Source organism: Pristiophorus japonicus, chromosome 16, assembly GCF_044704955.1.
Source record: "Pristiophorus japonicus isolate sPriJap1 chromosome 16, sPriJap1.hap1, whole genome shotgun sequence".
NCBI classification, from domain to species: Eukaryota; Metazoa; Chordata; class Chondrichthyes; family Pristiophoridae; genus Pristiophorus; species Pristiophorus japonicus.
The window spans coordinates 63791965-63936143 of record NC_091992.1 but is presented as its reverse complement, the minus strand read 5'-3'; the positions used below and the strand labels follow the sequence as shown (position 1 = coordinate 63936143).

At 46.2% G+C, this 144179-nt stretch overlaps 3 protein-coding genes and 1 pseudogene across 5 annotated transcripts; 2 read left to right on the top strand and 2 right to left on the bottom strand.

The window, feature by feature from the left end:
- Nucleotides 1-771: 771 nt before the first annotated feature.
- LOC139226552 (aurora kinase C-like) lies at nucleotides 772-17200 on the bottom strand. The gene is made up of 9 exons (XM_070857389.1): nucleotides 16210-17200; nucleotides 14285-14532; nucleotides 13881-14022; nucleotides 10839-10896; nucleotides 9499-9687; nucleotides 8073-8211; nucleotides 7059-7207; nucleotides 2546-2720; nucleotides 772-1607 (listed from the first exon to the last, which is right to left on the bottom strand). Exons 2-9 carry the CDS (start codon nucleotides 14333-14335, stop codon nucleotides 1419-1421), a joined length of 1092 nt encoding a protein of 363 aa, XP_070713490.1. The 5' UTR covers nucleotides 14336-14532; nucleotides 16210-17200; the 3' UTR covers nucleotides 772-1418.
- On the top strand, nucleotides 14889-33108 carry LOC139226175 (aurora kinase A-like). Its single transcript, XM_070856812.1, has 8 exons — nucleotides 14889-14975; nucleotides 17456-17620; nucleotides 17758-17844; nucleotides 17950-18091; nucleotides 26036-26093; nucleotides 27253-27441; nucleotides 28722-28849; nucleotides 33008-33108. The coding sequence occupies exons 1-8, from the start codon at nucleotides 14889-14891 to the stop codon at nucleotides 33106-33108; spliced, it is 957 nt and encodes a 318-aa protein (XP_070712913.1).
- A 49330-nt stretch (nucleotides 33109-82438) lies between these two features.
- On the bottom strand, nucleotides 82439-126741 carry LOC139226554 (aurora kinase B-B-like; annotated as a pseudogene).
- LOC139226553 (aurora kinase B-B-like) lies at nucleotides 111683-141110 on the top strand. 3 transcript variants are annotated; one of them, XM_070857392.1, is made up of 8 exons: nucleotides 111683-111898; nucleotides 127644-127785; nucleotides 130948-131005; nucleotides 132171-132359; nucleotides 133669-133807; nucleotides 134682-134830; nucleotides 139131-139305; nucleotides 140254-141110. In XM_070857392.1, the coding sequence occupies exons 2-8, from the start codon at nucleotides 127749-127751 to the stop codon at nucleotides 140440-140442; spliced, it is 936 nt and encodes a 311-aa protein (XP_070713493.1). In that variant the 5' UTR covers nucleotides 111683-111898; nucleotides 127644-127748; the 3' UTR covers nucleotides 140443-141110. The 3 variants fall into 3 exon arrangements, with proteins under 3 accessions (XP_070713493.1, XP_070713492.1, XP_070713491.1); XM_070857391.1 differs by lacking the exon at nucleotides 111683-111898 and adding an exon at nucleotides 127272-127359; XM_070857390.1 differs by lacking the exon at nucleotides 111683-111898 and adding an exon at nucleotides 127272-127496.
- Nucleotides 141111-144179: the final 3069 nt, after the last annotated feature.

The following is a 144179-nucleotide window of genomic DNA, read 5'->3' as shown; positions in this document are numbered from 1 at the left end:
TTGGTCCGGTGTCAATTTTGTTTGATAATGCTCCTGTGAAGCAACTTTGGATATTTTGTTGTTATGTTAAAAGCACTATATTTAAATGCAAGTTGTTGGTTCAAGACTCAGGAACTTGAAAGACACAAGGTTCCACATGTTCAAACATGGCGACAGAACATGATTGGTGGCAGGAGTCAAACCCGGGGGTGGGGGCGCATTGGGGAGCAGACCAGGCCAAGAAGCTTTGTACATTGTGGTTCCATCAGTAGAACAGTTTCATGAAAACTAAAATCGGTGCCTTTGATCAGCTCAGTCCCGACTTGGAAACTCATCCAAACAGACTGCAACTTCCAGAGTGCAGCGCTCTGGGTTTAATAGTCTACAATTCCCAGAAACAGCTCCAGGGTGCTCAAGCTGGCTGTGTGTGTTGGGGGGGGGCGGGGGCGGCGGAGCGAGGGAGTTAGTTGCAAACAATAGCAGTGTCTGAATGGTAATCTACCCTAATATGTCGTGGCCAACCTACTAATACAAGGTTGCTGGGGAAGGAGTCCCAGTTACAGGTTTGCACAGTGGGTGTGCTACATTTGTTTTATAAACGGAGCACAAAGTCAACCCTTCAAGTCATTACCACTTTCTTTCATGCTGCAGGTCCAGCTCGAACCCACAATCGATATTCAGGACATGCATTACATCACGATGACCCTACACGCAGAAGCCCAGCTCATTCTTTACTTCACGTGCATGTACTTTCAGCAGTACTGCTAAGGATCAGTTTACAAAGGCAAGCTATTTCAGGACTCAACTATTTTTATTTCCAAAGAGACAGCAGAAAGTAGAGGACTAGTAAAATGGGGTGTCGTTTTCCAAAGGATGCATCACAAACATTCCAACTGCTTTTAACTAAAACATTAACACCTCTGAAGTAATTCAGAAATACAAACAATTTGTGAGGCTTATATAAATGGAGCCATGCGGCAAATATAACAATTCCTAAAACAATTAAGCTCTGCCAGATTTCAGAGTCCGTTCCTTTGGTGAAGAAGCACAGGAAGTGCCCAGGGTTCGAATAAGTGTCCACATACAATAGAGAGGCTTCAGAACCAGACTGAATAATTCCGCATGGTCATAATCACACGAAGGCAAATATAAAGCGGACCAAAATTGAAGTGCTTGTAGAGAGAACATGATTTACGACAGTCTAAAAGAGCGTTAAAAACCTGAACTCAAACTTGAAATAGGAACTGAATTATTAAAAACTGACATCAACACTGAATTCTGGAAGGACGGAGTTCCAACAGCTTACAAGAAGACAGAAAGAACCAGGAGCACAATAGGGGAGGAAGGGATAACCAATTAAAATTGGGTGGAGAGTTTGTGTATTGTAGACCTGGGCTTTGCTAATTGCAGGCCTTGTATACAAGGCACTGATCCCTCAGCTAGTGAGGGCCTTGGTCCTCACTGCTGGCTCGACATTCTGGGGGGAGGAGCCTGCGGGCGTTGGACTTCACCCATGGATGTTCAATCACCCCCTTCAGAGGAAGTCTCAGTACCGGATTATGTCGAAGCAATTGACCGATTAGACTCTTGGCACCGTCTGACATGCGGGCTCCAAACTGGATATCAACCTAAAAAATTAAAATATTACAGAATTGTTTCAGTTTGAGAAACACTTAATGAGACAGTACTACAGAGTTTGTAATGAGCAAATTGAAAGAAACTACCAAACTAGCCTTACTGATGACAAGCTTGTAAAGTGGTTACCCTTCACAATGTAGACCATTGTGGGTCCAAATGTACGACAGACTCAAAGCACACAGGCTGCTCACATCCTCTGGGAGGCAGCCCAGGTTCATTTTAAAAACTCAATAATTTGTGTAGAGGAGTGCAAGTCCACAGATCCCTGAAGGTAGCAGGCCAGGTAGATAAGGTGGTTAAGAAGGCATATGGAATACTTGCCTTTATTAGTCGAGGCATGGAATACAAGAGCAAGGTTATGCTTGAACTGTATAAAACACTGGTTAGGCCACAGCTGTAGTACTGCGTGCAGTTCTGGTCACCACATTACAGGAAGGATGTGATTGCACTGGAGAGGGTGCAGAGGAGTTGCCTGGACTGGAGAATTTTGGCTATGAGGAAAGATTGAAGATGCTGGGGTTGTTTTCTTTGGAACAGAGGAGGCTGTGGGGAAACTTAATTGAGGTGAATAAAATTATGAGGGGCCTAGATAGAGTGGGTACAAAGGACATATTTCCCTTAGCAGAGAGGTCAATAACCGAGGGTCATAGATTTAAAGTAGAAGAATTAGAGGGGAGTCGAGGAGACCTGTTTTCACCCAGAGCATGGGGAGAGGGTGGGGTCAGGAACTCACTCACTGCAAGGGTGGTAGAGGCAGAACCCTCATTGCATTTACAAAGTACTTGGATGTGCACGTGAAGTGCCGTAACCTACAAGGCTACGAACCGAGTGGGATTAGGTTTGAAAGCATTTTTTGGGCCGGCAGACACGAGACGGAATGGCTGTAAATGGATATGATTCTATGACAATTCTAACTACAACTGCTCACCTTACAGATCCTCCTGTAAGTCTCCTGGTGAGACCCAGATTCGAATGGAGGGTGTCCAACCAGGAATTCGTAGCACAGAATTCCCAGGCACCACAAGTCCACTTTCTCATCATGCATCCGGCCTTCAACCATCTCTGGAGGCAGGTAATCCAAAGTGCCACACAAAGTCTTCCTTCTGCAGGGATTCGATTTACAATACAAGGTCAGAACAGAGGTCAGATATAACCTGACAGCATAGGGACAGAGTCCCTCTCCACCCCGCAATACTGGTACCAGTAAGACCCAATGTCTGGTTCCCTGAACTCTACCAATTACTGAAGCGCTTCCTATGAACCACCGGTGTGAGGAGCCTCCTGGCAGAGACTGATCTTCCCACACCTAACACATCACACTTCCACATTAAACCTCATGCTGAGGAAGGCAAACTTCAGATGTACTTTCACCACAGGCTGCTACAATACCAGATCCAAATAGGTCCATTTAAATCCGTGCCTGGACCTACTGGCACACTTGGCACTGAGCAGGAGGGGTGGGAAGGCAATCAGAGAGGCTTTGGAAAGGAGAGAAGGGAGACGACAAGCCTCAGAGATTTGGAGGCAGTTCCAGATGGCGAGGGCATAACGATTGAACAAGACGCCGATGGTAGGGCAGGGAACAAGTAGACTTGTGCCAGAGGAGATCACGGCAGTAGTATGGGGCAAAGCCCTGGAAGAATTTGAACACGAGGCTGAAGATCTTTCAATTGTTGGGATACAAGAGCGCAGTGGAGCTTGGCAAGTACTGGAATAATGGGAATGAGGGTCGATGTACATAGAAACATAGGAATTAGGTTCAGGAGTAGTCCATTCAAGCCTGCACCGCCATTCAGTAAGATCATGGCTGATCATTCAACCTCAGTACCCCTTTCCTGCTTTCTCTTCATACCCCTTGATGCCTTTGGCCGTGAGGGCCATATCTAACTCCCTTTTGAATCTATCTAACGAACTGGCATCAACAACTTTCTGCAGTAGAGAATTCCACTCTCTTGGTTAACCACTCTCTGGGTGAAGAAGTTTCTCCTCATCTCGGTCCTAAATGGTTTACCCCTTATTCTTAGACTGTGACCACTGGTTCTGGAACTCCCCAGCAACGGGAACATTCTTCCCGCCTCTAACCTGTCCAATTCCATCAGAATGTTATACGATTCTATGAGATCCCCTCTCATTCTTCCAAACTCCAGTAAATACAAGCCCAGTTGATCCAGTCTCTCCTCATATGTCAGTCCTGCCATCCCAGGAATCAATCTGGTGAACCTTCGCTGCACTCCCTCAACAACAAGAACGTCCTTCCTCAGATTAGGAGACCAAAACTGAACAAAATATTCCAGGTGTGGCCACACCAAGGCTCTGTACAACTGCAGTAAGACCTCCCTGCTCCTATACTCAAATCCCCTGGCTATGAAGGCCAACATACCATTTGCCTTCTTCACCGCCTGCTGTACCTGCATGCCAAACTTCAATGACTGATGAACCATGACACCTAGATCTCGTTACACCTCACCTTTTCCTAATCTGTCACTATTCAGATAATATTCTGTCTTCCTGTTTTTGTCACCAAAGTGGATAACCTCACATTTATCCACATTATACTGCATCTGCCATGCATTTGCCCACTCACCTAACCTGTCCAAGTCACCCTGCAGTCTCTTAGCATCCTCCTCACAACTCACACCGCCACCCAGCTTAGTGTCATCTGAAAACTTGGAGATATTGCATTCAATTCCTTCATCTAAATCATTGATGTATATTGTAAATAGCTGGGGTCCCAGCACTGAACACTGCGGCACCCCATTGGTCACTGCCTGCCATTCTGAAAAGGACCCGTTTATTCCGCATCTCTGCTTCCTGTCTGCCAACCAGTTCTCGATCCACGTCAATACATTACCCCCAATACCATGAGATTTAATTTTGCACACTAATCTCTTGTGTGGAACCTTGTCAAAAGCCTTTTGAAAGTCCAAATATACCACATCCACTGGTTCTCCCTTGTGCACTCTACCAGTTACATCCTCAAAAAATTCTAGAAGATTTGTCAAGCATGATTTCCCTTTCATAAATTCATACTGACTTGGACCAAGCCTGTCATCACTTTCGAAATGCGCTATTTCATCCTTAATAATTAATTCCAACATTTTCCCCACCACCGATGTCAGGCTAACCGGTCTATAATTCCCCATTTTCTCTCTTCCCTCCTTTTTTAAAAAGTGGTTTTACATTAGCTACCCTCCAGTCCTTGGAACTGATCCAGAGTCAATAGAATGTTGGAAAATTATCACCAATGCATCCACTATTTCTTGGTCCCCTTCCTTAAGTACTCTGGATGCAGCCCATCAGGCCCTGGGGATTTATCGGCCTTCAATCCCATCAATTTCTCTAACACAATTTCCTGACTAATAAGGATTTCCTTCAGTTCCTTCTTTTCGCTAGACCCTCAAACCCCTTGTATTTCTGGAAGGTTATTTGTGTCTTCCTTCGTGAAAGCAGATCCAAAGTATTTGTTCAAATGGTTTACCATTTCTTTGTTCCCCATTATAAATTCACCTGATTCTGTCTGCAAAGGACCTACGTTGGTCTTCACTAATCGTTTTCTCTTCACATATCTATACAGGAGAGGACACGGGCTGTGGTGTTGTGGGTAAATGAGTTGGTGGAGGGAGCAGGCAGTGATGCGCAAGTAGCTACCACTGGAGGCTTGGATTAGGGTCTGGACAAGGTGCTGGAGAAGGAGGCAATATTTGGGATGTGGATGGCAGTGATCTCAGTGACAAATCAGATGTAGGGTAGGAAGCTCAGCTCGGTAACAAGGTTTCAGGTTCATATCAGCATGGAGATGGAGACACGAAACAGAGAAGGTGCATCTCCTTTTACCAACATTGAGCCAGTGGAAGGGGCGACTTATATGCTTCCTCTTTCTTCTAGTGAAGATGGATCTTGCCTGAAGAAATCCTCCCCAAATCACCAGCCAGCAAACAGCACAAGTAGTCCACTGGAGCTAGGGCACAAGCTGAGACACGGGAGACGGAGATTTTCCTCATGATCAATACTCAAGAACACAAGAATTAGGAGCAGGAGTAGGCCATACGGCCCCTTGAGCCTCCTCCACCATTCAATCACATCATGGCTGATCTTCCACCTCCACTCCACTTTCCGCCCGATCCCCATATCCCTAGAGTCCAAAAATCTAACGATCTCAGTTCTGAATATACTTAATGACTCAGCAACCACAGCCCTTTGGGGTAGAGAATTCCAAAGATTCACAACCCTCCGAGTGAAGAAATTCCTCCTCATCTCAGTCTTAAATGGCCGACCCCTTAGCCTGGTGCTATGCCCCTTTGTTCTAGACTCTCCAGCCCGGGGAAACAACCTCTCAGCATCTACCCGGTCAAGCCCTCCCAGAATCATGTGTTTCAATGAGAACATCTCTCATTCTTCTAAACTCCAGAGAGTACAGGCCCAGTCCGCTCAATCGCTCCTCACAGGATAACCCTGTCATTCCAGGGATCAAGAAATGAACCTTTGTTGCACCGTCTCCAAGGCAGTATATCCTTCCTTAGATACAGAGACCTAAACTGTGCACAGTACTCTAGGTGTGGTCTCACCAAGGCCCATTACAACTGTAGCAAGACTTCCTTATTCTTATACTTCAACCCCCGTGCAATAAAGGCCAATATGCCATTTGTCTTCCTAATTGCTTGCTGTAACTGCACGCTAGCTTTCTATATTTCCTGTACGAGGACACCCAAACCTCTCGGAACACCTACAGTTAATTCCTTCTCACCATTTAAAAAATATACTGTTTTTCTATTCTTCCTACCAAAGTGAATAACCTCATATTTCCCCACATTATACTCCACCCACCACCTTATTGCCCACTCACTGAACCTGTCCAAATCCCTTTGCAGGCTGTGTGTCCTCCTCACCGCTTACTTTCCCACCTAGCTTTGTATCAACAGCAAACTTGGATACATTGCACTCGGTCCCTTCATCAAAGTCATTATACAGACTGTAAATCGCTGAATCCCCAGCACCGATCCTCTAGTTACAGCCTGCCAACCTGAAAATGACAGATTCATTTTGACTCAACTCCTTGTATAAATGAACTTCAATATGACAGTGCACTAGCCTCAAACTCGCATCTTTCTGCACTCTCTCCTGGATCTCCCTGCTTGACCTCGCCGTGCTCAACTTGTCCAGGAGACCCATTTCCTGATGCCTCGACCCCTTTGCCACTAAACTGTTGACCGCCCAACTTCCTTTTCTGGCTCCCATGTCAGCTGACATCAGTAACTTCTCTCTCTTCCTCCTCCTCCTCCTCCACCCCCCACCCCCACTCCCTCCCCCCGGGTACTGTCCCACTATCCTTCAAATCTGCCGTCATCACCCCGCTACTCAAAAAGACAATCGCAGAGATTACAGCGACCAGAAGTTCACTGGCCTTTCACAAACAGGAGGCTACAAATGAGATTCTCACAAACCTTGATGACGGAGCGTGCACAGACCACCCAAAGTCAGCTATTTTCAGCTCCCCGCGCAGACCCAGGAGCAGGTTCTCTGGTTTGATGTCTCTGTGAATCACCTTCTTTAAATGACAATACTGTAATGCGTCTGCCAGCTCCAAAATGTACTGCAGTATTCAAACAAAAAAAAAAAAAACAGGTTCAGCATCACTCCACGTTCTGCATGCAAAGGGAAAAAACATGGGCAGAGGTTACAATCTGAAATTGTTGAACTCGATGTTGAGTCTGGAAGGCTGTAAAGTGCTTAAATGATAGAGGAGGTGCTGTTCCTCGAGTTTACGTTGTTCTTCGTTACATCCATATCTTCATCTTTACCCCCCTTTCACTTTTACCCTCTTTTTCCTCTTCCCAGGGCAGCTGGTGATGATTCCACCATCACACCCCATCGACTCATCTTGTGTTTCCCAACTTGTGCCATTACCATCTCATTTTTGTCCATCATCCTTTTTGTCTCTTAAATCTCTCCTGCCTTCCCTCGAACACAGACCTTCCCGTTCACTGCCCCTACACTTCCCTAAGAATCTGTTACATTGCCAACTTTTCCAGTTCTGACGAAGGGTCACCGACCCGAAACGTTAACTCTGTTTCTCTCCACAGATGCTGCCTGACCCGCTGAGGTTTCCAGCATTGTGTGTTTTTATTTCAGGTTCCAGCACCCGCAGTATTTGGCTTTTGTTTAATGACACCTACTGATTTGGGGCTGACAGCTGCAGCAGGAGTTGAGGCCCAGACAAGTTGTGTGCAATTTGCAGCTGCGGTTCCTCACATGCCCTGTTCAAACAGGCTGCTGCAGGTTCGGCACTTTACAGGGAGACGTTCCAAGCAAGTCACCTCGATGACTGGTGCTCCTTCGCCTCCCAGCAACATTGTTAATGGAGGTTACACAAGGTGCAAAGCACAAGACAATGACAGGAGAACAGAATTAACCAGCACTTTACAACCAAGATATCTCATTTACTGATTCTCACTCACAGTGGCTGTCCTCTGCTCAGTGAAACAGCCAGATTTCTGCAGCTCTTTGTACAGCTCTCCTCGAGGGGCGTATTCTAGCATTAGGTAAATTCTCGTCCGATCGAAGAAATAGTTGTATAGCCTCAAGATATTTGGATGCCTGAAATTGAAAAAGTATTGCATCACGGGTGCTCTTTACAACAAATGGCCAACCACCACAGGCCTGGAACCTCATTCCCTTAGATGGCATTCACTGGTCAGCTCATTGTGGATCAAATTCTGTCGAGATTGTGGAACAAACCTACTCGGGTGAGGAATGCATTTGGGCAAAAGCTTTGGGCCGATTTTAGGGGACAGGAGTTTCACGTATTCAGCAACAATGAAAGACTCAGTTTACAGGAACCCTACCTAGAAAAAGCACGCCACTACACCAGCAATGCGATTTTGCCTCTTCTCATACTGCTATGGTTGTCAAATTAGAGTATTGAGGTCTCTGCTAGGAACTAGGATGAGGCTGTCCAAATTCACAAGCATCAGACAGCTAACAGGCATTTCTGACATCAATTTGAGCTGGATTCAAAACCAAGCCCCGGAACAGGTCAGCATTCTAATCCATTGCACTGGAGTTCCCAGGGAGGGCACCGATTTCTGTTTCTGTCCACAAAGGAATTGACAATGTACACTGGTAAGACACACAGGTTTGGTGCTCATTTGAATATGAAACACAACAGCTGCAGCCCAGCAATGGGTTTCAACACTCACTGCACATGCAGCTGTCCCAGACTCCAGTGCCTGTTCCCAATCCCCCAGCCTCGTTGGAAGGAATTGCATCAGCTTTTGGCTAATCAAAAGAGGGGACATTTTGTGATGTGCAGCTTTTAATGTAAAGTTCTCTTCCTTTTGGAAGTGGAGAGAGAAAAACAAGCACCAAACATTGTCCTGCGCTGCACCCTAAATGAGGTTATGCAAGAAGACATTGGAATGACAGATACTGTGCTTTCCAACACCGTACAAACTAAAACTATTTCCTCTGGTGTGAGAGCCCAAAACAAGGGGGCATAACCTTCACATTAGAGCTAGACCGTTCAGGAGTGAACCTGCCAAGCACTTGGGATAGGTGAGCAACAGGTAGGAAGCATCTTTTCACACAAAGGGTAATGGACATCTGGAATTCTCACCCCCAAAAAGCTGTCGAGGCTGGGCCAATTGAAATATGGAACCAAGGCGAGTGAATGAGGTTAAGATGCAGATCAGTCATGATTGAATTGAATGGCAGAACAGACTCGAGGGGGCTGAATGGTCTCCTACTTCACAACCCATGTCACAAGGCTACCTGCAATTACCAAAAAGTGCCTGTGAAATAAGGAGGAAAATAATTTCTCCAGGAAGGACTGTACTTCTAAGCAGCAGAGATGGGCCTGGGTAAAAGAGACAGACACTGACTTACTTGAGGCGAGACTGTATTTCAATCTCTCGGCGGAGTTGATGTTCAACATTCTCTTTCTCGAGCTGGGACTTGAAAAGCACCTTCAGTGCCAGGATAAACTGTGAATCCCGTTCACGAGCCAAGTACACATTTCCAAATTTGCCTTTTCCAAGAGGGCGTCCGATGTCAAAGTTGTCAATGGACCACTTTCTGATTTCAAAAACAACATTCCTTTAGTCTGGATACAAATGTAAAACTCAAACTTACTGAGACTCCGATTGTAACTGTGGAGAATAAAGAAGTGATGGAACAGGAAAACAAAAGCAAGGACTCAAACAGGGGATACAGCACATTTTTATACACATTTCCTGTATTCGAGGATTTGTTTTTCATGTATGGACAGAACTTTGATTATCATTTAAAGCTCCAGAGGTTTTGATTTGGTTACTGAGGTTACTGGAGGTACACGACATGGTGTCAGGACTGCTGCAGGTAGTCAGTGACCATTTCTGACTTTGCAATACTCTGGATCTACAGGGGTGCCTGTAGCTTCTGAACGTCTCTACATTCTGTCTCAAGCGAGAGAGAGAGAATGATCAACATCGCTGATTAATAGTCACAATCTCAGTTTAACACAAGAATATACTTCCTTTTAAAAAATAACTGGAAGAGAATTCATGATCATCAACGAAGACTTAAGCATATTAACATTCCCCGGCTAATGTTTGGTATCACCCAGAAAATTGGAAGGTGGGGGGCGGCGTGTGGAGAGGGGAACAGGCAAACTACTTGCTTCTTCCAGGGGTGAAAATAGACAGAAGTCACTTCAGACTGATCCAAGCAAGTGCCTCAAGCTGCGAGAGCGCAGTTTCTGACCAGGCTGCCGACTTGTCCCGTCTCATCCACATCCAGCTGCCACACAATGCCCAATCCTAATGGCAATCCAGAACTAGCAATGGATCCCTGTTGTTAAAAGCAGTGTGTCAATGAGTCAGAAAGTACAAGGTGTTAACTGACCTCCGCGCTGTTGGCCTAGCAAGAGGAAAACTAGACTGGGATGCCACCACTGCATTGATATCCAGGGGGTGGGGGGGGAAGATATAGCCTATCTCCTGTGGCTTTGCTCAGTGAGTCAGAGACTATGCTGAGTGTGAAGGAAGCCTGGTGCTTACCGGAAGTGCATGCTATCTGAAAGAAAAGGCCTCTCACCTCCTTAGGACATCCCAAAGCAAGTCACAGCCAATCCGTTGCTTTTTGAAGTGCAGTAAATGTGGCAATAGATCCAGCAAAGAGATGAACTGAGCATAACCCTCCCAAAGGAACGGCAGAATTGGCTCATTGAACAAATGAAAGACACTTACTTAACTAACTGCTGGCTTTCAGGTTCTGGCCCCAGTCTTTGAACTCCAGATCCCAGAGCTACAGAAAAGATTGAAAGCACATAATGGGTTCATTTTCCGTTTAGTACTCGTTTAAAAAGGACATTGACAATTTGTTCATGGACAACCTGTGGCACAACAAGTTCATTCAGTTTTCAAAAGTTACTGCATTTCAACATTAATGAATGGAAGAGATTACCTACCTTGTAGGGTCATCTTTGTTCCTCGACAGTGTGGACAGAGCAGACGCAGACTTGTAATACACTCGGGATCCCCATCTCAGCATTAAAGGAGGGGTGTGATACCAGAGTCAAACAATGCCTTGCTTGATCATTGTGTACACTGCAGTCTCCTGGCTATAGGGTGAAGAGAAGGTACAATGTGCACAGCCCACCTGGAAGCACGTGGCAAGGTACTAGTACCCGAGGCCCCATCATGATCCAGGGCTAGTGGTGCCCGCCAAGACCAAAGAGGGCTTCTCAATCAGAGTAGCAGCAACGTTTCATGCCAAGGCTCAAGCTGCAGAGCAGGTTACAAGCTGGCAAAAATTATTAGCCAGCTTGTGTCAACCAAGACCCTCAAAGCACAGGGAGCATCTTTGAGGATGTAACGAGCAGGGTGGAAAAGGGGGAAACCAGTAGATGTGGTGTAATTAGATTTCCAGAAGGCGTTCGGTAAGATGCCACATAAAAGGTTACTGCACAATATAAAAGCTCACTGGGTTGGGGGTAATATATTAGCATGGATAGAGGATTGGCTGACTAACAAAGTCGGGATAAATGGGTCATTTTCCGGTTGGCAAACAGTAACTAATGGGGTGCTGCAGGGATCGGTGCTGGGGCCTCAACTATTTATAATCTATATTAATGACTTGGATAAAAGGGACCAAGTGCAATGTTGCCAATTTTGTTGATGATACAAAGATGGGCGGGAAAGCAAATTGGGAGGAGGAGACAAAAAATCTGCAAAGGGATATAAACAGGCTAAGTGAGTGGGCAAACATTGGGCTGATGGAGTATAATGTGGGAAAATGTGAGGTTATCCTTTGGCAGAAAAAATAGAAAATCAAATTATAATTTAAATGGGAGAAAAATTGCAAAGTGCTGCAGTACACTGAGACCTGAGGCTCCATGTGCATGAAACACAAAAAGTTAGTATGCAGGTAGAGCAAGTAATCAGAAAGGCAAATGGAATGCTGGTCGTTATTTAAGGGGAATAGAGCATAAAAGCAGAGAAGTCCTGCTATAACTGTACCGGGTATTGGTGAGGCCACACCTGGAGTACTGCATACAGTTTTGGTCTCCGTATTTAAGGATGTCCAGAGAAGGTTCACTAGGTTGATTCCGGAGATGAAAGCATTGACTTATGAAGAAAGGTTGAGCAGGTTGAGCCCATACTCATTAGAGTTCAGAAGAATGAGAGGTGATCTTATCGAAACATACAAGATAATAAGGAGGCTAGACAAGGTGGATGCAGATAGAATATTTCCACTCGTAGGTGAAACTAAAACTAGGGCACATAGTTCTCAGAATAAGGGGCCGCCCATTTAAAACTGAGATGAGGAGGAATTTCTTCTCTCTGAGGGTTGTAATTCTGTGGAATTCTCTGCCCCAGAGCTGTGGAGGCTGGGTCATTGAATATATTTAAGGCAGAGAGACAGGTTTTTGAGCAATATGGGAATAAAGGGTTATGGGGAGCGGGCAGGGAAGTGGAGCTGAGTCCATGATTAGATCAGCCATGATCTTATTAAATGGCGGAGCAGGCTCGAGGGGCCAGGTGGCCGACTCCTGTTCCTATTTCTTATGTTCTCATCAACAGTGTCCGACTGCCTCTTACAGAACATAGGCAGAGCATTTTGGTGCAAATGTTCATAATTCAGTTAAATTTGGGCAGTTATGGAAAAGGACAGAGATAGACCACGATTAAAAGTTCTAAATTGGTGGAAAAGTGGTCAGTTGGGGTCAAGCCGATATGGGTTTTAGTCATACTGGACAGGAAACAACTACTTGAAGGTAAATCAATGTCAGAGCAGTGGGAGGCATTGAAACATAGCAAATAGGTGCAGGAGTAGGCCATTCGCCACTTCGAGCCTGAAGGAGGAGATCCTGAGGGTTTAGAGCAAGTATGTCCCCTTAAAGAAAAAGGGTGGGATTAACAAATGTAGAGTGTCCTGGATACCAAGGGATATACAGGGTAGGATAAAAAAGGGAGGCTTATGACAGATACCGAGGGTTTAAGACTGCTGAAATTCTAGAGGGTTATAGAAAGTGCAGGGGTGCAATTAAGGAAATTAGGAAAGCAAAGAGAACATGAAAACATTTTGGTAAGTAAAATCAAGGAAAATTCAAAGATATACATTAAGAGCAAGAGGATAAGTGAAGAAAGAGTAGGGTCTATTAGAGACCATAAAGGTAAACTGTGTGTGGAGGCAGGAAACATTGGTATGGTACTTCATGAAAACTTTGCAGACATTGCAATCAGGGATGAGGAGCGTGAAATATTGATTAAAGTAAACAAACAGTGAGAGAGGAAATACTGAGGGGTTTAGCAGCTTTGAAAGTGGATAAATCCCCAGGCCCGGATGAAATGTATCCCAGACTGTTAAAAGTGAAAGATGAAATAGCTAAGACTCGGACCATCAGTTTCAAATCCTCTCTGGTACAGGTGTGGTGTCAGAGGACTGGAGGACTGGTAATGTTGTACCTTTGTTTAAAAAGGGAGAAAGGGATAGACCGAGCAATTACAGGCCAGTCAGCCTAACCTCAGTGGTGGGAAAATTATTGGAAAAAATTCTGAGAGACAGGATAAATCTTCATTTAGAAAAACACGAATTAATCAAGCCTTCTGGAAATCCATATAAATAACATCTATAGACACTGCCTTGTCTACCAATCGCTTCAATATCCTGTTTTGATGATGTTGTGAATGCACAGCATTCCAATATTACTAAACCTCCTGCAGCCAGTGATCAGGATAATTTATAGATTCAGCAAATGGCTGAAGCAGGCAAATCTGTTAATGTACCTGTTGCTTGTGGTACCACGGTGGCAACTTTAGTCATGTTTCTTAAGGACAAGAGGGAAGTCGGTGACACCGGGATGGAGGATCCACTCAGCTGCTTCTTCAGACAAGGCTTCGGGCCGGCTAACCGAATGGGAGTTAGTGGCTGTGGAAGCAATGGACGCACATGGTCAGGAAGCAGCACACTTCACAATCCCCCCTTTCACCCCTCACCCTATACAATCCCCCTCAGACCCCCCACCCCCGACAATTCCCCCTCTGACCCCTCACCCCATGCAATCCCCCTCTGACCCCTCACCCCATACAATCCCCCCTCTGACCCCTCACCCCATACAATCCCCCCTCTGACCCCTCACCCCATACAATCCCCCCTCTGACCCCTCACCCCATACAATCCCCTCTCTCACCTTCTTGCAGCCCCCCGGGCGGTGCGGGTCCCAATTCTCCTTCGCGCTCATTCCGGAACAAAGCGCCACTCCCGGGGGCCCAGCTCCCTGTCTCCTTCTCTCCGTCTTTCTCTTTCCCTCTCTCTCTCCTCCGTTAACGGCACACTCAGTTCAAACTGTGACACCTGCTCGCTGATTGGCTCTTTGGGAAATCCAACAGCGTACAGGATTGGGTAACTCTCACCGCATGTGCGATTCCGATTGGTTAACTGAAAATACAGACCACACGAGATTGGATGATTGGCGAAACTAATAGCGTGGGCTCAGTGATTGGCTCAGAGATACAACAGCGCATGCGATTGGCTCAGAGATAAAACAGTGCACTCGATTGGCTCAACGATACAACATCACACGCGATTGGCTCAGAATTAAAACAGTGCACGCGATTGGCTCAGAGGTACAACACCGCACACGATTGGCTCAGCGATACAACAGCACACGCGATTGGCAATTGCAGCAGGATGGGGATTGGTTGATGCGGGGTTGTTATGGGGACGATCGGCGGCTTGCGCCAGGACGACATACAGACCGCGATCCTGACCAGGCTCCACCACAGACACAACCCATGTCCACTCCGCAGGCAGGCAGGGCTGCGTCATCGCCCAGACCCTCCGCAATCTTCCTCGCTGCCATGCTGGAGTTCTTTGAAGATGTAACGAGCAGGGTGGATAAAGGGGAACCAGTGAATGTGGTGTATTTGGATTGACAGCAGACATTTGACAAGGTGCCACATAAAAAGTTACTGCACAAGATAAAAGTTCACGGGTTTGGGGATAATATATTAGCATGGATAGAGGATTGGTTAACTAACAGAAAACAGAGAGTCGGGATAAATGGTTCATTCTCGGGTTGGCAACCAGTAACTAGTGGGGTGCCGCAGGGATCCGTGCTGGGACCCCAACTATTTACAATCTATATAAACGACTTGGAAGAAGGGACCGAGTGTAACGTAGCCAAGTTTGCTGATGATACAAAGATGGGAGGAAAAGCAACGTGTGGGGAGGACACAAAAAATCTGCAAAAGGACATAGACAGGCTAAATGAGTGGGCAAAAATTTGGCAGATGGAGTATAATGTTGGAAAGTGTGAGGTCATGCACTTTGGCAGAAAAAAATCAAAGAATGGCGCGGCCCTGGACAACGTGGACCATTTCCCATGCCTCGGGAGCCTATTATCAGCAAGCGCAGACATTGACGACGAGGTCTTTAACACCGCCTCCAGTATGCCAGCGCAGCCTTCGGCCGCCTAAGGAAAAGAGTGTTCGAAGACCAGGCCCTCAAATCTGCCACCAAGCTCATGGTCTACAGGGCTGTAGTGATACTTGCCCACCTGTATGGCTCAGAGACGTGGACCATATACAGTAGACACCTCAAATCGCTGGACAAATACCACCAACGATGTCTCCGCAAGTTCCTGCAAATCCCCTGGGAGGACAGACGCGTCAGTGTTCTCGATCAGGCCAACATCCCCAGCGTCAAAGCACTGACCACAGTCGACCACATCCATTGGGCAGGCCACATTGTTCGCATGCCTGACACAAGACTCTCAAAGCAAGCGCTTCACTCGGAACTCCTACATGGTAAGCGAGCCCCAGATGGCCAGAGGAAACATTTCAAGGACACCCTCAAAGCCTCCTTGATAAAATGTAACATCCCTACCGACATCTGGGAGACCCTATCCAAAGAACGCCCTAAGTGGAGGAAGAGCATCCGGGAGGGCGCTGAGCACCTCGAGTCTCGTCGCCGAGAGCATGCAGAAATCAAGCGCAGGCAGCGGAAGGAGCGTGCCGCAAACCAGTCCCACCCACCCTTTCCCTCAATGACTGTCCCACCTGTGACAGAGACTGTAATTCCTGTATTGGACTGTTCAGTCACTTCAGAACTCACTGTTAGAGTGGAAGAAAGTCTTCCTCAATTCCGAGGGACTGCCTGCGATGATGGGGCAGGAGCCGGGCCGCAGTGTTACTGCCGGAAATCAGGCACCCAGGGCAGGCCGGACGGGGCAATGAGAGGCCGTGCTTATGACCTGGTGCTGTGAGAGGAAGAGCGGCAACAGACAAAGAAACATAGAAACATCGAAAATAGGTGCAGGAGTAGGCCATTTAGCCCTTCGAGTCTGCACCACCATTCAATAAGATCATGGCTGATCATTCCATCAGTACCCCCCTCTCACTTTCTCTCCATACCACTTGATCCCCTTTAGTCATAAGGGCCACATCTAACTCCCTCTTGAATATATCCAATGAACTGGCATCAACAACTCTCTGCGGCAGGGAATTCCACAGGTTAACAACTCTGACTGAAGAAGTTTCTCCTCATCTCGGTCTTAAATGGCTTACCCCTTATCCTTAGACTGTGTCCCCTGGTTCTGGACTTCCCCAACATCAGGAACATTCTTCCTGCATCTAACCTATCCAGTCCTGTCAGAATTTTATATGTTTCTATGAGATCCCCTCTCATCCTTCTAAACTCCAGTGAATACAGGTCCAGTCGATCCAGTCTCTTCTCATATGTCAGTCCTGCCATCCCGGGAATCAGTCCACTGAACCTTCGCTGCACTCCTTCTATGGCAAGTATATCCTTTCTTAGACCAAAACTGCACACAATACTCCAGCTGCAGTCTCACCAAGGTCTTGTATAACTGTAGTTAGACATCCTTGCTTCTGCACTCAAATCTTCTTGCAATGAAGGCCAACATACCATTTGCCTCCGTAACTGCTTGCTGCACCTGCATGTTTGCTTTGTACACCGACACATCCCAAGCCATCATCATTTAAATAATACTTTGTCCTTATGTTTTTCCTACCAAAGTGGATAACTTCACATTTATCCACATTCTACTGCATCTGCCATGTGTTTGCCCACTCACTCAACCTATTTAAATTGCCTTGCAGCATCTTTGCATCCTCCTCACAACTCACAATCCCATGATTAGCAGCAAGCGAATGTGCAAGGAAAGCGAGAGTGCAGCAAAAGAGTTGTGGATTGGTGAAGAGCAATGGGAGTGTGTGAGCAGCATGTGGCCAGGCCTGACGCTGCTTAGCTTCCGAGGCCGGGCGCCTTGAGCCGAGAGCGAGCTGGGGGCTCCATCTTACTGCCTGTCTGTTGCCTCTCTGCCCTCTGCCTCTCACAGCAACAGGCCACAAGCCCGGCCCCTCATTACCCGGCCTGCCCCGGGCGCCTGATCTCCAGCAGTAACACTGCAGCTCGGCTCCTGCCCGAGGCCTCCGAGCATGCCATAACAACCTCGCATCAACCAATCCCCATCCTGCTGCAATTGCCAATCGCGTGCGCTGTTGTATCTCTGAGCCCACGCTATTAGTTTCGCCAATCAGCCAATCAGCCAATCTCGTGCGGTGAGAGTTACCCAATCCTGTGCGCTGTTGGATTTCCCAAAGAGCTAATAAGCGAAGAGGTGTTACAGCTTGAACTGAGTGTGCCGTTAACGGAGGGGAGAAAACAAACAAGCAAGCAACAGGGCGCCGGGCCGGGAGAATTGGGACCCGCACCGCCCGGGGAGCGGTGAGAAGGGGTCAGAGGGGGATTGTATAGGGTGAGGGGTGGATTGTGAAGTGTGAAGTGTGAAGTGTGCTGCTTCCTGACCATGTGCGTGCATTACTTCCACAGCCACTAACTCCCATTCGATTAGCCGGCCCGAAGCCTTGTCTGAAGAAGCAGCTGAGTGGATCCTCCATCCCGGTGTTATCGACTTCCCTCTTGTCCTTAAGAAACATGACTGAAGTTCCCACCGTGGTACCACAAGCAGCAGGTACATTAACAGATTTGCCTGCTTCAGCCATTTGCTGAATCTATAAATTATCCTGATCACTGGCTCCAGGAGGTTTAGTAATATTGGAATGCTGTGCATTCACAACATCATCAAAACAGGAGATTGGTAGAAAAGGCGCTATGGATGTTATTTATATGGATTTCCAGAAGGCTTTCAACAAGGTTTCACATAAGTGACTGTTGCTGAAATTGAGAGCACATAGAATTGGATATAAGCTATTGCCTTGGATAGGGAATTGGTTAGGAGGTAGGTGACAGATAGTAGGTATAATGAGTATGTACTCCATTGGCATCATGTGACTGGTATCCCCACAGATCTGTACAGACCCCTCTGCTTTTAACTATATTTATCAATGACTTTGATTAAAGGCTATAGAGAGCCCTGTTTCCAAGTTTGCTGACATTAAGTTAGATGGCACAGCCAATAGTGTAATGGGAGCAGACAGTTGCAATGGAACATTGATAGATTAAATGAGTGGACAAACCTGGCAAATGGAGTTCAATGTAGTAAAGTGTGAGTTCATCCACTTTGGATTGAAGAAAGATAGATCAGAGTATTTTCTAAATAGTGAGAAGCAGAGAGATTTAGGCATCCAAGTACAGAAATCACTCAAAGCTAGTGGACAGGTTCAATAATTAAAAAGGCGAATGGAATGTTAACCTCCAGCCCTCTCGAGAAAGGCTATGTTCCAGCTGTACAGAGCTCTGGTTAGACCCCACTTGGAGCACTGTGTTCAGTTCTGGGCAGCACACCTCTGGAGGATATATGGGATTAAATTATGAGGACATGTTGCACAGTCTTGTATTCCCTAGAATATATAAGGTCCGATTTGAAAATTCTCATCCTTGTTTACATATCCCTCCATGGCCTCGCCCCTCCCTATCTCCTATAATCTCTTTCAGCCTCACATTCTACCCTCGTGAGCATTGCTGATAACTGTTCAACCATCTAATTGAATGGCCTCCTGGTCCTATGTTGAATGTAAAAGTGCCATTTTGTGACTGGTTGCAAGAGCTGCAACGATATTGAGAGTTGCCTTCAGCTGCCTGGGCCCTAAGCTCTGGAACTACCTCCCTAAGCCTATCTGCCTCTCTACCTCTCTTTCCTCATTTAAGATCTTGAAACCTACCGCTTTGACCAAACTTTTGGTCATCTGCTGTAATTTCTTGTGTGGCTCGGTGTCAAATTATAATTGTTTTGTCTTACAATACTGCTATTGAAGCACCTTGGCACTTTTTACTACGTTAAAGGTGCTAGATAAATTTGTTGTTGATGTAATTGAGGTGTTCAAAATGATTAAAGGATTTGATAGGGTACATAAAGAGAAACTCTTTCCTCTAGTGGGGGAATTCAGAACAAGGGAGAATAACCTTAACATTTGAGCTAGGTAGTTCAGTGGTGATGGGAAGCAATTAGAAGATGGATCCAAGGCAGGCAGATGGAGATCAGGCATGATCTAATTGAATGGCCTCCTGGTCCTATGTTGAATGTAAAAGTGCCATTTTGTGACTGGATGCAAGAGTTGGCCTGGCCATCCACTGCAGCTATATTGAGGGTTGCGTTGCACTGTCCCCATTGAGAAACATAGAAATTTACAGCGCAGAAGGAGGCCATTTCGGCCCATCGTGTCCACGCCGGCCGACAAAGAGCTGCACGGCCCTTGGTCAGCAGCCTTGAAGGTTACATATAAAGCAATGAACAATGCGGAAAGGCGAATGAGGTGGTGTGGCTGAAAATGTCTATCCTGTTTTTTTTTCTGTTGGAATTAGGGGAGGTTTAGACATTTAACTTGAAGTGACTGCTTTTCAGCCTGCATCTGCTAGTGTAAGGCAGGTCTGGGGCAATATTGTGGAGAGACCATGTGATAAGTGCCACTGACTGCTTTTGATGTGATCCTGCCATTGGCCCACATAATACTTACCTTCCCATGAAGCAGAAGTGTGTGTTGGAATCATAGTTTGCCTCGTGACAAGCTAGAACAATGTCCTGCTTGATCATTTTGTACACAGCAGTCATTTTGTTTAATGAACCACTTTGCTATTTTTTTCAGATTGATAGTTTTGGTTTTAAAATGCCAGTGTTTTTCAATGCTGTTGCGTGGTGTGAAGCCTTGCCCATTTGCAGGCAGCTTGGAGAACCAGTTGCTGCATAGTACAGTGACTCATCAGGCACTACCTCTGGTAGCGCTAATCAGTTCAAGCACTACCACAACACGTTTACTGTTGCTGACTGACGCAATAAGTTTCTGTCTTTCCAAAACATAACTCAACCAAGTGCCACATGTGCTGATGTTTCTTGGTCTGTCACCATTCAGACTCGTTGAAGTGTATGTTCTTGCAGGAGAAATGCTGTCAAAGATCATTGAAGCGGATTGTACTGAGACAAGTCGGCCCCACTATATCTGCACATATTGGCCCTCGTTTTAATAAAAAAAACTTCCACTCTCCCTATAGAATCATAGAAATTTACAGCATGGAAGGAGGCCATTTTGGCCCATCGTGTCCGTGCCGGCCGACAAAGAGCTATCCAGTCTAATCCCTCTTTCCATCTTAGTCCATAGCCCTATAGGTTACACAGGTGCACATCCAACTACTTTTTTAAATGTAGTGATGGTTTCTGCCTCTATCACCCTTTAAGGCAGTGATTTCCAGACCCCCACCAGCCTCTGGGTGAAGACATTTTCCCCTCTAAATGCCACTTACTTTAAATTTATGCACCCTGGTTGTTGACCCCTCTGCTAAGGGAAATAGGCCCTTCCTAACTACTCTATCTCGGCCCCTCATAATTTTATACACCTCCATAAGGTCTTCCCTCAGCCTTCTCTGTTCCAAAGAGAACAAACCCAGCCTATCCAATCCTTCCTCATAGCTAAAATTCTCCACTATAGGCAACTTTCTTGTAAATCTCTGTACCATCTCTAGTGCAATCACAGCTTTCCTGTAATGTGGTGACCAGAACTGCACGTAGTACTGCTGCTAGTTGTGGCCTAACTAGTATTTTGTACAGTTCAAGCATAACCTCCCTGTTTTTATATTCTATGCCTTGGCTAATAAAGGCAAGTATTCTGTATGCTGCCTTAACCACCTTATCTACCTGGCCTGCTACCTTCAGGGATCTGTGGACATGCACTCCAAGATCCCTTTGTTCCTCTACACTTCCCAAATGCATTACCTGACACTTATTTGGATTAAATTCCATTTGACACTGTTCTGCCCACCTGACCAGTACATTAATATCTTCCTGCAGTCCGCAGCTTTCTTCTTCATTATCAACCACACAGCCGATCTTAGTATCATCTGCAAACTTCTTAATCTTACCCCCTACATTCAAGTATAACTCATTGATATATATATACCACAAAAAGCAAGGGACCCAGCACTGAGCCCTGCAGAACCCCACTGGAAACATCCTTCCAGTCACAAAAACACCCATCAACCATTACCCTTTGCTTCCTGCCTCTGAGCCAATTTTGGATCCAACTTGCCACTTTGCCCCTGGATCCCATGGGCTTTTACTTTGGTGACCAGTTTGCCATGTGGGACCTTCTCAAAAGCCTTACTAAAATCCATATACACTACCCTCATTGGCCCTCCATGTTACCTCCTGAAAAAATTCAATCAAGCTAGTCAGACACGATCTTCAGTTAGGAAATCCATGCTGACTGTCCTTGATTGATCCGTGTCTTTCTAAATGAAGATTTATCCTGTCCCTCCGAATTTTTTCCAATAATTTTTTCACTACCGAGGTTATGCTAACTGGCCTGTAATTACTCAGTCTATCCCTTTCTCCCTTCTAAAACAAAGATACCATGTTAGCAGTTAGCACCACACCTGCAGCCAGAGACGATTTGAAACTGATGGTCAGAGCCTCTGCTATTTCCTCTTCCGTTTCTTTAATAGCCTGGGATACATTTCATCCGGGCTTGGGGATTTATCCACTTTCAACGCTGCTAAACCCCTTAATATTTTTTTTTCTCTCCTTTATTTTATATAATATGTCATGCTCCTCATTCCTGATTGCAATGTCTGCATCACCTCTCTCGTGAAAACAAATACAAAGTTTTCATGAAGAACCATACCAATGTCTTTTGCCTCTACACACAATTTACCTTTTTATGGTCTCTAATAGACCCGACTCTTTCTTCACTTATCCTCTTGCTCTTAATGTATATCTTTCGGTTTTTCTTGATTTTTACTTACCAAAATGTTTTCATGCTCGCTCTTTTCTTTCCTAATTTCCTTTTTAATTGCACCCCTGCACTTTCTATACCCTTCTAGAGTTTCTGCAGTATTGAGCCCTCGGTATCTGTCAAAAGCCTTTTTTTAAAAAAAAAATCCTACCCTGTATGTCCCTTGGCATCCAGAGACTGTACGTTTGTTAGTCCCACCCTCTTTCTTTAAGGGAACATCTCCTCCTTCAATGCCTCCCACAGCTCTGACATTGATTTACCTTCAAGTCATCATCATAGGCAGTCCCTCGGAATCAAGGAAGACTTGCTTCCACTCTAAAAGTGAGTTCTTGGGTGACTGAACAGTCCAATATGGGAATTACAGTCTGTGTCAGATCATGGCTGATCTGATCATGGTCTCAGCTCCACTTCCCTGTCTGCTCCCATAACCCTTTATTCCCATGTCGCTCAAAAATCTGTCTCTCTCCGCCTTAAATATATTCAATGACCCAGCCTCCACAGCTCTGAGGCAGAGAATTCCATAGATTTACAACCCTCAGAGAAGAAATTCCTCCTCATCTCAGTTTTAAATGCGTGGCCCCTTATTCTATGTCCAAAGAAAGAAATGGCAGACCAATTGAACAGTACTTTGGTTCGGTATTCACGAAGGAGGACACAAACAACCTTCCGGATATAAAAGGGGTCAGAGGGTCTAGTAAGAAGCAGGAACTGAGGGCAATCCTTATTAGTCGGGAAATTGTGTTGGGGAAGTGGATGGGATTGATGGCCGATAAATCCCCAGGGCCTGATGGACTGCATCCCAGAGTACTTAAGGAGATGGCCTTGGAAATAGCGGATGCATTGAGTCATTCTCCAACATTCCATAGACTCTGGAGTGGAGGGTAGCCAATGTAACCCCACTTTTTTTTCAAAAAAGAGAGAAAACAGGGAATTATAGCCTGACATCGGTAGTGGGTAAAATGATGGAATCAATTATTAAGGATGTCACAGCAGCACATTTGGAAAGAGGTGACATGATAGGTCCAAGTCAGCATGGATTTGTGAAAGGGAAATCATGCTTGACAAATCTTCTGGAATTTTTTGAGGATGTTTCCAGTAGAGTGGACAAGGGAAAACCAGTTGATGTGATGTATTTGGACTTTCAGAAGGCTTTTGACACGGTCCCACACGAAATTAATGTGCAAAGTTAAAGCACATGGGATTGGGGGTAGTGTGCTGACGTGGCTTGAGAACTGGTTGGCAGACAGGAAGCAAAGAGTAGGAGAAAATGGGTACTTTTCAGAATGGCAGGCAGTGACTAGTGGGGTACTGCAAGGTTCTGTGCTGGGGCCCCAGCTGTTTACATTGTACATTAATAATTTAGACGAGGGGATTAAATGTAGTATCCCAATTTGCGGATGACATGAAGTTGGGTGGCAGTGTGAGCTGCGAGGAGGATGATATGAGGCTGCAGAGTGACTTGGATAGGTTAGGTGAGTGGGCAAATGCATGGCAGATGAAGTATAATGTGGATAAATGTGAGGTTATCCACTTTGGTGGTTAAAAACAGAGAGACAGACTATTATCTGAATGGTGACAGATTTGGAAAAGGGGAGGTGCAATGAGACCTGGGTGTCATGGTACATCAGTCATTGAAGGTTGGCATGCAGGTGCAGCAGGAGGTTAAGAAAGCAAATGGCATATTGGCCTTCATAGCGAGGGGATTTGAGTACAGGGGCAGGGAGGTGTTGCTACAGTTGTACAGGGCCTTGGTGAGGCCTCGCCTGGAGTATTGTGTACAGTTTTGGTCTCCTAACTTGAGGAAGGACATTCTTGCTATTGAGGGAGTGCAGCGAAGGTTCACCAGACTGATTCCCGGGATGGTGGGACTGACATATCAAGAAAGACTGGATCAACTGGGCTTGTATTCACTGGAGTTCAGAAGAATGAGAGGGGATCTCATAGAAACGTTTAAAATTCTGACTGGTTTAGACAGGTTAGATGCAGGAAGAATGTTCCCAATGTTGGAAGTCCAGAACCAGGGGTCACAGTCTCAGGATAAGGGGTAAGCCATTTAGGACTGAGGTGAGGAGAAACGTCTTCACCCAGAGAGTGGTGAACCTTTGGAATTCTCCACCACCGAGTTGTTGAGGCCAATTCACTAAATATATTCAAAAAGGAGTTATTAGTCCTTAGTATTAGGGGGATCAAGGGGTATGGCGAGAAAGCAGGACTGGGTTACTGAAGTTGCATGTTCAACCATGAACTCATTGAATGGCGGTGCAGGCTCAAAGAGCCGAATGGCCTACACCTGCACCTATTTTCTATGTTTCTGTTTCCCCTACTTTTAGTTTTCCCCATGAGTGGAAATACCCTCTCGGCATCCATCTTGTCGAGCCCCCTCATTGTCTTGTATGTTTCAATAAGATCACCTCTCATTTTTCTGAACTCTAATGAGTATAGGCTCAACCTGCTCAACCTTTCTTCATAAATCAATGCTTTCATCTCCGGAATTAACCGAGTGATCCTTCTCTGGACATCCTTTAAATACGGACACCAAAACTGTATGCAGTACTCCCAGGTGTGGCCTCACCAATACCCTGTACAGTTGTAGCAGGACTTCTCTGCTTTTATACTCTATTCCCTTTTTTAAAAAAAACGGCCAGCATTCCATTTGCCTTTCTGATTACTTGCTGTACCTGCATACTAACTTTTTGTGTTTCATGCACAAGGACCCTCGGGTCTTGGTGTACTGCAGCACTTTGCAATTTTCCTCCCATTTAAATTATAATTTGATTTTCTATTTTTTCTGCAAAAGGATAACCTCACATTTTCCCACATTATACTCCCATCAGCCCAATGTTTGCCCACTCAGTTAGCCTGTTTATATCCCTTTGCAGATTTTTTGTTTCCTCCTCCCAATTTGCTTTCCCGCCCATCTTTGTATCATCAGCAAAATTGGCAACATTGCACTCGGTCCCTTTTATCCAAGTCATTAATATAGATTGTAAATAGTTGAGGCCCCAGCACCGATCCCTGCGGCACCCCATTAGTTACTGTTTGCCAACCGGAAAATGACCCATTTATCCCGACTTTGTTAATCAGCCAATCCTCTATCCAAGCTAATATATTACCCCCAACCCTGTGAGCTTTTATATTGTGCAGTAACCTTTTGTGGCACCTTACCGAACCCTTCTGGAAATCCAAATACACCACATCCACTGGTTTTCCCCCTTATCCACCCTGCTCGTTACATCCTCAAAGGTGCTCCCTGTGCTTTGAGGGTCTTGGCCAGCTTGTAACCTGCTCTGCAGCTTGAGCCTTGGCATGAAACCATGTTGCTACTCTGATTTGAGAAGCCCTCTTTGGTCTTGGCGGGCACCACCAGCCCTAGATCATGATGGGGCCTTGGGTGCTAGGTACCTTGCCACATGCTTCCAGGTGGACTGTGCATATTGTACCTTCTCTTCACCCTATAGCCAGGAGACTGCAGTGTACACAATGATCAAGCAAGGCATTGTTTGACTCTGGTATCACACCCCTCCTTTAATGCTGAGATGGGGATCCCGAGTGTATTACAAGTCTGCGTCTGCTCTGTCCACACTGTCGAGGAACAAAGATGACCCTACAAGGTAGGTAATGTTGAAATGCAGTAACTTTTGAAAACTGAATGAACTTGTGCCACAGGTTGTCCATTTTAAATGAGTGCTAAACAGAAAATGAACCCATGTATGTGCTTTCAATCTTTTCTGTAGCTCTGGGATGTGGAGTTCAAAGACTGGGGCCAGAACCTGAAAGCCAGCAGTTAGTTAAGTAAGTGTCTTTCATTTGTTCAATGAGCCAATTCTGCTGTTCCTTTTGGGAGGGTTATGCTCAGTTCATCTTTGTTGGATCTGTTGCCACATTTACTGCATTTCAAAAAGCAATGGATTGGCTGTGACTTGCTTTGGGATGACCTAAGGAGGTGAGAGGCCTTTTCTTGCCGATTGCATGCACTTCTGGTAAGCACCAGGCTTCCTTCACACTCAGCATAGCCTCTGACTCACTGAGCAAAGCCACAGGAGATCGGCTATATCTCCCCCACCGCACCCCCCACCCTGGATAGCAATGCAGTGGTGGCATCTCCGTCTAGTTTTCCTCTTGCTAGGCCAAAAGTGCAGAGGTCAGTTAACACCTTGTACTTTCTGATTCATTGACACTGCTTTTAACAACAGGGAACCAGGATCCATTGCTGGTTCTGGACTGCCATTAGGATTGGGCATTGTGTGGCAGCTGGATGTGGCTGAGACAGGACAAGTAGGCAGCCTGGTCAGATACTGTGCTCTCGCAGCTTGAGGCACTTGCTTGGATCAGTCTGAAGTGACTTCTGTCTATTTTTACCCCTGGACGAAGCAAGTAGTTTGCCTGTTCCCCCTCCCCCCACCCCGCCCCCCACCTTCCAATTTTCTGGGTGATACCAAACACTAGCCGGGGAATGTTAATATGCTTGAGTCTTCGCTCATGATCATGAATTCTCTTCCAGTTATTTTTTAAAAGCAAATATATTGTGTTAAACTGAGATTGTGACTATTAATCAGCGATGTTGATCATTCTCTCTCTCTCGCTTGAGACAGAATGTAGAGATGTTCAGAAGCTACAGGCACCCCTGTAGATCCAGAGTATTGCAAAGTCAGAAATGGCCACTGACTACCTGCAGTAGTCCTGACACCATGTCGTGTACCTCCAGTAACCTCAGTAATCAAATCAAAACCTCTGGAGCTTTAAATGATCATCAAAGTTCTGTCCATACATGAAAAACAAATCCTCGACTACAGGAAATGTGTATAAAAATGTGCTGTATCCCCTGTTTGAGTCCTTGCTTTTGTTTTCGTGTTCCATCATTTCTTTATTCTCCACTGTTACAATCGGAGTCTCAGTAAGTTTGAGTTTTACATTTGGATCCAGACGAAAGGAATGTTGTTTTTGAAATCAGAAAGTGGTCCATTGACAACTTTGACATCGGACGCCCTCTTGGAAAAGGCAAATTTGGAAATGTGTACTTGGCTCGTGAACGGGATTCACAGTTTATCCTGGCATTGAAGATGCTTTTCAAGTCCCAGCTCGAGAAAGAGAATGTTGAACATCAACTCCGCCGAGAGATTGAAATACAGTCTCGCCTCAAGTAAGTCAGTGTCTGTCTCTTTTACCCAGGCCCATCTCTGTGCTGCTTAGAAGTACAGTCCTTCCTGGAGAAATTATTTTCACTCCTTATTTCACAGGCACTTTTTGGTAATTGCAGGTAGCCTTGTGACATGGGTTGTGCAGTAGGAAACCATTCAGCCCCCTCGAGTCTGTTCTGCCATTCAATTTACTCATGACTGATCTGCATCTTAACCTCATTCACTCGCCTTGGTTCCATATTTCAATTGGCCCAGCCTCGACAGCTTTTTGGGGGTGAGAATTCCAGATTTCCACTACCCTTTGTGTGAAAAGATGCTTCCTACCTGTTGCTCACTATCCCAAGTGCTTGGCAGGTTCACTCCTGAACGGTCTAGCTCTAATGTGAAGGTTATGCCCCCTTGTTTTGGGCTCACACCAGAGGAAATAGTTTGTTTGTACGGTGTTGGAAAGCACAGTATCTGTCATTCCAGTGTCTTGCATGACCTCATTTAGGGTGCAGCGCAGGACAATGTTTGGTGCTTGTTTTTCTCTCTCCACTTCCAAAAGGAAGAGAACTTTACATTAAAAGCTGCACATCACAAAATGTCCCCTCTTTTGATTAGCCAAAAGCTGATGCAATTCCTTCCAACGAGGCTGGGGGATTGGGGACAGGCAGTGGAGTCTGGGACAGCTGCATGTGCAGTGAGTGTTGAAACCCATTGCTGGGCTGCAGCTGTTGTGTTTCATATTCAAATGAGCACCAAACCTGTGTGTCTTACCTGTGTACATTGTAAATTCCTTTGTGGACAGAAACAGAAATCGGTGCTCTCCCCTGGGAACTCCAGTGCAATGGATTAGAATGCTGACCTGTTCCGGGGCTTGGTTTTGCATCCAGCTCAAATTTATGTCCGAAATGCTTGTTAGTTGTCTGATGCTTGGTGAATTTGGACAGCCTCATCCTAGTTCCTAGCAGAGACCTCAATACTCATTTGACAACCGTAGCAGTATGAGGAGGCAAAATCGCATTGCTGGGGTAGTGGTGTGCTTTTTCTAGGTCGGGTACCTGTACACTGAGTCTCATTGTATCTGAATACATGAACCACCTGTCCCCTAAAATCGGCCCAAAGCTTTTTGCCCAAATGCATTCCTCACCTTGAGTAGGTTTGTTCCGTGACCTCGCTAGAATTTGATCCAGAGTGAGCTGACCAGTCAATGCCATCTAAGGGAAGGAGGATCCAGGCCTGTGGTGGTTGGCCATTTGTTGCAAAGAGCACCCGTGATGCAATACTTTTTCAATTTCAGGCATCCAAATATCTTGAGGCTATACAACTATTTCTTCGATCGGACGAGAATTTACCTAATACTAGAATACGCCCCTCGAGGAGCTGCAGAAATCTGGCTGTTTCTCCTGAGCAGAGGACAGCCACTGAGTGAGAATCAGTAAATGAGATGTCTTGGTTGTAAAGTGCTGGTTAATTCTGTTCTCCTGTCATTGTCTTGTGCTTTGCACCTTGTGTAACCTCCATTAACAATGTTGCTGGGAGGTGAAGGAGCACCAGTCATCAAGGTGACTGGCTTGGAACGTCTCCCTGTAAAGTGCCGAACCTGCAGCAGCCTGCACCTAGGCAGGACCAGAAGCAATGTCCTAGGGGGAGTGTTTGCTAGTGCTGTTGGGGAGGAGTTAATCTAATGGCAGGGGGATGGGAACCAATGCAGGGAGACAGAGGGAAACAAAATGGAGACCGAAGCAAAAGACAGAGGCAGAGAAACCCAAGACAAAAAACAAAAAGGGCCACTACAGCAAAATTCTAAAGGGTGAATAAAAAGGCAAGCCTGAAAGCTCGGTGCCTCAATGCGAGGAGTATTTGGAACCCAGGAGAGGGCTCTGAGCTAGTTAGAGTGGGTGAGAGCTCAGATGAACAGGACCCCAAGAAAGAATGCAAAAGGCAGGAGGCAACAGAGCAGAGTAGCACTGTGGTAAGTGTAAACCACAAGCTAATAGGAAAGGACAATATGTATGAATATAAAGGGGCTGCAGGAGGGGTCAAAACTAAAAATCATGGCTTAAAAACTAGTATTAAAACACTTTACCTAAACACACGCAGCATTTGAAATAAAGTAAATGAGTTGACGGCACAAATCATTACAAATGGGTATGATTTGGTGGCCATTACAGAAACATGGTTGCAGGGTGGCCAAGACTGGGAATTAAACATACAGGGGTATCTAACAATTCAGAAAGATGGACAAAGAAGGGAAAGGAGGTGGGGTAGCTGTGTTAATAAAGGATGATATCAGGGCAGTTGTGAGAGACGATATTGGCTCTAATGAACAAAATGTTGAATCATTGTGAGTGGATATTAGAGATAGTAAGGGGAAAAAGTCACTGGTGGGCATAGTTTATAGGCCCCCAAATAATAACTTCACGGTGGGGCGGGCAATAATCAAGGGAATAATGGAGGCACGTGGAAAAGGAACGGCAGTAATCATGGGGAATTTTAACCTACATATCAATTGGTCTGATCAAATTGCACGGGGTAGCCTTGAGGAGGAATTCATAGAATGCATATGGGATTGTTTCTTGGAACAGTATGTTACAGAACCTACAAGGGAGCAAGCTATCTTAGATCTGGTCCTGTGTAATGAGACAGGAATAATAAACTCCAAGTAAAAGATCCCCTCGGAATGAGTGATCACAGTATGGTTGAATTTGTAATACAGATTGAGGGTGAGGAAGGAGTTTACTATGCTTAAACAAAGGGGACTACAGTGGGATGAGGCAGAGTTGGCTAAAGTAGACTGGGAACACAGACTAAATGGTGGCACAATTTAGGAACAGTGGAGGATTTTTAAGGAGCTCTTTCATAGTGCTCAACAAAAATATATTCCAGTGAAAAAGGGCGGTAAGAGAAGGGATAACCAAGGAAATAAAGGATTTTCAAATTAACCAATGCTTGTAAGGTGGCCAAGGTTAGTGGGAAATTGGAAGATTGGGAAAATTTTAAACGACAGCAAAGAATGACTAAAAGCAATAAAGAAAGGAAAGATAGATTACGAAAGTAAACTTGCGCAAAACATAAAAACAGATAGTAAAAGCTATCACCGATATATAAAATGGAAGAGTGACTAAATAAATGTTGGTCCCTTAGAAGATGAGAAGGGGGATTTAATGATGGGAAATGTGGAAATGGCTGAGACCTTAAATAATTATTTTGCTTCGGTCTTGAGTGGAAGACACAAAAACCATGCCAAAAATTGCTGATTGTGGGAAGGGAGGACCTTGAGATTATCACTAGGGGGGTAGTGCTGGACAGGCTAATGGAACTCAAGGTAGACAAGTCCCCTGGTCCTGATGAAATGCATCCCAGGGTATTAAGAGATGGCAGAAGTTATAGCAGATGCATTTGTTTATAATCTACCAAAATTCTCTGGACTCTGGGGAGGTACCAGTGGATTGGAAAGCAGCTACTGTAACTCTGTTTTTTTATTTAAAAAAAAAAGGGGGGGCAGACAAAAGGCAGGTAACTATATAGGCCGGTTAGTTTAACATCTGTAGGGGGAAAATGCTTGAAGCTATCATTAAGAAAGAAATAGCGGGACATCTAGATAGGAATAGTGCAATCGAGCAGACGCAACATGGATTCATGAAGGGGAAATCATGTTTAACTAATTTACTGGAATTCTTTTGAGGATATAATGAGCATGGTGGATAGAAGTGTACCGATGGATGTGGTGTATTTAGATTTTCAAAAGGCATTCAATAAGGTGCCACACAAGACTACTGCAGAAGGTAAAGGTACGGGAAGTCAGAGGAAATGTATTAGCAAGGATCGAGAGTTGGCTGGCTAACAGAAAGCAGAGTCCGGATAAATGGGTCCTTTTCGGGTTTGAAATCGGTGGCTAGTGGTGTGCCACAGGGATCGGTGCTGGGACCACAACTGTTTACAATATACATAGATGACCTGGAAGAGGGGACAGTGTAGTGTAACAAAATTAGCAGATGACACAAAGATTAGTGGGAAAGCGGGTTGTGTAGAGGACAGAGGCTGCAGAGAGATTTAGATAGGTTAAGCGAATGGGCTAAGGTTTGGCAGATGGAATACAATGTTGGAAAGTGTGAGGTCATCCACCTGGGTGGGGGGGGGGGGGAGACAGTAAAAGGGAATATTATTTGAATGGGGAGAAATTACAACATATTGCGGTGCAGAAGGACCTGGGGGTCCTTGTGCATGAATCCAAAAAAGTTAGTTTGCAGGTGCAGCAGGTAATCAGGAAGGCGAATGGAATGTTGGCCTTCATTGCGAGAGGGATGGAGTACAAAAGCAGGGAGGTCCTGCTGCAACTGTATAGGGTATTAGTGAGGCCACACCTGGAGTACTGCATGCAGTTTTGGTCACCTTTCTTAAGGAAGGATATACTAGCTTTGTCGGGGGTACAGAGACGATTCACTAGGCTGATTCCGGAGATGAGGGGGTTACCTTACGATAGATTGAGTAGACTGGGTCTTTACTCGTTGGAGTTCAGAAGGATGAGGGGTGATCTTATAGAAACATTTAAAATAATGAAAGGGATAGACAAGATAGAGGCAGAGAGGTTGTTTCCACTGGTCGGGGAGACTAGAACTAGGGGGCACAGCCTCAAAATACTGGGGAGCCAATTTAAAACCGAGTTGAGAAGGAATTTCTTCTCCCAGAGGGTTGTGAATCTGTGGAATTCTCTGCCCAAGGAAGCAGTTGAGGCTAGCTCATTGAATGTATTCAAGTCACAGATTTTTAACCAATAAGGGAATTAAGGGTTATGGGGAGCAGGCAGGTAAGTGGAGCTGAGTCCACGGCCAGATCAGCCATGATCTTGTTAAATGGTAGAGCAGGCTCGAGGGGCTCGATGGCCTACTCCTGTTCCTAATTCTTATGCCTGTTCAAACATAAGGACATGTGAGGAACCGCAGCTGCAAATTGCACACAACTTGTCTGGGCCTCAACTCCTGCTGCAGCTGTCAGCCCCAGATCAATAGGTGTCATGTAAACAAAAACCAAATACTGTGGGTACTGGAACCTGAAATAAAAACACACAATGCTGGAAACCTCAGCGAGTCAGGCAGCATCTGTGGAGAGAAAGAGTTACTGTTTTGGGTCGGTGACCCTTCGTCAGAACTGGAAAAGTTGGCGATGTAACAGATTCTTAGGAAAGTGTAGGGGCAGTGAACAGGTGTTTGGGGGAAGACAGGAGAGATTTAAGAGACAAAAAGGATGGTGGACAAAAATGAGATGGTAATGGCACAAGTTGGGAAACACAAGATCAGTAGATGGGGTGTGATGGTGGAATCATCACCAGCTGCCCTGGGAAGAGGAAAAAGAGGGTGGGGGGTTTGTAAAAGTGAAAGGGGGGGGAAAGATGAAGCTATGGATATAATGAAGCACAACGTAAACTCGAGGAACAGCACCTCCTCTCTTTTTGTTTAAGCACTTTACAGCCTTCCGGACTCAACATCGAGTTCAACAATTTCAGATTGTAACCTCTGCCCATGTTTTTCCCTTTGCATGCACAACGTGGAGTGATGCTAAACCTGTTTTTTTTTAATACTGCAGTACATTTTGGAGCTGGCATTACAGTATTGTCACATTTTAAAGAAGGTGATTCACAGACATCAAACCAGAGAACCTGCTCCTGGGTCTGCACGGGGAGCTGAAAATAGCTGACTTTGGGTGGTCTGTGCACGCTCTGTCATCAAGGTTTGTGAGAATCTCATTTGTAGCCTCCTGTTTGTGAAAGGCCAGTGAACTTCTGGTCGCTGTAATCTCCTGTCTGCGATTGTCTTTTTGAGTAGAGGGGTGATGACGGCAGATTTCAAGGAGTGGGAGAATACCCGGGTGGAGGCGGGGGGAGAGAAGTTACTGATGTCAGCTGACATGGGAGCCAGAAAAGGAAGTTGGGCGGTCAACAGTTTAGTGGCAAAGGGGTTGAGGCATCAGGAAGTGGGTCTCCTGGACAAGTTGAGCACGGCGAGGTCAAGAAGGGAGATCCAGGAGAGAGTGCAGAAAGATGCGAGTTTGAGGCTAGTGCACTGTCATATTGAAGTTCATTTATACAAGGAGTTGAGTCAAAATGAATCTGTCATTTTCAGGTTGGCGGGCTGTAACTAGAGGATCGGTGCTGGGGATTCAGCTATTTACAGTCTGTATAATGACTTTGATGAAGGGACCGAGTGCAATGTATCCAAGTTTGCTGCTGATACAAAGCTAGGTGGGAAAGTAAGCTGTGAGGAGGACACAGCCTGCAAAGGGATTTGGACAGGTTCAGTGAGTGGGCAATAAGGTGGTGGGTGGAGTATAATGTGGGGAAATGTGAGGTTATTCACTTTGGTAGGAAGAAAAGAAAAACAGAATATTTTTTAAATGGTGAGAAGCAATTAACTGTCTGTGTTCCGAGAGGTTTGAGTGTCCTCCTACAGGAAAGCTAGCATGCAGTTACAACAAGCAATTAGGAAGGCAAATGGCATATTGACCTTTATTGCACGGGGGTTGAAGTATAAGAATAAGGAAGTCTTGCTACAGTTGTACTGGTCCTTGGTGAGACCACACCTGGAGTACTGTGCACAGTTTAGGTCTCTATATCTAAGGAAGGATATACTGCCTTGGAGATGGTGCAACAAAGGTTCATTTATATTGATCCCTGGAATGACAGGGTTGTCCTGTGAGGAGCGATTGAGCAGACTGGGCCTATACTCTCGAGTTTAGAAGGAGAGATGATCTCATTGAAACACATGATTCTGGGAGGGCTTGACCGGGTAGATGCTGAGGTTGTTTCCCTGGCTGGAGTCTCTAGAACAAAGGGGCATAGCACCAGGCTAAGGGGTCGGCCATTTAAGACTGAGATGAGGAGGAATTTCTTCACTCCGAGGGTTGTGAATCTTTGGAATTCTCTACCCCAAAGGGCTGTGGTTGCTGAGTCATTGAGTATATTCAGAACTGAGATCGTTAGATTTTTGGACTCTGGGGATATGGGGATCGGGCAGAAAGTGGAGTGGAGGTGGAAGATCAGCCATGATGTGATTGAATGGTGGAGGAGGCTCGAGGGGCCGTATGGCCTACTCCTGCTCCTAATTCTTGTGTTCTTGAGTATTGATCATGAGGAAAATCTCCGTCTCCTGTGCCTCAGCTTGTGCCCTAGCTCCTGCGGACTACTTCTGCTGTTTGCTGGCTGGTGATTTGGGGGGATTTCTTCAGGCAAGATCCATCTTCACTGGAGGAAGGGGAAAGCTAATAAGTCGCCCCTTCCACTGGCTGAATGTTTGGTAAAAGGAGATGCACCTTCTCTGTTTCGTGTCTCCATCTCCATGCTGATGATATGGACCTTAAACCTTCCTACCCTACATCTGATTTGTCACCGAGATCACTGCCATCCACATCCCAAATATTGCCTCCTTCAGCACCTTGTCCTGACCCTAATCCAAGCCTCCAGTGGTAGCCACTTGCGCATCACTGCCTGCTCCCTCCACAAACTCATTTATCCACAACACCACAGCCTGTGTCCACTCCTGTATAGATATGTGAAGAGAAAACGATTAGTGAAGACCAATGTAGATCCTTCGCAGACAGAATCAGGTGCATTGATAATGGGGAACAAAGAAATGGTAGACCAATTGAACAAATGCTTTGGATCTGCTTTCACTAAGGAAGACACAAATAACCTTCCAGAAATACTAGGTTTGAGGGTCTAGCAAAAAGAAGGAACTGAAGGAAATCCTTATTAGTCAGGAAATTGATGGGATTGAAGGCCGATAAATCCCCAGGGCCTGATGGGCTGCATCAGAGTACTTAAGGAAATGGCCCTAGAAATAGTGGATGCATTGGTGATCATTTTCCAACATTCTATTGACTGGATCAGTTCCTATGGACTGGAGGGTAGCTAATGTAACCCCACTTTTTAAAAAAGAGAGAAAATGGGGAATTATAGACTGGTTAGCCTGACATCAGTGGTGGGGGAAAATGTTGGAATTAATTAATTAAAGATGAAATAGCATCGCATTTAGAAAGTGGTGACCGGCTCGGTCCAAGTCAGCATGGATTTATGAAGGGGAAATCATGCTTGACAAATCTTCTCATTTTTTTGAGGATGTAACTGGTAGAGTGGACAAGGGAGAACCAGTGGATGTGGTGTATTTGGACTTTCAAAAGGCTTTTGACAAGGTCCCACACAAGAGATTAGTGTGCAAAATTAAAGCACATGGTATTGGGGGTAATGTACTGACGTGGATAGAGAACTGGTTGGCAGACTGGAAGCAGAGTCGGAATAAACTGCTCCTTTTCAGAATGGCAGGCAGTAACCAGCGGGGTACTGCAGGGTTCAGTGCTGCGACCCCAGCTATTTACAATATCCATCAATGATTTAGATGAAGTAATTGAATGTAATATATCCAAGCTTGCAGATGACAAAGCTGGTTGGCGGTGTGAGTTGTAAGGAGGATGCTAAGAGACTGCAGGGTGACTTGGACAGGTTAGGTGAGTCAGCAAATGCATGGCAGATGCAGCATCATGTGGATAAATGTGAAGTTTGGTGGCAAAAACAGGAAGACCGAATATTATCTGAATGGTGACAGATTAGGAAAAGGGGAGGTGCAACAAGACCTCGGTGTCATGGTACATCAGTCATTGAAGTTTGGCATTCAGATACAGCGGTGGTGAAGAAGGCAAATGGTATGTTGGCATTCATAGCTAGAGGATTTGAGTATAGGAGCAGGGAGGTCTTGCTGCAGTTGTACAGAGCTTTGGTGAGGCCACACCTGGAATATTGTGTTCAGTTTTGGTCCTCTAATCTGAGGAAGGACGTTCTTGCTATTGAGGGAGTACAGCGAAGGTTCACCAGACTGATTCCTGAGATGGCAGGACTGACATATGAGGAGAGACTGGATCAACTGATCTTGTATCCACTGGAGTTTAGAAGAATGAGAGGGGATCTCATAGAAACACACACAATTCTGACAGGATTGGACAGGTTGGAGGCAGGAAGAATGTTCCTGTTGCTGGGAAGTTCCAGTCTTAAGAATAAGGGACTGAGATGAGGAGAAACTTCTTTGCAGAGAGTGGTTAACCTGTCGAATTCCTTACCGTAGAAAGTTGTAGATGCCAGTTCGTTAGATATATTCAAAAGGGAGTTAGATATGGCCCTCATGGCCAAAGGCATCAATGGGTGTGGAGGGAAAGCAGGAAAGCGGTACTGAGGTTGAATGATCAGCTGTGATCTTACTGAATGGCGGTGCAGGCTTGAATGGCCTAGTCCTGAACCTAATTTCTATGGACATTGACTCTCATACCTATTATTCCAGTGCTTGCCAAACTCTGCTGCGCTCTTGTATCCCAACGATTAAAAGATCTTCAGCCTCGTGTTCAAATTCTTCCAGGGCTTTGCCCCATACTACTGCCCTGATCTCCTCTGGCACAAGTCTACTTGTTCTCTGCCCTACCATCGGCGTCTTGTTCAATCGTTATGCCCTCGCCATCTGGAACTGCCTCCAAATCTCTGAGGCTTGTCGTCTCCCTTCTCTCCTTTCCAAAGCCTCTCTGATTGCCTTCCCTCCCCTCCTGCTTTGTGCCAGTAGGTCCAGGCACGGATTTAAATGGACCTATTTGGATCTGGTATTGTAGCAGCCTGTGGTGAAAGTACATCTGAAGTTTGCCTTCCTCAGCATGAGGCTTAATGTGGAAGTGTGATGTGTTGGGTGTGGGAAGATCAGTCTCTGCCAGGAGGCTCCTCACACCGGTGGTTCATAGGAAGCGCTTCAGTAATTGGTAGATTCCACATCATCCAAGCTAATGTCCTTCCTAACTATTGCATTAATCTCCTCTTTAACCAGCAATGCTACCCCACCTCCTTTTACCTTTACTCTATCCTTCCTGAATGTTGAATACCTATGGATGTTGAGTTCCTAGCCCTGATCATCCTGGAGCCACGTCTCTGTAATCCCAATCACATCATATCTGTTAACATCTATTTGCAGTTAATTCAACCACCTTATTACAGATACTCCTTGTATTAAGACACAAAGCCTTCAGGCTTTTTTTTTTAAACACCCTTTGTCCTTTTAGAATTATGATGTAGTGTGGCCCTTTTTGTTTCTTGCCTTTGTTTACTCTGCCTTCCATTATTGCTTTTTACCTTTCTACCCTCTGTTTCTGACTCCATATTACTTCGCCCTGTCTCACTGCATTGGTTCCCATCCCCCTGCCATATTAGTTTAAACACTCCCGAACTGCATTAGCAAAAGATAACCCCAGGACATCAGTTCCCGTCCTGCCCAAGTGCAAACTGTCCCTTTTGTACAGGTACCACTTCCCCAGAACTGGTTCCAATGTCCCAGGAATTTGAATCCCTCCCTCTTGCACCACTGCTCAAGCCACGTATTCATTCTAACTATCCTACCCCCTCTACTCTGATTAGCACGTGGCACTGATAGCAATCCAGAGATTACTACCTTTTTGAGGTCCTACTTTTTAAATTTAACTCCTAGCTCCCTAAATTCAGCTTGTAGGACCTCTTCCCGCTTCTTACAATGTAGCACGACGACTGGCTGTTCACCCTCCCTCTCCAGCCGCTCCGAGACATCCTTGCACCAGGGAGGCAACATGCCATCCTGGAGTCTCGGTTGCGACTGCAGAAACTCCTATGTATTCCCTTTACAATAGAGTCCCCTATCGCTATTGCGCGCTCTCTCTTTCCAGCCCTTCTGTGCAGTGCAGCCACCCATGGCACCATGAACCTGGCTGCTGGTGCCTTCCCCTGGTAAGTCATCTCCCCCAACAGTATCCAAAACGGTATATCTGTTTTGGAGAGAGATGAATGCAGGGGACTCCTGCACTACCTTCCTGCTCTTGCCTTTTCTCGGTCACCCATTCACTATCTGCCCTAACCCTTGCCTGTGGTGTGACCAACTCACTAAATGTGCTATCCACAACATTCTCAGCATCGCGCATGCTCCAGAGTGAGTCCATCCGCGGCTCCTGTGCCATCATGCGGTCTGTCAGGAGCTGCAGCTGGACACATTTCCTGCACACACCAGTGTCCCTGACTTCCCACATAGCACAGGAGGAGCATGACACGAATCCAAGCTCTTCCACCATGACTAAACCCTTTAAATTAACTTGCTCACTAAAATTTACTTAAATACCAAACGGCTACTTAGTAGTTCGTTGCCAATTAAACCAATCTAAGTCAGTCTAAAAGAGAGTTATACTTACCAGTCGAACAACCAATCATTTACCAGCTTGGCTGTGATGTCACTTCTCGATTTCGCACCCCTCTATCTTTGTCTGCAACTGGTTGGGTTGGTCTCTGGGCCTCCGTCTCCTACTCTCGCACTCCTTATCAGCTGCTCTAATGCCAGCACTGGTAGTAAAAGCAAGACAACAGCACCTGCCACCCCCACTTGCCCAAACTCACGAATGCCACTCTTTGCTGCTGCACTCTGTGCTCTGCACGAGCTGCCTCTTTTTAAACTGTATCGAGGTCAGATGACCCAAACACTTGGTCAAAGAGGTGGCTATTAATCAGTGTTTTCAGTGAAGGGCTGAGCCTGAAAGGTTTGGGGAGGGAATTCCTGGGGCCTCGGCAGCTGAAGGTGAAGGAAATGAGGGTGCACAGAATTAGGAGTGCAGAGTTCTCGGAGGGATTTGAACCTGAGGATAAGAATTTTAAAATTGAGTTGGTGAGCCAATGGAGGTCAGCGAGCACAGGGGTAATGGATGGACAGGACTTTGTACAAGTTGGGATACTGGCAGCATTGCAATACTCGAGTGGAGTGAACAAAAGCATGGATTTCAGCAGCAAAAATGGGCTGAGGTGGGGCAGAAATGAGATATTATGGAGGAACATGGGAGTAGGCCATTCAACTCTTCGAGTCTGTTTCACCATTCAATTACAATTTGTATCTACATTCCATTTACCTGCCGAGGTTGCATATCCCTTAATCATACATCTGTACAGTACAGAAGGAGGCCATTCAGCCCATGTCTGTGCTGGTTCTTTCGAAGAGCAATCCACTGCCCTGCTCTTTCCCCATGTGCCTGCAATGTTTTCTCCTTCAAATATTTATCCAATTCCCTTTTGAAGGCTACTGTTGAATCTGTGTCCACCACCACATCGGGTAGTGCATTCCAAATACTCGTTACCTAAAAATTGTTTGTTCCTCATGTCACCTCTGGTTCTATTGGCAGTCACCTTATTTCTGTGACCTTTCAGCCATATTTACTCTATATCTAAACCTTTCAAAAACTTAATCACCTCCATCAAATCTCCTCTTGGTCTTCTCTGCTCTAGGGAGATCAGCCCCAGCTTCTCTCGTCTATCCATGTAACTAATCCCTCATCCCTGGAAGCATGCTACTAAATCGCTTCTGTACCCCATTCAAAGTCTTCACGTCCTTCCTATCATGTGGTGCCCAGAATTGGACAATACTCCAGCTGGGGCCGAACTATAATGTTTTATACAGGTTTAGCATAACTTCCTGGCTATTGTACTTTCTGCATCTACTTATAAAGCCCAGGATCCCATACGCTTTGTTAACCTGTCCTGTTGCCTTCAAAAAAAATTGCAGAAACACCTCCCAGGTCTCTGTTCTTGCACCCCTTTAAAATTGTACCATTTAGTGTGTATGGTCTCTCCACATTCTTCCACCAAAATATATCTCCTCACGCTTCACTGTGTTGAATTTCATCTGCCATGTGTCCACCCATTCCACCAATCAGTCCATGTCCTCTTGAAGTCTATCACTATCCTCCTCACTGTTTACTGCACTTCCAAGTTTTGTCATCTACAAATTTTGAAATTGTGCCCTGTACACCCAAGTCCAAGTCATTAATGTATATCAAAAGTAGCAGTGGTTTGAGTACTGGACCTTGAACAGAAGGACATAAGAAATAGGAGCAGGAGTAGGCCGTACGGCCCCTCGCCTGCTCCGCCATTCAATACGATCATGGCTGATCTGATCATGGACTCGGCTCCACTTCCCCGCCCGCTCCCCATAACCCCTTATCCCCTTATCGTTTAAGAAACAGTCTATTTCTGTCTTAAATTTATTCAGTGTCCCAGCTTCCACAGCTCTGAGGCAGCAAATTCCACAGATTTACAACCCTCCTGAGGAGAAATTTCTCCTCATCTCTGTTTTAAATGGGCAGCCCCTTATTCTAAGATCATGCCCCCTAGTTCTAGTCGTCTCCATTTGTAGAAACATCCTCTGCATCCACCTTGTCAAGCCCCCTCATAATGTTACACATTTTGATAAGATCACCTCTCATTCTTCTGAATTCCATTGAGCAGATGCCCAACTACTCAACCTTTCCTCATATAAGTTAACCTCCTCATCCCCAGAATCAACTTGGTGAACCTTCTCTGAACTGCCTCCAAAGTAAGCATATCCTTTTGTAAATCTGGAAACCAAAACTGCGCACACTATTCCAGGTGTGGCCTCACCAATACGCTGAATAGCTGTAGCAAGACATCCCTGCTTTTATACTCCATCCCCTTCGCAATAAAGGCCAAGATACCATTGGCCTTCCTGATCACTTGCTGTACCTGCATACTATTCTTTTGTGTTTCATGCACAAGTACCCCCCAGGTCCCGCAGTACTGCGGACTTTGCAATCTTTCTCCATTGAACTAATAACTTGCTCTCTGATTTTTTTTTTTCTCTGCCAAAGTGCATGACCTCATACTTTTCAACATTATACTCCATCTACCAAATTTTTGCCCACTCACTTAGCCTGTCTGTGCTTCAGATTTTTTGTGTCCTCCTCACACATTGCTTTTCCTCCCATCTTTGTATCGTCAGCAAACACTCAGTCCCTTCTTCCAAGTCGTTTATATAGTTTGTAAATAGTTGGGGTCCCAGCACTGATCCCTGCGGCACCCCACTAGTTACTGATTTCCAACCAGAGAATGAACCATTTATCCTGACTCTGTTAGTTAGCCAATCCTCTATCCATGCTAATATATTACCCCCAACCCCATGCAATTTTATCTTGTGCAGTAACCTTTTGTGTGGCACCTTGTCGAATGTCTCCTGGAAGTCCAAATACACCACATCCACTGGTTCCCCTTTATCCACCCTGTTCGTTACATCTCCAAAGAACTCCAGTAAATTTGTCAAACATGACATCCTCCTCAAATCCATGCTAACTCTGCCTGACTAAATTTTGCTTTTCCAAATGTACTGCTACTGCTTCTTTGATAATGGACTCCAACATTTTCACAACCAGATGTTAGGCTAACTGGTCTATAGTTTGCTGCTTTTTGTCTGCCTCGTTTTTTAAACGGGGGCGTCACATTTGCAGTCTTCCAATCTGCAGGGACCTTGCCAGAATCCAGGGAATTTTGATAAATTACAACCAATGCATCCACTATCACTGCCGCTACTTCTCAACACCCTAAGATGTAAGGCATCCTGGTTCACCTGTATACCTGCTTCCAGACCGAAAAACCGTTCACCACAACTCTTTGTTCTATCCCTTAGCCAGTTTTGTATCCATCCTGCTACTGTCCCTTTTATCTCATGGCCTTCAATTTTGCTAACCGGACTAGTATGTGGAACTTTATTAAATGCCTTTTGAAAGTCTATCTACATGTCCACTGCACTGCCCCCACCCCCTCATCACCCCTTTCTGGTAACTCGGCAAAAAACACAATCAAGTTGGTCCCTTAACAAATCTGTGCTGATAGTCCATGCTTGGCCAAGTGGCAGTTCATTTTCTCCCAGGTTATTGTTTCTAAAAGCTTCCTCACCACTGACATTAAACTGCCAGGCCTGTAATTGCCAGGTTTATGCTTCTCCCCTTTTTTTGAACAAAGGTGTAACATTTTCAATCCTCCAGCCATTTGGCACCACCCCTGTATCTAAGGAGGATTGGAAGGTTGTGGCCAGCCTGTACTTCCTTCAGCAACCTCGAAGGCATGCCATCGAACCAGGCGACTTATCCACTTTAGGTATACCAGTCTTTCTAGTACCTACTCTTTCTCATCCAGCATCTTGCAACAACATCTTGTATTTATATAGCACCTTTAACATAGTAAAATGTCCCAAGGCACTTCAAAGGAGCATTAGCAAATAAACTTTGACATCGAGCCACATGAGATAATTAGGAGGAAAGAGGTGGAGAGGTTTCGGGCGGGAATTCCAGAGCTTGGGGCTTCGCAGCTGAAGGCATGGCCACCAATGGCTGAGTGATTTTATTAAAAAAATGGGGATTCCCAAGGAGCCAGAATTAGAGGAGCACAAAGTTTTGGATGACCAAGTTTACAGAGGGTAGAATGTGGGAGGCTGGCTAGGTGTGTGTTGGAATAGTCAAGTCTGGAGATAAAGGCATAATTGAGGGTTTCAGCAGCAGGTGGGCAGGGGCAGAGTCGGGCAGTGTTAGAGAGGCGGTATTGATGGCGCGGATATGTGGCTGGAAGCTCGTGCGCTCAAATATGACGGGTTGTGAATGATCTGTTTCAGCCTCAGGCAGTTGCCAGGGAGAGGGATAGAGTCAGTGACTAGAAAACTGAGTTTGTGGGTATTATATCCCAAACACACAAGCCTTAAGATGGCAGAACACTCCAGAACTCCAGTCAGGTTCTATCTTTATTTGTACACAGCACTGGCTGCAGTACCACAGGAGTCCACAGGTGGAGCTATATATAATACACTTCTCCCTCCTTAATGAAGTAATTATAACAAACAACAATCATACATAACTTGTATGGTTATACAGAACAAAAGATATGGACTTATTGTGCCATATTTACAAATCAAGCTTAACCACTTGTTTTCTGTTTCAAAGAGGATACCTTCGCTCTCGAACAGAACCTTCCAAACATGGTGTCGAATTTAAACTCATTCGAGGCTGATCCTGAGGAAAGTTTTCCTCCAAGGGATGCCCTTGATTTCCATTTGAACTCTCTCTAACTTCAGACTGTTCGTCTGCCTCACTTGGACTCTGACCTAAATTCTGACTTTCTCTTGGATTTGTTTCCAGTACATTGGATGTAGGATATGCTACTGGTGTATCAAAACAACTGATGAGTCAGAAATAAGTGAATCATTCCCACCTTCAACTACTTTCATGTCTGTAGGTAAAGTATGATCAATGTGAACAAACCTAACCTGTCCATGATCAAACATCTTGTCCAAATATGTGCGAGGACCACATATCTTCACCACTCTTCCTGGTAACCACTTTACCCATTTATGGTGATGATTCTTCACTCTTACCTTCTGGTTTAATTTCACACTTCTCTCTTTTACTCTACCTCTATCATGATTCTCTTTCTGTCTTAATTGTTTCTCTTCTACGGATTGTGCCAAGTTTGGTTTTAACAATGAGAATCTGGTTCGTGGCTGTCGTTTGAGGAAAAAACTCTTCTGGTATTCTATTAGTAGTTGTATGAGCAGCATTGTGATACGTAATTAGAAAATTAGCCAATTTGTGGTCCAATGACAACTGCCATTTCTTTGGATTTGGATCCAATATCTGTTTGAGGGCACGTTTTACAATTTGTACTGTGCGCTCTGCTGCAACATTTGAAGCAGGGTGGTACGGTGGAACCTTGGTATGTTTTTGCTCGTGAACTGTGCAAATTCTTTTGAACTAAATGGTGGTCCATTATCGGAAACCATTTCTTGGACGCCAAATGACGAAAATAATCTTTGTGAAATGTCTAATGCTTTACTTGTTGTTTTCCACATTGGAAACACCTCAACCCACTGGACTCTGGCAGTTCAGCCAAGTGTGCTTGTAATTTACCTTGGATTTGTAGCTGTTAATCAAAACAGAAGCTCTCAAAGTCTGTCGATTGGCTAAATCCTCCACCAACAAAAATTTCAGCTTTTTTCCCCTGATAATCCCATCTTCTTCGCCATTATTATATCTTCAGTACAACTCCCAAGCACACAAGCCTTAAGATGGCCGAACACTCAGGAACTCCAGTCAGGTGACCTGTTCCCTCTATTTGTACACAGCACTGGCTGCAGTGCCACAGTAGTCCACAGGTGGAGCTATATGTATTACAGTGGGAACCTGATTCACCATAGCTTTGACAAAGTCCTCTTCCATGGTAAACACTGAGGAAAAGTACTCATTTAGTAGCTCAACCATGCCTTCTGCCTCTGCCAATAGATCTCCATTTTGGTCTTTACCCATAATACCCTTGTGTAACATCTATCAATCACAGTTTAAACATTTTCTATTGTCCTAGTGCCAAAAGATATTTGGGAGAAGAGAGTTCCAGATTTCTACTGCTGCCCTTTGTGTGACGAGGGTACTGTCTGATGTCACCCCGGAATGGCTAAGGTTGTGCCCCCTTATGCTAGACTCTCCCAACAGAGGAAATCGTTTCTATCTACCCTATCAAATACTTTCATTTTGATAGCTTAATGCGATCACCCCTTAATCTTCTATACTCCAGGGAATGCAAGCCCAATGTGTGCAACCTATCCTCCTCATTTAGCCCTGGTATCATTCTGGTGAATCTGCGCTGCGCTGCACTGCAGGGCCAATATATCCTTCCTGAGGTGCCCAGAACTGAATGCAGTAACTCCAGATAGGGTCTAACAAGGGCTCTGTGGAGCTGTAGCATAACTTTGTATTCCAGCCCCCCTTGAGATAAATGTTCCATCGGCCTTTTTAAATGATTTTTTTTTTGTACCAGGAAGGTTGGAAGCTCAGTTTAAAGTTAAATAAGATGCTACGGTCTGGTTCAGCCTGAGACAGTGGGCAGGCAGGGGGCTGAAATCGGTGGCTAGGGAATGTAGATTGTGGCTTAATTCTTCCCAATCTTTATTGGAGGAAATTTCTGCTCATCCAAGACTGGATGTTAGACAGGCAGTCTGAATACACAGAGGCAATGGACAGCACAGATACAGGCCATTCAATCCAAGTAGTCAATGCTTTGCTTGTGTTTACATAGAAAATAGATGCAGGAGTAGGCCATTCGGCTCTTTGAGCCTGCATCACCATTTAATAAGATCGTGGCTGATCATTCCCTCAGTACCGCTTTCCTGCTTTCTCTCCATAGCCCTTGATCCCTTTAGCCATAAGGGCCATATCTAACTCCCTCTTGATGCCAGTTCATTGGATATATTCAACAACTTTCTGTGGCAGAGAATTCCACAGGTTAACAATTCTAAGTGAAGAAGTTTCTCCACATCTCTGTCCTAAATGGCTTGCCCCTTATCCTTAGATTGTGTCCCCTGGTTCTGGACTTCCCCAACATCGGGAACATTCTTCCTGCATCTAACCTGTCCAGTCCTGTCAGAATTTTATGTTTCTATGACATCCCCTCTCATCCTTCTAAACTGAATACAGGCCCAGTCGATTCAGTCTCTCCTCAGTCAGTCCTGCCATCCCGGGAATCAGTCTGGTGAATCTTCGCTGCACTCCCTCAATACCAAGAATGTCCTTCCTCAGATTAGGAGACCAAAACTGAACACAATATTCCACGTGAGGTCTCACCAAGGCCCTGTACAATTGCAGAAATACCTCCCTGCTCCTATACTCAAATCCCCTAGCTATGAAGGCCAACATGCCATTTGCCACCTTCACTACCTGCATGCCAACTTTCAATGACTGATGAAACATGACACCCAGGTCTCATTGCACCTCCCCTTTTCCTAATCTGTCACCATTCAGATGATCTGCCTCCCTGTTTTTGCTATCAGTGGATAAACTCACATTTATCCACATTATACTGCATCTGCCCATTTTGCTTAACAGGAGCCTCCACCCAGCCCTGTTCTAACCCAATCAGATACTATTATTCCGTTTTGCCTCATGTGTTTATTCATTCGCCTCAATTACTCTGTGTGGTACCGAGTTCCACATTCTTCACACTCTTTGGGTAAAAAGGTTTCTCCTGAATTCCGTATTGGATTTATCAGTGCCGGTCTTATATTTATGACCTTTGGTGTTGGACTCTCCTACAAATGGAAAAATTTTCTTTACGTCTACCCTGTCAAATCCTTTTTATAATCCTAAAGTTCTCCAATCAGGTTACTCCTCCACCTTCTCTTTTCTAGAGACTTCTAGAAAGGCTTGTTCAATCTTTCCTGATGGGTATAACCTCTCGGTTCTGGTATCATCCTTGTGAATCGTTCTTGCACCTTCTCCAGTGCCTCCAAATCCTTTTTACAATATGGAGACCAGAACTGTGCAGTGCTCCAAGTGTGGTCTAACCAAGGTATTACACAAGTTTAACATTGCTTCTCTGCTTTTTAATTCTATCCCTCTAGAAATGAGCCCCAGTGTTTGGTTTGCTTTTTTTAAATAGCATTAACCTGCATCGCTACTTTGTGATTTGTGTAGCTGTACCGCCAGATCCCTCTGCTCCTCCACCCCAATTAATCATTTTACACACTGTATGTGACCTCCTTATTCCTCCTACCAAACTGCACCACTTCACGATTATCTATATTGAAATTCATGTCGTTACACATCCAGTCTGCACGTCTATTGTCGTCTTGCATTTTGTCGTATTCTTCCCCAGTATTACCTACACCCACAATTTGGTGTCATCTGCAAATTTTGATTTCCGAGTCCATATTGTTATATAAATTGTGAACAACTCTGGTCCCAGCACCAATCCCTGGAACAGTACTTTGCAATTTTTGCCAGTCGACCCTTAACCCCTACCCTCTGTTTAATAGCCAGTTTGGGTAGAGAGAACAGGTGGTGGGGTCGAGCTGGGTGTCATCAGTGTAAGTATGCAACCTGTTGTCGTGGCTTTGGATGATGTTGCCGAGGGTGCCAAGGATAGATCCATGAGGGACTCCAGAGGCATGGGGAGGGTAAGAGAAGCTATTGTAGCAGATTCTCTGGTTGTGACTGAATAGATAACAGAATCGGGCTGAAAAGTAATAAGATTGCTGCAAGACTGTTCCCTCCTTGGTCTAAATCCCCCAGACTCCCCTTATTGCAGCAGCAGCTTCAACTTCTATGATGTGTATGAGCTTGCCATTGTAACACCAGCTGTGGCAAGCAAGTGCTTCGACCTTTGGGTCAGGGAAGGTGTCAGAGGTGACCATCCTGTTCTCACTGGAACTCTCTGCCTGTCTCGGAATCTGAAGTTTGTGGGTTCAGGCCCCACTCGGTATTAAATATTCCTGGTTAGAAGTGGGAGAGCAATAGTGGTAGGAGTTCGATAGTTAGGGGACCAGACCGGTGTTTCTACGGCCACAGACGTGACTTCAGGATGATATGTTGCCTCCCTGTTGGCAGGGTCAAGGATGTCAGAGTGAGTGTTCACCTTTTTCTGCCCCCCCCCCGAATGTTCTGCAATCCGAGGTCGTGGTCCATATCGGTACCAATGACATAGGTAGAAAGAGAGATGAGGTCCTGCAGGCAGATTTTAGGGAACCAGGAGAAAGATTAAAAAGCAGGACCTCAAAAGTAGTAATCTCCAGATTACTCCCAATGCCACGCACAGTATAGAAATAGGAGGATAGAGCAGGAGAGGTGGTGCAGAAGAGAGTAGGAGGGCAGAGGAAATGCTTCAAGGACCCCCTCAAAACCTCCTTGATAAAGTGCAGCAACCCCACCGGCACCTGGGAGTCCCTGGCCTTAGACCGCCCTAAGTAGAGGAAGAGCATCCGGGGGAGTGCTGAGCACCTAGAGTCTCGTCACCGAGAGCATGCAGAAACCAAGCATGGGTGGCGGAAGGAGCGTGTGGCAAACCAGTCCCACCCACCCTTTCCTTCAACCACTGTCTGCCCCACCTGTGACAAAGACTCTAATTCCCTGAGAACTCACTTTGTGGAAGCAAGTCATCTTCGCTTTTGAGGGACTGTCTATGATGATGAGTAACAGTAATCAGGGACATAATTAAGTCACTTGGATAGGGGTGGATTAATAAAGGAAAGCCAGCACAGATTTGTAAAAGACAAATCATGTTTTAACCAACTTGATCGAGTTTTTTGATGAGGTAACAAAGTTGATGAGAGTAATGCAATTGATGTAGTGTACATGGATTTCCAAAAGGCATTCGACAGTGCCACATCAAAGTTGAAGCTCATGGAATAAAAGGGACAGTGGCAGCATAGACATGGAATTGGCTCAGTGACAGGAAACAGTAGTGGTGAGCGGTTGTTTTTCAGACTGGAGGAAGGTATACAGTGGTGTTCCCCCAGGGTCAGTACTGGGACCACTGCTTTTCTTGATATACATTAATGACTTGGACTTGAATGTATAAGGCATAATTTCAAAATTTGCAGATGACACAAAACTTGGATGTATTGTGAACAGTGAGGAGGATAGTGATCGACCTCAGGAAGACAGACGGGTGGTTGAAATGGGTGAACATGTGGCAGATGAAATTTAACGCAGAAAAATGTGAAGTGATGCATTTTGGTAGAAAGGATGAGGAGAGGACTATTGTGTTCCTAATACAGTTGAGACTGCACATGGAGGTTAAAGTAACAGTGACCTCAATCTTATATTCTTATATACAGGGCTCCCAAGGGATGCTGGGATCCCTTGGGACTTCAGGGGATGCGCTCCCTAGGGGTGGAAACATGGGAGTGCATGCTTTACAGATACACATCACTTCCAAGTCGAAGTGAAAACTATTTACAAGGTGAGGCGGTCGGGAGCCTTTCTTTCCCTGGTGGACAGCCCTCGGTACAAATGTTTGTTCAGGTGTGTTGGCTGTGTCTTCGCTGGGCTGGCATGTTGTTGGCCGTGAAGGGCTACTGGGTGAGCCTAGCCTTGCTGGGCTGTTGGGCGTGATGGGTTCAATTTCCTGGTCCGGGGTGGTGGTGGTGATCCTTTGGGTGTGTTGTGGGCTCGCAAAAGGTGGTGTCTGCTGTGGGTTGTTCAGGGCAGTCTAAACCGCAGCCTCATTTGGGCCAGGTGCTTTCTGCAAATTTGTCCCTTGTCTGGTTTGGCTACAAATACCCTACTCCTTTTTTAGCTATCAACGTGCCCGCGATCCACTTGGGACCATGTCCATAGTTTAGCACGTACTCGGTCATTCAGATCAATTTCCCGTGACACAGTGGCACGACCATCGTTTGCATTTTGTTGCTGCCGCCTGCTCTCTACCTGATTTATGCAGGTTGGGGTGAACCAGCGAGAGTCTGGTTTTAAGTGTCCTTTTCATGAGTAGCTCAGCCGGGGGCACCCCTGCGAGCGAGTGGGGTCTCGTCTCGTGCAGTAGCTGAGCAGTACTCGGGACAGGTGGGTTTGGAGTGAGCCTTCTGTGACTCGTTTAAGGCTCTGTTTGATTGTATTGCCTGCCCATTGGAGGCTGGTTTAAATGGGGCCGAGGTGACCTGTTTGATCCCATTGCAGGTCATGAATTCTTTAAATTCGGCACTGGTGAAACATGGCCTGTTGTCACTGACCAGTATGTCAAGCAGGCCGTGGGTGGCAATCATGGCCCTCAGGCTTTCAATGTCGGTGCTCCCGACATTATTTCACATTCAATCTATTTTGAAAAAGCATCCACCACCAAGAACATTTTACTGAGAAACGGGCCCGCATAGTCGACATGGATCCTTGACCATGGTCTGGAGGGCCAGGACCACAAACTTAGTGGTGCCTCTCTGGGCACATTGCTCAACTGTGCGCACACTGCATTGCCGTACACAGGACTCTAAGTCAGAGTCGATACCGGGCCACCACACGTGGGATCTGGCTATCTCTTTCATTGTTACTATACCTGGGTGTGTGCTGTGGAGATCCGAGACTAACGTCTCCCTGCCCTTTTTGGGTAGCACTACGTGGTTACCTCAACAGGCAGTCTGCCTGAATGGACAGCTTGTTTTTTTTCGCTGCTGGAACGGCTTGATTAGCTCTTGCATTTCAACGGGGATGCTGGCCCAACTCCCATGCAGTACAGATTTTTTTTTATTTTTTTTTTATTACTCTGGACAGCAAAGGATCTTGGCTGGTCCAAGTCCTAATCTGGCGGGCCGTGACAGGCGATTTATCATTTTCAAACTCTTCCATGACCATCAACAAGTTTGCAGGCTGCGCTATTTCCACCCCCGTGGTGGGCAATGGTAGCCGACAGAGCATCGCACAGTTTTCGGTGCCTGACCTGTGGCGGATGGTATAGTTACACGCTGATAGCGTGAGTGCCCACCTTTGTATGCGGGCTGAGGCATTAGTATTTATCCCCTTATTTTCAGCAAACAGGGATATGAGGGGCTTGTGATCGGTTTCCAGCTCAAATTTGAGGCCAAACAGCTGTGTGTTCGGGGCATTTTCTTTACCCCGAACCCACGCTAATGCTGCTTAATCATGCTGTAGGCCCTCTCTGTCTTAGACAAGCTCCTGGAAGCATAGGCGACAGGTTGCAACTTCCCCGCAACGTTGGCTTGTTGTAATACACACCCGACTCCGTACAACGACGCATCACATGCTAGCACAAGTCTTTTACATGAGTTATACAATACAATACAAGCAGCTTGTTGGAGCATAAAATGTTTCTGGCTTTCTCAAAAGCAATTACATGTTCTCACCTTTATGCAATAACACATGTAGGGGCTGTAAGAGGGTGCTTAACCCCAGTAGGAAGTTACCAAAATAGTTGAGTCCCAGGAACGACCGCAGCTCCGTGACGTTCTGTGGCCTGGGCGTGTTCCTGTTAGCTTCTGTCTTGGTGTCTGTGGGCCAAATACCGTCCGCCGCGATCTTTCTCCCCTAAAAACTCCCCATTATAAGCCTTCGACAAGGTGCCACATAAAAGGTTACTGCGCAAGATAAAAGTTTACGGGATGGGGATAATATATTAGCACGGAGAGAGGATTGGCTAACAGAGTTGGGATAAATGGTTCATTCTCTGGTTAGCAACCAGTAACTAGTGGGATGTCATAGGGATCAGTGCTAGGACCCCAACTATTTACAATCTATAGTAACAACTTGAAAGAAGGGATTAAGTAGCAACATAGCCAAGTTTGCTGACTATACAAAGATGGGAGGAAAAGTAATGTGTGAGGACACCCCAAATCTGCAAAAGGACATACAGGCTAAGTGGGCAAAAATTTGGCAGATGGAGTATAATAAAGTGAGGTCATGCACTTTGATTTTTTTCTACCAAAGAGCAAGTTATTTAAATAGAGAAAGATTGCAAAGTGCCACAGTACAGTGGGACCTGGGGGTACTTATGCATGAAACACAAAAGGATTGTTATGCAGGTACAGCAAGTGATGAGGAAGGCTAATAGTATCTTGGTCTTTATTGCAAAGGGGATGGAGTATAAAAGTAGGCAAGTCTTGCTACAGTTATACAAGATATAGGTGAGGCCACACCTGGAATACTGCGTGCAGTTTTGGTTTTCATATTTACGAAAGGATATGCTTACTTCGGAGGCCATTCAGAGAAGGTTCACCAGGTTGATTCCGGGGATGAGGGGGTTGACTTATGAGGCACGGTTGGGCCTCTACTCATTGGAATTCAGAAGAATGAGAGGTGATCTTATCGAAACGTATAAGATTATTAGGGGGCTTGACAAGGTGGATGCAGAGAGGATGTTTCTCTGCATTCACTGCTGCTGTGAAAGCACAATGGATTATTTCAAGCCATTTCTAAATGTTACCAATATTCATTTTAAAATGCCATTCTGTGCCGTGGTCTTTTAACAGCTTACAATTCTAGAATGACTTGGCCCAGACACTGCAAATTCAGCGCCACACTTTTTAAAAAAAAAAAAAAAATAGCTGTTCCCAGCTCCTGGCATGAAGTCACCGACTCTCCCAATACTGCAGAGTTGCTATAGGAAAAAGTTCAGCAGCTTTCCTCATCGTGCTGCAGTTCAAATTGAATGTTTGGGGCCCAGAAATGATTCACAGAGGTGATTGACCATGTATACAGAATCCTAGGCCAGCTGTCGGTTGCAGTTCAAACTTTATTTGCCTGAACTTTTCCTTTTAAATGCGACCAGATAAGTGTTAGAAACTGTTAAATGAACTCTCGGGTACATAAAGAACGAGCACAATGAGTGTATAAAATCTGCAGGGCAGTTCAAGTGTCCGGAATGGATTACTCGAAGTCTCCCTCTTCTCTAAAGCCTGTAAGGAACGGCTCAATCAAGTGAGATTACATCATTTTACATGGGTCCTAAAACAGCTTCATACCTTTAGACACCAACTATATTCTCAACATCACCAGCTGAACAGCAACAATCCCACACTGAGTACAGGTCCAACTGCTAATATTTAGTTCCAATATAACGTTCAATGAAAATTACAACAGGTCAACCAAAAGTTCTTATTAAAAAAAAGTTGGATCAATTGCTTCTGTCCCATCTCTACAAGTCCGCAGTGATTGGTCAATGAACGGCAGCTAAGTAAGTGTTTGTTTTAAATTTCCTTTTCATGTTACCTGTTGTGCAGTGAGCTCGGCTATAGTGAGCTCACTACAGATGAGAGTAATGCAAAATTTGCAGAGATCGCAAGCACACCAAATACAGATTGTACTGAAGCTTTGAGCGATGGTGGGAGGAGTTGGCAGGACTCAGTGCCATTTAAAGAAAGAAACCAGGCTGGTTAAACCAAAATGTTCAGAGTGCAAAAGATTGAAATTTCACAAGTTAAATGAGTGAACTAGAATCAAATTCACGTGGGCTCTTGCTGGATACAGTATTATGATATCTCACCCAGAAGGTCATTCTTCATGTGTGAACATTTGACTGAGGGGCGGCGCTTCCAGCAAGGATTACTGGATAATGATCTGGGGCAGAGACACCAAATTGTAGCTATCCTCGTGCCCATAGCAGGGACAGACGGACGCAGGGCAGGCCCAGCACTGACTATGGGACTGCCCTGGTTTGTGTAAATAGCAGATGAGTAATGGAATAGTGCCATAGTGTTTAGTTGACAGCAAGTTTGGCTTTTAAACAGCTCTCTGAGGAAGACTGGAGGTGGCAAGGAAATACACATTTGAGATCCTGGGAAAGAGAGCACAGCAAAGATGCTGAGGGGAAGATAACAGAAGAGTGTACTTGTAGTTTAGAAGCAATACGAAGCTCTGGAGCAAAGACTCTTGTACTATTGATAAAACAAGGTCAGGAAAGGAGGGGCTGGAGGATAGACAAGACAGAAAGTTCACCTATCAAGACAATTCAGAGGGTGCCAACACAAAAATCTTACAAGTTGCTACAGGTGGGGACAATATTTAGGAGTTAAATGCTTCTAGTTTAAAATTCCTAATGATCTGGGGCAGAGACACCAAATTAATTCCCAGTGAGGGGCATCGCTTGGAGCACTGGAATTCTCACTTAGCTGTAGTAAACAAGTATTCAGTAACAACTTGTATTTATATAGCATCTTTAATGTAAAATGTCCCAAGGAGCTTCACAGGAGCTTGAACAAAATTTGACACCAGCCACACATTAGGACAGTTGAGGTTTAGGGAGGGAATTCGAGAGCTTGTAGCCTTGGCAGCTGAAGGGACAGCCACCAATGGTTGAGTGATTATAATCAGGGATGCTCAAGAGGCCAGAATTGGAAGAGTGCAAACATTTCTGGGGGGGGGGGGGGTTGTGGGGCTGGAGGAGATTAGAGATAGGGAGGGGTGATGCCATGGAGGGATTTGAAAACAAGGATGAGTATTTTAAAATCGAGGTGTTGCTTAACCAGGAGCCAATGTAGGCCAGCGACCACAGGGGTTATGGGTGAATGGGACTTGGTCCAAGTTAGGATACAGGCAGCAGAGTTTTGGATGTCCTCAAGTTTACGGAGGGTAGAAAATAGGAGGCTGGCCAGGAGTGTGTTGGAAGAGTCATGTCGAGGTAAAGGCATTGATGAGCAGCAGATGAGTCGAAGCAGGGCGGAGTTGGGTGATGAAACAGAAGTAGAAGTAGGTGGACATGTGGTCGGAAACTCATCTCGGGGCAAATAGGATACCAAGGTTGTGAACAGTCTGGTTCAGCCTAAGACAACTGGCAGGGAGGGGGGTGGGGTCAGGGCTCCGGGGAAAGGTATGGGGGGGGTCGGGAGAGGGAGTCGGTGGTAAGGACTCGGACTTTGAGATGATCCAGTGGGTTGGGATATAGTGGTGGAATTAATTGCCACTGGTGTTGAACGAGTGGAGGGTGTATTCAGCGATGTATGGCTGGAGGAGATCGGTACGGTAGGATTGAGACCATGGAGAGATTCGAATACATGAATTGAGTGTCTTATAATCCAGTATAGTTTGGCGATGAGGGATGTGGGACTTTGGGTGATGTTGGCTGCAGTATTCTGGATAAGTTGTAGTTTGTGGAGAGCATTAAGGTGAGGAAGACGTAAACTGTATCCCAAGCAGCAGTCGGCAAGGCAATGTTGCGATGTGGAAGGAAGTAATGTCGACTGCAGGAAAGGAAGCTCAGGGTCATACAGGGTACTGAGGCATTGCACCTCTGGCCTTGGCTTGAGGTGGCAGCCAGGGGGCTGGTGACATCCAGGTGGCATGGAGGTGGCAAGTTGGAACTTATCCTGCTGTTGGGCAGCCAGTGGGGGTGGGCTGACAAACCGTACGGACAGGTGGTAAAGCCCAATGTCATGGTCATTTGTATTGAAGCGGACTCTGTCCTTGATGTTGGGGAGCTGAGGAAGCGAAGTGGGAGCTGGAACAGCAGGGATTGGAGGAATAGTGGTCTTGATCAGAAAACGCCAAGTGTGGTGGAGGAGGGGTTTTGCCCAGTAAAGGAGAAGGCGGGGGTATTGTCTCAGGATAAGGGATCAGCTATCTAGGACTGAGGTGAGGAGGGATTTCTTCACTGAGGTTGTGAATCTTTGGAATTCTCTACCCAAGCAGGATGTGGATGCTGAATTGTTAAATATATTCACGGCTGGAATAGATAGCTTTTTGGACTATACAGGAATCAAGCGTTGGCGTGTGGCTGCCAACCACTGGGGAGGGATTTTGGGGGGAGGGATTTCGGAGGTAGTGTGCAGCTGGCCTCAGTTTGGGGCATGTTAACCTCCCTACTGCCACCAGTTAGCTCAGCACAGCTTGGGAATTGGACAAGGCATCTTCCTCGTATGCATGTAGTAATCTGCTCACCACCTGAACTGTTGGGGAATGTGTTTTGTAACACTCACTTGTTGACAGGTAAACTCGATTTCAGCATTTCTGCTTTCAGAATGTCTGTTTTTTGCCAGAGTCTGAGTGAAACTTAATCTGGTCATTATCACATTGTTCTTTGTGGGAGCTTGCTGTGCACAAACTGTCTGCCGCATTTCCTACATTACAACAGTGACTTTAAAAAGTGCTTCATTGGCTGTAAATCGCTTTGCGACGTCCTGGGGCTGTAAAAAGCGCTATATAAAATGCAAGTTCTTTCCAATTTCCTTTTACACAGAGGTCTCTGCCACCCACCAACCGTGACTCAGACCGACAGAATAAAGCTGAGCAATTCTAGCTTCTGATTGGTAACCATGACTTAGTTGTAAGTTTGAGTGGGACTGTGTGTAAAGTAGCACCTAGGATTCAGTTAAACCAAATTCTGTGAATTATAGATTATAAATACACATACATGGTGCCTCAGCCATGAGATGACCCGTTTCTAATTGGCTGGCCATAGAGATGTGAGGACCCATGGGGTCAGACACTTCAATGAACCAGCAGCAGATGGCCTGAACTGAATCAATTACAAAGCATCCCATGTGGGAGAGGAGGATGTTTGAACGAGGAGGGAAGGGCTTTACTTAATGTAGCGTTCCTCATATTCTCAAAACATCCCAAAGTGCTTCACAGCCAATGGCAGTGGAGCCATATCTGTTCCAATGTGGCAAATAATTTGTACCCAAGATTCTCAGACTCTGATTGGCAGAACCAAAGGCAACATGAGGAGAGGTTTTTTTGCAGCGAGTGGTGGGGACCTGGAACTTACTGTCTGAAAGAGTGGTGGAGACAGTTTCAGTCGTGGCTTTCAAAGGTACCTGAAGGAAAACAAATTGCAGGGCTATGGGAAAAGGATGGGGTAGTAGGACTAGCTGGGGTGCTCTTGCAGAGAGCCGGCACGGGCTCGATGGGCCAAATGGTCACCTGTGCTGTAACCATTCAAAGGTTCTAGAAATTTACAGCACTGAGGCCATTTGGTCCATTGCGTCCGCGCCGGTCGAGAAAAAGCGATCCAACCTAATCCCACTTCCCAGCTCTAGGTCTGTAGCCCTGTGGGTTACGGCACTTCAGGTGCACATCCAAGTACTTTAATTGTGGTGAGGTTTTCTGCCTCTACCACCCTTTCAGGCACTGAGTTCCAGACCCCCACCACCTTCTGGGTGAAAATAAGTCCCCTCAAAACCTTCTACCAATTACGTTAAATCTGTTCCCCTGGTTGTTGACCCCTCTGCTAAGGGAAACAGGCCCTTTCTATCCACTCGATCTAAGCCTCTCATGATTATATACATCTCAATAAGGTCACCTCTCAGCCTCCTCTTTTCCAAAAAAAACAAACCCAGCCTATCCAATCCTTTCTCACAGCTAAAATTCTTCAGTCCAGGCAACATCCTCGTAAATCTCCTCTGTAATCACATCTTTCCTTTAATGTAGTGACCAGCACATGTGATGATTTGTTAAGGGACAATCATGCTTGACCAACTTAATTGAGTTTTTTGCTGAGTTACCAGAAGTGATGGGGGGGTGGGGGCAGTGCAGTGGACATGTAGATGGACTTTCAAAAGGCGTTTGATAAAGTACCACATACTAGTCCTGTTAGCAAAATTGAAGGCCATGAGATAAAAGGGACAGTAGCAGCATGGATACAAGATTGGCTAAGGGACAGAATACAGAGTTGTGATGAAGGACTGTTTTTCGGTCTGGAAGCAGGTATACAGTGACGTTCCCCAAGGTTCAGTAATGCTACTTTTGATATATATTAATGACTTGGACTTTGGTGTACAGGGCATAATTTCAAAATTTGCAGATGACACAAAACTTGGAAGCGCAGTAAACAGTGAGGAGGATAGTGATAGACTTCAAGAGGACATGGACTGATTGGTGGAATGGGTGGACACATGGCAGATGAAATTCAACGCAGTGAAGTGTGGAGATATATTTTGGTAGAAGAATGTGGAGAGACCATACACACTAAATGATACAATTTTAAAGGGGTGCAAGAACAGAGACTTGGGGGTGTTTCTGCAATTTTTTGAAGGCGACAGGAAAGGTTAACAAAGCAGTTAATAAAGCGTATGGGATCCTGGGCTCTTAAGTAGATGCAGAAAGTACAACAGCCAGGAAGTTATGCTAAACTTGTATAAAACATTACAGTTCGGCCCCAGCTGGAGTATTGTCCAATTCTGGGCACCAAATGATAGAAAGGACATGAAGACTTTGGATGGGGTACAGAAGCGATTTAGTAGCATGCTTCCAGGGATGAGGGATTAGTTACATGGATAGACGAGAGAAGCTGGGGCTGATCTCCTTAGAGCAGAGAAGACCAAGAGGAGATTTGATGGAGGTGGTTAAGTTTTTGAAAGGTTTAGATAGAGTAAATATGGCTGAAAGGTCACAGAAATAAGGTGACCTGCCAATAGAACCAGAGGTGACATGAGGAACAAACAATTAAGGCAACGAGTATTTGGAATACACTACCCGATGTGATGGTGGACACAAATTTAACAGTAGCTTTCAAAAGGGAATGAGATAAATATTTGGAGAAAACATTGCAGGCACATGGGGAAAGAGCAGGGCAGTGGATTGCTCTTCGAAAGAACCAGCGCAGACATGATGGGCTGAATGGCCGCCTTCTGTACTGTACTGATGTATGATTAAGGGATATGCAACCTCGGCAGGTAAATGGAATGCAGAAACAAATTGTAATTGAATGGTGAAACAGACTCGGAGTTGAATGGTGAAACAGACTCAGTTGAATGGCCTACTCCCATGTTCCTCCATAATATCATTTCTGCCCCACCTCAGCCCAGCTGCTGCTGAAATCCATGCTTTTAGAAACATAGAAAAATAGGTGCAGGAATAGGCCATTTGGCCCTTCGAGCCTGCACCACCATTAAATAAGATCATGGCTGATCATTCACCTCAGTACCCCTTTCCTGCCTTCTCTCCATATCCCTTGATCCCTTTAGCCGTAAGGGCCATATCTAACTCCCTCTTGAATATATACAATGAACTGGCGTCAACAATTATCTGCGTCGGAGAATTCCACAGGTTAACAACTCTGAGTGAAGATGTTTCTCCTCATCTCGGTCGTAAATGGCTTACCCCTTATCCTTAGACTGTGACCCCTGGTTCTGGACTCACCCAACATCGGGAACATTCTTCCTGCATCTAACCTGTCCAGTCCCGTTAGAATTTTATATGTTTCTATGAGATCCCCTCTCATTCATCTAAACTCCAGTAAATACAGGCCCAGTCGATCCAGTCTCTCCTGCCATCCTGGGAATCAGTCTGGTGAACTTTCACTGCACTCCCTCTATAGCAAGAACGTCCTTCCTCAGATTAGGAGACCAAAACTGAATACAATATTCCAGGCGAGGCCTCACCAAGGCCCTGTACAACTGCAGTAAGACCTCCCTGCTCCTATACTCAAATCCCCTAGCTATGAAGGCCAACATGCCATTTGCTTTCTTCACCGCCTGCTATATCTGCATACCAACCTTCAATGACTGATGTACCATGACACCCAGGTCTCGTTGCACCTCCCCTTTTCCTAATCTGCCACCATTCAGACAATATTCTGCCTTTGTGTTTTTGCCACCATTCGTGTTTTTGCTCACACTCCACTCGAGTATTGCAATGCTGGCAGTATCCTAACTTGCACAAAGTCCTGTCCATCCATCACCTTATGCTTGCGGACTCACAACTCAATTTTAAAATTCTTATAGAAATTTACAGCGCAGGAGGCCGCCATTCCGGCCCATCGTGCCCACGCCAGCCGACAAAGCCACACAGCCCTTGGTCAGCAGCCCTAAAGGTTACATATAAACCTATGAACAATGACGGAAAGGAAAAGAGCACCCAGCCCAACCAGTCCGCCACACACAATTGCGACACCCCTTAGACTGAAACATTCTACAATCCACCCAACCGGAGCCATGTGATCTCCTGGTAGGCGCAAAAAACAGAAAAACCCAGGCCAATTTAGGGAACAAAAAAATCCGGGAAAATTCTTCTCTGACCCATCCAGGTGATCGACACTTGTCCAGGAGATCACCCTGGCCATATTTGATTCCCTGCAGTACTTACCATTATATCTGCTCCGTCCAATAAAAGATAATTCAGTCCAATCCCAATTACCAGCTCTAGGTCCGTAACCCTGCAGGTTACTGCACTTTAAGTGGTGAGGGTTTCTGCATCCACTCCTCTTCCAGGCAGCGAGTTCCAGATCCCCACAACCCTCTGCGTAAAGCGCCCCCGCCCCCCTTAAATCCCCTCTAAACCTTCCACCAACCACCTTAAAACTATGCCTCCTCGTAATAGACATCTCCACTAATGGAAATAGACCATTATCCACTAGGTGCAGGCCCCTCAATATTTTGTACATCTTGATGAGTTCTCCCCTCAACCTCCTCTGTTCCAATGAGAACAAACCCAGCCTATCCTATCTGTCCTCATGACTAAGATTCTCCATTCCAGGCAGCATCCTAGTAAATCTCCCCTGTACCCTCTCGAGTGCAATCACGTCCTTCCTATAATACGGCGACCAGAACTGCACGCAGTACTCCAGCTGTGCCCTAACCAGAGTATTATACAATTTAAGCATAACCTCCCTGCTCTTATATTCAATGCCTCGGCCAATAAAGGCAAGCATTCCGTATGTCGCCTTAACCACCTGGCCTGCTACTTTCAGGGATCTGTGGTCAAGCACTCCAAGGTCCCTTTGTTCATCTACACTATTAAGTGGCCTACCGTTTAATGTGTATACCCTTTTCTTATTAGCCCTCCCAAAGTGCATCACCTCACACTTCTCGGAGTTAAATTCCATTTGCCACAGCTCTGCCCACCTGACCAGTAGATTGATATCCTCCTGCAGCCCATGACTTTCCTCTTCATTATCAACCACACAGCCGATTTTAGTGTTGTCTGCAAACTTATTAATCATACTCCTTATATTCAAATCTAAATCATCGATGTATACCACAAAAAGCAAGGTAACCAGTACTGAGCCCTGCGGAACCCCACTGGAAATATCTTTCCAGTCACAAACATCCATCAAGCATTACCCTCTGCTTCCTACCTCCAAGCCAATTTTGGATTCAACTTGCTATTTTGCCCTGGATCCCATGGGCTTTAACCTTCATGACCAGTCTACCCTCATCAAAAGCCTTGCTAAAGTCCATAAAATTCAATCAGGTTAGTCAAACACGATATAAAATTCTGATGGGATTGGACAGGTTAGATGCAGGAAGAATGTCCCCAATGTTGGGGAACCAGGGGTCACAGCTTAAGGATAAGGGGTAAGCCATTTAGGTCCAAGATAAGGAGAAACTTCTTCACTGAGAATTGTGAACCTGTGGAATTCTCTACCACAGAAAGTTGTTGAGTCCAGTTTGTTCGATATATTCAAAAGGGAGTTAGATGTGGCCCTTACAGCTAAAGGAATCAAGGGGTATGGAGAGAAAGCAGGAATGGGGTACTAAAGTTGCATGATCAGCCATGATATTGAATGGTCATATTCGAATGTCTGATCCCTGCACCTATTTTCTATGATCTTCCCTTAACAAATCCATGCTGACTGAGCCTAAATTAGTCCTTGCCTTTCCAAATGCAGATTTATCCTGTCTTTCAAGATTTTTTCCAATAATTTTCCCACCACTGAGGTTAGGCTGACAGGCCTGTAATTACTTGGCCTATCCCTTTTTCCCTTCTTAAACAAGGGTACAACATTAGCAGTCCTCCAATCCTTCGGCACCATGCCCAGATCCAAAGAGGACTGGAAAATGATGGTCAAGGCCTTTTTATTTTATCCTTTATTTCACTCAACAGCCTGGGATGTATTTCATCCATGCCTGCAGACTTATCTACTTTCAAAGCTGCTAAACCCTTTAATACTTCCTCACTTTTTTATTTCATCCAGAATATCACATTCCTCCTCTATAGCAGTATCTGCATTGCCCCTTTCCTTTGTGAAAACAGATGCAAAGTATTCGTTAAGAACCCGACCAACATCTTCCACCTCCCCACAAAGATTACCCTAATGGTCTCTAATAACCCCCACCCTCCCTCTTACTCTATATTTGTAGAATATCTTGGGGTTTTCTGGCTAAGAATTTCTCGTGCTCACTCTTAGCATTCCTAATATCCTTTTTAATTTTGCCTCTTAACTTTCTGTATTCTTCTAGAGATTCTAAAGTATTTAGCTGTTGGGAAGCCTTTATCATATACCTATTTTCCTTAATCCTCCCCTGTAAGTCCCGAGCCATCCAGGAGGCTCTAGAATTATTTTTCCCAGCTGTTTTCTTTAAGGGCACATGTTTGGCCTGAGTCCTCCGGATCTCCTCCTTGAATGCCTCCCACTGTTCCGACACTGATTTACCCACAAGTAGCCGTTTCCAGTCCACTATGGCCAAATCACTCCTTAACTTGGCAAAATTAGCTTTTCCCCAATTCAGAACTTTTATTCCAAGCCTATTGTTCTTATCCATAACCAACTTGAATCTGACTGAATTATGGTCACTGGCACCCCACCAATACTCAGTCAACCTGCCCAGCTTCATTCCCCAAAACTAAATCCAAAACCGCCCCCTCTCGTGTTGGGCTTGCTACATACTGACTAAAAAAGTTCTCGAATGCATTTCAAGAATTCCACACCCTCTATACCCTTCACACTATGTTTGTCCCAATCAATATTTGGATAGTTAAAATTCCCGACGATTACTACCCTATGGTTTTTAAGACTTCACAGCAATTTGCCTACATATTTGCTCCTCTATCTCCCTCCCACTGTTTGGGGGTCTATAATACATGCCCAGCAGTGTGATCGCCCTTTTTTATTTTTCAATTCGACCCATATGGCCTCAGTTAATGATCCCTCTAACATATCATCCCTCCTCGCTGCTGTAATAGTGTATTTAATCAGTACCGCGACATCCCACCCCCCTCTCTGTCTGGTCTAACAATCCTGTAGCCAGGAATATTGATCTGCCAAACCTGCCCCTCTTTCAGCCATGTTTCTGTAGTGGCTATAATGTCATATTCCCAAGTGTCTACTTGTGCTCTTAGCTCATCCGCCTTATTCCTTGCATTAAAGTATATACCATTCAGCCCTGGAAGACTGCCTTGCTTACTACATACTAAGCCCTGTTTCCTCTGTCTAACAGATTCGCTTTCTAGATTCTTGCTATCCAATTTCTGCTTTACTTCCTTCCCTTTTGAATTCGTTCTCAGGTTCCCACCTCCCTGCCAAGCTAGTTTAAACTCTCAACAGCACCAGCAAAGCTCCCCGCGAGGATATTGGTCCCGGTGCTGTTGACGTGCAACCTGTCCAGTTTGTACAGGTCCCATCTCCCTCAGAGGCGGTCCCAATGCCTAAAGAATTGAAAGCCCTCCCTCCTACACCAACTTTCCAGCCGCGTGTTCATCCTCTCTATCCTTCTATTCGTGCCTTTGATTTGGCTCTGGCTGCACTCCCCAGAGGCACCATCGCCCTCACTGATACTCAGAAGTGAATATCGGTTTGAAAGAGTGATGGACTTACGGGGGGGGGGGGCGGGGGACGACGACGACGACTCCTCCTGCGCTACTTGCCGAGCACACTTACGTCTGGTGATCACCCACTTCCCCTCTGCCTTTAAGCTGCGGGGTGACCACCTCCTGAAACGTGCTACCCACGTAATTCTCAGCCTCACGGTTGCACCTTATTGGCTTTACCCGCTGCTCCAGCTCTGAAATGCGGAGCTCGAGTAGTTGAAGCTGGAGACACCTCCTGCACACATGGTTGTCTAGGCTGCGCAAAGCATCCAGAACTTCCCACATGCCACAGGATGTGCATGCCACGTGACTCAGCTGTACTGCCATCCCTCTAGTTAGCCTTATCTAGTTTAAAATCGACAGAGAAAGAGAGCGCTACTTACCAACTCACTTCACTGACCTCCGAGCTCCCGAATCGCCGACCTCACAGGGCCTCCCGAACTCAGACTCTCCGACCTCCTTGCAAATGTTATCCTCAGGTTCAAATCCCTCCCTATCGCGAACCTCCTCCAGCCCAACATCCCTCCGAGAACTCTGCACTCCTCCAATTCTGGTTTATTGTGCAACCTCATTTCCTTTGCCTTCAGCTGCCGAGGCCCCAAGCTCTGGGGTTCCCTCCCCAAACGTTTCCAGTTCAGTCTTTCACTGAAAACACTGATTAATAGCCACCTCTTAGGTCACCTGTCCCAATGTCTTTCTTTGGTCCGGTGTCAATTGTGTTTGATAATGCACCTTTGGATATTTTGTTATGTTAAAAGCACTATATTTAAATGCAAGTTGTTGGTTCAAGACTCAGGAACTTGAAAGACCCAAGGACAAGGTTCCACATGTTCAAACATGGTGAGAGAACATGATTGGTGGCAGGAGTCACACCTGGGGGTGGGGGCGCATTGGAGAGCAGACCAGGCCAAGAAGCTTTGTACATTGTGGTTCCATCAGTAGAACAGTTTCATGAAAACTAAATCGGTGCCTTTGATCAGCTCTGACCCAACTTGGCAACTCATCCAAATAGACTGCAACTTCCAGAGTGCAGCACTTTGGGTTTAATAGTCTACAATTCCCAGAAACAGCTCCAGGATGCTCAAGCTGGCTCTGTGGGGCGCAGAGGAGCAGAGAGGGGGAGTTAGTTGCAAACAATAGCAGTGTCTGAATGGCAATCTACCCTAATATGTCATGGCCAACCTACTAACACAAGGTTGCTGGGGAAGGAGTCCCAGTTACAGGTTTGCACAGTGGGTGTGCTACATTTGTTTTATAAACAGAGCACAAAGTCAACCCTTCAAGTCATTACCACTTTCTTTCATGCTGCAGGTTCAGCTCTAACCCACAATCTATATTCAGGACATGCATTACATCACGATGACCCTACACACAGAAGCCCAGCTCATTCTTTACTTTACGTGCATGTACTTTCAGCAGTACTGCCGAGGGTCAGTTTACAAAGGCAAGCTATTTCAGGACTCAACTATTTTTATTTCAAAAGAGACAGCAGAAAGTAGAGGACTATTAAAATGGGGTGTAGTTTACAGAAGGATGCATCAAACATCCCAACTGCTTTTAACTAAAACATTAACACCTCTGAAGTAATTCAGAAATACAAACAATTTGAGAGGCATATAAAATGGAGCCATGCGGCAAATAAACAATTCCTAAAACAATTAAGCTCTGCCAGATTTCAGAGTCTGTTCCTTTGGTGAAGCACAGGAAGTGCCCAGGGTTCGAATAAGTGTCCACATACAATAGAGAGGCTTCAGAACCAGACTGAATGAATCCCCATGGTCACAATCACCTTGTGACAATTACACAAAGGCAAATATGAAGTAGACCAAAATTGAAGTGCTTGTAGAGAGAACATGATTTACAACAGTCTAAAAGAGTGTTAAAAACCTGAACTCAAACTTGAAATAGGAACTGAATTATTAAAAAAAGTGACATCAACACTGAATTCTGGAAGGACAGAGTTCCAACAGCTTACAAGACAGAAAGAACCAGGAGCACAATAGGGGAGGAAGGGATAACCAATTAAATTTGGGTGGAGCTTGTGTATTGTAGACCTGGGCTTTGCTAATTGCAGGCCTTGTATACAAGGCACTGATCCCTCAGCTAGTGAGGGCCTTGGTCCTCACTGCTGGCTCGACATTCAGGGGGGGGGGGGGGGGTGGGAGGAGCCTGCAGGCGTTGGATTTCACCCATGGATGTTCAATCACGCCCTTCAGAGGAAGTCTCAGTACCGGATTATGTCGAAGCAATTGACCGATTAGACTCTTGGCACCGTCTGACATGCGGGCTCCAAACTGGATATCAACCTAAAAAATTCTAATACAGAATTGTTTCAGTTTGAGGAACACTTAGAGACATTACTACAGAGTTTGTAATGAACAAATTGAAAGAAACTACCAAACTAGCCTTACTGATGACAAGCTTGTAAGGTGGTTACCCTTCACAATGTAGACCATTGTGGGTCCAAATGCACGACAGACTCAAAGGACACAGGCTGCTCACATCCTCTGGGAGGCAGCCCAGGTTAATTTTAAAAACTCAATAATTTGTGTAGAGGAGTGCAGGCCAGGTAGATAAGGTGGTTAAGGCGGCATATGGAATACTTGCCTTTATTAGTTGAGGCATGGAATACAAGAGCAAGGTTATGCTTGAACTGTATAAAACACTGGTTAGGCCGCAGCTGTAGTACTGCGTGCAGTTCTGGTCACCACATTACAGGAAGGATGTGATTGCACTGGAGAGGGTGCAGAGGAGATTTACGAGGATGTTGCCTGGACTGGAGAATTTTGGCTATGAGGAAAGATTGAAGATGCTGGGGTTGTTTTCTTTGGAACAGTGGAGGCTGTGGGGAAACTTAATTGAGGTGAATAAAATTATGAGGGGCCGAGATAGAGTGGGTACGAAGGACATATTTCCATTAGCAGAGAGGTCAATAACCGAGGGTCATAGATTTAAAGTAGAAGGATTAGAGGGGAGTCGAGGAGACCTGTTTTCACCCAGAGCGTGGGGCGAGGGTGGGGTCAGGAACTCACTTACTGCAAGGGTGGTAGAGGCAGAACCCTTATTGCATTTACAAAGTACTTGGATGTGCACGTGAAGTGCCGTAACCTACAGGGCTACGGACAGAGTGGGATTAGGTTTGAAAGCATTTTTTGGGCCGGCAGACACGAGACTGAATGGCTGTAAATGGATATGATTCTATGACAATTCTAACTACAACTGCTCACCTTACAGATCCTCCTGTAAGTCTCCTGGTGAGACCCAGATTCGAATGGAGAGTGTCCAACCAGGAATTCATAGCACAGAATTCCCAGGCACCACAATTCCACTTTCTCATCATGCATCCGGCCTTCAACCATCTCTGGAGGCAGGTAATCCAAAGTGCCACACAAAGTCTTCCTTCTGCAGGGATTCAATTTATAATACAAGGTCAGAACAGAAGTCAGATACAACCTGACAGCATAGGGACAGAGTCCCTCCCCATCCCCCAATACTGGTACCAGTAAGACCCAATGTCTGGTTCCCTGAAGTATGGCACTCTACCAATTACTGAAGCGCTTCCTATGAACCACCGGTGTGAGGAGGCTACTGGCAGAGACTGATCTTCCCACACCCAACACAGCACACTTCCACATTAAACCTCATGCTGAGGAAGGCAAACTTCAGATGTACTTTCACCACAGGCTGCTACAATACCAGATGCAAATAGGTTCATTTAAATCTGTGCCTGGACCTACTGGCACACTTGGCACTGAGCAGGAGGGGAGGGAAGGCAATCAGAGAGGCTTTGGAAAGGAGAGAAGGGAGACGACAAGCCTCAGAGATTTGGAGGCAGTTCCAGATGGCGAGGGCATAACGATTGAACAAGACGCCGATGGTAGGGCAGAGAACAAGTAGACTTGTGCATGGCCAGGAGATCACGGCAGTAGTATGGGGCAAAGCCCTGGAAGAATTTGAACACGAGGCTGAAGATCTTTTAATCGTTGGGATACAAGAGCGCAGCAAAGCTTGGCAAGCACTGGAATAATAGGAATGAGGGTCGATGTACATAGAAATTAGGTTCAGGAGTAGGCCATTCAAGCCTGCACCGCTGTTCATTATGATGGCTGATCATTCAACCTCAGTACTCCTTTCCTGCTTTCTCTTCATACCCCTTGATGCCTTTGGCCGTGAGGGCCATATCTAACTCCCTTTTGAATCTATCTAACGAACTGGCATCAACAACTTTCTGCGGTAGACAATTCCACAGGTTAACCACTCTCTGGGTGAAGAAGTTTCTCCTCATCTCGGTCCTAAATGGTTTACCCCTTATTCTTAGACTGTGACCACTGGTTCTGGAACTCCCAGCAACAGGAACATTCTTCCCGCCTCTAAGCTGTCCAATTCCATCAGAATTTTATACGCTTCTATGAGATCCCCTCTCATTCTTCTAAACTCCAGTGGATACAAGCCCAGTTGATCCAGTCTCTCCTCATATGTCAGTCCTGCCATCCCACGAATCAATCTAGTGAACCTTCGCTGCACTCCCTCAATAGCAAGAACATCCTTCTTCAGATTAGAGGATCAAAACTGAACAATATTCCAGGTGTGGCCTCACCAAGGCTCTGTACAACTGCAGTAAGACCTCCCTGCTCCTACACTCAAATCCTCTAGCTATGAAGGCCAACATACCATTTGCATTCTTCACCACCGCTGTATCTGCATGCCAAACTTCAATGACTGATGTACCATGACACCTAGGTCTCGTTGCACCTCACCTTTTCCTAATCTGTCACCATTCAGATAATATTCGGTCTTCCTGTTTTTGCCACCAAAGTGGTTAACCTCATTTATCCACATTATGCTGCATCTGCCATGCATTTGCCCACTCACCTAACCTGTCCAAGTCACCCTGCAGTCTCTTAGCATCCTCCTCACAACTCACACCGCCACCCAGCTTAGTGTCATCTGCAAACTTGGAGATATTACATTCAATTCCTTCATCTAAATCATTGATGTATATTGTAAATAGCTGGGGTCCCAGCACTGAACCCTGCGGCACCCCATTGGTCACTGCCTGCCATTCTGAAAAGGACCTGTTTATTCCGCATCTGCTTCCTGTCTGCCAACCAGTTCTCGATCCACGTCAATACATTACCCCCAATACCATGAGATTTAATTTTGCACACTAATCTCTTGTGTGGGACCTTGTCAAAAGCCTTTTGAAAGTTCAAGTACACCACATCCACTGGTTCTCCCTTGTCCACTCTACCCGTTACATCCTCAAAAAATTCTAGAAGATTTGTCAAGCATGATTTCCCTTTCATAAATCCATGCTGACTTGGACCAAGCCTGTCATCACTTTCTAAATGCACTGCTATTTCATCTTTAATAATTAATTCCAACATTTTCCCCACCACCGATGTCAGGTCTATAATTCCCCATTTTCTCTCTCCCTCCTTTTTTAAAAAAAGTGGTGTTACATTAGCTACCCTCCAGTCCTTGGAACTGATCCAGAGTCAATAGAATGTTGGAAAATGATCACCAATGCATCCACTATTTCTAGGGCCCCTTCCTCAAGTACTCTGGGATGCAGCCCATCAGGCCCTGGGGATTTATCGGCCTTCAATCCCATCAATTTCCCTAACACAATTTCCTGACTAATAAGGATTTCCTTCAGTTCCTTCTTTTCGCTAGACCCTCAAACCCCTAGTATTTCTGGAAGGTTATTTGTGTCTTCCTTCGTAAAAGCAGATCCAAAGTATTTGTTCAAATGGTCTACCATTTCTTTGTTCCATATTATAAATTCACCTGATTGTGTCTGCAAAGGACCTACATTGGTCTTCACTAATCTTTTTCTCTTCACGAAACAGAGAAGGTGCATCTCCTTTTACCAACATTCAGCCAGTGGAAGGGGCGACTTATTTGCTTCCTCTTTCCTCTAGTGAAGATGGATCTTGCCTGAAGAAATCCCCCCAAATCACCAGCCAGCAAACAACACAAGTAGTCCGCGGGAGCGAGGGCACAAGCTGAGGCACGGGAGACGGAGATTTTCCTCACGATCAATACTCAAGAACATAAGAATTAGGAGCAGGAGTAGGCCATACGGCCCCTCGAGCCTGCTCCGCCATTTAATCACACGGCTGATCTTCCACCTCCACTCCACTTTCCGCCCGATCCCCATAGTCCAAAAATCTAACGATCTCAGTTCTGAATATACTCAATGACTCAGCAACCACAGCCCTTTGGGGTAGAGAATTCCAAAGATTCACAACCCTCGGAGCGAAGAAATTCCTTAAATGGCCGACCCCTTAGCCTGGTGCTATGCCCCTTTGTTCTAGACTCTCCAGCCCAGGGAAACAACCTCTCAGCATCTACCCGGTCAAGCCCTCCCAGAATCTTGTGTTTCAATGAGATCATCTCTCATTCTTCTAAACTCCAGAGTGTATAGGCCCAGTCTGCTCAATCGCTCCTCACAGGACAACCCTGTCATTCCAGGGATCAATATAATGAACCTTTGTTGCACCGTCTCCTTCCTTAGATACAGAGACCTAAACTGTGCACAGTACTCCAGGTGTGGTCTCACCAAGGCCCATTACAACTGTAGCAAGACTTCCTTATTCTTATACTTCAACCCCCATGCAATAAAGGCCAATATGCTATTTGTCTTCCTAATTGCTTGCTGTAACTGCACGCTAGCTTTCTATATTTCCTGTACGAGGACACCCAAACCTCTCGGAACACCTACAGTTAATTGCTTCTCACCATTTAAAAAATATCCAGTGAGAACAGGATGGTCACCTCTGACACCTTCCCTGACCCAAAGGTCGAAGCACTTGCTTGCCACAGCTGGTGTTACAATGGCAAGCTCATACACATCATAGAAGTTGAAGCTGCTGCTGCAATAAGGGGAGTCTGGGGGATTTAGACCAAGGAGGGAACAGTCTTGCAGCAACCTTATTACTTTTCAGCCCGATTCTGTTCTTATCTATTCAGTCACAACCAGAGAATCTGCTACAATAGCTTCTCTTACCCTCCCCATGCCTCTGGAGTCCCTCATGGATCTATCTTTGGCACCCTCGGCAACATCATCCAAAGCCACAACGACAGGTGCATACTTACGCTGATGACACCCAGCTCTACCCCACCACCTGTTCTCTCTACCCAAACTGGCTATTAAACAGAGGGTAGGGGTTAAGGGTCGCTACTCAGACTGGCAAAAATTGCAAAGTACTGTTCCACAGGGATTGGTGCTGGGACCAGAATTGTTCACAATTTATATAACAATATGGACTCCAAAATCAAAATTTGCAGATGACACCAAATTGTGGGTGTAGGTAATAGTGGGGAAGAATACGACAAAATGCAATACGACAATAGACGTGCAGACTGGGTGTGTAACGGCATGAATTTCAATATAGATAATCGTGAAGTGGTGCAGTTTGGTAGGAGGAATAAGGAGGTCACATACAGTGTGTAAAATGATTAATTGGGGTGGAGGAGCAGAGGGATCTGGCGGTACAGCTACACAAATCACAAAGTAGCGATGCAGGTTAATGCTATTTAAAAAAAGCAAACCAAACACTGGGGCTCATTTCTAGAGGGATAGAATTAAAAAGCAGAGAAGCAATGTTAAACTTGTGTAATACCTTGGTTAGACCACACTTGGAGCACTGCACAGTTCTGGTCTCCATATTGTAAAAAGGATGTAGAGGCGCTGGAGAAGGTGCAAGAAGGATGATACCAGAACCGAGAGGTTATACCCATCAGGAAAGATTGAACAAGCCTTTCTAGAAGTCTCTGGAAAAGAGAAGATGGAGGAGTAACCTGATAGAGGACTTTAGGATTATAAAAGGATTTGACAGGGTAGACGTAAAGAAAATTTTTCCATTTGTAGGGGAGCCCAACACCAAAGGTCATAAATATAAAACAGGCACTGATAAATCCAATACATAATTCAGGAGAAACCTTTTTACCCAAAGAGTGTGAAGAATGTGGAATTCGGTACCACAGGCGAATGAATAAACACATGAGGCAGAACGGAATAATAGTATCTGATTGGGTTAGAAGAACAGGGCTGGGAGGAGGCTCCTGTTGAGCAAAATGGGCAGATGCAGTATAATGTGGATAAATGTGAGTTTATCCACTGATAGCAAAAACAGGGAGACAGAATATTATCTGAATAGTGACAGATTAGGAAAAGGGGAGGTGCAATGAGACCTGGGTGTCATAGTTCATCAGTCATTGAAAGTTGGCATGCAGGTACAGCAGGTGGTGAAGGCAGCAAATGGCATGTTGGCCTTCATAGCTAGGGGATTTGAGTATAGGAGCAGGGATGTCTTATTGCAATTGGTGAGACCTCATGTGGAATATTGTGTTCTGTTTTGGTCTCCTAATCTGAGGAAGGACATTCTTGGTATTGAGGGAGTGCAGCGAAGGTTCACCAGACTGATTCCCGGAATGGCAGGACTGACATATGAGACGACACTGAATCGACTGGGCCTGTGTTCAGTTTAGAAGGATGAGAGGGGATGTCATAGAAACATAAAATTCTGACGGGACTGGGCAGGTTAGATGCAGGAAGAATGTCCCCGATGTTGGGGAAGTCCAGAACCAGGGGACACAATCTGAGGATAAGGGGTAAGCCATTTAGGACAGAGATGTGGAGAAACTTCTTCAGAGAATTGTTCACCTGTGGAATTCTCTGCCACAGAAAGTTGTTGATGCCAGTTCATTGGATATATTCAAGAGGGAGTTCGATATGGCCCTTATGGCTAAAGGGATCAAGGGCTATGGAGAGAAAGCAGGAAAGGGGTACGGAGGGAATGATCAGCCACGATCTTATTAAATGGTGATGCAGGCTCAAAGAGCCAAATGGCCTACTCCTGCATCTATTTTCTATGTAAACACAAGCAAAGCATCAACTACTTGGATTGAATGGCCTGTATCTGTGCTGTCCATTGCCTCTGTGTATTCAGACTGCCTGTCTGACATCCAGTCTTGGATGAGCAGAAATTTCCTCCAATAAAGATTGGGAAGAATTAAGCCACAATCTACATTCCCTAGCCACCGATTTCAGCCCCCTGCCTCAGGCTGAACCAGACTGTAGCATCTTATTTAACTTTAAACTGAGCTTCCGACCTTCCTGGTACAAAAAAAAAATCATTTAAAAAGGCCGATGGAACCTTTATCTCAAGGGGGGCTGGAATACAAAGTTATGCTACAGCTCCACAGAGCCCTTGTTAGACCCTATCTGGAGTTACTGCATTCAGTTCTGGGCACCTCAGGAAGGATATATTGGCCCTGCAGTGCAGCGCAGCGCAGATTCACCAGAATGATACCAGGGCTAAATGAGGAGGATAGGTTGCACACATTGGGCTTGCATTCCCTGGAGTATAGAAGATTAAGGGGTGATCGCATTAAGCTATTAAAAATGATGAAAGTATTTGATAGGGTAGATAGAAACGATTTCCTCTGTTGGGAGAGTCTAGCATAAGGGGGCACAACCTTAGCCATTCCGGCATGACATCAGACCCTCGTCACACAAAGGGCAGCAGTGGAAATCTGGAACTCTCTTCTCCCAAATATCTTTTGGCACTAGGACAATAGAAAATGTTTAAACTGAGATTGATAGATGTTACATAAGGATATTATGGGTAAAGACCAAAATGGAGATCTATTGGCAGAGGCAGAAGGCATGGTTGAGCTACTAAATGAGTACTTTTCCTCAGTGTTTACCATGGAAGAGGACTTTGTCAAAGCTATGGTGAATCAGGTTCCCACTGTAATACATATAGCTCCACCTGTGGACTACTGTGGCACTGCAGCCAGTGCTGTGTACAAATAAAGAGGGAACAGGTCACCTGACTGGAGTTCCGGAGTGTTCTGCCATCTTAAGGCTTGTGTGTGTTTGGGAGTTGTACTGAAGATATAATACCCACAAACTCGGTTTTCTAGTCACCAACTCCATCCCTCTCCCTGGCAACTGTCTGAGGCTGAAACAGATCATTCACAACCCGTCATATTTGAGCGCACGAGCTTCCAGCCACATATCCGCGCCATCATCAATACCGCCTACTTCCAGCTCTCTAACACTGCCCGACTCTGCCCCTGCCCACCTGCTGCTGAAACCTATGCCTTTATCTCCAGACTTGACTATTCCAACACACACCTAGCCGGCCTCCCACATTCTACCCTCCGTAAACTTGGTCATCCAAAACTTTGTGCTCCTCTAATTCTGGCTCCTTGGGAATCCCCATTTTTTTCATAAAATCACTCAGCCATTGGTGGCCATGCCTTCAGCTGCGAAGCCCCAAGCTCTAGAATTCCCGCCCGAAACCTCTCCACCTCTTTCCTCCTAATTATCTCATGTGGCTCGATGTCAAATTTTATTTGCTAATGCTCCTTTGAAGTGCCTTGGGACATTTTACTATGTTAAAGGCGCTATATAAATACAAGCTGTTGTTGCAAGATGCTGGATGAGATAGGTACTAGAAAGACTGGTAGTATCTAAAGTGGATAAGTCGCCTGGTTCAATGACATGCCTTCTCGGTTGCTGAAGGAAGTACAGGCTGGCCACAATCTTCCAATCCTCCTTAGATACAGGGGTGGTGCCAAATGGCTGGAAGATTGAAAATGTTACACCTTTGTTCAAAAAAAAGGGGAGAAGGATAAACCTGGCAATTACAGGCCTGGCAGTTTAATGTCGGTGGTGAGGAAGCTTTTAGAAACAATAATATGGGAGAAAATGAACAGCCACTTGGCCAAGCATGGACCACCAGCACAGATTTGTTAAGGGACCAACTTGATTGTGTTTTTTGCCGAGTTACCAGAAAGGGGTGATGGAGGGGTGGGGGCAGTGCAGTGGACGTGTAGATAGACTTTCAAAAGGCATTTGATAAGGTGCCACATACTAGTCCTGTTAGCAAAATTGAAGGCCATGAGATAAAAGGGACAGTAGCAGGATGGATACAAAACTGGCTAAGAGATAGAACAAAGAGTTGTGGTGAACAGTTGTTTTTCGGTCTGGAAGCAGGTATACAGTGAACCAGGATGCCTTACATCCTAGGGTGTTGAGAAGTAGCGGCAGTGATAGTGGATGCATTGGTTGTAATTTATCAAAATTCCCTGGATTCTGGCGAGGTCCCTGCAGATTGGAAGACTACAAATGTGACGCCCCTGTTTAAAAAACAAGGCAGACAAAAAGCAGGAAACTATAGACCAGTTAGCCTAACATTTGTGGTTGGGAAAATGTTGGAGTCCATTATCAAAGAAGCAGTAGCAGTACATTTGGAAAAGCAAAATTCAGTCAGGCAGAGTCAGCATGGATTTGAGGAGGAAGTCATGTTTGACAAATTTACTGGAGGTCTTTGGAGATGTAACGAACAGAGTGGATAAAGGGGAACCAGTGGATGTTGTGTATTTGGACTTCCAGGAGACATTTGACAAGGTGCCACACAAAAGGTTACTGCACAAGATAACACTGCATGGGGTTGGGGGTAATATATTAGCATGGATATAGAGGATTGGCTAACTAACAGAAAACAGAGTGTCAGGATAAATGGTTCATTCTCTGGTTGGCAATCAGTAACTAGTGGGGTGCCGCAGGGATCAGTGCTGGGACCACAACTATTTACAATCTATATAAAACGACTTGGAAGAAGGGACTGAGTGTTTGCTGACGATACAAAAAAGATGGGAGGAAAGGCAATGTGTGAGTAGGACACAAAAAAACCTGCAAAAGGACAGAGGCTAATTGAGTGGGCAAAAATTTGGTAGATGGCGTATAATGTTGAAAAGTGTGAGGTTGCACTTTGGCAGAAAAAAAAAATCAGAGAGCAAGTTATTAGTTCAATGGAGAAAGATTGCAAAGTCCGCAGTACAGAGGGACCTGGGGGGAACTTGTGTATGAAACACAAAAGGATAGTATGCAGGTACAGCAAGTGATCAGGAAGGCCAATGGTATCTTGGCCTTTATTGCAAAGGGGATGGAGTATAAAAGCAGGGACGTCTTGCTACAGCTATTCAGGGTATTGGTGAGGCCACACCTAGAATACTGTGTGCAGTTTTGGTTTCCAGATTTACAAAAGGATATGCTTACTTTGGAGGCAGTTCAGAGAAGGTTCACTAAGTTGATCCCAGGGATGAGGGAGTTGACTTATGAGGAAAGGTTGAGTAGTTGGGCATCTACTCATTGGAATTCAGAAGAATGAGAGGTGATCTTATCGAAATGTATAAGATTATGAGGGGGCTTGACAAGGTGGATGCAGAGGATGTTTCCACTGATGGAAGAGACTAGAACTAGGGGGCATAATCTTAGAATAAGGGGCTGCCCATTTAAAACAGAGATAAGGAGAAATTTCTTCTCAGGAGGGTTGTAAATCTGTGGAATTTGCTGCCTCAGAGAGCTGTGGAAGCTGGGACACTGAATAAATTTAAGACAGAAATAGACTTTCTTAAACGATAAGGGGATAAGGGGTTATGGGGAGAGGGCGGGGAAGTGGAGCCGAGTCCATGATCAGATCAGCCATGATTGTATTGAATGGCAGAGCAGGCTCGAGGGGCCGTACGGCCTACTCCTGCTCCTATTTCTTATGTCCTTCTGTTCAAGGTCCAGTACTCGAACCACTGCTACTTTTGATATACATTAATGACATGGACTTGGGTGTACAAGGCACAATTTCAAAATTTGTAGATGACAAAACTTGGAAGCGCAGTAAACAGTGAGGAAGATAGTGATAGACTTCAAGAGGACATGGACTGATTGGTGGAATGGGTGGACACATGGCAGATGAAATTCAACGCAGTGAAGTGTGAGGAGATATATTTTGGTGGAAGAATGTACACACTAAATGGTACAATTTTAAAGGGGTGCAAGAACAGAGACCTGGGGGTGTTTCTGCAATTTTTTGAAGGCGACAGGACAGGTTAACAAAGCAGTTAATAAAGCGTATGGGATCCTGGGCTTTATAAGTAGATGCAGAAAGTACAATAGCCAGGAAGTTATGCTAAACCTGTATAAAACATTACAGTTCGGCCCCAGCTGGAGTATTGTCCAATTCTGGGCACCACATGATAGGAAGGACGTGAAGACTTTGGATGGGGTACAGAAGCGATTTAGTAGCATGCTTCCAGGGATGAGGGATTAGTTACATGGATAGACAAGAGAAGCTGGGGCTGATCTCCTTAGAGCAGAGAAGACCAAGAGGAGATTTGATGGAGGTGGTTAAGTTTTTGAAAGGTTTCGATAGAGTAGATATGGCTGAAAGGTCACAGAAATAAGGTGACTGCCAATAGAACCAGAGGTGACATGAGGAACAAACAATTTTTAAGGCAACGAGTATTTGGAATGCACTACCCGATGTGGTGGTGGACACAGATTCAACAGTAGCCTTCAAAAGGGAATTGGATAAATATTTGAAGGAGAAAACATTGCAGGCACATGGGGAAAGAGCAGGGCAGTGGATTGCTCTTCGAAAGAACCAGCACAGACATGGGCTGAATGGCCTCCTTCTGTACTGTACTGATATATGATTAAGGGATATGCAACCTCAGCAAGTAACTGGAATGTAGATACAAATTGTAATTGAATGGTGAAATAGACTCGAAGAGTTGAATGGCCTACTCCCATGTTCCTCCATAATATCATTTCTGCCCCACCTCAGCCTATCTGCTGCTGAAATCCATGCTTTTGTTCACTCCACTCAAGTACTGCAATGCTGCCAGTATCCTAACTTGCACAAAGTCCTGTCCATCCATTACCCCTGTGCTCGCTGACCAAAATTGGCTCACCAACTGAATTTTAAAATTCTTATCCTCAGGTTCAAATCCCTCCGAGAACTCTGCACTCCTCTAATTCTGTGCACCCTCATTTCCTTTGCCTTCAGCTGCCGAGGCCCCAGGCTCTGGAATTCCCTCCCCAAACCTTTCAGGCTCAGCCTTTCACTGCAAACACTGATTAATAGCCACCTCTTTGACCAAGTGTTTGGATCATCTGACCTAGCGACAGTTTAAAAAGAGGCAGCTCGTGCCAAGCATGGAGTGCAGCAGCAAAGAGTGGCATTTGTAAGTGGGTGCGTTTTAAGGGTTATTCTCTTTAAACCATTTGGAGGCTGGAGTAAATTGTTCGTGGTAATTGCCAGTAGCTTCTAAGTAAGTAGCAGTTTAATTTAATGGGGAAAAGTTAAATAGTTGGGAATCGTTCAGGTTTAGGCAGAGAAAAACAAGGTAACTCTCCAGCAGGAGGCAATTAGCAGCTAGTTAAAACCAGTTCTGCAAACAACTGACCAATAGTGAGTCATCTGACCGAGATACAGATTAAAAAGAGGCAGCTCGTGCAGAGCACGGATTGCAGCAGCATAGAGTGACATTCGTGAGTTTGGCAAGTGGGGGTGGCAGGTGTTGCTTTGTCTGGCATTAGAGCAGCTGATAAGGAGTGCGAGAGTAGGAGACGGAGGCCCAGAGACCAACCAGCTGCAGACAAAGATAGAGGGGTGCGAAATCGAGAGATGACGTCACAGCCAAGCTGGTAAGTGGTTGGCTGTTCGACTGGTAAGTATAACTCTTAGACTGACTTTTAGATTGGTTTAATTGAAAGCGAACTACTAAGTAGCTGTTTGGTATTTAACTAAATTTTAGTAAGTAAATTAATTTCAGGGTTTAGTCATGGTGGAAGAGCTTGGATCCATGTCATGTTCCTCCTGTGCTATGTGGGATGTCAGGGACACTGGTGTGTGCAGGAAGTGTGTCCAGCTGCAGCTCCTGACAGACCACATGACGGCACTGGAGCTGCGGATGGACTCTCTCTGGAGCATGTGCGATGCTGAGAATGTTGTGGATAGCACATTTAGTGAGTTGGTCACATCGCAGGTAAGGGTTAGGACAGATAGTGAATGGGTGACCAAGAGACAAGGCAAGAGCAGGAAGGTAGTGCAGGAGTCCCCTGCAGTCATCTCCCTCCAAAACAGATATACCGTTGGGGGGAGATGACTTACCAGGGGAAGGCACCAGCAGCCAGGTTCATGGTGCCATGGGTGGCTCTGCTGCACAAAAGGGCTGGAAAAAGAGTGGGAGAGCAATAGCGATAGGGGACTCTATTGTAAGGGGAATAGATGGGAGTTTCTGCGGTTGCAACCGAGACTCCAGGATGGTATGTTGCCTCCCTGGTGCAAGGGTCAAGGATGTCTGAGCGGCTGCAGAGCATTCTGGAGAGGGAGGGTGAACAGCCAGTTGTCGTGGTACGTGTAGGCACCAACGACATAGGTAAGAAGCGGGAAGAGGTCCTATAAGCTGAATTTAGAGAGCTAAGAGTTAAATTAAAAAGTAGGACCTCAAAAGGTAGTAATCTCTGGATTGTTACCAGTGCCACATGCTAATCAGAGTAGAGGGAGCAGGATAGTTAGAATGAATACATGGCTTGAGCAGTGGTGCAAGAGGGAGGGATTCAAATTCCTGGGACATTGGAACCAGTTCTGGGGGATGTGGGACCTGTACAAAAGGGACAGTTTGCACTTGGGCAGGACTGGAACTGACGTCTTGGGGTTATCTTTTGCCAATGCAGTTCAGGAGTGTTTAAACTAATATGGCAGGGGAATGAGAACCTATGCAGCGAGACAGGGCGAAGTAATATGGAGTCAGAAACAGAGGGTAGAAAGGTAAAAATAGTGGAAGGCCAAGTAAACAAAAGGCAAGAAACAAAAAGGGCCACACTACATCATAATTCTAAAAGGACAAAGGGTGTTAAAAAACAAGCCTGAAGGCTTTGTGTCTTAATGCAAGGAGTATCTGTAATAAGGTGGATGAATTAACACTGCAAATAGATGTTAACAGATATGATGTGATTGGGATTACAGAGGCATGGCTCCAGGATGATCAAGGCTGGGAACTCAACATCCATAGGTATTCAACATTCAGGAAGGATAGAATAAAAGGAAAAGGAGGTGGGGGTAGCATTGCTGGTTAAAGAGGAGATTAATGCAATAGTTAGGAAGGACATTAGCTTGGATGATGTGGCATCTATATGGGTAGAGCTGCAGAACACCAAAGGGCAAAAAACGTTAGCGGGAGTTGCGTACAGACCTCCAAACACTAGTAGTGGTGACGTTGGGGAGGGCATCAAACAGGAAATTGGGGGTGCATGCAATAAAGGTGCAGCAGTTATCATGGGTGACTTGAATATGCATATAGATTGGGCTAACCAAACTGGAAGCAATACGGTGGAGGAGGATTTCCTGGAGTGCATAAGGGATGGTTTTCTAGACCAATATGTCGAGGAAGCAACTGCAGGGCAGGGGAGGGAAGGAAGAACATCTTCGACTGGGTGTTGTGTAATGAGAGAGGATTAATTAGCAATCTCATTGTGCAAGGCCCCTTGGGGAAGAGTGACCATAATATGGTGGAATTCTACATTAGGATGGAGAATGAAACAGTTAATTCAGAGACCATGGTCCAGAACTTGAAGTGTCACTTTGAAGGTATGAGGTGTGAATTATCTAGGATAGTTTGGCGAATGATACTTAAGGGGTTGACAGTGGCTGGGCAATGGCAGACATTTAGAGACCGCATGGATGAACTACAACAATTGTACATCCCTGTCTGGCATAAAAATAAAACAGGGAAGGTGGCTCAACCATAGCTATCAAGGGAAATCAGGGATAGTATTAAAGCCAAGGAAGTGGCATACAAATTGGCCAGAAATAGCAGCGAAGCCGGGGACTGGGAGAAATTTAGAACTCAGCAGAGGAGGACAAAGGGTTTGATTAGGGCAGGGAAAATATAGAGTATGAGGAAGCTTGTAGGGAACATTAAAACAGACTGCAAAAGCTTCTCTAGATATGTAAAGAGAAAAAGGTTAGTAAAGACAAACGTAGGTCCCCTGCAGTCAGAATCAGGGGAAGTCATAACGGGGAACAAAGAAATGGCAGACAAATTGAACAAGTACTTTGGTTCGGTATTCACTAAGGAGGACACAAACAGCCTTCCGGATATAAAAAGGGGTCAGAGGGTCGAGTAAGAAGGAGGAACTGAGGAAAATCCTTATTCGTCAGGAAATTGTGTTGGGGAAATTGATGGGATTGAAGGCTGATAAGTCCCCAGAGCCTGATGGTCTGCATCCCAGATAACTTGAGGTGGCCTTGGAAATAGCAGATGCATTGACAGTCATTTTCCAACATTCCATAGACTGTGGATCAGTTCCTATGGAGTGGAGGGTAGTCAATGTAACCCCACATTTTAAAAAAAAAAAAAGGAGGGAGAGAGAAAACAGGGAATTATAGACCGGTCAGCCAGACATCGGTAGTGGGTAAAATGATGGAATCAATTATTAAGGATGTCAGAGCAGCGCATTTGGAAAGAGGTGACATGATAGGTCCAAGTCAGCATGGATTTGTGAAAGGGAAATCATGCTTGACAAATCTTCTGGAATTTTTTGAGGATGTTTCCAGTAGAGTGGACAAGGGAGAACCAGTTGATGTGGGGTATTGAGACTTTCGGCAAGGTCCCACACAAGAGATTAATGTGCAAAGTTGAAGCACATGGGATTGGGGGTAGTGTGCTGACGTGGATTGAGAACTGGTTGGCAGACAGGAAGCAAAGAGGAGTAAATGGGTACTTTTCAGAATGGCAGGCAGTGACTAGTGGGGTACCGCAAGGTTCTGTGCTGGGGCCCCAGCTGTTTACATTGTACATTAATGATTTAGACGAGGGGATTAAATGTAGTATCTCCAAATTTGCGGATGACACGAAGTTGGGTGGCAGTGTGAGCTGCGAGGAGGATGCTATGAGGCTGCAGAGTGACTTGGATAGGTTAGGTGAGTGGGCAAATGCATGGCAGATGAAGTATCATGTGGATAAATGTGAGGTTATCCACTTTGGTGGTAAAAACAGAGGCAGACTATTATCTGAATGGTGACAGATTAGGAAAAGGGGAGGTGCAACGAGACCTGGTGTCATGGTACATCAGTCATCGAAGGTTGGCATGCAGGTACAGCAGGCAGTTAAGAAAGCAAATGGCATGTTGGCATTCATAGCGAGGGGATTTGAGTACAGAGGCAAGGAGGTGTTACTACAGTTGTACAGGGCCTTGGTGAGGCCACACCTGGAGTATTGTGTACAGTTTTGGTCTCCTAACTTGAGGAAGGACATTCTGGCTATTGAGGGAGTGCAGCGAAGGTTCACCAGTCCCAGGATGGCAGGACTGATTTATCAAGAAAGACTGGATCAACATGGGCTTGTATTCACTGGAGTTCAGAAGAATGAGAGGGGATCTCATAGAAACGTTTAAAATTCAGACGGGTTTAGACAGGTTCGATGCAGGAAGAATGTTCCCAATGTTGGGGAAGTCTAGAACCAGGGGTCACAGTCTAAGGATAAGGGGTAAGCCATTTAGGACCGAGATGAGGAGAAACTTCTTCACCCTGAGAGTGGTGAAGAACCTGTGGAATTCTCTACCACAAAGTTGTTGAGGCTAATTCACTAAATATATTCAAAAAGGAGTTAGATGTAGTCCTTACTGCTAGGGGGATCAAGGGGTATGGCGAGAAAGCAGGAATGGGGTACTGAAGTTGCATGTTCAGCCATGAACTCATTGAATGGCAGTGCAGGCTCAAAGGGCCGAATGGCCTACTCCTGCACCTATTTTCTATGTTACTTGTCCTAATGTCGTCTTCTTTGGTCTGGTGTCAATTCTGTTTGATAATGCTCCTGTGAAACACCTTTGGATATTTTGTGATGTTAAAAGCACTATATTTAAATGCAAGTTGTTGGTTCAAGACTCAGGAACTTGAAAGACCCAAGGACAAGGTTCCACATGTTCAAACATGGCAACAGAACATGATTGGTGGCAGGAGGCACACCCGGGGGTGGGGGCGTATTGGGGAGCAGACCATGGCAAGAAACTTTGTACATTGTGGTTCCATACTCATCAGTAGAACAGTTTCATGAAAACTAAAATTGGTGCCTTTGATCAGCTCTGTCCCGACTTGGCAACTCATCCAAATAGACTGCAGCAGTCTGGGTTTAATAGTCCACAATTCCCAGAAACAGCTCCAGGGTGCTCCACGGGGAGGGGGGGGGGGGGGGGGGCGGCGGCAGGGGGAACAGCAGAGAGAGGGAGTTAGTTGCAAACAATAGCAGTATCTGAATGGCAATATACCCCAATATGTCGTGGCCAACCTACTAACACAAGGTTGCTGGGGAAGGAGTCCCAGTTACAGGTTTGCACAGTGGGTGTGCTACATTTGTTTTATAAACAGAGCACAAAGTCAACCCTTCAAGTCATTACCACTTTCTTTCATGCTGCAGGTCCAGCTCAAACCCACAATCTATATTCAGGACATGCATTACATCACGATGACCCTACATGCAGAAGCCCAGCTCATTCTTTACTTCACGTGCATGTACTTTCAGCAGTACTGCTGAGGATCAGTTTACAAAGGCAAGCTATTTCAGGACTCAACTATTTTTATTTCCAAAGAGACAGCAGAAAGTAGAGGACTATTAAAATGGGGTGTCGTTTTCAGAAGGATGCGTCAAACATTCCAACTGCTTTTAACTAAAACATTAACACCTCTGAAGTAATTCAGAAATACAAACAATTTGTGAGGCTTATATAATGCAGACATGCGGCAAATATAACAATTCCAAAAACAATTAAGCTCTGCCAGATTTCAGAGTCCGTTCCTTTGGTGAAGAAGCACAGGAAGTGCCCAGGGTTCAAATAAGTGTTCACATACAAGAGAGGCTTCAGAACCAGACTGAATAATTCCCCATGGTCACAATCACCTCGTGACAATTACACGAAGGCAAATATAAAGCAGACCAAAATTGAAGTGCTTGTAGAGAGAACATGATTTACAACAGTCTACAAGAGCTTAAAAACCCTGAACTCAAACTTGAAATAGGAACTGAATTATTAAAAAACAGACATCAACACTGAATTCTGGAAGGATGGAGTTCCAACAGCTTACAAGACAGAAAGAACCAGGAGCACAATAGGGGAGGATCAGGGACAGAGGAAGGGATAACCAATTAAAATTGGGTGGAGAGTTTGTGTATTGTCGACCTGGGCTTTGCAAATTGCAGGCCTTGTATACAAGGCACTGATCCCTCAGCTAGTGAGGGCCTTGGTCCTCACTGCTGGTTCGACATTCTGGGGGGAGGAGCCTGCGGGCATTGGATTTCACCCATGGATGTTCAATCACGCCCTTCAGAGGAAGTCTCAGTACCGGATTATGTCGAAGCAATTGGCCGATTAGACTCTTGGCACCATCTGACATGCGGGCTCCAAACTGGATATCAACCTAAAAAATTCAATTACAGATTTGTTTCAGTTTGAGGAACAGTTAATGAGACAATACTACAGAGTTTGTAATGAGCAAATTGAAAGAAACTACAAAACTAGCCTTACTGATGACAAGCTTGTAAGGTGGTTACCCTTCACAATGTAGACCATTGTGGGTCCAAATGTACGACAGACTCAAAGGACACAGGCTGCTCACATCCTCTGGGAGGCAGCCCAGGTTCATTTTAAAAACTCAATAATTTGTGTAGAGGAGTGCAGGCCAGGTAGATAAGATGGTTAAAAAAGCATATGGAATACTTGCCTTTATTAGTCGAGGCATGGGATACAAGAGCAAGGTTATGCTTGAACTGTATAAAACACTGGTTAGGCCGCAGCTGTAGTACTGCGTGCAGTTCTGGTCATCACATTACAGGAAGGATGTGATTGCACTGGAGAGGATGCAGAGGAGATTTACGAGGATGTTGCCTGGACTGGAGAATTTTGGCTATGAGAAAAGATTGAAGATGCTGGGATTGTTTTCTTTGGAACAGAGGAGGCTGTGGGGAGACTTAATTGAGGTGAATAAAATTATGAGGGGCCTAGATAGAGTGGGTAGGAAGGACATATTTCCCTTAGCAGAGAGGTCATTAACCAGGGATCATAGATTTTAAGTAGAAGGATTAGAGGGGAGTCGAGGAGAACTGTTTTCACCGAGCGTGGGGAGAGGGTGGGGTCAGGAACTCACTTACTGCAAGGGTGGTAGAGGCAGAACCCTCATTGCATTTACAAAGTACTTGGATGTGCACGTGAAGTGCCGTAACCTACAGGGCTACGGACCGAGTGGGATTAGGTTTGAAAGCATTTTTGGGCCGGCAGACAGGAGACTGAATGGCTGTAAATGGGTATGATTCTATGACAATTCTAACTACAACTGCTCACCTTACAGATCCTCCTGTACGTCTCCTGGCAAGACCCAGATTCGAATGGAGGGTGTCCAACCAGGAATTCATAGCACAGAATTCCCAGGCACCACAAGTCCACTTTCTCATCATGCATCCGGCCTTCAACCATCTCTGGAGGCAGGTAATCCAAAGTGCCACACAAAGTCTTCCTTCTGCAGCGATTCGATTTACAATACAAGGTCAGAACAGAGGTCAGATACAACCTGACAGCATAGGGACAGAGTCCCTCCCCACCCCCCAATACTGGTACCAGTAAGACCCAATGTCTGGTTCCCTGAAGTATGGCACTCTACCAATTACTGAAGCGCTTCCTATGAACCACCGGTGTGAGAAGCCTACTGGCAGAGACTGATCTTCCCACACCTAACACATCACACTTCCACATTAAACCTCATGCTGAGGAAGGCAAACTTCAGATGTACTTTCACCACAGGCTGCTACAATACCAGATATAAATAGGTTCATTTAAATCTGTGCCTGGACCTACTGGCACACTTGGCACTGAGCAGGAGGGGAGGGAAGGCAATCAGAGAGGCTTTGGAAAGGAGAGAAGGGAGACGACATGCCTCAGATTTGGAGGCAGTTCCAGATGGCGAGAGCATAACGATAGAAGAAGCCGTCGATAGTAGGGCAGAGAACAAATAGACTTGTGCATGGCCAGAGGAGATCACGGCAGTAGTATGGGGCAAAGGCCTGGAAGAATTTGAACACGAGGCTGAAGATCTTTCAATCGTTGGGATACAAGAGTGCAGCGGAGCTTGGCAAGCACTGGAATAATGGGAATGAGGGTCGATGTACATAGAAATTAGGTTCAGGAGTAGGCCATTCAAGCCTGCACCACCATTCAATAAGATCATGGCTGATCATTCAATCTCAGTACCCCTTTCCTGCTTTCTCTTCATACCCCTTGATGCCTTTGGCCGTGAGGGCCACATCCAACTCCCTTTTGAATATAACTAACGAACTGGCATCAACAACTTTCTGCAGTAGACAATTCCACAGGTGAACCACTCTCTGCGAAGAAGTTTCTCGTCATCTTAGTCCCTTATTCTTAGACTGTGACCCCTGGTTCTGGAACTCCCCAGCAACGGGAACATTCTTCCTGCCTCTAACCTGTACAATCCTGTCAGAATTGCGTGTTTCTCTATGAGATCCTCTCTCATTCTTCTAAACTCGAGTGGATAAAAGATCAGTTGATCCAGTCTCAGGTCAGTCCTGCCATCCCAGGAATCAGTCTGGTGAACCTTCGCTGTACTCCCTCAATAGCAATAACATCCTTCCTCAGATTAGAGGACCAAAACTGAACACAATATTCCAGGTGTGGCCTCACCAAGGCTCTGTACAACTGCAGTAAGACCTCCCTGCTCCTATACTCAAATCCTCTAGCTATGAAGGCCAACATACCATTTGCCTTCTTCACCACCAAACTTCAATGACTGATGTACCATGACACCTAGGTCTCGTTGCACCTCACTTTTGCCGAATCTGTCAATATCTGATAATATTCGGTCTTCCTGTTTTTGCCACTAAACCTCACATTTATCCACATTATGCTGCATCTGCCATGCATTTGCCGACTCACCTAACCTGTCCAAGTCACCCTGCAGTCTCTTAGCATCCTCCTTCCAACTCACACTGCCACCCAGCTTAGTGTCATCTGCAAACTTGGAGATATTACATTCAATTACTTCATCTAAATCATTGATGGATATTGTAAATAGCTGGGGTCCCAGCACTGAACCCTGCGGTACCCCACTGGTTACTGCCTGCCATTCTGAAAAGGAGCCGTTTATTCCGACTCTGCTTCCAGTCTGCCAACCAGTTCTCTATCCACGTCAGTACATTACCCCCAATACCATGTGCTTTAATTTTGCACACTAATCTCGTGTGGGACCTTGTCAAAAGCCTTTTGAAAGTCCAAATACACCACATCCACTGGTTCTCCCTTGTCCACTCTACCAGTTACATCCTCAAAAAATTCTCGAAGATTTGTCAAGCAGGATTTCCCTTTCATAAATCCATGCTGACTTGGACCAAGCCTGTCACCACTTTCTAAATGCGATGCTATTTCATCTTTAATTAATTAATTCCAACATTTTCCCCCACCACCGATGTCAGGCTAACCGGTCTATAATTCCCCGTTTTCTCTCACTCCTTTTTTAAAAAAGTGGGGTGACATTAGCTACCCTCCAGTCCATAGGAACGGATCCAGAGTCAATAGAATGTTGGAAAATGATCACCAATGCATCCACTATTTCTAGGGCCCCTTCCTCAAGTACTCTGGGATGCAGCCCATCAGGCCCTGGGGATTTATCGGCCTTCAATCCCATCAATTTCCCTAACACAATTTCCTGACTAATAAGGATTTCCTTCAGTTCCTTCTTTTCGCTAGACCCTCAAACCCCTAGTATTTGTGGAAGGTTATTTGTGTCTTCCTTCGTGAAAGCAGATCCAAAGCATTTGTTCAATTGGTCTACCATTTCTTTGTTCCCCATTATCAATGCACCTGATTCTGTCTGCAAAGGACCGACATTGGTCTTCACTAATCTTTTTCTCTTCACATATCTATACAGGAGAGGACACGGGCTGTGGTGTTGTGGATAAATGAGTTTGTGGAGGGAGCAGGCAGTGATGCGCAAGTGGCTACCACTGGAGACTTGGATTAGGGTCTGGACAAGGTGCTGGAGAAGGAGGCAATATTTGGGATGTGGATGGCAGTGATCTCGGTGACAAATCAGATGTAGGGTAGGAAGCTCAGCTCGGTACCAAGGTTTCAGGTCCATATCAGCATGGAGATGGAGACACGAAACAGAGAAGGTGCATCTCCTTTTACCAACATTCAGCCAGTGGAAGGGGTGACTTATTAGCTTCCCCCTTCCTCCAGTGAAGATGGATCTTGCCTGAAGAAATCCCCCCAAATCACCAGCCAGCAAACAGCATAAGTAGTCCGCGGGAGCTAGGGCACAAGCTGAGGCACGGGAGATGGAGATTTTCCTCATGATCAATACTCAAGAACATAAGAATTAGGAGCCGGAGTAGGCCATACGGCCCCTCGAGCCTCCTCCACCATTCAATCACATCATGGCTGATCTTCCACCTCCACTCCACTTTCTGCCCAATCCCCATATCCCTAGAGTCCAAAAATCTAACTCTCAGTTCTGAATATACTCAATGACTCAACAACCACAGCCCTTTGGGGTAGAGAATTCCAAAGATGCACAACCCTCGGAGTGAAGAAATTCCTCCTCATCTCAGTCTTAAATGGCTGACCCCTTAGCCTGGTGCTGTGCCCCTTTGTTCTAGACTCTCCAGCCCAGGGAAACAACCTCTCAGCATCAAGCCCTCCCAGAATCTTGTGTGGCAATGAGATCATCTCTCATTCTTCTAAACTCAAGAGTATAGACCCAGTCTGCTCAATCGCTCCTCACAGGACAACCCTGTCATTCCAGGGATCAATATAATGAACCTTTGTTGCACCGTCTCCAAGGTAGTGTATCCTTCCTTAGATACAGAGACCTAAACTGTGCACAGTACTCCAGGTGTGGTCTCACCAAGGACCAGTACAACTGTAGCAAGACTTCCTTATTCTTATACTTCAACCCCCATGCAATAAAGGCCAATATGCCATTTGCCTTCCTAATTGCTTGCTGTAACTGCATGCTAGCTTTATATATTTCCTGTACGAGGATACCCAAACCTCTCGGAACACCGACAGTTAATTGCTTCTCACCATTTAAAAAATATTCTGTTTTTCTATTCTTCCTACCAAAGTAAATAACCTCATATTTCCCCACATTATACTCCACCCACTGAACCTGTCCAAATCCCTTTGCACGCTGTGTGTCCTCCTCACAGCTTGCTTTCCCACCTAGCTTTGTATCAGCAGCAAACTTGGATACACTGCACTCGGTCCCTTCATCAAAGTCATTACACAGACTGTAAATAGCTGAGTCCCCAGCACCAATCCTCTAGTTACAGCCTGCCAACCTGAAAATGAGATTCATTTTGACTCAACTCCTTGTATAAATGAACTTCCATATGACCGTGCACTAGCCTCACTCACATCTTTCTGCACTCTCTCCTGGATCTCCTTCTTGACCTCGCCGTGCTCAACTTGTCCAGGAGACCCACTTCTTGATTCCTCGACCCCTTTGCCACTAAACTGTTGACTCCCTCTCTCCAAAAAAAAAAAGAGAACTGCAGACAGGAGATAACAGCGACCAGAAGTTTACTGGCCTTTCACAAACAGGAGGCTACAAATGAGATTCTCACAAACCCTGATGACGGAGCGTGCACAGACCACCCAAAGTCAGCTATTTTCAGCTCCCCGCACAGACCCAGGAGCAGGTTCTCTGGTTTGATGTCTCTGTGAATAACCTTCTTTAAATGACAATACTGTAATGCGTCTGCCAGCTCCAAAATGTACTGCAGTATTCAAACAAAAAAAAAAAAAACAGGTTCAGCATCACTCCACGTTCTGCATGCAAAGGGAAAAAAAAATGGGCAGAGGTTACAATCTGAAATTGTTGAACTCTATGTTGAGTCCGGAAGGCTGTAAAGTGTTTAAACGGAAGAGGTGGTGCTGTTCCTCGAGCTTACGTTGTGCTTCGTTACATCCATAGCTTCATCTTTCCCCCCCTTTCACTTTTACAAACCCCCCACCCTCTTTCCTCTTCCCAGGGCAGCTGGTGATGATTCCACCATCACACCCCATCGACTCATCTTTTGCTTCCCAATTTGTGCCATTACCATCTCATTTTTGTCTCTTAAATCTCTTCTGCCTTCCCCCGAACACAGACCTTCCCGTTCACTGCCCCTACACTTCCTTAAGAATCTGTTACATCACCAACGTTTCCAGTTCTGACGAAGGGTCAACGACCCAAAACGTTAACTGTTTCTCTCACAGATGCTGCCTGACCTGCTGAGGTTTCCAGCATTTTGTGTTTTTATTTCAGGTTCCAGCACCTGCAGTCTTTGGCTTTTGTTAACATGACACCTACTGATCTGGGACTGACAGCTGCAGCAGGAGTTGAGGCCCAGACAAGTTGTGTGCAATTTGCAGCTGTGGTTCCTCACATGCCCTGTTCAAACATAAGAACATAAGAATTAGGAACAGGAGTAGGCCATCTAGCCCCTCGAGCCTGCTCCGCCATTTAACAAGATCATGGCTGATCTGGCCGTGGACTCAGCTCCACTTAACCGCCCGCTCCCCATAACCCTTAATTCCCTTATTAGTTAAAAATCTCTGATTTGAATACATTCAATGAGCTAGCCTCAACTGCTTCCTCAGGCAGAGAATTCCACAGATTCACAACCCTCTGGGAAAAGAAATTCCTTCTCAACTTGGCTCCCTCGTATTTTGAGGCTGTGCCCCCTCATTCTAATCTCCCCAACCAGTGGAAACAACCTCTGCCTCCATCTTGTCTATCCCTTTCATTATTTTAAAGGTTTCTATAAGATCACCCCTCATCCTTCTGAACTTCAACGAGTAAAGACCCAGTCTACTCAATCTATCATAAGGTAACCCCCTCATCTCCGGAATCAGCCTGGTGAATTGTTTCTGTACCCCCTCCAAAGCTAGTATATCCTTCCTTAAGTAAGGTGACCAAAACTGCACGCAGTACTCCAGGTGCGGCCTCACCAATACCCTGTACAGTTGCAGCAGGACCTCCCTGCTTTTGTACTCCATCTCTCTCGCAATGGGCAACATTCCATTCGCCTTCCTGATTACCTGCTGCACCTGAAAACTAACTTTTTGGGATTCATGCACTTCAGTCCCACACTCCTGATCTTTGGACACCCTGTGTGGAGGGGAGCGGCTAGGTCCGAGGGCCTCCTCGTAGGACTGCTCCTGGGTACGGCCTAGGGTGCCATCAGCCGGTCCAGGCAGCGGGCGGTCGAGGGGGGTCGTTCAGCCAGACTGCCTGCCTCTCTTCCGCGCATACATCCGGTCCAGGGTATCCTTGGAGATGGAGCATGCGGTGTCCACCGGTACACTCGCGGCCTTCCGCGAGAGGTGGGCACCGGAGGGACTGGAGTGCATCATCACACCCGGCAACCAAATTTTAATTTGATTTTATGTTTTTAAGTTAATTTGTTTTAATTGCCGGTGCTTTTAGTGTCCCCCCTCCCCTTTTATAGGGGGCACTTGGAGAAAAATTCAATTCTGTGCCAAAAAAACCAAAAAAGGGCATTGTAAATGTTGGTATTTCCCCCAGATCGGGGGGCACAGTTTAATGTTTTTTGTTTGCTCCTAAAAGAGTTTCATGCACAAGGACCAATGGTAGAGCTTTGGAGGCGTGGCCTATTCAGTTGGAGCCTGGAGCAGTGAGGGAAGGAGCTACTGCTTTTGCTCCTGTCTGGAAGGCCTTTGAGAGCCCTGAGACCAGCCCAGGAAGAGGAGGAAGGAAGGGGCTTCATTACCATCCATCTAGAGGGAGAGGAAGAGAACAGAAGACTGCAACACCTTCATTATTTCTACAAAGAGTTGGAGAGAGGGGGAAAAAAAGAACTACTTACCAGTGTGGAAGGAGGGAAAGACTTCTTAAACCAGAGTGTTTTGGTGCATTCCCCTAAAAAGACTTTGTTGTATCGGTGGGGGGAGGAAAGAAGACCAGTCGAGGGCCGGAACATCGCGGGGGGGCGTGTGTGGAAGTGTGTGTGGGGGTCTTGCCTACAGCTAGGCCCACACACCACTGAAGCACCTCTCCCCCACTGCCTAGCCTGGGATAGCTGGAGCTACCTGGCTGAAAACTATCACCCTATTAAAGATCGTTGGGAGTGTGTGCCTGGGTGGCTCCAGCCAACCCAGGTGAAGACATCTTCTCCCCCCACCCGAAGACCATTCTTAAAAGACTGTTTTTTTTTGCCATCTGGGGAGTGCACCCCAAGAAGCACCCACCCATTGCTGTGAGGGGAGACCTGCCCTCGCAGCGTCCCTCTTTCCCACACCCCCTCTCTCTATGTCTCTCCCCTCTGAGCCCTTTCCTCCTAATTTTTTACAAAACAATTAAGACAACTGAGCAGAGGGAGCAAGGCCCCTCCCCAATTGCCAACTAGGGGAGAGGTGAGCCTCTTTCAGAGCTCCCTCTGTTCAAATATTAAACGAGGCCACTTAAGACCATTAAGGCCTGTGACTTTGGGGTGGGTGTAGCCCTTAAAGGGACCCCGTGATGGCGACCCCATCCACGCCGGTGGCAGGGCCAGCAAGGACATATGCGCAGGCGGCGTCCACATCCACGGCACCTCCTGCGCCACCTGCTGCCCTGCCACCTTTCAGACTGATCACAAAAAAAAACACGGGGTCAAGAGCTACACTCACCCCACAATGAGCATTGAGGAGTGCGTGCGGGCGATGGCTGGGTTAGTCGGCCCCTCGGCCATTGTCGCAGCCTCCAAGATGTCTGGGAAGGCCGTGTTCTTCCTGGGGTCGGAGCGGGTGGTGTCCCTGGCCATTGAAAAGGGGCTCACGGTGGGCGGGGTGTTCCTGCCGGTGGACCCTCTCGAGGCCACCGCGCAGAGGGTCATCATTTCAAACGTCCCGCCCTTTGTTCCCGCTGAGCTCCTCCTCCCTCACCTACACCAACTGGGGGAGGCAAGGTCGGGGATCAACCCCATACCGCTTGGCCTCGGAGAACAGCCTGCGCCATGTGTTCTCCTTCCGCCGCCAGCTCTTTGTCCGGCTGGCGCGGGAGGAGACGACGGAGGGAAATTTTAATGTGGTGCACGAGGGGACTGCCTACCGCGTCTTTTGGACGTCGGACGGCGTGCGGTGCCATGCCTGCAGGGAGGTGGGGCACGTTCGCAAGAACTGCCCCGCCTCCAAAGCCGCCAAACCACCGAGGGCGGCCAAGGCTGGTGCCGCCGCCACCCCTCCCCCTAGTAGCGTGCGCGTGCCGGGAGCTGTGGGTGCGCGGGCATCGTCGGGGGCCTTTGGTTTCACGGCCTTCGGCAGTGGGGGGAGGGAGAGCGTCCGGCCGGAAAGAAGACGCGGAAGAAGACGAAACATCTAGAGGCGGGTCCCCTCGGTGCGCCAGACAAGCTGTTTACCACGCTCGGCCCAACCCTGTCACCGGCGAGCGCGGGGTGCCCTGAGCCCGTGCCCTTGACTAGTATCAGAGGGGCTCGGGCGCGGGCAAGATAAGAAAAAGGGGGGGAGGGGGTGGAGCGCGAGGCCTCGGCAGACATGGAGGTCTCCCTGCCTCCGCGCACCCCCAGGAACAAAAGGAGGCGCCACTCCAATGAGGCGGAGGGGGAACAACATCCCTCCGCGGAGGAGTCGGTGCCTGCCGTGTGTCCCGCGTCCCCAAACCGCGCCGTAGGCGTGAGGAATCTGTCCCCGGGAAGGGTGAGGCAGTCGAGGCTGCCCAGCCGCTGCCTCCCGGGGATGGCGTGAAAGATCTGCCTGTCGTGGGGCCAGCGGAGGAATGCGTTGCCGCCGGGTCGAGCATCCCGGGGACTGAGGTGGGCGGGGCCGAAAAGGCCGTACCCGAGACCGCCCAGCTATTATCCAACTTCCCCTGGGTGTCGCTCGGCCCGGAAGAAACGGCAATGAATGATTTTAACGAGTCTGTACACGCTGGGCCAGGGGGTGGCGGCGGGGAGGGGGAAAGAACAACCACCCTCGCCCCCTACTTTAGAGCTGGGGTACTTGGTGGACCCGGAACATTACTTTGACCAGGTCTCTCCGTGTTCCCCGGTTCCTGGAGCGGAGGAGGAACCCCTTCCGCTGTCGCTTCCCGACCCAGCACCAATTATAAAAGAGCCCAGTGGGGACTCCTCTGCCGACGATCCTGGGGGTGGGATCGGGGCGGAGCCAGGGCCGGATGGAGCGGCCGGGCCGTTTGCCGTACCTCGTGCGGTCGACGGGCCGGCTGCTAGCGGCGACCTCCCAGGAGGAGGACGGGGACTCAGTGGAGGACGCGGGTGAAGATCGAGTCCATCGCCAGTGAGGCGGTGGATCTCCTCGTGCCCGCCGCTGAGTCCCCCCTCATTCCCGTAGAGGATCTCCGGGACATTTTGGTCCAGAGCCAGGGTCGCCGCAACCGAACCCATCTGGCCCGGGAAAGATGGTCCGAGCCGGGGCTGCTCATCGCTTCCGTCCGCATCGCCGAGGTGGGCCCTTATCAAAGGCGCAAGGCCTTGAGCTGCGCCGGCTCAAAAAGTTCCTCGCTGGGCTGCTAAAGGAGTGGAGGTCAACAAACGACTCCACTCCCCCCACCCCCACAATAGGTTAGGTAGAGGTTGCACTATGCTCTTGTCATGAAGATAACCATAGCCAGCCTCAACATCAACGGCGGCAGAGAGACACGCCGTAGATTTAACAATTTTTCGCTCCTGCGGGAGGGGAAATATGCGGCGTGCTTCCTGCAAGAAAGCCACACCGTTCCGGGAGACGAAGCCACGTGGCTCCTGGAATGGCAAGGAGAGGTCCGCATGAGCCACCTCACCGCCACTTCGTGGGGTGGCCATCTTGCTGGCCCCGCATTTTCAGCCGGAGATCTTGGGGGTCGAGGAGCCCGTGCCAGGCCGCTTGCTGCACCCAACGGTTCGCCTGGGGGACGTGCCGCTCCATCTCGTGAACGTGTACGCCCCTCAGCCCGGCCCGCAGCAAACGCGCTTCTTTGAAGAGGTGTCCGCTCTTCTTGGCTCCGTCGACGTCGGCGACTGCATTGTCCTCGGGGGGGATTTTAACTGCACCCTTGAGGCGAGGGACCGCTCCGGTGCCCCGCAGAGCATGACGGCAATGGAGAAGTTGAGGGACCTGGTCGGGTCCTTCGACTTGGTGGACGTCTGGCGAAATCTCCATCCCGACTCCAGCGCCTTTACTTGGGTGAGGCCTGGAGTAGGATGGTCGAGTCGACCGCCTTTACGTGTCTCGGGCGTGCGTTTCCTGCGTCCGGTGCCGTGTTCGCACCACCTGGTGTGGGCGGAGCTCGCTTCGCTCCGCGCGAGGACGGGGTCCGCGTACTGGCATTTTAACAACCGGCTGCTGGAGGATGTGCGGTTCCAGGACTCGTTCCTTCTCCAGTCGGCCCAGAAACGACAGAAGCAGGGGGGCTTCCCCTCCTTGAGGCTATGGTGGGACGTGGGCAAGGCTCACGTCCGCGTCTTCTGTCAAGAGTACGCGAGGGGGTCGACCAAGAGGCGGGCGGCCAGGGTCGGGCGCCTAGAAAAAGTGGTGCTCGACCTGGAGTCCCGTCTCGGTCAAGTCGTCAGGGACCCGGCCCTGCGGACGATGTACGAAGCGAAGAAGGCCGCGCTGAAGGACCTGCAGCTCGTCGGGTCCCGAGGCGCGTTCGTGAGGTCGCGGATCCGGTTCCTGCGGGATCTGGACCGCGGCTCCCACTTCTACTCGCTGGAAAAAAGACGGTGTCCGTAAGCAGCTCTTGACGCTGCTGGCCGACGAAGGCTCTCTCGTCTCGAATCCGGAGAGTGTCAACAACAGGGCCCGTGAATATTACGGGGCCCTGTTCTCTCCGGAGTCATCCAGCGAGGAAGCGCGTAGAGTTTTGTGGGAGGACCTGCCGAAGGTCAGCCCGGAGGGCGCTGAAAATCTGGAAGCTCCGCTAAGCCTGGCGGAGCTGACTGGCGCCCTCGACCGGCTCTCGAGGGGAAAAGCCCCGGGGCTGGATGGGCTGACCGTGGAGTTCCACAGGGCGTTCTGGGACGTTGTGGGGAGCGACTACGCGCGGGTCCTGGGGGAAAGTCTGGCGACCGGGGAGATGCCCCTCTCTTGGCGCAGGGCAGTCATCGTCCTGCTGCCTAAGAAGGGCGATTTCCGCCTCCTTAAGAACTGGCGCCCGGTCTCCCTCCTCAGCACGGACTACAAAATCTTCACCAGGGCAATGTCTGCTCGCCTTGGTGCCGTGCTGGACCACATGATCCACCCCGACCAGTCCTACACGGTCCCGGGCCGGACAATCCACGATAACATCCATCTGGTCCGGGACCTCATCCATTATTCCCAGGAGGCTGGTCTGTCGGTCGCCTTCCTATCCCTCGACCAAGAGAAGGCGTTCGACAAGGTGGATCACGACTATCTGTTCGGAACTCTGCGCGCTTTCGGGTTCGGGACGCATTTCGTCGCCCAGATCCGACTATTGTACGCCGCCGCGGAGTGTCTGATTAAGGTTAACGGGTCCTTGACGGCGCCCCTTCGCTTTGGGAGAGGGGTGCGCCAGGGATGCCCCATGTCCGGCCAGTTATATGCCGTCTGCGTGGAGCCTTTCCTGCGGACGAGGTTGACGGGACTGGCTCTGCAAGGGCCGGGCGTGGAGGTCGCCCTCTCGGCTTACGCCGACGACGTGCTCCTCGCGGTAGAGGATCCCGCTGACCTGCGGAGGATGAGTGAGCGCCAGGAGATTTACTCGGCCGCATCCTCCGCCAGAATCAACTGGGAAAAATGTTCCGGACTCCTGGTGGGTCAGTGGCGGGTGGACTCCCTGCCGGAGGAGCTCAGGCCTTTTGCCTGGAGCACGACCCATCTCCTCTATCTGGGAGTCTACCTTAGCCCCGACGAGGAAGCCTGGCCGGCGAACTGGCAAGAGCTGGAGGCCAAGGTCACCGCTCGCCTAGGGCGCTGGACAGGATTGCTCCGAGTGCTGTCCTACAGGGGTCGAGCGCTAGTCATAAACCAGCTGGTGGCCGCCATGTTGTGGTACCGGCTGGTCACTTTGACCCCTCCCCCTGCGTTTGTCGCCAAGATACAGAAGAAGCTGGTGGACTTCTTCTGGAACAACAGGAAGCACTGGGTCTCTGCGGCAGTCTTGAGGCTCCTGCTTGGGGAGGGCGGTCAGTTGTTGGTGTGAATCAGCACCCAGCTCGCGACTTTCCGTCTTCAGACCCTGCAGAGATACCTTTACGTCGAGCCCCCTCCTAGGTGGCGTGCTCTGGCGATGTATTTCTTCCGCCAACAGCACAGCCTCAACTACGACACGCAGCTCCTGTTTGAGAGTGTGGGGGGCGTCAGGACCGCCCTCCGGGATCTGCCTGTCTTTTACAAGGAACTCATCAGGGTCTGGAACAAAGTCTCCACCAAGCGCAGCTCTCCACCGGCTGGAGTGGCGGCTGTCCTGCAGGAGCCGCTGCTCGGGAATCCGTACCTCCACGACCGAGGTTTAGGGTGGCGGTCGGACGAGAGGGCTGTGGCTGGTGAGGTGACCAGGGTCAAGGACCTGCTCGATGGCGGAGGAGCGGGCTGGATGGCGCCAGACACGCTGGCGCGGCGCCTAAATTCTGCCAACGTCCGCCACGCGGCCGATGCCATCGAGTCGCTAAAAAGAGCTGTGGGCCCCGACTCCGTTAGGGGCATCGAGGAGGCTCAAGCACGTGGGGAGATCCTGTCCGAACTGACCCCCGTCCGGACAGAATTCCTCATCGGCGCCAAACCCCGGAACCTCCCTCGGGGGCCGGCGCCTCACAACTTGAGCCGCCTCGGGGAAATCCCCTCCGTGCCTTTCAGTTCCGCGCGGAGGGGTTTCCTGTACGGGCTGCTCCTGCACACTCTCAACTTCGCCATCCTCGCCTGCCGTCCGGACACGCCATGGCGTACCATCTTGCCGTCCGGAGGAGGCGGGGGTCCCCGATGGAGGGCACTCTACGCAGGGGTCCTCCCACTATTTGTCGGGGACTTGGCCTGGAGGGTGGTGCACGGAGCAGTGCCGTGCAATAAATTTTTACGCCGGTTCACGGGCTCCCAGGCCGCCTGCAATTTTTGCGGTCTGGAAAAGTCAGTGTTCCATGTTTTTATTGAGTGCACGAGGTTGCAGCCCCTGTTCTGTTATTTAAAGGGGCTGCTCCTGAAATTCTGGCTGCACTGCAGTCCCACACTCCTGATCTTCGGGCACCCTGTGCGGAGGGGAGCGGGTAGGTCCGAGGGCCTCCTCGTAGGACTGCTCCTGGGCACGGCCAAGGGGGCCATCAGCTGGTCCAGGCAGCGGGCGGTCGTTCAGCCAGACTGCCTGCCTCTCTTCCGCGCATACATCTGGTCCAGGGTGTCCTTGGAGATGGAGCACGCGGTGTCCACCGGTACGCTCGCGGCCTTCCCCGAGGTGGGCACCGGAGGGACTGGAGTGCATCATCATGCCCGGCAACCAAATTTTAATTTGATTTTATGTTTTTAAGTTAATTTGTTTTAATTGCCGGTGCTTTTAGTGTCCCCCTTCCCTTTTATAGGGGGCACTTGGGAAAAAAAAAAAGTGTGATTCTGTGCCCAAAAAAACCCCCAAAAAATAAAAAAAAGGGCCTTGTAAATGTTGGTGTTTCCCCCAGATCGGGGGGCATGGTTTAATGTTTTTTGTTTACTCCTAAAAGAGTTTCATGCACAAGGACCCCCAGGTCCCTCTGCACCGCAGTATGTTGTAATTTCTCCCCATTCAAATAATATTCCTTTTGCTGGTTTCCCCCCTTCCCCCCCCCCCCCCCCCCCCCCAAGGTGGATGACGTCACATTTTCCAACATTGTATTCCATCTGCCAAACTTTAGCCCATTCACTTAACCTATCTAAATCTCTTTGCAGCCTCTGTGTCCTCCACACAACCCACTTTCCCACTAATCTTTGTGTCATCTGCAAATTTTGGTGCACTACACTCTGTCCCCTCTTCCAGGTCATCTATATATATTGTAAACAGCTGTGGTCCCAGCACAGATCCCTGTGGCACACTAACCACCGATTTCCAACCCGAAAAAGGACCCATTTATCCTGACTCTCTGCTTTCTGTTAGCCAGCCAATTCTCAATCCATGCTAATACATTTCCTCTGACTCTGCATACCTTTATCTTCTGCAGTAACCTTGTGTGGCACCTTATCGAATGCCTTTTGGAAATCTAAATACATCACATCCATCGATACACCGCTATCCACCATGCTCGTTATATCCTCAAAGAATTCCAGTAAATTAGCTAAACATGATTTCCCCTTCATGAATCCATGTTGCGTCTGCTTGATTGCACTATTCCTATCTAGATGTCCCACTATTTCTTCCTTAATGATAGCTTCAAGCATTTTCCCCACTACAGATGTTAAACTAACCGGCCTATAGTTACCTGCCTTTTGTCTGCCCCCTTTTTTAAAAAAAAACAGAGGCGTTACATTAGCCGCTTTCCAATCCACGGGTACCTCCCTAGAGTCCAGAGAATTTTGGTAGATTATAACAAATGCATCTGCTATAACTTCTGCCATCTCTTAATACCCTGGGATGCATTTCATCAGGACCAGGGGACTCATCTACCTAGAGTCCCATTAGCCTGTCCAGCACTACCCCCCCTAGTGATAATCTCAAGGTCCTCCCTTCCCACATTCCCGTGACCAGCAATTTTTGGCATGGTTTTTGTGTCTTCCACTGAAGACCGAAGCAAAATAATTGTTTAAGGTCCCAGCCATTTCCACATTTCCCATTATTAAATCCCCCTTCTCATCTTCTAAGGGACCAACATTTACTTTAATCACTCTTTTCCATTTTATATATCGGTAAAAGCTTTTACTATCTGTTTTTAAGTTTTGCGCAAGTTTACTTTCGTAATCTATCTTTCCTTTCTTTATTGCTGTCTTAGTCATTCTTTGCTGTCATTTAAAATTTTCCCAATCTCCTAGTTTCCCCACTAACCTTGGCCACCTTATTATGCATTGGGTTTTAATTTGACACTCTCCTTTATTTATTTCCTTGGTTATTCCTTCTCTTTCACTGGAATATATTTATGTTGAGCACTATGAAAGAGCTCCTTAAAAGTCCTCCACTGTTCCTCAATTGTGCCACCGTTTAGTCTGTGTTCCCAGTCTACTTTAGCTAACTCTGCCCTCATCCTACTGTAGTCCCCTTTGTTTAAGCATAGTACACTCATTTGAGACACTACTTCCTCACCCTCAATCTGTATTACAAATTCAACCATACTGTGATCACTCAGAGAGGATCTTTTACTTGGAGATAGTTTATTATTGCTGTCTCATTACACAGGACCAGATCTAAGATAGCTTGCTCCCTTGTAGGTTCTGTAACATACTGTTCTAAGAAACAATCCCATATGCATTCTATGAATTCCTCCTCAAGGATACCCCGTGCGATTTGATCTGACCAATCGATATGTAGGTTAAAATTCCCCATGATTACTGCCGTTCCTTTTCCACATGCCTCCATTATTCCCTTGATTATTGTCCGCCCCACCGTGAAGTTATTATTTGGGGGCCTATAAACTACACCCACCAGTGACTTTTTCCCCTTACTATCTCTAATCTCCACCCACAATGATTCAACATTTTATTGATTAGAGCAGATTTATTAACAGAGCTCCCCCACCTCATTTCCCTTCTTGCCTCTTTCCGAATTGTCAGATACCCCTGTATGTTTAATTCCCAGTCTTGGCCACCCTGCAACTACGTTTCTGTAATGGCCACCAAATCATACCCATTTGTAGTGATTTGTGCCGTCAACTTATTTACTTTATTTCGAATGCTGAGTGTGTTTAGGTAGAGTGTTTTAATACTAGTTTTTAAACCATGATTTTTAGTTTTGACCCCTCCTGCAGTCCCTTTATATTCATACATATTGTCGTTATCCCAGTAGCACTTATCCCAGTGCTACTCTGCTCTGTTGCATCCTGCCTTTTGGGGTCCTTTTCATCGGAGCTCTTACCCACTCTTAACTAGCTCAAAGCCCTCTCCTGGGTTCTGAATACTCCTTGCATTGAGGCACCAAGCTTTCAGGCTAGCCTTTTTATTACATTTTCACCCTTTAGAATTTTGCTGTAGTGGCCCTTTTTGTTTTTTGCCTTGGATTTGTCTGCCCTCCACTTGTACTCATCTCCTCTGTCTTTTGCTTCTGTCTCCATTTTGTTTCCCTCTGTCTCCCTGCATTGGTTCCCATCCCCCTGCCATATTAGTTTAACTCCTCCCCAACAGCACAAGCAAACACTCCCCCTAGGACATTGCTTCCGCTCCTGCCCAGGTGCAGGTTCAGCACTTTACAGGGAGACGTTCCAAGCCAGTCACCTCGATGACTGGTGCTCCTTCGCCTCCCAGCAACATTGTTAATGGAGGTTACACAAGGTGCAAAGCACAAGACAATGACAGGAGAACAGAATTAGCCAGCACTTTACAACCAAGATATGTCATTTACTGATTCTCACTCACAGTGGCTGTTCTCTGCTCAGTGAAACAGCCGGATTGCTGCAGCTCTTTGTACAGCTCTCCTCGAGGGGCATATTCTATCAGGTAAATTCTCGTCCGATCGAAGAAATAGTTGTACAGCCTCAAGATATTTGGATGCCTGAAATTGAAAAAGTATTGGATCACGGGTGCTCTTTGCAACAAATGGCCAACCACCACAGGCCTGGAACCTCCTTCCCTTAGATGGCATTGACTGGTCAGCTCATTGTGGATCAAATTCTGTCGAGGTCACGGAACAAACCTACTCTAGTGAGGAATGCATTTGGGCAAAAGCTTTGGGCTGATTTTAGGGGACAGGTGGTTCACGTATTCAGGTACAATGAGACTCCGTATACAGGAACCCTACCTAGAAAAAGCACGCCACTACCCCAGCAATGCGATTTTGCCTCTTCTCATACTGCTACGGTTGTCAAATGAGTGTATTGAGGTCTCTGCTAGGAACTAGGATGAGGCTGTCCAAGTTCACCAAGCATCAGACAGCTAACAGGCATTTCTGACATCAATTTGAGCTGGATGCAAAACCAAGCCCTAGAACAGGTCAGCATTCTAATCCACTGCACTGGAGTTCCCAGGGAGGGCAACGATTTCTGTTTCTGTCCACAAAGGAATTTACAATGTACACAGGTAAGACACAGGTTTGGTGCTCATTTGAATATGAAACAATGGCTGCAGCCCAGCAATACATTTCAACACTCACTGCACATGCAGCTGTCCCAGACTCCAGTGCCTGTCCCCAATCCCACAGCCTCGTTGGAAGGAATTGCATCAGCTTTTGGCTAATCAAAAGAGGGGACATTTTGTGATGTGCAGCTTTTAATGTAAAGTTCTCTTCTTTTTGGAAGTGGAGAGAAAAACAAGCACCAAACATTGTCCTGCGCTGCACCCTAAATGAGGTCATGCAAGAAGACACTGGAATGACAGATACTGTGCTTTCCAACAACGTACAAACTAAAACTATTTCCTCTGGTGTAAGAGGCCAAAACAAGGGGGCATAACCTTCACATTAGAGCTAGACCGTTCAGGAGTGAACCTGCCAAGCACTTGGGATAGGTGAGCAACAGGTAGGAAGCATCTTTTCACAAAGGGTCGTGGAAATCTGGAATTCTCACCCCCAAAAAGCTGACGAGGCTGGGCCAATTGAAATATGGAACCAAGGCGAGTGAATGAGGTTAAGATGCAGATCAGTCATGATCGAATTGAATGGCCTCCTCCTGTTCCTATTCCTCTCCTACTTCACAACCCATGTCACAAGGCTACCTGCAAATACCAAAAAGTGCCTGTAAAATAAAGAGTGAAAATAATTTCTCCAGGAAGGACTGTACTTCTAAGCAGCACAGAGATGGGCCTGGGTAAAAGAGACAGACACTGACTTACTTGAGGCGAGACTGTATTTCAATCTCTCGGCGGAGTTGATGCTCAACATTCTCTTTCTCGAGCTGGGATTTGAAAAGCACCTTCAGTGCCAGGATAAACTGTGAATCCCGTTCACGAGCCAAGTACACATATTTCCAAATTTGCCTTTTCCAAGAGGGCGTCCGATGTCAATGGACCACTTTCTGATTTCAAAAACAACATTCCTTTAGTTTGGATTCAAATGTAAAGCTCAAACTTACTGAGACTCCGATTGTAACTGTGGAGAATAAAGAAATGATGGAACAGGAAAACAAAAGCAAGGACTCAAACAGGGGATACAGCACATTTTTATACACATTTCCTGTATTCGAGGATTTGTTTTTCATGTATGGACAGAATTTTGATTATCATTTAAAGCTCCAGAGGTTTTGATTTGGTTACTGAGGTTACTGGAGGTACACGACATGGTGTCAGGACTGCTGCAGGTAGTCAGTGGCCATTTCTGACTTTGCAATACTCTGGATCTACATTCTGTCTCAAGCTAGAGTGAGAATGATCAACATCACGGATTAATAGTCACAATCTCGGTTTAACACAAGAATATACTTCTTTTAAAAAAATAACTGGAAGAGAATTCATGATCATGAGCGAAGACTTAAGCATATTAACATTCCCCGGCTAATGTTTGGTATCACCCAGAAAATTGGGGGGGGGGGGGGGGGGGGGCAAACAGGCAAACTACTTGCTTCTTCCAGGGGTGAAAATAGACAGAAGTCACTTCAGACTGATCCAAGCAAGTGCCTCAAGCTGAGAGAGCACAGTATCTGACCAGGCTGCCGACTTGTCCTATCCAGCTGCCACACAATGCCCAATCCTAATGGCAGTCCAGAACCAGCAATTGATCCTGGTTCTCTGTTGTTAAAAGCAATGTGTCAATAAGTCAGAAAGTACAAGGTGTTAACTGACCTCAGCACTGTTGGCCTAGCAAGAGGAAAACTAGACTAGGATGCCACCATTGCATTGCTATCCGGGGGCACGGTGGGGATATAGCTGATCTCCTGTGGCTTTGCTCAGTGAGTCAGAGACTATGCTGAGTGTGAAGGAAGCCTGGGGCTTACAGGAAGTGCATGCAATCGGCAAGAAAAGGCCTCTCACCTCCTTATGACATCCCAAAGCAAGTCACAGCCAATCCATTGCTTTTTGAAGTGCAGTAAATGTGGCAACAGATCCAGCAAAGAGATCAACTGAGCATAACCCTGCCAAAGGAACAGCAGATTTGGCTCATTGAACAAATGAAAGACACTTACTTAACTAACTGCTGGCTTTCAGGTTCTGGCCCCAGTCTTTGAACTCCACATCCCAGAGCTACAGAAAAGATTGAAAGCACATACATGGGTTCATTTTCCATTTAGCACTTGTTTAAATAGGACATTGACAATTTGTTCATGGACAACCTGTCGCACAATAAGCTCATTCAGTTTTCAAAAGTTACTGCATTTCAACATTAATGAATGGAAGAGATTACCTACCTTGTAGTGTCATCTTTGTTCCTCGACAGTGTGGACAGAGCAGACGCAGACTTGTAAAAGAAACAGAAAATAAGTGCAGGAGTAGGCCATTCAGCCCTTCGAGCCTGCACCGCCATTCAATGAGTTCATGGCTGAACATGCAACCTCAGTTCCCCATTCCTGCTTTCTCGCCGTACCCCTTGATCCCCCAGTAGTAAGGACGACATCCAACTCCTTTTTGAATATATTTAGTGAATTGGCCTCAACAACTTTGTGGTAGAGAATTCCACAGGTTCACCACTCTCTGGGTGAAGAAGTTTCTCCTCATCTCGGTCCTAAATGGCTTACACCTTATCCTTAGACTGTGACCCCTGGTTCTGGACTTCCAACATAGGGAACATTCTTCTTGCATCTAACCTGTCTAAACCCATCAGAATTTTAAACGTTTCTATGAGATCCCCTCTCATTCTTCTGAACTCCAGTGAATACAAGCCCAGTTGATCCAGTCTTTTTTGATATGTCAGTCCCACCATCCTGGGAATCAGTCTGGTGAACCTTCGCTGCACTCCCTCAATAGCAAGAATGTCCTTCCTCAAGTTAGGAGACCAAAACTGTACACAATACTCCAGGTGTGGCCTCACCAAGGCCCTGTACAACTGTAGCAACACCTCCCTGCCCCTGTAATCAAATCCCCTCGCTATGAAGGCCAACATGCCATTTGCTTTCTTAACCGCCTGCTGTACCTGCATGCCAACCTTCAATGACTGATGTACCATGACACCCAGGTCTCATTGCACCTCCCCTTTCCCTAATCTGTCATCATTCAGATAATAGTCTGTCTCTGTTTTTACCACCAAAGTGGATAACCTCACATTTATCCACATTATACTTCATCTGCCATGCATTTGCCCACTCACCTAACCTATCCAAGTCACTCTGCAGCCTGATAGCATCCTCCTCACAGCTCAACTTTGTGTCATCCACAAATTTGGACATACTACATTTAATCCCCTCGTCCAGATCATTAATGTACAATGTAAACAGCTGGGGCCCCAGCACAGAACCTTGCGGTACCCCACTAGTCACTGCCTGCCATTTTGAAAAAGTATCCATTCCTACTCTTTGCTTCCTGTCTGCCAACCAGTTCTCAATCTACATCAGCATACTACCCCCAATCCCATGTGCTTTAACTTTGCACATTAATCTCTTGTGTGGGACCTTGTCGAAAGCCTTCTGAAAGTCCAAAAACACCACATCAACTGGTTCTCCCTTGTCCACTCTACTGGAAACATCCTCAAAAAATTCCAGAAGATTTGTCAAGCATGATTTCCCTTTCACAAATCCATGCCGACTTGGACCTTTCATATCACCTCTTTCCAAATGCGCTGCTATGACATCCTTAATAAATGATTCCATCATTTTACCCAGTACCGATGTCAGGCTGATTGGTCTATAATTGTGTTTTCTCTCTCCCTCCTTTTTTTAAAAAAAGTGGGGTTACATTGGCTACCCTCCACTCCATAGGAACTGATCCACAGTCTATGGAATATTGGAAAATGACTCAATGCATCCGCTATTTCCAAGGCCACCTCCTTAAGTACTCTGGGATCCAGTCCATCAGGCCCTGAGGATTTATCGGCTTTCAATCCCATCCACTTCCCCAACACAATTTCCCGACTAATAAGGATTTCCCTCAGTTCCTCCTTCTTACTAGACCCTCTGACCTCTTATATCCGGAAGGTTGTTTGTGTCCTCCTTAGTGAATACCGAACCAAAGTACTTCAATTGGTCTGCCATTTCTTTGTTTGGACATAGTCTCAGAATAAGGGGCCGCCCATTTAAAACTGAGATGAGGAGGAATTTCTTCTGAGGGTTGTAAATCTATGGAATTCTCTGCCTCAGAGAACTGTGGAGGCTGGGTCATTGAATATATTTAAGGCGGAGAGAGAGACAGATTTTTGAGCGATATGGGAATAAAGGGTTATGGGGAGCGGACAGGGAAGTGGAGCTGAGACCATGATCAGATCAGCCATGATCTGACACAGACTGTAATTCCCATATTGGACTGTTCAGTCACCCAAGAACTCACTTTTAGAGTGGAAGCAAGTCTTCCTCAATTGAGGAACTGCCTATGATGATGATGATATTAAATGGCACAGCTGGCTCAAGGGGCCATGTGGCCGACTCCCGCTCCTATTTCTTATGTTCTTATCAACAGTGTCCGACTACCTCTTACCAGAATATAGGCAGAGCATTTTGGTGCTACGGTTCATAATTCAGTGACATTTAGGAGTAGTTATGGAAAAGGACAGAGACCACGATTAAAAGTTCTAACTTGGTGTAAAGCCAATTTTGCTAAGCCGATGTGTTTTAGCCAGTGGACTGGAAACAGCTACTTGTGGGCAGGCCACATTGTCCGCATGCCAGACACGAGACTCCCAAAGCAAATGAGCCAAAGGTGGACAGAGGAAACGTTACAAGGACACCCTCAAAGCCTCCCTGATAAAGTGCAACCTCCTCACGGACACCTGGGAGTCCCTGGCCAAAGACCGCCCAAAGTGGAGGAAGTGCATCCGGGAGGGTGCTGAGCACCTCAAGTTTCATCGCCGAGAGCATGCAGAAACCAAGCGCAGACAGCGGAAAGAACGTGCGGCAAACCTGTCCCACCCACCCTTGCCCTCAACGACTGTCTGTCTGTCCCACCTGTGGCTCTCGTATTGGACTGTTCAGCCACCTTAGGACTCATTCTAAGAGTGGAAGCAAGTCTTCCTTGATTCCGAAGGACTGCCTATGATGATGACTTGAAGGTAAATCAATGTCAGAGCTGTGGGAGGCATTGAAGGAGGAGATCCTGAGGGCTCAGAGCAACTATGTTCCCTTAAAGAAAAAGGGTGGGACTAAAATGTGCAGTCCCTAGATGCCAAGGGACATACAGGGTAGGATTTAAAAAAAAAAAAAGGCTTTTGATAGACACCAAGGGCTCAATACTGCAGAAACTCTAGAAGGGTAAAGAAAATGCAGGGGTGCAATTAAAAAGGAAATTAGGAAAGCAAAGCGAGCATGAAAACATTTTGGTAAGTAAAAAAAAAAAACCAAGAAAAACCCAAAAGATACACATTAAGAGCAAGAGGATAAGTGAAGAAAGAGTAGGGGATCTGTTAGAGACCATAAAAGGTAAATTGTGTGGGGAGGCAAAGAACATTGGTATGGTTCTTCATGAAAACTTTGTATGTGTTTTCACGAGAGGGGTGATGCAGAAATTGCAATCAGGAATGAGGAGCATGAAATATTATATAAAATAAAGAGAGAAAATATTAAGGGGTTTAGCAGCGTTGAAAGTGGATAAATCCCCAAGCCCAGATGAAATGTATCCCAGGCTGTTAAAGAAGCGTAAGAGGAAATAGCAAAGGCTCTGACCATCAGTTTCAAATCGTCTCTGGCTGCAGGTGTGGTGCCAACTGAAAACGTGGTATCTTTGTTTTAGAAGGGAGAAAGGGATAGACTGAGTAATTACAGGCCAGTTAGCATAACCTCAGTAGTGAAAAAATTGGAAAAAATTCAGAAGGACAGGATAAATCTTCATTTAGAAAGACACGGATTAATCAAGGACAGTCAGCATGGATTTCCTAACTGAAGATAGTGTCCGACTAACTTGATTGAATTTTTTCAGGAGGTAACATGGAGGGCCAATGAGGGTAGTGCATATGGATTTTAGCAAGGCTTTTGAGAAGGTCCCACATGGCAAACTGGTCACCAAAGTAAAAGCCCATGGGATCCAGGGGCAAAGTGGCAAGTTGGATCCAAAATTGGCTCAGGGGCAGGAAGCAAAGGGTAATGGTTGATGGGTGTTTGTGACTGGAAGGATGTTTCCAGTGGGGTTCTGCAGGGCTCAGTGCTGGGTCCCTTGCTTTTTGTGATGGATAGATAGATGGATGTATAGATAGATAGATAGATGGATGTATAGATAGATGGATGTAGATAGATAGATAGATAGATAGATGGATGTATAGATAGATGGATGTAGATAGATAGATAGATAGATGGATGTATAGATAGATAGATAGATGGATGGATGTATAGATAGATAGATGGATGTATAGATAGATAGATAGATAGATGGATGTATAGATAGATAGATAGATGGATGTATAGATAGATAGATAGATGGATGTATAGATAGATAGATAGATGGATGTATAGATAGATAGATGGATGTATAGATAGATAGATAGATGGATGTATAGATAGATAGATAGATGGATGTATAGATAGATAGATGGATGTATAGATAGATAGATGGATGTATAGATAGATAGATAGATGGATGTATAGATAGATAGATAGATGGATGTATAGATAGATAGATAGATGGATGTATAGATAGATAGATAGATGGATGTATAGATAGATAGATAGATGGATGTATAGATAGATAGATAGATGGATGTATAGATAGATAGATAGATGGATGTATAGATAGATAGATAGATGGATGTATAGATAGATAGATAGATGGATGTATAGATAGATAGATAGATGGATGTATAGATAGATAGATAGATGGATGTATAGATAGATAGATAGATGGATGTATAGATAGATAGATAGATGGATGTATAGATAGATAGATAGATGGATGTATAGATAGATAGATAGATGGATGTATAGATAGATAGATAGATGGATGTATAGATAGATAGATAGATGGATGTATAGATAGATAGATGGATGTATAGATAGATAGATGGATGTATAGATAGATAGATGGATGTATAGATAGATAGATGGATGTATAGATAGATAGATGGATGTATAGATAGATAGATGGATGTATAGATAGATAGATGGATAGATAGATGGATAGATATCAATGAGTTATACTTGAATGTAGGGGGTAAGATTAAGAAGTTTGCAGATGATATTTTTTTTTTAATATTTAAAAAAATCAGCTGTGTGGTTGATAATGAAGAAGAAAGCTGCAGGAAGATATCAATGTACTGGTCAGGTGGGCAGAACAGTGTCAAATGGAATTTAATCCAGATAAGTGTGAGGTACTGCATTTGTTGAGGGCTAACAAGGCAAGGGAATACACATTAAATGGTAGGACACTGAAGTGTAGAGGAACAAAGGGATCTTGGAGTGCATGTCCACAGATCCCTGAAGGTAGCAGGCCAGGTAGATAAGGTGGTTAAGGAGGCATACAGAATACTTGCCTTTATTAGCCGAAGCATAGAATACAAGAGCAGGGAGGTTATGCTTGAACTGTATAAAATATTAGTTAGGCCACAACTAGCAGCAGTACTACGTGCAGTTCTGGTCACCACATTACAGGAAAGATGTGATTGCACTAGAGATGGTACAGAGATTTACAAGAAAGATGCCGAAAGTGGAGAATTTTAGCTATGAGGAAGGTTTGGATAGGCTGGGTTTGTTCTCTTTGGAACAGAGGAGGCCGAGGGAAGACCTTATGGAGGTGTATAAGATTATGAGGGGCCTAGATAGATAGAGTAGATAGGAAGGGCCTATTTCCCTGAGCAGAGGGGTCAACAACCATGGTGCATAAATTTAAAGTAATTGGCATTTCGAGGGGAAATGTCTTCACCCAGAGGCTGGTGGGGGTCTGGAACTCACTGCCTTAAAGGGTGGTAGAGGCAGAAACCCTCACCACATTTAAAAAGTACTTGGATGTGCACCTGTGTAAATTATAGGGCTGCGGACTAAGAGATGGAAAGAGGAATTAGACTGGATAGCTCTTTGTCGGCCAGCACAGACACGATGGGCCAAAATGGCCTCCTTCCATGCTGTAAATTTCTATGATTCTATAGGGAGAGTGGAAGTTTTTTTAATTAAAACGAGGGTCAATATGTGCAGATATAGTGGGGCCGACTTGTCTCATTACTATCCAGGACGAACCGCTTCAATGATCTTTGACAGCATTTCTCCTGCAAGAACATACACTTCAACGAGTCTGAATGGTGAAGGACCGAGAAACATCAGCACATGTGGCACTTGGTTGCATTATGTTTTTGGAAAGACAGAAACTTATTGCGTCAGTCAGCAACAGTAAACGTGTTGTGGCAGTGCTTGAACTGATTAGCGCTACCAGAGGTAGTGCCTGATGAGTCACTGTACTATGCAGCAACTGGTTCTCCAAGCTGCCTGCAAATGGGCAAGGCTTCACACCACACAACAGCATTGAAAAACTGGCATTTTTAAATCTAAACTATTAATCTGAAAAAAAATAGCAAAGTGGTTAAACAAACAAAATGAGTGCTGTGTACAAAATGATCAAGCAGGACATAGTTTGACTCATGACAAGCTAGAACAATGATTCCAACACACACTTCTGCTTCATGGGAAGGTTAGTATTATGTGGGCCAATGGCAGGATCACATCAAAAGCAGTCACAGTGGCACTTATCACATGGTCGCTCCACAATATTACCCCAGACCTGCCTTACACCAGCAGATGCAGGCTGAAAAGCAGTCACTTCAAGTTAAATGTCTAAACCTCCCCTAATTCCAACAGAAAAAAAAAAAGACAGGATAGACATTTTCAGCCACACCACCTCAGAATTGAAGACTTTAAATTAGGCTGGATGCTCTTCGCCTTTCCGCATTGTTCATAGGTTTATATGTAACCTTCAGGGCTGCTGACCAAGGGCCGTGCAGCTCTTTGTCGGCCGGAGTGGACACGATGGGCCGAAATGGCCTCCTTCTGCGCTGTAAATTTCTATGTTTCTCAATGGGGACAGTGTAGCGCTGCAGCGCAATCCTCAATATAGCTGCAGTGGACGGCCAGGCCAACTCTTGCATCCAGTCACAAAATGGCACTTTTACATTCAACATAGGACTAGGAGGCCATTCAATTAGATGGTTGAACAGTTATCAGCGATGCTCAAGAGGGCAGAATGTGAGGCTGAAAGAGATTAGAGAGATAGGGAGGGGCGAGGCCATGGAGGGGTATGTAAACAAGGATGAGAATTTTCAAATCGGACCTTATATATTCTAGGGAATACAAGACTGTGCAACATGTCCTCATAATTTAATCCCATATATCCTCCCGAGGTGTGCTGCCCGGAACTGAACGTAGTGCTCCCGGTGGGGTCTAACCAGAGCTCTGTACAGCTGGAACATAGCCTTTCTCAAGAGGGCTGGAGGTTAACATTGCATTCACTTTTTTAATTATTGTTGAACCTGTCCACTAGCTTGGAGTGATTTCTGTACTTGGATGCCTAAATCTCTCTGCTTCTCACCATTTAGAAAATACTCTGATCTATCTTTCTTCAATCCAAAGTGGATGAACTCACATTTTACTACATTGAACTCCATTTGCCAGGTTTGTCCACTTATTTAATCTATCAACGTTCCATTGCAACTGTCTGCTCCCATTACACTATTGGCTGTGCCACCTAACTTAATGTCAGCAAACTTGGAAACAGGGCTCCCGAAAGCCTTTATCAAAGTCATTGATAAATATAGTTAAAAGCGGAGGGGTCTGTACAGATCTGTGGGGATACCAGTCACATGATGCCAATGGAGTACATACTCATTATACCTACTCTCTGTCACCTACCTCCTAACCAATTCCCTATCCAAGGCAATAGCTTATATCCAATTCTATGTGCTCTCAATTTCAGCAATAGTCACTTATGTGAAACCTTGTTGAAAGCCTTTGGAAATCCATATAAATAACATCCATAGACACTGCCTTGTCTACCAATCTCCTGTTTCGATGATGTTGTGAATGCACAGCATTCCAATATTACTAAACCTCCTGGAGCCAGTGATCAGGATAATTTATACATTCAGCAAATGGCTGAAGCAGGCAAAACTGTTAATGTACCTGCTGCTTGTGGTACCACGGTGGGAACTTCAGTCATGTTTCTTAAGGACAAGAGGGAAGTCGGTGACACCGGGATGGAGGACCCACTCAGCTGCTTCTTCAGACAAGGCTTCGGACCGGCTAATCGAATGGGAGTTAGTGGCTGTGGAAGTAATGCACGCACATGGTCAGGAAGCAGCACACTTCACAATCCACCCCCACCCCTTCACCTTATACAATCCCCCTCTGACCCCTTCTCACCGCTCCCCGGGCGGTGCGGGTCCCAATTCTCCTGGCCCGGCGCCCTGTTGCTTGCTTGCTTGTTTGTTTTCTCCCCTCCGTTAACGGCACACTCAGTTCAAACTGTGACACCTGCTCGCTTATTAGCTCTTTGGAAAATCCAACAGCGCACAGGATTGGGTAACTCTCACCGCACGAGATTGGCTGATTGGCGAAACTAATAGCGTGGGCTCAGAGGTACAACAGCGCACGCGATTGGCAATTGCAACAGGATGGGGATTGGTTGATGCGAGGTTGTTATGGGGATGCTCGGAGGCTTCGAGCAGGAGCCGAGCTGCAGTGTTACTGCTGGAGATCAGGCGCCCGGGGCAGAGCAATGAGCGGCCGAGCTTGTGGCCTGTTGCTGTGAGAGGCAGAACGGCAACAGACAGGCAGTAAGATGGAGGCCCCGGTGGGGAAGGGGAGAGCCCCCAACTCGCTCTGTGCCTGCAGAGACCATCTGGGAGTAACGTCACCATTACTGACATTAGCTATTTATTCTCGGTTTATTTATACAGAGACTGAGAGGTCCAGGTACATACATAAGGAAACGAGTTGTTGATTGATGAAGGGCAGTGTGAGTGTGTGGAGTTGTGAGCAGCAGCAAAAGCCTATTGCACCTGGTATTCCCAGGCAATCTCCCATTCAAGTACTAACCAGTTCTGACTCTGCTTAATTTCTAAGATCAGGTGTTTTCAGACTAGTGTGGCCATAAGTAGTTACTGGTAAGCTTTCTGTTTACTTAAAGGCTCACAGGCCTGTCATTCATTTTCATCAGCTTGTGCATTCAACAACAACAACTTGTATTTATATAGCGCCTTTAATGTACTCAAACGTCCCAAGGCGCTGCACAGGAGTAGTACGCCATAAACATTTGACACCGAGCCGCATAAGAAAATTGCGCAGGCGACAGAGGTATGTTTTAAGGAGCATATTAAAGGAGGAATGAGAGGTCTAGAGGTTTAGGCAGGGAGTTCCACAGCTTGGGGCCGAGGCAACAGAAGGCACAGATACCAATGGTTGAGTCATCTCGGGGGGGAAGGTTGCGCGACTGGAGGAGATTACAGAGATAGGGAGGGGGGAGGCCATGGAGGCATTTCAAAATAAGTGAGAATTTTGAATTTTGAAATCGAGGCCTTGCTTAACCGGAAGCCAATGTAGAGCAGCGAGCACAGGAGTGATGGGTGAGCGCGACTTAGTGCCAGTTGGGACATGTGTAGCCAAGTTTTCGATCACCTCTAGTTTACGTAGGGTAGAATGTGGGAGGCCAGCCAGGAGTACGTAGGAATAGTCAAGTCTGGAGGTAACAAAGACATGGATGAGGGTTTCAGCAACGGATGAGCTGAGGCAAGGGCAGAGACAGGCGATGTTACCGAAGTGAAAATAGGCGGTCTTAGTTATGTTGCGTGCGGATATATGATCGAAAGATCATTTCAGGGTCAAATGTGACACCGAGGTTGCGAACAGTCTGGTTCAGCTTCAGTCAGAAGTTGGGGAGAGGGATGGAATCAGTGGCTAGGGAATGGAGTTTGTGGCGGGGACCGAAAACAATGGCTTCGGTCTACCCAATATTCAATTCGGGAAAATTTCTGCTCATCGGACAAGCAGAGAGAGAGGAGGTATTAAGGAGTTTAGCAGCTTTGAAAGTGGATATAAGTCCCAGGCCCGAATGAAATGTATCCCAGGCTGTTAAGGGATGCTGCTCCCAGGCTGCTAAGGGCTGTAAAAGAGGAAATAGCAGAGGCTATCACCATCATTTTCCAATCCTCTCTGGCTTCAGAGGACTGGAGGACTGCAAATGTGGTACCTTTGTTTAAGAAGGGAGAAAGACTTAGACCAAGACTTAGGCCAGTTAGCCTAACCTTGGTGATGAGGAAAATATTGGAAAAAATTCCGAAATCTTCATTTAGAAAGGCACGGATTAATCAAGGACAGTCAGCATGGATTTGTTGAGGGAAGGTCGAATCTGACTAACTTGATTGAATTTTTTGAGGAGGTAACAAGGAGGGTCGATGAGAGTAGTGTCTTTGATGTAGTGTATATGGATTTTGATAAGGTGCCACATGGCAGACTGGTCACGAAAGTAAAAGCCCATGGGATCCAGGGCAAAGTAGCAAGTTGGATCCAAAATTGGCTCAAAGGCAAGAAGCGGAGGATAATGGTTGATGGGGGTTTTTGTGTCTGGAAGGCTATTCCCAGTGGGTTCCGCAGGGCTCAGTACCAGGTCCCTTGCTTTTTGTGGTATACATCAATGATCTAGACTTGAACATAAGGGGTTTGATTAAGAAGTTTGCAGATGATACTAAAATCGGCAGTGTGGTGGATAATGAAGAAGAAAGCTATAGACTGCAGGAAGGTATCAATCAACTGGTCGAGTGGGCAGAACAGTGGCAAATGGAATTTAATCCGGAGAAGTGTGAAGTCATGCATTTGGGAGGGCTAACAAGGAAAGGGAATACACCAAATTGGTAGGACACTGAGAAGTGTAGAGGAACAAAGGGATCTTGGATGTGCACCTGAATGCTGTAACCTGCAGGATTGTGGACCTCGGGGTTGAAATTGTGACGAGGCTGGATAGCCTCTTGTTGGCCGGCATGGACACGATGGGCCGAAATGGCCTCCTTCTGTGCTGTAAACTTCTATGATTCTATGATTGTAATGTAATTTAGGGAAGGAAAGCTGCCGCCCTTACCTGATGTGGACTATACGTGACTCCAGACCCACAGCAATGTGGTGACTCTGAACTGGCCTGTGAAATTGCCTAGCAAGCCACTGAGTTGTATGAAAGTGCTCGAAAGAAGTAGCGGTTGAAGAAGGCATTTCCCCCCCCCACCCCCCCCATGGGGGACCCCCTTGTGTTTGTGTAGCAGCAAGCGAATGTGCAACAAAGAAATGGTGAAAGGAAAGCGAGAGAGAGAGACTGCAGCAAAAGAGTTGTGGATTGATGAAGGGCAGTGCGAGTGTGTGGAGCTGTGAGCAGCCTCTGGCGGCAGCAAAAGCCTACTGCACCTGGTATTCCCAGGCAGTCTCCCGTCCAAGTACTAACCAGGCCTGATTCTGAGAATCAAACACTTTCAGACTAGTGTGGCCGTAGGCATTTGCTAATGCGCTTTCTCTTTACTTAAAGGCTCACAGGCCTGTCACTCATTGGTTTTCATCAGCATGTACTACAACAACAACAACAACAACAACTTGTATTTATATAGCACCTTTCGTATACTCAAACATCCCAAGGCGCTTCACATCTCGGGGGGGGGGGGCGGGGTTGTGAGGCTGGAGGAGATTACAGAGATAGGGAGAGGGGAGAGGGGAGGGGGGAGGCCCATATAACTGTGAATTTTGAAATCGAGGCCTTGCTTAACCGGAAGCCAATGTAGGTCAGTGAGCACAGGGGTAATGGGTGAGCGTGACTTAGTGCCAGTTGGGACACGGGCAGCCAAGTTTTGGATCACCTCTAGTTTACGTAGGGCAGAATGTGGGAGGACAGCCAGGAGTGCGTTGGAATAGTCAAGTCTAGAGGTAACAAAGGCATGGATGAGGGCTTCAGCAGCGGACGAGCTGAGACAAGGGCGGAGACGGGCCATGTTACCGAGGTGGAAATAGGCGGTCTTTGTTATGCTGCGTGCAGATACGTGATCGAAAGATCATTTCAGCGTCAAATATGACACCGAGGTTGCCAACAGTCTGGTTCAGCCTCAGACCGAAGTTGGGGAGAGGGATGGAGTCAGTGGCTAGGGAATGGAGTTTGTGGCGGGGACCGAAAACAATGGCTTCGGTCTTCCCAATATTCAATTCGGGAAAATTTCTGCTCATCCAGAACTGCATGTCGGACAAGCAGAGAGAGAGACCTGGGTGTCATAGTACATCAGTCATTGAAGGTAGGCATGCAGATACAGCAGGCAGTAAAGAAGGCAAATGGCATGCTATCTTCATAGCTAGGGGATTTGAGTATAGGAACAGGGAGGTTTTACTGCAGTTGTACAGGGCCTTGGTGAGACCACACCTTGAATATTGTGTGCAGTTTTGGTCTCCTAATCTGAGGAAGGACATTCTTGCTATAGAGAGAGTGCAACGAAGATTCACCAGACTGATTCCCGGGATGGCAGGACTGACATGAAGAAAGACTGGATCGACTAGACTTATATTCACTGGAATTTAGAAGAATGAGAGGGGATCTCATCGAAACATATAAAAGTCTGATGGGATTGGACAGGTTAGATGCAGGAAGAATGTTTCCGATGTTGGGGAAGTCCAGAACCAGACGTCACAGTCTTAAGGATAAGGGGTAAGCCATTTAGGATCGAGATGAGGAGAAACTTCTTCACTCAGAGAATTGTGAACCTGTGGAATTCTCTACCACAGAAAGTTGTTGAGGCCAGTTCGTTAGATATATTCAAAAGGGAGTTAGATGTGACCCTTACGGCTCGTGGTGCGAGGCCCCTTGGGGAAGAGTGACCATAATATGGTGGAATTCTGCATTAGGATGGAGAATGAAACAGTTAATTAAGAGACCATGGTCCAGAACTTAAAGGCGGCTAACTTTGAAGGTATGAGGCGTAAATTGGCTAGGATAGATTGGCGAATGATACTGAAGGGGTTGACTGTGGATGGGCAATGGCAGACATTTAGAGACCGCATGGATGAACTACAACAATTGTACATTCCTGTCTGGCGTAAAAATAAAAAAGGGAAGGTGGCTCAACCGTGGCTATCAAGGGAAAACAGGGATAGTATTAAAGCCAAGGAAGTGGCATACAAATTGGCCAGAAATAGCAGCGAATCCGGGGACTGGGAGAAATTTAGAACTCAGCAGAGGAGGACAAAGTGTTTGATTAGGGCAGGGAAAATGGAGTACGAGAAGAAGCTTGCAGGGAACATCAAGACGGATTGCAAAAGTTTCTATAGATATGTAAAGAGAAAAAGGTTAGTAAAGACAAACGTAGGTTTCCTGCAGTCAGAATCAGGGGAAGTCATAACGGGGAACAAAGAAATGGCGGACCAATTGAACAAGTACTTTGGTTCGGTATTCACTAAGGAGGACACAAACAACCTTCCGGATATAAAAGCGGTCAGAGGGTCTAGTAAGGAGGAGGAACTGAGGGAAATCCTTATTAGTCGGGAAATTGTGTTGGGGAAATTGATGGGATTGAAGGCCGATAAATCCCCAGGGCCTGATGGACTGCATCCCAGAGTACTTAAGGAGGTGGCCTTGGAAATAGCGGATGCATTGACAGTCATTTTCCAACATTCCATTGACTTTGGATCAGTTCCTATTGAGTGGAGGGTAGCCAATGTAACCCCACTTTTTAAAAATGGAGGGAGAGAGAAAACAGGGAATTATAGACCGGTCAGCCTGACATCGGTAGTGGGTAAAATGATGGAATCAATTATTAAGGATGTCATAGCAGCGCATTTGGAAAGAGGTAATATGATAGGTCCAAGTCAGCATGGATTTGTGAAAGGGAAATCATGCTTAACAAATCTTCTGGAATTTTTTGAGGATATTTCCAGTAGAGTGGACAAGGGAGAACCAGTTGATGTGGTATATTTGGACTTTCAGAAGGCTTTCGACAAGGTCCCACACAAGAGATTAATATGCAAAGTTAAAGCACATGGGATTGAGGGTAGTGTGCTGACATGGATTGAGAACTGGTTGTCAGACAGGAAGCAAAGAGTAGGAGTAAATGGGGACTTTTCAGAATGGCAGGCAGTGACTAGTGGGGTACCGCAAGGTTCTGTGCTGGGGCCCCAGCTGTTTACACTGTACATTAATGATTTAGACGAGGGGATTAAATGTAGTATCTCCAAATTTGCGGATGACACTAAGTTGGGTGGCAGTGTGAGCTGCGAGGAGGATGCTATGAGGCTGCAGAGCGACTTGGATAGGTTAGATGAGTGGGCAAATGCATGGCAGATGAAGCATAATGTGGATAAATGTGAGATTATCCACTTTGGTGGTAAAAACAGAGAGACAGACTATTATCTGAATGGTGACAGATAAGGAAAAGGGGAGGTGCAACGAGACCTGGGTGTCATGGTACATCAGTCATTGAAGGTTGGCATGCAGGTACAGCAGGCGGTTAAGAAAGCAAATGGCATGTTGGCCTTCATAGCGAGGGGATTTGAGTACAGGGGCAGGGAGGTGTTGCTACAGTTGTACAGGGCCTTGCTGAAGCCACACCTGGAGTATTGTGTACAGTTTTGGTCTCCTAACCTGAGGAAGGACATTCTTGCTATTGAGGGAGTGCAGCGAAGGTTCACCAGACTGATTCCCGGATGGCGGGACTGACCTATCAAGAAAGACTGGATCAACAGGGCTTGTATTCACTGGAGTTCAGAAGAATGAGAGGGGACCTCATAGAAACGTTTAAAATTCTGACGGGATTAGACAGGTTAGATGCAGGAAGAATGTTCCCAATGTTGGGGATGTCCAGAACCAGGGGACACAGTCTAAGGATAAGGGGTAAGCCATTTAGGACCAAGATGAGAAGAAACTTCTTCACCCAGAGAGTGGTGAACCTGTGGAATTCTCTACCACAGAAAGTAGTTGAGGCCAATTCACTAAATATATTCAAAAAGGAGTTAGATGAAGTCCTTACTACTAGGGGGATCAAGGGGTATGGCGAGAAAGCAGGAATGGGGTACTGAAGTTGCATGTTCAGCCATGAACTCATTGAATGGCGGTGCAGTCTAGAAGGGCCGAATGGCCTACTCCTGCACCTATTTTCTATGTTTCTAAAGGGATCAAGGGGTATGGAGAGAAAGCAGGAATCGGGTACTGAAGTTTCACGATCAGCCATGATCATATTGAGTAGTGGTGCAGGCTCGAAGGGCCGAATGGCCTACTCCTGCACCTATTTTCTATGTTTCTATGAGAGGAGATATTAAGGGGTTTAGCAGCTTTGAAAGTGGATACAAGTCCCCAGGCCTGGATGAAATGTATCCCAGGCTGTTAAGGGCTGCAAAAGAGGAAATAGCAGAGGCTATCACCATCATTTTCCAATCCTCTCTGGCTTCAGGTGTGGTGCCAGAGGACTAGAGGACTGCAAATGTGGTACCTTTGTTTAAGAAGGGAGAAAGACTTAGACCAAGACTTAGGCCAGTTAGCCTAACCTCGGTGGTGGGGAAAATATTGGAAAAAAATTCTGAAATCTGCATTCAGAAAGGCACGGATTAATCAAGGACAGTCAGCATGGATTTGTTGAGGGAAGGTCGTATCTGACTAACTTGACTGAATTTTTTGAGGAGGTAACAAGGAGGGTCGATGAGAGTAGTGACTTTGATGTAGTGTATATGGATCTCAGCAAGGCTTTTGATAAGGTGCCACATGGCAGACTGGTCACGAAAGTAAAAGCCCATGGGATCCAGGGCAAAGTAGCAAGTTGGATCCAAAATTGGCTCAAAGGCAAGAAGCGGAGGATAATGGTTGATGGGGGTTTTTGTGTCTGGAAGGCTATTCCCAGTGGGGTTCCGCAGGGCTCAGTACCAGGTCCCTTGCTTTTTGTGGTATACATCAATGATCTAGACTTGAACATAAGGGGTTTGATTAAGAAGTTTGCAGATGATACTAAAATCGGCAGTGTGGTGGATAATGAAGAAGAAAGCTATAGACTGCAGGAAGGTAGCAATTAACTGGTCGAGTGGGCAGAACAGTGGCAAATGGAATTTAATCCGGAGAAGTGTGAAGTCATGCATTTGGGAGGGCTAACAAGGAAAGGGAATACACCAAATTGGTAGGACACTGAGAAGTGTAGAGGAACAAAGGGATCTTGGATATGTAGAATTTACCAATATTTCGCAAAGATTCCTTGTACCTTTCCCCTGCAGAGGAGAAGAATCCCTTTCTGGACTTTTAAAATGGAAGGAAAAACTCCGGTACACAAATGAGTTTAAAGGGGCAGACGAGGCCTGCAGGGGATAAAAGGGTTGCATTCATGGAGATCCCCCCCCGCTTTCCCTTCCCCCCCCCGCCCTTCTCCCCCGCAGTGTTTGGACTCATAGGAAAGGGAATTTAATTTGGAACTCAATGAACATTTTGGTATCCTAGGAAAAACTCTGAGGAAGATACCTAAGAGCTTTACAAGTTTAAGATCTCTAAAGGAACATTTTGGAACAGACTGCCAGAACAGAGGGTGGGACTTCACTCAGGAATTGGGTATTGGATCTAATTCAATCTGTCTGGGAGAATGAGTCGATCGATAACTAACAAGAACTGTGAGACATAAAAATTCGCTCCCTAGTGACAATAAAGGCATCAAGAGCTATCAGGCTAATCACCGGAGATCATTAGTGGTATGCATGTGCAAATAAACCTATAGAAATCACGGGCCCAGCCCAACGGCCCAAGAGTTTAAACACTGCTTCAACAATGCCAACCGGTGATTTTCTACATTAACACATCATAATCAAATTACTGCTGAATGAGCCCGACAAATTCTGACAAAGAAGAGAGCTCAAAACTAATGAGCAGCTCCCTTGAAACAAAGAACTGGGCCAGATTTGGCGGGAGATAAGGAAGCCTTTTTGGGGTATATCTATTCCCAGTTTTACAAGGAAAAGAACTCAAGCAGCTGGAGATGGGGAGTGAAGAAATGGAGTAGTGGAGAAAACTACAAGAAACCATCAAGGACCGACCGAGCACGCCAACAGCAAGAGGCCCACGAAATGGAAGGTTGTCAGCAACCAAACTGACAACCCGGGCCACCACAACCAGCGAAACGACCAACCGAAACCAACTCAGCAAAAACCAAAGAATTGACATTTATTTCCACTCTACAATCTACTTCTGAATGACCAACGGGTGAGAAATTACCAAAAAGGACGAACTAAAACTATTCCTAACCAAAGAAAGTGGGTACTTACCCCATACATCCAAAACTCGACTTACCGCATCAACGGACTCACCCCAACTGAAGACTACGCAGTTCGAAGTCCTCTCTTCCGTCCGGGGTACGGCTCACCTAGAAGGCCAAGTGCAGCGAACCCCGAAACCGCGATTCATCGGCAACTGTCAAAAGGTATTGGTGAGCATAGCCCCTGAACCCCCAGAACTATAATTTTGTTAGTTAGGGGAGGCTGGGATAACTTGTGTAAATGTATCTGCATTCTCCTCATTAGCCCATTTAGAGTTTAAGCTGTATTATTTTCCCCACAGGCTGTATTTTGACATTTTATTCAACATGTTGTACCCCTCAGTGTGTATTGGTATCACTATTCTGTGTGTGTTATTAAAATTGTGCCTTTTACTTCCTTTTAAACACAATAAAGCCATACCTGCTTCCTACCTTGAAACCGATTGTCTGTCCAAGTTTTCACAGTTCCTTCATAATTCCGGAGTCTAGAACCAAGGGTGTGGGTGTGATTCGAAACCGCTCATATAAGGTCAGAAGGGAAAGCTGACCCTTCCGAAAACCAGCCCTTACAGATGTGCACCTGAAGTGCTGTAACCTGCAGGGTTGTGGACCTAGAGCTTGAAATCGTGACGAGGCTGGATAGTCTCTTGTTGGCTGGCATGGACACGATGGGCCGAAATGGTCTCCTTCTGTGCTGTAAACTTCTATGATTGTAATGTAATTTAGGGAAGGAAAGCTGCCGCCCTTACCTGGTGTGGACTATACGTGACTCCAGACCCACAGCAATGTGATGACTCTGAACTGGCCTGTGAAATGGCTTAGCAAGCCACTGAGTTGTATGAAAGTGCTCAAAAGAAGTAGCGGTTGAAGAAGACATTTGACAAGCACCTTGTGAAGGCCAATTAGGGATGGGCAATAAATGCTGTTGTTGTACAATGATGAATGTGGCCACACTGAAGATTGAGAGTAGTGTGCCAGTGGGAGATCTGCACCTTTGGTTTGTGTGTGTTTTTTTGCGATTTTCTTTTCTTCTCCTGTTTTCCCCTCTCCCCCGCCCTCTGTGGGGACCCCCTTGTGTTTGTGTAGCAGCAAGCGAAGGTGCAGCAAAGAGTTGTGGATTGATGAAGGGCAGTGTGAGCATGTGGAGCTGTGAGCAGCAGCACCTGGTATTCCCAGGCGGTCTCCCATCCAAATACTAACCAGACCTAACTCTGCTTAGCTTACAAGAGCAGGCATTTTGAACTAAGTGTGGCCACAGGCACAGATCAAGTGAGAGACTCACCCCTCCCACACTTGGGCCCATCTTACTGCCTATGAGACATGGCTCCAGGGTGACCAAGGCTGGGAACTCTACGTCCAGGGGTATTCAACATTCAGGAAGGATAGACAGAAAGGAAAAGGAGGTGGGGTGGCGTTGCTGGTTAAAGAGGATAGTAAGGAAGGACATTAGCTTAGATTATGTGGAATCGGTATAGATGGAGCTACGGAATACCAAAGGGCAGAAAATGCTAGTGGGAGTTGTGTACAGACCACCAAACAGTAGTAGAGATTGGGGACAGCATCAAACAAGAAATAAGGGATGGGGGTAATAAAAGTACAGCAGTTATCATGCACGACTTTAATCTACATATTGATTGGGCTAACCAAACTGGTAGCAATGCGGTGGAGGAGGATTTCCTGGAGTGTATTCGGGATGGTTTTCTAGACCAATATGTCGAGGAACCAACTAGAGGGCTGGCCATCCTAGATTGGGTGATGTGTAATTAGAAAGGACTAATTAGCAATCTTGTTGTATGAGGCCCCTTGGGGAAGAGTGACCATAATATGGTAGAATTCTTTATTAAGATGGAGAGTGATACAGTTAATTCAGAAACTAGGGTCCTGAACTTAAGGAAAGGTAACTTCGATGGTATGAGACATGAATTGGCTAGAATAGACTGGCAAATAATACTTGAAGGGTTGACGGTGGATAGGCAATGGCAAACATTCAAAGATTACATGGATGAACTTCAACAATTATACATCCCTGTCTGGAGTAAAAATAAAACAGGGAAGGTGGCTCAACCGTGGCTAACAAGGGAAATTAAGGATAGTGTTAAATCCAAGGAAGAGGCATATAAATTGGCCAAAAAAAACCCGCAAACCTGGGAACATAAAAACTGACTGCAAAAGCTTCTATAGATATGTGAAGAGAAAAAGATTAGTGAAGACAAACGTAGATCCCTTGCAGTTAGATTCAGGTGAATTTATAATGGGGAACAAAGAAATGGCGGACCTGTTAAACAAATACTTTGGTTCTGTCTTCATGAAGGCAGACACAAATAACCTTCCGGAAATACTAGGGGACCGAGGGTCTAGTGAGAAGGAGGAACTGAAGGAAATCCTTATAAAGCGGGAAATTGTGCTAGGGAAACTGATGGGATTGAAGGATGATAATTCCCCGGGGCCTGATAGTCTGCATCCCAGAGTACTTAAGAAAGTAGCCCTAGAAATAGTGGATGCATTTTCCAACAGTCTATCGACTCTGGATCAGTTCCTATCGACTGGAGGGTAGCTAATGTAACACCACTTTTTAAGAAAGGAGGGAGAGAGAAAACAGGTCATTATAAACCGGTTAGCTTGACATCAGTAGTGGGGAAAATGTTGGAATCAATTATTAAAGATGAAATAGCAGCGCATTTGGAAAGCAGTGATGGGATCGGTCCAAGTCAGCATGGATTTATGAACGGGAAATCATGCTTGACAAATTTTCTAGAATTATTTGAGGATGTAACTGGTAGAGTGGACAAGTGAGAACCAGTGGATTTATTTGGACTTTCAAAAGGCTTTTGACAAGGTCCCACACAAGAGATTGGTGTGCAAAATTAAAGCACATGGTATTGGAGGTAATATACTAATGTGGATAGAGAACTGGTTGGCAGACAGGAAGCAGAGAATCGGGATAAACAGGTCCTTTTCAGAATGGCAGGCAGTGACTAGTGGGGTGCCGCAGGGCTCAGTGCTGGGACCTCAGCTCTTTACAATATACATTATTGTATACTTTAAATATACATAAAGGAACTGAGTGTAATATCTCCAAGTTTGCAGATGACACTAAGCTGGGTGACGGTGTGAGCTGTGAGGAGGACGCGAAGAGGCTGCAGGGTGACTTGGACAGGTTAGGTGAGTGGGCAAATGCATGGCAGATGCAGTATAATGTGGATAAATGTGAGGTTATCCACTTTGGTGGCAAAAACACGAAGGCAGAATATTATCTGAATGGCGGCAGATTAGGAAAAAGGGAGGTGCAATGTGACCTGTGTGTCATGGTACATCAATCATTGAAATTTGGCATGCAGGTACAGCAGGTGGTGAAGAAGGCAGATGGTATGTTGGCCTTCATAGCTAGGGGATTTGAGTATAGGAGTAGGGAGGTTTTACTGCAGTTGTACAGGGCCTTGGTGAGGCCTCACCTGGAATATCGTGTTCAGTTTTGGTCTCCTAACCTGAGGAAGGACGTTCTTGCTATTGAGAGAGTACAGCGAAGGTTCACCAGACTGATTCCCGGGATGGCAGGACTGACATATGAGGTGAGACTGGATCGACTGGGCCTGTATTCACTGGAGTTTAGAAAGATGAGAGGGGATCTCATAGAAACATATAAAATTCTGACGGGACTGGACAGGTTAGATGCAGGAAGAATGTTCCCGATGTTGGGGAAGTCCAGAACCAGGGGACACAGTCTAAGGATAAGGGGTAAGCCATTTAGGACCGAGATGAGGAGAAACTTCTTCACTCAGAGAGTTGTTAACCTGCCGCAGAGAGTTGTTGATGCCAGTTCATTGGATATATTCAAGAGGGAGTTAGATATGGCCCTTACGGCTAAAGGGGATCAAGGAGTATGGAGAGAAAGCGGGAGGGGGTACTGAAGGAATGATCAGCCACGATCTTATTGAATGGTGTTGCAGACTCGAAGGGCCGAATGGCCTACCCCTGCACCTATTTTCTATGTTTCTATGTTTCTTTGTCTGTTTCCGCTCTTCCTCTCACAGCACCAGGTCATAAGCACGGCCCCTCATTGCCCCGTCCGGCCTGCCCTGGGTGCCTGATTTCCGGCAGTAACACTGCGGCCCGGCTCCTGCCCCATCATCACAGACAGTCCCTCGGAATTGAGGAAGACTTGCTTCCACTCTAACAGTGAGTTCTGAAGTGACTGAACAGTGCAATACGGGAATTACAGTCTCTGTCACAGGTGGGACAGATAGTCATTGTGGGAAAGGGTGGGTGGAACTGGTTTGCCGCACGCTCCTTCCGCTGCCTGCGCTTGATTTCTGCACGCTCAGCGCCCTCCCGGCTACTCTTCCTCCACTTAGGGTTGTCTTTGGATAGGGTCTCCCAGATGTCGGTGGGGATGTTACACTTTATCAAGGAGGCTTTGAGGGTGTCCTTGAAATGTTTCCTCTGCCCATCTGGGGCTCGCTTACCGTGTAGGAGTTCTGAGTAAAGCGCTTGCTTTGTGAGTCTTGTGTCAGGCATGCGAACAATGTGGCCTGCCCAACAGATGTGGTCGACTGTGGTCAGTGCTTTGATGCTGGGGATGTTGGCCTGATCGAGAACACGGACGCGTCTGTCCTCCCAGGGGATTTGCAGGAACTTGCGGAGACATCATTAGTGGTATTTCTCCAGCAATTTGAGGTGTCTACTGTATACGGTCCACGTCTCTGAGCCATACAGGTGGGCAAATATCACTACAGCCCTGTAGACCATGAGCTTAGTGGCAGATTTGAGGACCTGGTCTTCGAACACTCTTTTCCTCAGGCGGCTGAAGGCTGCGCTGGCATACTGGAGGCGATGTTAGACCTCGTCGTCAATGTCTGCTCTTGCTGATAATAGGCTCCCGAGGCATGGGAAATGGTCCACGTTGTCCAGTTCCACGCCGTGGATCTTGATAACTGGGGGGCAGTGCTGTGCGGCGGGGTCAGTTGACGACAGAGGTTGAGACGGTCTTGGATCTAGCCTAAGGACGACAAAGGTTGAACAGGTTCCCACTTGTTCTGTAGTTTAGTTCCACTCCAGTGGGGAGCTTGTTGACTGTGTGGTGGAGCATAAGAACATAAGAAATAGGAGCAGGAGTAGGCTATACAGCCCCTCGAGCCCGCTCTGCATTCAATAAGATCATGGCTGATCCGATCATGGACTCAGCTCCACTTCCCTGCCCGCTCCCCATAACCCCTTATATCCCCTTATCATTTACAAAATTGTCTATTTCTGTCTTAAATGTATTCAATGTCCCAGCTTCCACAGCTGTCTGAGGCAATGAATTCCACAGATTATTAACCCTCAGAAGAAATTTCTCCTCATCTCGGTTTTAAATGGGCAGCCCCTTATTCTAAGATCATGCCCTCTAGTTGTAGTCTCCCCATCAATGGAAATATCCTCTTTGCATCCACCTTGTCAAGCCCCCTCATAATCTTATACGTTTCGATAAGATCACCTCTCATTCTTCTGAATTCCAATGATCAGAGGCCCAACCTACTCAACCTTTCCTCATAAGTCAATCCCCTCATCTTCGGAATCAACCTAGTGAACCTTCTCTGAATTGCTTCCAAAGCAAGTATATCCTTTTGTAAATATGGAAAGCAAAACTGCACGCAGTATTCCAGGTGTGGCCTCACCATTACCCTGTATAACTTCCCTGCTTTTATAAAAACATAGAAACATTGAAAATAGGTGCAGGAGTAGGCCATTCAGCCCTTCGAGCCTGCACCATCATTCAATGAGTTCATGGCTGAACATGCAACTTCAGTACCCCATCCCCTTTGCAATAAAGGCCAAGATACCATCGGCCTTGCTGATCACTTGCTGTACCTGTATACTATCCTTTTGTGTTTCATGCACAAGTACCCCCAGGTCCCGCTGTACCGCGGCACTTTGAAATCTTTCTCCATTTAAATAATAACTTGCTCTTTGATTTTTTTTCTGCCAAAGTGCATGACCTCACACTTTCCAATATTATACTCCATCTGCCAAATTTTTGCCCACTCACTTAGCCTGTCTATGTCCTTTTGCAGATTTTTTATGTCCTCCTCACACATTGCTTTTTCCCCATCTTTGTATCATCAACAAACTTGGCTACGTTACACTTGGTCCCTTCTTCCAAGTCGTCAATATAGATTGTAAATAGTTGGGGTCCCTGCGGCACCCCACTAGTTACCAACCAGAGAATGAACCATTTATCCCGACTAGGTTCTCTGTTAGTTAACCAATCATCTATCCATGCTAATATATTACCCCCAAACCCGTGAACTTTTATCTTGCGTAGTAACTTTTTATGTGGCACCTTGTCAAATGTCTTCTGTCAATCCAAATACACCACATCCACTGGTTCCCCTTTATCCACCCTGCTCGTTACATCTTCAAAGAACTCCAGCATGGCAGCGAGGAAGATTGCGGAGGGTCTGGGCGATGACGCAGCCCTGCCTGCCTGCGGAGTGGACACGGGTTGGGTCTGTGGTGGAGCCTGGTCAGTATCACGGCCTGCATGTCGTCCTGGAGCAAGCCGGCGATCGTCCCCATAACAACCCCGCATCAACCAATCCCCATCCTGCTGCAATTGCCAATCACGTGTGCTGTTGTATCGCTGAGCCAATCTCGTACGGTGTTGTACGTCTGAACCAATCGCGTGGCTGTTGTATCTCTGAGCCAATCGAGTGCACTATTGTAGCTCTGAGCCAATCGTATGCGTTGTTGTATCTGTCTGAGCCAATCACATGCGTTGTTGTATCTGTCTGAGCCAATCGCATGCGTTGTTGTATCTCTCTGAGCCAATCGCGTGCACTGTTTTAATTCTGAGCCAATCGCGTGCTGTTGTATCGTTGAGCCAATCGAGTGCACTGTTTTATCTCTGAGCCAATCGCGTGCGCTGTTGTATCTTTGAGCCAATCACTGAGCCCACACTATGAGTTTCGCCAATCATCTAATCTCGTGAGGTCTGTATTTTCAATTAACCAATCGGAATCGCACATGCGGTGAGAGTTACCCAATCCTGTGCGCTGTTGGATTTCCCAAAGAGCCAATCAGCGAGCAGGTGTCACAGTTTGAACTGAGTGTGCCGTGAACGGAGAGAGAGAAAGAGAAAGAGAAAGGAAAAAAAAGAAAAAGAGAGTGAGTGTGTGAGAGAGAATCAAAGAAAGACGGAGAGCGGGCGGCGACAGGGAGCCGGGCCCCCGGGAGCGGCGCTTTGTTCCGGAATGAGCGCGAAGGAGAATTGGGACCCGCACCGTCCGGGGAGCAGCAAGATGGTGAGAGAGAGAGGATTGTATAGGGTGAGGGGTCAGAGGGGGATTGTATGGGGTGAGGGGTCAGAGGGGGATTGTATAGGGTGAAAGGGTGGGGGTGGATTGTGAAGTGTGCTGCTTCCTGACCATGTGCGTCCATTGCTTCCACAGCCACTAACTCCCATTCGGTTAGCCGGCCCGAAGCCTTGTCTGAAGAAGCAGCTGAGTGGGTCCTCCATCCCGGTGTCACCGACTTCCCTCTTGTCCTTAAGAAACATGACTGAAGTTCCCACCGTGGTACCACAAGCAACAGGTACATTAATAGATTTGCCTGCTTCAGCCATTTGCTGAATCTATAAATTATCCTGATCACTGGCTCCAGGAGGTTTAGTAATATTGGAATGCTGTGCATTCACAACATCATCAAAACAGAATATTGAAGAGATTGGTAGATAAGGCAGTGTCTATGGATGTTATTTATATGGATTTCCAGAAGGCTTGATTAATTCGTGTTTTTCTAAATGATGATTTATCCTGTCAGAATTTTTTCCAATAATTTTCCCACCACTGAGGTTAGGCTGATTGGCCTGTAATTACTCGGTCTATCCCTTTCTCCCTTTTTAAACAAAGGTACAACATTACCAGTCCTCCAGTCCTCTGACACCACACCTGTACCAGAGAGGATTTGAAACTGATGGTCCGAGTCTTAGCTATTTCATCTTTCACTTTTAACAGTCTGGGATACATTTCATCCGGGCCTGGGGATTTATCCACTTTCAAAGCTGCTAAACCCCTCAGTATTTCCTCTCTCACTGTTTGTTTATTTTAATTAATATTTCACGCTCCTCATCCCTGATTGCAATGTCTGCAAAGTTTTCATGAAGTACCATACCAATGTCTCCTGCCTCCACACACAGTTTACCTTTATGGTCTCTAATAGACCCTACTTATCCTCTTGCTCTTAATGTATATCTTTGAATTTTCCTTGATTTTACTTACCAAAATGTTTTCATGTTCTCTTTGCTTTCCTAATTTCCTTAATTGCACCCCTGCACTTTCTATAACCCTCTAGAATTTCAGCAGTCTTAAACCCTCGGTATCTGTCATAAGCCTCCCTTTTTTATCCTACCCTGTATATCCCTTGGCATCCAGGACACTCTACATTTGTTAATCCCACCCTTTTTCTTTAAGGGGACATACTTGCTCTAAACCCTCAGGATCTCCTCCTTCAGGCTCGAAGTGGCGAATGGCCTACTCCTGCACCTATTTTCTATGTTTCAATGCCTCCCACTGCTCTGACATTGATTTACCTTCAAGTAGTTGTTTCCTGTCCAGTATGACTAAAACCCATATCGGCTTGACCCCAACTGACCACTTTTCCACCAATTTAGAACTTTTAATCGTGGTCTATCTCTGTCCTTTTCCATAACTACCCAAATTTAACTGAATTATGAACATTTGCACCAAAATGCTCTGCCTATATTCTGTAAGAGGCAGTCGGACACTGTTGATGAGAACATAAGAAATAGGAACAGGAGTCGGCCACCTGGTCCCTCGAGCCTGCTCCGCCATTTAATAAGATCATGGCTGATCTAATCATGGACTCAGCTCCACTTCCCTGCCAGCTCCCCATAAACCTTTATTCCCATATTGCTCAAAAATTGCAAAGTGCTGCAGTACAGAGAGACCCGAGTGTCCTTGTGCATGAAACACAAAAAGTTAGTATGCAGGTACAGCAAGTAATCAGAAAGGCAAATGGAATGCTGGCCGTTATTTAAGGGGAATAGAGCATAAAAGCAGAGAAGTCCTGCTATAACTGTACATGGTATTGGTGAGGCCACACCTGGAGTACTGCATACAGTTTTGGTCTCCGTATTCTCTGCCTTAAATATATTCAATGACCCAGCCTCCACAGCTCTCTGGGGCAGAGAATTCCATAGATTTACAACCCTCAGAGAGAAGAAATTCCTCCTCATCTCAGTTTTAAATGGGAGGCCCCTTATTCTGAGACTATGTGCCCTAGTTTTAGTTTCACCGACGAGTGGAAATATCCTATCTGCATCCACCTTGTCTAACCTCCTCATTATCTTGTATATTTCGATAAGATCACCTCTCATTCTTCTGAACTCTAATGAGTATAGCCTTAACCTTTCTTCATAAGTCAACGCTTTCATCTCCGGAATCAACCGAGTGAATCTTTTCTGGACATCCTTAAATACGGAGATCAAAACTGTATGCAGTACTCCAGGTGTGGCCTCACCAATACCATGTACAGTTATAGCAGGACTTCTCTGCTTTTATGCTCTATTCCCCTTAAATAACGGCCAGCATTCCATTTGCCTTTCTGATTACTTGCTGTACCTGCATACTAACTTTTTGTGTTTCATGCACAAGGACCCTCGGGTCTCTCTGTACTGCAGCACTTTGCAATTTTTCTCCCATTTAAATTATAATTTGACTTTCTATTTTTTCTGCCAAAGGATAACCTCACATTTCCCCACATTATACTCCACCTGCCCAATGTTTGCCCATTCACTGAGCCTGTCTATATCCCTTTGCAGATTTTTTGTGTCCTCCTCACAATTTGCTTTCCCGCCCATCTTTGTATCATCAGCAAAATTGGCAACATTGCACTTGGTCCCTTTTATCCAAGTCATTAATATAGATTGTAAATAGTTGAGGCCCCAGCACCGATCCCTGCGGCACCCCATTAGTTACTGTTTGCCAACCGGAAAATGACCCATTTATCCCGACTTTCTGTTAGTCAGTCAATCCTCTATCCATGCTAATATATTACCCCCAACCCCGTGAGCTTTTATCTTGTGCAGTAACCTTTTATGTGGCATCTTACCGAACGCATTCTGTAAATCTAAATACACCACATCTACTGGTTCCCCCTTATCCACCCTGCTCGTTACATCCTCAAAGATGCTCCCTGTGCTTTGAGGGTCTTGGTTGGCACAAGCTGTCTCATAATTTTTGCCAGCTTGTAACCTGCTCTGCGGCTTGAGCCTTGGCATGAAACGATGCTGCTACTCTGATTGAGAAGCCCTCTTTGGTCTTGGCGGGCACCACCAGCCCTGGATCATGATGGGGCCTCGGGTGCTAGGTACCTTGCCACGTGCTTCCAGGTGGGCTGTGCATATTGTACCTTCTCTTCACCCTATAGCCAGGAGACTGTAGTGTACACAATGATCAAGCAAGGCATCGTTTGACTCTGTGGTATCACACACTCGGGATCCCCATCTCAGCTTTAAAGGAGGGGTATTACAAGTCTGCGTCTGTTCTATCCACACTGTTGAGGAACAAAGGTAGGTAATCTCTTCCATTCATTAATGTTGAAATGCAGTAACTTTTGAAAACTGAATGAACTTATTGTGCCACAGGTTGTCCATGAACAAATTGTCAATGTCCTATTTAAACAAGTGCTAAACGGAAAATGAACCCATGTATGTACTTTCAATCTTTTCTGTAGCTCTGGGATCTGGAGTTCAAAGACTGGGGCCAGAACCTGAAAGCCAGCTGTTAGTTAAGTAAGTGTCTTTCATTTGTTCAATGAGCCAATTCTGCCGTTCCTTTGGGAGGGTTGTGCTCATTTCATCTCTTTGCTGGATCTGTTGCCACATTTACTGCACTTCAAAAAGCAATGGATTGGCTGTGACTTGCTTTGGGATGTCCGAAGGAGGTGAGAGGCCTTTTCTTGCCGATTGCATGCACTTCCTGTAAGCACCAGGCTTCCTTCACACTGAGCATAGCCTCTGACTCACTCAGCAAAGCCACAGGAAATCGGCGAAATCTCCCCCACCCACCACCCCCCCCTGGATAGCAATGCAGTGAAGGCATCCCAGTCTAGTTTTCCTCTTGCTAGGCCAACAGTGCGGAGGTCAGTTAACACCTTGTACTTTCTGACTCATTGACACACTGCTTTTAACAACAGGGAACCAGGATCCATTGCTGGTTCTGGACTGCCATTAGGATTGGGCATTGTGTGACAGCTGGATGTGGATGAGATGGGACAAGTAGGCAGCCTGGTCAGATACTGCGCTCTCGCAGCTTGAGGCACTTGCTTGGATCAGTCTGAAGTGACTTCTGTCTATTTTCACCCCTGGAAGAAGCAAGTAGTTTGCCTGTTCCCCTCTCCACCACCCCCTCCGCCCCCCACCTTCCAATTTTCTGGATACCAAACATTAGCCGGGGAATGTTAATATGCTTAAGTCTTCGCTCATGATCATGAATTCACTTACAGTTATTTGTTCAAAGGAAGTATATTCTTGCGTTAAACCGAGATTGTGACTATTAATCAGCGATGTTGATCATTCTCACTCTAGCTTGAGACAGAATGTAGAGATGTTCAGAAGCTACAGGCACCCCTGTAGATCCAGAGTATTGCAGAGTCAGAAATGGCTACTGACTACCTGCAGCAGTCCTGACACCATGTCGTGTACCTCCAGTAACCTCAGTAACCAAATCAAAACCTCTGGAGCTTTAAATGATAATCAAAGTTCTGTCCATACATGGAAAAACAAATCCTCGAATACAGGAAATGTGTATAAAAATGTGCTGTATCCCCTGTTTGAGTCCTTGCTTTTGTTTTCCTGTTCCATCATTTCTTTATTCTCCACAGTTACAATCGGAGTCTCAGTAAGTTTGAGTTTTACATTTGTATCCAGACTAAAGGAATGTTGTTTTTGAAATCAGAAAGTGGTCCATTGACAACTTTGACATCGGACGCCCTCTTGGAAAAGGCAAATTTGGAAATGTGTACTTGGCTCGTGAACGGGATTCACAGTTTATCCTGGCACTGAAGGTGCTTTTCAAGTCCCAGCTCGAGAAAGAGAATGTTGAGCATCAACTCCGCCGAGAGATTGAAATACAGTCTCGCCTCAAGTAAGTCAGTGTCTGTCTCTTTTTCCCAGGCCCATCTCTGTGCTGCTTAGAAATACAGTCCTTCCTGGAGAAATTATTTTCACTCTTTATTTTACAGGCACTTTTTGGTAATTGCAAGTATCCTTGTGACATGGGTTGTGAAGTAGGAGAGGAATGGGAACAGGAGGAGACCATTCAGCCCCCTCGAGTCTGTTCTGCCATTCAATTCAATCATGACTGATCTGCATCTTAACCTCATTCACTCGCCTTGGTTCCATATTTCAATTGGCCCAGCCTCGACAGCTTTTTGGGGGTGAGAATTCCAGATTTCCAATACCCTTTGTGTGAAAGGATGCTTCCTACCTGTTGCTCACCTATCACAAGTGCTTGGCAGGTTCACTCCTGAACGGTCTAGCTCTAATGTGAAGGTTATGCCCCATTGTTTTGGGCTCTCACACCAGAGGAAATAGTTTTAGTTTGTACGGTGTTGGAAAGCACAGTATCTGTCATTCCAATGTCTTCTTGCATGACCTCATTTAGGGTGCAGCGCAGGACAATGTTTGTGCTTGTTTTTCTCTCTCCACTTCCAAAAGGAAGAGAACTTTACATTAAAAGCTGCACATCACAAAATGTCCCCTCTTTTGATTAGCCAAAAGCTGATGCAATTCCTTCCAACGAGGCTGGGCGATTGGGCACAGGCAGTGGAGTCTGGGACAGCTGCATGTGCAGTGAGTGTTGAAACCCATTGCTGGGCTTCAGCCGTTGTGTTTCATATTCAAATGAGCACCAAACCTGTGTGTCTTACCTGTGTACATTGTAAATTCCTTTGTGGCCAGAAACAGAAATCGGTGCCCTCCCTGGGAACTCCAGTGCAGTGGATTAGAATGCTGACTTGTTCCGGGGCTTGGTTTTGAATCCAGCTCAAATTGATGTCAGAAATGCCTGTTAGCTGTCTGATGCTTGTGAATTTGGACAGCCTCATCCTAGTTCCGAGCAGAGACCTCAATACTCTCATTTGACAACCGTAGCAGTATGCGAAGAGGCAAAATCGCATTGCTGGGGTAGTGGCGTGCTTTTTCTAGGTAGGGTTCCTGTATACTGAGTCTTTCATTGTTGCTGAATACGTGAAACTCCTGTCCCCTAAAATCGGCCCAAAGCTTTTGCCCAAATGCATTCCTCACCCGAGTCGGTTTGTTCCACGATCTCAACAGAATTTGATCCACAATGAGCTGACCAGTGAATGCCATCTAAGAGAAGGAGGTTCCAGGCCTGTGGTGGTTGGCCATTTGTTGCAAAGAGCACCCGTGATGCAATACTTTTTCAATTTCAGGCATCCAAATATCTTGAGGCTGTACAACTATTTCTTCGATCGGACGAGAGTTTACCTAATACTAGAATACGCCCCTCGAGGAGAGCTGTACAAAGAGCTGCAGAAATCTGGCTGTTTCACTGAGCAGAGGACAGCCACTGTGAGTGAGAATCAGTAAATGACATATCTTGGTTGTAAAGTGCTGGTTAATTCTGTTCTCCTGTCATTGTCTTGTGCTTTGCACCTTGTGTAACCTCCATTAACAATGTTGCTGGGAGGCGAAGGAGCACCAGTCATCGAGGTGACTGGCTTGGAACGTCTCCCTGTAAAGTGCCGAACCTGCAGCAGCCTGTTTGAACAGGGCATGTGAGGAACCGCAGCTGCAAATTGCACACAACTTGTCTGGGCCTCAACTCCTGCTGCAGCTGTCAGCCCCAGATCAGTAGGTGTCATGTAAACAAAAGCCAAATACTGCGGGTACTGGAACCTGAAATAAAAAAACAAAATGCTGGAAACCTCAGCGGGTCAGGCAGCATCTGTGGAGAGAAAGAGTTACCGTTTCGGGTCGGTGACCCTTCGTCAGAACTGGAAAAGTTGGCGATGTAACAGATTCTTAAGGAAGTGTAGGGGCAGTGAACGGGAAGGTCTGTGTTCGGGGGAAGGCAGGAGAGATTTAAGAGACAAAAAGGATGGTGGACAAAAATGAGATGGTAATGGCACAAGTTGGGAAACACAAGATGAGTCGATGGGGTGTGATGGTGGAATCATCACCAGCTGCCCTGGGAAGAGGAAAAAGAGGGTGGGGGGTTTGTAAAAGTGAAAGGGGAGGAAAGATGAAGCGATGGATGTAACGAAGCACAACATAAACTCGAGGAACAGCACCTCCTCTTCCGTTTAAGCACTTTACAGCCTTCCGGACTCAACATCGAGTTCAACAATTTCAGATTGTAACCTCTGTCCATGTTTTTTCCCTTTGCATGCAGAACGTGGAGAGATGCTGAACCCTGTTTTTTTTTTTTGTTTGAATACTGCAGTACATTTTGGAACTGGCAGACGCATTACAATATTGTCATTTAAAGAAGGTGATTCACAGAGACATCAAACCAGAGAACCTGCTCCTGGGACTGCGCGGGGAGCTGAAAATAGCTGACTTTGGGTGGTCTGTGCACGCTCCGTCATCAAGGTTTGTGAGAATCTCATTTGTAGCCTCCTGTTTGTGAAAGGCCAGTGAACTTCTGGTCACTGCAATCTCCTGTCTGCGATCGTTTTTTTTGAGTAGAGGGGTGATGACAGCAGATTTGAAGGAGAGTGGGACAGTACCCGGGGGGCGGGGGGCGGGGGGGAGGAGGAAGAGGAAGAGGAAGAGAGAGAAGTTACTGATGTCAGCTGACATGGAAGCCAGAAAAGGAAGTTGGGCGGTCAACAGTTTAGTGGCAAAGGGGTTGAGGCATCAGGAAATGGGTCTCCTGGACAAGTTGAGCACGGTGAGGTCAAGAAGGGAGATCCAGGAGAGAGTGCAGAAAGCTGCAAGTTTGAGGCTAGTGCACGGTCATATGGAAGTTCATTTATACAAGGAGTTGAGTCAAAATGAATCTGTCATTTTCAGGTTGGCGGGCTGTAACTAGAGGATCGGTGCTGGGGACTCAGCTATTTATAGTCTGCATAATGACTTTGATGAAGGGACCGAGTGCAATGTATCCAAGTTTGCTGCTGATACAAAGCTAGGTGGGAAAGTAAGCTGTGAGGAGGACACACAGCCTGCAAAGGGATTTGGACAGGTTCAGTGAGTGGGCAATAAGGTGGTGGGTGGAGTATAATGTGGGGAAATATGAGGTTATTCACTTTGGTAGGAAGAATAGAAAAACAGAATATTTTTTAAATGGTGAGAAGCAATTAACTGTCGGTGTTCCGAGAGGTTTGGGTGTCCTCCTACAGGAAATATAGAAAGCTAGCATGCAGTTACAGCAAGCAATTTGGAAGACAAATGGCATATTGGCCTTTATTGCACGGGGGTTGAAGTATAAGAGTAAGGAAGTCTTGCTACAGTTGCACTGGTCCTTGGTGAGACCACACCTGGAGTACTGTGCACAGTTTAGGTCTCTGTATCTAAGGAAGGATATACTGCCTTGGAGACGGTGCAACAAAGGTTAATTATATTGATCCCTGGAATGACAGGGTTGTCCTGTAAGGAGCGATTGAGCGGACTGGGCCTATATTCTCTGGAGTTTAGAAGAATGAGAGATGATCTCATTGAAACACAAGATTCTGGGAGGGCTTGACCGGGTAGATGCTGAGAGGTTGTTTACCCGGGCTGGAGTCTCTAGAACAAAGGGGCATAGCACCAGGCTAAGAGGTTGGCAATTTAAGACTGAGATGAGGAGGAATTTCTTCACTCCGAGGGTTGTGAATCTTTGGAATTCTCTACCCCAAAGGGCTGTGGTTGCTGAGTCATTGAGTATATTCAGAACTGAGAGAGTTAGAATTTTGGACTCTGGGGATATGGGGATCGGGCGGAAAGTGGAGTGGAGGTGGAAGATCAGCCATGATGTGATTCAATAGTGGAGGAGGCTCGAGGGGCCGTATGGCCTACTCCTGCTCCTAATTCTTGTGTTCTTGAGTATTGATCATGAGGAAAATCTCCGTCTCCCGTGCCTCAGCTTGTGCCCGAGCTCCCGCGGACTACTTGTGCTGGAAGAAGAGGGAAGCTAATAAGTCGCCCCTTCCACCGGCTGAATGTTGGTAAAAGGAGATGCACCTTCTCTGTTTCGTGTCTCCATCTCCATGCTGATGATATGGACCTGAAACCTTGTACCGAGCTGAGCTTCCTACCCTACATCTGATTTGTCACCGAGATCACTGCCATCCACATCCCACATATTGCCTCCTTCTCCAGCACCTTGTCCAGACCCTAATCCAAGTCTCCAGTGGTAGCCACCTGTGCATCACTGCCTGGTCCCTCCACAAACTCATTTATCCACAACACCACAGCCCGTGTCCTCTCCTGTATAGATATGTGAAGAGAAAACGATTAGTGAAGACCAACGTAGGTCCTTTGCAGACAGAATCAGGTGAATTTATAATGGGAAACAAAGAAATGGTAGACCATTTGAACAAATACTTTGGATCTGCTTTCACAAAGGAAGACACAAATAACCTTCCAGAAATACTAGGGGTTTGAGGGTCTAGCGAAAAGAAGGAACTGAAGGAAATCCTTATTAGTCAGGAAACTGTGTTAGGGAAATTGATGGGATTGAAGGCCGATAAATCCCCAGGGCCTGATAGGCTACATCCCAGAGTACTTGAGGAAGGGGCCCTAGAAATAGTGGATGCATTGATGATCATTTTCCAACATTCTATTGACTCTGGATCAGTTCCTATGGACTGGAGGGTAGCGAATGTCACCCCACTTTTTAAAAAAGGAGAGAGAGAGAGAAAACGGGGAATTATAGACCGGTTTGCCTGACATCGGTGGTGGGGGAAAATGTTGGAATTAATTAATTAAAGATGAAATAGCATCGCATTTAGAAAGTGGTGACAGGCTTGGTCCAAGTCAGCATGGATTTATGAAAGGGAAATCCTGCTTGACAAATCTTCGAGAATTTTTTGAGGATGTAACTGGTAGAGTGGACAAGGGAGAACCAGTGGATGTGGTGTATTTGGACTTTCAAAAGGCTTTTGACAAGGTCCCACACGAGATTAGTGTGCAAAATTAAAGCACATGGTATTGGGGGTAATGTACTGACGTGGATAGAGAACTGGTTGGCAGACTGGAAGCAGAGTCGGAATAAACGGCTCCTTTTCAGAATGGCAGGCAGTAACCAGTGGGGTACCGCAGGGTTCAGTGCTGGGACCCCAGCTATTTACAATATCCATCAATGATTTAGATGAAGTAATTGAATGTAATATCTCCAAGTTTGCAGATGACACTAAGCTGGGTGGCAGTGTGAGTTGGAAGGAGGATGCTAAGAGACTGCAGGGTGACTTGGACAGGTTAGGTGAGTGGGCAAATGCATGGCAGATGCAGTATAATGTGGATAAATGTGAGGTTATCCACTTTGGTGGCAAAAACAGGAAGACAGAATATTATCTGAATAGTGACAGATTAGGAAAAGGTGAGGTGCAACGAGACCTAGGTGTCATGGTACATCAGTCATTGAAGTTTGGCATGCAGATACAGCGGTGGTGACGAAGGCAAATGGTATGTTGGCCTTCATAGCTAGAGGATTTGAGTGTAGGAGCAGGGAGGTCGTACTGCAGTTGTACAGAGCCTTGGTGAGGCCACACCTGGAATATTGTGTTCAGTTTTGGTCCTCTAATCTGAGGAAGGACGTTCTTGCTATTGAGGGAGTACAGCGAAGGTTCACCAGACTGATTCCTGGGATGGCAGGACTGACATATGAGGAGAGACTGGATCAACTGGGCTTGTATCCACTGGAGTTTAGAAGAATGAGAGGGGATCTTATAGAATCGTATAAAATTCTGATGGAATTGGACAGGTTAGAGGCGGGAAGAATGTTCTCGTTACTGGGGAGTTCCAGAACCAGGGGTCACAGTCTAAGACTAAAGGGTAAACCATATAGGACCGAGATGAGGAGAAACTTCTTCACCCAGAGAGTGGTTAACCTGTGGAATTGTCTACCGCAGAAAGTTGTTGATGCCAGTTCGTTTGATAGATTCAAAAGGGAGTTAGATATGGCCCTCACGGCCAAAGGCATCAAGGGGTATGAAGAGAAAGCAGGAAAGGGGTACTGAGGTTGAATGATCAGCCATGATCTTATTGAATGGCGGTGCAGGCTTGAATGGCCTACTCCTGAACCTAATTCCTATGTTTCTATGTACATCGACCCTCATTCCCATTATTCCAGTGCTTGCCAAGCTCCACTGCGTTCTTGTATCCCAACGATTGCAAGATCTTCAGCCTCGTGTTCAAATTCTTCCAGGGCTTTGCCCCATACTACTGCCCTGATCTCCTCTGGCTATGCACAAGTCTACTTGTTCTCTGCCCTACCATCGGCATCTTGTTCAATCGTTATGCCCTCGCCATCTGGAACTGCCTCCAAATCTCTGAGGCTTGTCGTCTCCCTTCTCTCCTTTCCAAAGCCTCTCTGATTGCTTTCCCTCCCCTCCTGCTCAGTGCCAAGTGTGCCAGTAGGTCCAGGCACGGATTTAAATGGACCTATTTGGATCTGGTATTGTAGCAGCCTGTGGTGAAAGTACATCTGAAGTTTGCCTTCCTCAGCATGAGGTTTAATGTGGAAGTGTGATGTGTTGGGTGTGGGAAGATCAGTCTCTGCCAGTAGCCTCCTCACACCGGTGGTTCATAGGAAGCGCTTCAGTAATTGGTAGAGTGCCATACTTCAGGGAACCAGACATTGGGTCTTACTGGTACCAGTATTGGGGGGTGGGGAGGGACTCTGTCCCTATGCTGTCAGGTTGTATCTGACCTCTGTTCTGACCTTGTATTGTAAATCGAATCCCTGCAGAAGGAAGACTTTGTGTGGCACTTTGGATTACCTGCCTCCAGAAATGGTTGAAGGCCGGATGCATGATGAGAAAGTGGACTTGTGGTGCCTGGGAATTCTGTGCTACGAATTCCTGGTTGGACACCCTCCATTCGAATCTGGGTCTCACCAGGAGACGTACAGGAGGATCTGTAAGGTGAGCAGTTGTAGTTAGAATAGTCATAGAATCATATCCATTTACAGCCATTCCGTCTCGTGTCTGCCGGCCCAAAAAATGCTTTCAAACCTAATCCCACTCGGTCCGTAGCCCTGTAGGTTACACTTCATGTGCACATCCAAGTACTTTGTAAATGCAATGAGGGTTCTGCCTCTACCACCCTTGCAGTGAGTGAGTTTCTGACCCCACCCTTGCCCCACGCTCTGGGTGAAAACAGGTCTCCTCGACTCCCCTCTAATCCTTCTACTTTAAATCTATGACCCTCGGTTATTGACCTCTCTGCTAAGGGAAATATGTCCTTCCTAACCACTCTATCTCGGCCTCTCATAATTTTATCCACCTCAATTAAGTCTCCCCACAGCCTCCTCTGTTCCAAAGAAAACAATCCCAGCATCGTCAATATTTCCTCATAGCCAAAATTCTCCAGTCCAGGCAACATCCTCGTAAATCTCCTCTGCATCCTCTCCAGTGCAATCACATCCTTCCTGTAATGTGGTGACCAGAACTGCACGCAGTACTACAGCTGCGGCCGAACCAGTGTTTTATACAGTTCAAGCATAACCTTGCTCTTGTATTCCATGCCTCGACTAATAAAGGCAAGTATTCCATATGCCTTCTTAACCACCTTATCTACCTGGCCTGCTACCTTCAGGGATCTGTGGACCTGCACTCCTCTACACAAATTATTGAGTTTTTAAAATGAACCTGGGCTGCCTCCCAGAGGATGTGAGCAGCCTGTGTCCTTTGAGTCTGTCGTGCATTTGGACCCACAATGGTCTACATTGTGAAGGGTAACCACCTTACAAGCTTGTCATCAGTAAGGCTAGTTTGGTAGTTTCTTTCAATTTGCTCATTACAAACTCCGTAGTACTGTCTCATTAACTGTTCCTCAAACTGAAACAATTCTGTAATATTTGAATTTTTTAGGTTGATATCCAGTTTGGAGCCCGCATGTCAGACAGTGCCAAGAGTCTAATCGGTCAATTGCTTCGACATAATCCGGTACTGAGACTTCCTCTGAAGGGCGTGATTGAACATCCATGGGTGAAATCCAACGCCCGCAGGCTCCTCCCCGCAGAATGTCGAGCCAGCAGTGAGGACCAAGGCCGTCACTAGCTGAGGGATCAGTGCCTTGTATACAAGGCCTGCAATTAGCAAAGCCCAGGTCTACAATACACAAACTCTCCACCCAATTTTAATTGGTTATCCCTTCCTCCGTCCCTGATCCTCCCCTATTGTGCTCCTGGTTCTTTCTGTCTTCTTGTAAGCTGTTGGAACTCCGTCCTTCCAGAATTCAGTGTTGTCAGTTTTTTAATAATTCAGATCCTATTTCAAGTTTGAGTCAAGGTTTTTAATGCTCTTTTAGACTGTCGTAAATCATATTCTCTCTGCAAGCACTTCAATTTTGGTCCGCTTTATATTTGCCTTCGTATAATTGTCACAAGGTGATTGTGACCATGCGGAATTATTCAGTCTGGTTCTGAAGCCTCTCTATTGTATGTGAACACTTATTTGAACCCTGGGCACTTCCTGTGCTTCTTCACCAAAGGAACGGACTCTGAAATCTGGCAGAGCTTAATTGTTTTTGGAATTGTTATATTTGCCGCATGGCTCCATTTTATAAGCCTGACAAATTGTATTTCTGAATTACTTCAGAGGTGTTAATGTTTTAGTTAAAAGCAGTTGGAATGTTTGTGACGCATCCTTCTGTAAACGACACCCCATTTTACTAGTCCTCTACTTTCTGCTGGCTCTTTGGAAATAAAAATAGTTGAGTCCTGAAATAGCTTGCCTTTGTAAACTGATCCTCACCAGTACTGCTGAAAGTACATGCACGTGAAGTAAAGAATGAGCTGGGCTTCTGCATGTAGGGTCATCGTGATATAATGCATGTCCTGAATATAGATTGTGGGTTTGAGCTGGACCTGCAGCATGAAAGAAAGTGGTAATGACTTGAAGGGTTGACTTTGTGCTCCGTTTATAAAACAAATGTAGCACACCCACTGTGCAAAGGGACTCCTTCCCCAGCAACCTTGTGTTAGTAGGTTGGCCACGACATATTAGGGTAGATTGCCATTCAAACACTGCTATTGTTTGCAACTAACTCCCTCTCTCTCCGCCCCCCACCCCCCACCCCCCCCACCCACACAGCCAGCTTGAGCACCCTGGAGCTGTTTCTGGGAATTGTAGACTATTAAACCGAGAGTGCTGCACTCTGGAAGTTGCAGTCTATTTGGATGAGTTGCCAAGTCGGTACAGAGCTGATCAAAGTTAAGGAGTGATTTGGCCATAGTGGACTGGAAACGGCTACTTGTGGGTAAATCAGTGTCGGAACAGTGGGAGGCATTCAAGGAGGAGATCCGGAGGACTCAGGCCAAACATGTGTCCTTAAAGAAAACGGCTGGGAAAAATAATTCTAGAGCCCCCTGGATGTCTAGGGACTTGATTCCCTTAGCCGTAAGGGCCATATCTAACTCCCTCTTGAATATATCCAATGAACTGGCATCAACAACTCTCTGCGGCAGGGAATTCCACAGGTTAACAACTCTGAGTGAAGAAGTTTCTCCTCATCTCTGTCCTAAATGGCCTACCCATTATCCTAAGACTGTGTCCCCTGGATCTGAACTTCCCCAACATCGGGAACAATCCAACCGCATCTAACCTGCCCCGTCAGAATCTTGTATGTTTCTATGAGATCTCCTCTCACCCTTCTAAACTCCAATGTATAAAGGCCCAGTTGATCCAGTCTCTCCTCATATATCAGTCCAGCCATCCTGGAAATCAGTCTGGTGAACCTTCGCTGTACTCTCTCAATAGCAAGAACGTCCTTCCTCAGATTAGGAGACCAAAACTGAACACAATATTCTAAGTGAGGCCTCAGTAAGGCCCTGTATAACTGCAGTAAGACCTCCCTGCTCCTATACTCAAATCCCCTAGCTATGAAGGCCAACATACCATTTGCCTTCTTTACCACCTGCTGTACCTGTATGCCAACTTTCAATAACTGATGAACCATAACACCCAGGTCTCGTTGCACCTCCCCTTTTCCTAATCTGCCACCATTCAGATAATATTCTGTCTTCGCGTTTTTGCCCCCAAAACCTCACATTTATCCACATTATACTGCGTTTCATGCATTTGCCCACTCACCTAACCTGTCCAAGTCACCTTGCAGCCTCTTAGCGTCCCCCTCACAGCTCACACCATCACCCAGTTTAGTGTCATCTGCAAACTTGGAGATATTACTCAATTCCTTCATCCAAATCATTGATGTATATTGTAAAGAGCTGGGGTCCCAGCACTGAGCCCTGCAGCACCCCACTAGTCACTGCCTGCAATTCTGAAAAGGACCCGTTTATCCCGACTCTCTGCTTCCTGTCTGCCAACCAGTTCTCTATCCACGTCAGTATATTACCCTCAATATCATGTACTTTGATTTTGCACACCAATCTCTTGTGTGGGATCTTGTCAAAAGCCTTTTGAAAGTCTAAATACACCACCTCCACTGGTTCTCCCTTGTCCACTCTACCAGTTACATACTCAAAAAATTCTAGAAGATTTGTCAAGCAGGATTTCCCCTTCATAAATCCATGCTGACTTGGACCAATCCTGTCACTGCTTTCCAAATGCGCTGCTATATCATCCTTAATAATTGATTCCAACATTTTCCCCACTACTGATGTCAGGCTAACCGGTCTATAATTACCCGCTTTCTCTCTCCCTCCCTTTTTAAAAAGTGGTTTTACATTAGCTACCCTCCAGTCCATAGGAACTGATCCAGAGTCAATAGACTGTTGGAAAATGATCACCAATGCATGGAGTTGCCACATGGAGTTATGATATAGTGGCTATAATGGAGACCTGGCTTAAACATGGGCAGTAATGGGAATTAAACATTCCTGCCTACAACGTGATAACATTTGTAAAGGTTGTGACACCAGATGTCATGTGATCACACAGCACATGTTCAGATGTCATGTTGAGATGGTCACGTGACCATACCTCCAGGAATGGCTCCAACCAGAATTGGCAACTTCCAACAGATTGTAGTTTGAGGAATTAGGGAGCGTTTTTGCACAAGTGAGTGATTTGGGGTGATGGCGGGGGTGGGGGGCACGGAGTCGAGTGAGGTAGTGACTTGGGGAGGGATGGGAAAAAGTGAAGGAATGATTTGGGGCGAGTAAATGGTGAAGCTAAGCTTGAGGCAAGGCAATTAAGGTTAGGGTTGTAGTTTGTGTGGGAGGCAGAGCGTCGAGAAAGAGTAAAGCGGGGGGCGGGGGGGGGGGTGGAGGAAAGGAAAAAAGATAGAAATCCTTCTGTGCCGTCTAATTATCCACCACCATTCACGACTCGATGTGGCAGGATTGCAAAGCATTGATCTGATCCGTTGGTTGTGGGATCGGTTAGCTCGGTCAAAAGCACGTTGCTTCGGCTGGTTAGTATACATGTATTTAGTGGAACTAAACTACAGAATCAGTGGGAACCTGTTCAACCTTCGTCGCCTCCAGGCGAGATCCAAGACCGTTCCCATCCTCTGTCGTTGAACTACAATACGTGGACGACGCTTGCGTCTGCGCACATTCAGAGTCTGAACTCCAAGTCGTCGTCAGCATCTTCACCGAGGCGTGCGAAAGCATAGGCCTTACACTAAACATCTGTAAGACAAAGGTCCTCCACCAGCCAGCACTGTCCCCCCGTCATCAAGATCCACGGTGCGGCCCTGGACAACGTGGACCATTTCCCATACTTCGGGAGCCTCTTATCAGCAAGGGCAGACATCGATGACGAGGTTCAACACCGCCTCTAGTGCACCAGCTTAGCCTTCGGCCGCCTGAGGAAGAGAGTGTTCGAAG

Bases quoted from the DNA above. Each gene is read 5' to 3' on its own strand.
- LOC139226552 (XM_070857389.1), bottom strand. From the start codon at position 14,335: ATGAGCGCGAAGGAGAATTGGGACCCGCACCGCCCGGGGGGCTGCAAG. The intron at 7,208-8,072 runs GTGAGTGAGAAT...TGAATACTGCAG, and splicing joins CTGAGCAGAGGACAGCCACT to TACATTTTGGAGCTGGCAGA. The intron at 2,721-7,058 runs GTTTGTGAGAAT...GAATCCCTGCAG, and splicing joins GTGCACGCTCCGTCATCAAG to AAGGAAGACTTTGTGTGGCA.
- LOC139226175 (XM_070856812.1), top strand. From the start codon at position 14,889: ATGTCCACTCCGCAGGCAGGCAGGGCTGCGTCATCGCCCAGACCCTCC. The intron at 17,621-17,757 runs GTATCTCTGAGC...GCTTGAACTGAG, and splicing joins TGCCAATCGCGTGCGCTGTT to TGTGCCGTTAACGGAGGGGA. The intron at 27,442-28,721 runs GTAAGTCAGTGT...TTTCAATTTCAG, and splicing joins GAAATACAGTCTCGCCTCAA to GCATCCAAATATCTTGAGGC.
- LOC139226553 (XM_070857390.1), top strand. From the start codon at position 127,446: ATGAGCGCGAAGGAGAATTGGGACCCGCACCGTCCGGGGAGCAGCAAG. The intron at 131,006-132,170 runs GTAAGTGTCTTT...TTTTGAAATCAG, and splicing joins GAAAGCCAGCTGTTAGTTAA to AAAGTGGTCCATTGACAACT. The intron at 134,831-139,130 runs GTTTGTGAGAAT...GAATCCCTGCAG, and splicing joins GTGCACGCTCCGTCATCAAG to AAGGAAGACTTTGTGTGGCA.